Source organism: Artemia sp. Qi Xiang Cuo, chromosome 13 (assembly GCF_049724085.1).
Source record: "Artemia sp. Qi Xiang Cuo chromosome 13, ASM4972408v1, whole genome shotgun sequence".
In the NCBI taxonomy this organism is placed as follows: Eukaryota; Metazoa; Arthropoda; class Branchiopoda; order Anostraca; family Artemiidae; genus Artemia; species Artemia sp. Qi Xiang Cuo.
This window is the reverse complement of record NC_142806.1, coordinates 70,697,770-70,841,948: the sequence shown is the minus strand read 5'-3', so window position 1 is coordinate 70,841,948 and position 144,179 is coordinate 70,697,770. Positions and strand designations below refer to the sequence as shown.

Here is a 144,179-nt window from a genome sequence, read left to right as displayed (position 1 = left end):
TAGTAGTAGTAGTAGTAGTATATATATATATATATATATATATATATATATATATATATATATATATATATATATATATATATATATGTGTGTGTGTGATATATATATATATATATATATATATATATATATATATATATGATGATGATGATGATGATGATGATGATGATGATGATGATGATGATGATGATGATGTGTATGTGTATATATATATATATATATATATAGATATATATATATATATATATATATATATATATATATATATATATATATATATATATATATATATATATATATATATATATATATATATATATATATATATATATATATATACATACATATATATACATAATGCTATAGCGTTGCCTCTAACATTTTCTTTTTTTTCCTTTTTGGTTTTGTTCCATCGGAGTACATAATTGTCATTTTCATTATAATCTTCTACTTAGCTATTTATTTATTTTCCTTACTTAGCTATTATAATGAAATTCGTTACGCTGGTAATTTAGTTTGGGCTGTGGAGAGTAAACTTGTCAAACCCTTTAATCAGAGGCATTGTCAAGATTCTTTGATATGAATATCAGCTTAACCTGGTTCCCAGGCATCGCGGCACGTGCAGCCTTTCCACAGAGGACAGTGCTGCTATACAGAATCTGCTGTGTTGCCACAAGCAGTAAGCTTGTAGCAAATTAAACAGGTAGAGTTTCCTGAAGCACTCAATTGTTTATTGACACAGTGTTCTTGCCACAAGCAGCAAATTATGCTAAATTAAATAGTTGAAGTTTCCCGAAATGTTCAGTGGTTTTCACGTTACTTAAAAAAAAAAAAAAAAATGGTTGAGACTAGCAGGCTGGTTAAACGCTCTTTAGAGCGTCATTCAATTATTTGTAATTTAGAGCGTCAATTCAGTTATTTATGTATTTATCTATTTTTTTCATATATAGGTTATAGTTTATTTACTTTTTGTTTATTTATAATAGTTTAAATTAAATAGTTGAAGTTTAAATAAAACTTCGAGTTGTTAGGTAAGTAGTTACGTGGACTTTTGCGTGACGGCAAACCTTTATAGGTTTTCTCCAGTGCGAAAGTGTTGTTTAATTTATTTATTTGTTTGTGAATGTGGATTAATAAACTTATGAACTTATGAGTTGGATAGACATAGCTAATCTGTCTCTTAACATATATTAATTATTATTCAGATGCAAAAAAAAACTCCAAACCTTTTTTATTTCTGTTTAAACTAGTTTCAACTAAGATGCCTTCAATTAAAACTGCATCAACATTGAGTTGTCTGTCAATTTACGAGTCAATGAATTAATATTGAATTAAATTTTTTTAACAGTGATTGGGGCTCTACAATTTCTATTCAAAAGTATGATAGTAGGAGAATAAATTATTTTGATAAATTAATCTAATGTGGAATTTTTTTTTCGAAAGTCCGTGAAATTCCTCTTTTTGTATAATTTTTGAGAAAGTAGTGATATTTGGTAGAAGGTTAGGACTGTGCAGAATATAGAAAGTAGAATTTCAGGTGTGCAAGTTTTTAACAATCATTTCATCTTTGTTACAACCTTTTACTCCTCTGAACTTAATCTAATGTTTATTTTGTCGTATTTAAAGATAAAAGGGGATATCTCGCACCCTTTTTCCAACAGTTGGTCATAATTACTTACTTGAACGTAACGGACACAAAAGGCCTAGGCCTTAGTGGCCCGAGCTCTGAATCAGTTTAGTCATTCCACCCATAATAATAATATGTATACATACCCATAAACTATCCGTTAAAGTTGGTGACAAATCTCTTGCTGCCCTTGTTTCATATTTTATTGTCATTAATCTTTTTTTGACAAATTTGTATTCGTTTGTGGAACGTTTTTATTTTGTTTACCATACATTTTATTTTTATTTTACGCCTATTAGTCACGATTTCTTTTTTATCTCAGCTGTTCTATGCAACGGTGTATCTGGGATTTTTTTGAGGTATTTCTTAGGGGGGGGGGGGTCAAAAAGAACTTACAAAACGCATCAAAAATTTGTTTAAACTCATTTGTGACACTTTCTTACGAGTCGGAGAAAAATTTCGGGGGAAGGGGGGTCAAACCCGATAGCCTCTCACCCCCGGATATGGCCTTGGTTCTATGGTTAGGAAGATGATTATAAATCTAAGTTTTATAAAATTGATCACATAGTGTCTTTTCGATTATCCTTGTTAAATATTGGTGGAATATTTGTATCGTAGGACATAAGACACACTGGCCATGAATGACAAAACGAGCAGTTTTCATACCTCTGGCTAAGGATCTAACTGACATTATTTTCATTTATTATGCAAAAATAACGTTTGGTACAATGTAGAAATTTACTCATATTTTTTTTTCCTTAAAAAAATCGATTCCTCTAAGGATTAAAACTTATGAAATTTGAAAAAGTAGACCGAGAACCATTAGTTAGAACACATGAATATATTTCTTGCTTTCCAAAAAATTTCAACTTTCTCAAAAAAGGAGTAGTGATTAGGTCAACGATAGTTCAAAAGATGTTGTGTTATATTTGTATAATTTGTAACACTTTAATTTATAGTACAAGTCCTTAATAAAAGTTAGATCTATCAAATGGATCAATCGTTTTACTCCTATTTTATTTTGTCCTCGAAAAATTTAGAACTTCTTCTTATTTTTTCTCCAAATACATGTTTTGTTATCCTTCATATAAACAGTTTGGAAATAAATTTTCTATTATTGATATCATTGTTGGCGTACCCTGGATACCTAAAATAACCTTGTTTTTACAAGTAACCGGGCCTTAATAAAAATCACAGGTGACGCTATAGCGTTGCCTATATAAAGGACATAAGGTTTCAATATTTATTTTTCTTTTCCTTATAAGCACTTTATATGGAAGGGGTGGGGTGGTCGTATAAACTTAGGAGAAGGCTCATTTAACTGGAAATCGGAAGTTCTAGTGCCATTTTTAAGAGTCAAAAGGGATCGGAGGGCAACTAGCCCCACCCATGCCCTCTTTTTCCCAAATGTGTCAATCAGATAACGAAAACTCCAGGACTAAACAGCCCCCCAGGGGAAAGCGTTGTAAGTTATGCCCCTTACAGCCAACCACCTTGAAAAAGGAAAATCACTTTCTTATGGAAGGAGTAGTTTTATAACTTTGCGGGGGATTCATTTGATTTGAAATTGAAAGCTCTAGTTCCCTTCTTAAGATTCAGAAGTGATCGGAGGACAACACGCCCCCCCCCCCACGCGGTCTTTTCTCCAAATACATCCGATCGAGATTTTGAGATAATCATTTGTTTGACATAGTCCGAAGATCATATAACAGTGCCTTCAGAGTGGGCACAACCACACAGAGCCCGGGGGCAGGGGTTGGAGGTTATGCCCCAAGTGTGTTTAAGGTTTTTATTGAAGGGGTGACTATATAAACTCTGTAGTGGTCATTTTATTGGAAATTGAAAGCTCTAGCTCCTTTTTGAAGGTCAAAACTGATCAGAAGGAAACTTGACCCCCCCCCCTCCCAACGCCCTCTTTTCTCCAAATTGTTCCTATCACAATTTTGAGATATCCATCTTGTTTAAAATAGTCCAAAGAACATAAAAAAATGCCTCCGGGGTTGACAAAACCTTCCAGAGCCCGGGGGCAAGGGTTGTAAGTTATGCCCAAAAGCATATATGGTTTTTATGGAAGGATTGGTCATATAAACTTTGGATGAGATTCATTTAATGGGAAATTGAAAGATCTAGTTCCTTTTAAGTATCAAAAGTAATCATAGAGTAACCAGCCCTCTTGCACCCTTTTACCCAAAATGGATCCGATCGGAATTTTGAGAAGAAAATTTTGTTCAAAATAGTCCAAAGGTAAAATAGCTCTACCTAAGGATTTGACTCTCCCTGGCCCCTGGGGCATGGGCTTTAAGTTGCTCTAGTTGCCTATTGTTGATATTTATCGTTTTATGGAAGGGGTGGTTGTATAAACTTTGGAGGAGGCTCGTTTGATTACAATTTGAAAGTTCTAGTTTCCGTCTTTAGAGTCAAAAGCTACTGGAGGGCAGCCAGCGCCCCCCTCTCCCTTGAAACCTTTTCTCTCGAATGGGCTCGATCAAAATTTTTATATAGCTATTTTTTCAAATAGTCCAAAGCTAAAATAATTGTGCCTCCTATGTTGAAACCTTCTCAGCCCCTGGGGAAAGGGCTATAAGTTATGTTAATTGTCTATTGTTAGCATATAAGATTTTTACTGATAGGGTGGTAGTATAAATTCTGAAGAAGGCTCATTTGATTGAAAATTGAAAGTTCTAGTTCTCTTTTTAAGAGTCAAAAGTGATCGGAGGGCATCCAAAGACCCCCCCCCCCCCCCTACCTCGCACGCCCTTCTCTGCTCATAGGCATTCATTTAAAAGATCTAGATATCCATTTCGTTCGAAATTACCCAAAAAATCAAATAACTATAACTCAGGGGATGACGAACCCCCCAACAGCCCTAGGGCAAGGACTTTAAGTTTTGCAAGTTGCTTATTGTTACTTTGATATTTCGTTTTCTTTAATACTTTGTTTACTTTGATACTTTCTTTACTTTGATTCTTTGTTAATTTGATACTAGTTTTGATATTTTGACGAAACTTCGATGTTAAAAAAAAATGTTATTCAAATGGGGAATGCTATAAAACTTGTAAATTTGGCATTCAAAACGAACAGAAATTTATTTAAAAACAAAAAAAAAACTCTCCAAAAAAAAGGTTTTCAAAGAAAATTAAAGATCATGTAAAACTTAAAATCAGCAGAAATAAAACCTGTAATAATTCAAACCTAAGAAGACCAGAAATTACTATTAAAAAATATATGAAACCCAAAATGAACAAAAATTAGATAAACAATCATAGCAAACAAACATACAACAGATACTAAAATAAATGTATAAATAAATCTTGAAACGGGGAAAACTTAGATTAAAAAATCAAATAAAGCTTCAAATGAATAAAAATAACTACAAACAAGAGTTTGGCTACCGCCCCCTTCTCTAACTGTAAAAGTCTAAAGCCCGCTGCGGATTTTCGTCTATTTAATTTCTGTTCGTTTTAGGTATCATATATTAATTAATAGTAAAAGATTTTTGTTCGTCTTAAACTTGATTTGCATATTAAATGTAAGTTTTAATATTTTTAAGATTTGTTTCTTCATTTCTATTATTACCTGTTTTATGTTTGTTTGCTATGATTGTTTATTTCTGTTCGTTTTGGGTTTCATTTAATCTTTAATTGTAATTTCTGTTCGTTTTGAGTTTCAATTATTATAGGTTTTTATTTCTGTTGATTTTAAGTTTAATATTACCTTTACTTTTCTTTGAAAAACGTTTTTTTCGGAGTTTTAAAATAATGATAAAAAAAATGTATTGTGTAGTTTTTCCCCTTTCCTGAAAAGATATGCTGTGTGCGAAATACAAAATCTAAAAAACTAAAACATGTATTGTGAAAAAGATTTCCAAAAAATGAAAAGAGAAAAACAATGTGTAAAAAATAAAGAAAGATAAAGTAAAAATACTTGAAACCCATTTTGCACTTTCAAAAATGTACTTTGTGTAGAATACCGTCTCTTGAATCACCCCTGCCAATTTGTAGCGGTACTTACAACCAGGGGTGAATCTCCAGCATTTGTGTTGGGAAGGGGGGGGGGGCAAGAAGGGTGCATATCCCGATTGTCAAGGGGCGTGGGATATATAATAATTTTTTCCACATTATTGGGGGGGGCAATTCCCCCCCCCCTGCCCCCTCCCCCCAAACGACGTCCCTGCTTCCGACCCTGTCAATTCATTCAAAGTAAAACAATATGCTTTATGTTACTTATATTTTTCATTTATTAATTTGTTTCATTTATTAATTTATTGGCGACCTCTATGATCCTATATATTAATTTATTTCAGAGAAGCTTTAGTTCCTCCAAAATGGAACCTATCGACTAGAAATCGGCGACCTCTATGATCCTATTTATTTATTTATTTCAGAAAAGCTTTGGTTCTTCCAAAATGGAACCTATCGACCAGAAATCGGGGACCTCTATGATCCTGTGTGGCCTTGTCCGAGTTGTGGGAGTAGAATAGCTGAGCAGCTGATGATTGGACCTCCAGAAGCAGAAGAGCAAAAAGTGAAAACAATTTTTTTAGGCAACGGCCTTGGTGCATGGTCTGGAATGCGTGCTGGCTCTGGTGTATTTGTCAAAAGTCAGTGCCCAGTTAGCAGTTGTTCATTGTCAGGAAGAAAAAGTGATGCACTCACCGCTGATGCGATTCTTTTTAAGGATTCGTTTATATTTCCCAAGCACAAGAAACCGCCCAATCAGGTAAAATAGCTAGATAATAGAATAGGCTACTGTCTTCTAAAACCAAAAGTATATACTGGTCCGGAACTTGCAGTTATGTACCGATGTATGGGGACTTGTCATACCTGAAGAAGAAAAAAAGCCATGCAAATCATATCCGTATGTAAAGCTGCCAAACAGGTTTTGACGTTTTTTGCATACTGTTGACCATTTTTGCCAGCATTTTTATACAAAAATCCGAATCCGCATGCTTTCAAATTTTTTATTGCAGGCAAAGAACATTATCAGGTATCAGATTAATTGCTTATTGTTAAAAGATAGACTAGAAGAAAAAACATCTATGAGGTATCATAGCAATTCGGAAATTTGGCTGATTACAGAACTGGTGTTCAGCATTTATAAAACTAAACACCAGCAAATCGATCGAAACCCATCCTATGTAAAAAAGGGAAGGGTAGTTGCAATTTTTCCGCATTATGCTTGCGATTTTGAAAGTATTTTGTGCGTTTTCCCGAAAGTAAATATCTTGTTTAAAGTGTTTTATTTCTACAGGTAGCAGCATCTCGTACCGCTCGGGCAAGGGGCGTATTTAGTGCAAATTTCCAATTAATAGGTTTTATAGCTGAAAAGGAGGCCTGCTCGCTCTTAGGTCTCTGACTAGCTCGAAACTTTCAGGAATCGTTCTCTGGGCCAAGAGCATTTTACTTTTCATCGAGGGGGTGCTTTGGGGCAGATACTCTACAGTTTGTTGAGAATGAACAGAATAAGGGCTTTCATAAAAGATAGCGCGGAGGGGTAAAGAAAAATCATACTAATAATATTGCCAACTTCTATTTAGCTTATTGACTTTGACATTTCCCTGCATCTAGTTCTGTTGCACATAATCAAATGACTAAATATTTAAAATTTGTCTTTAATCACTCTAATACAGTTTCAAAAAAAAAAAATTAAAAATCATATCTACATGAAAAAAGCTATATCTACATAATCTACATAAAAAAACTACATATCTACATAAAGAAAGCTCTATGATTCAGTCGAAGATTTCTCCACCTTTATAATTTTCTCAAAATGCATCCCTCTCGTTATTCCTAACCTTGTATGATATACCCCCGACCTAATATTGCTCATCTAAGCAGAGCCTGTTTCTCTGACGCCCAATCCTAATGAAATAATGAAATGTATGATAAAAATTTAATATTAAAAAACAAATTTTGGCTATATATTTTCCCATTGACGGGGGGGGGGTAAAGACTAGCGGGTCTGCATGCCTAATGTGTTAGTTACAATTATTTTGCATATTATGCAATAAGAATTGTTTTCTAATTTCACACTGTCCTAATACTTTACAACACCCCCCCCCCCCTCTACCCCCTAATGTGCAAATATATAGCCCAAATTATATATTTTTCATCTATTCCGTCACTTCTTTTTGGCTTGTGTTAAGCTAAGCTTAAAGAAACTAACGAAAAAAAACGGTTTTACAATGCGTCAATGAATGAACAACTTGAGTGGTCGGGGCATATTGTACAAGTACCTAATACTTTTTTACCAGTAAAACTTGCACCTAAAATTAAAAAATGGTAATTTACCCATGTAATACCCAAATGCACTTTGCTTATCCATAATCAGTAATTTTTACTAGGAGTACTTGATGACAGTACTTTATGGCAATAGATGTTTTGACTTGCTAAAAACTCCCACAATTGGTAATTTTTGTATTATCAAAGATCTGCGAGGAGGGATTTAAGCCAAGCTGGCTGGTGAAAAAGGTACTTAAAAAAATCCATGGTTTATGAAAATAATACATATATTATTAAAAAAAAAAACACATATTATAGCATATGAGGGCCATGAGCACGGGAACCTTCTGCGGAAAGCTTAAAATACCAAGTACACTAAACATAACAATACTTTTTCCCCCAGGATCCTCACAGGTTTGTTGTTATTTAAAAACCAAAATTTTCTAAGATTTATTTTTAGATTGCTTCAAAACTATAAAATTTTCAAGGCAGCATCCCATTTTTGCTCTAAATGTTTAATCGAATTTTCTGTTGTCTTTTAGCAAGGCCGTACCCAGGATTTTTTTCGGAGGGGGTTTTACTCAAAAAAGTTTGGGGGGGGGGATTTTACATGTGTTTATGTCCATTTTTGTTACGTTTTTACGAGTCAGACAGACATTTCGAGGGGGAGATCAAACCCCCCTAACCTCCCCCCCCCCTGGATACGGCCTTGTCTTTTAGCTGTCGACTATGTATATGCTCGATTGATATCCGGTGTGTCAAATATTCAAATATGATAAATTGGACGGCTGCCTTCCGAACAAACATTGGAGCAATGTTTTTGACTGTAATGTAACGTTTTGACAGTGACATGACTCTTTTTACGTTTTTGACAATAACGCTTCTTTTACAGTGCATTGTTGTTCTTTCACATATTATTAAATTGCTTTCTTCATTCACGTTAAGATCATGTATATGTTACTGAATGTCCATGAATTAGTGAATGTTGACATTCATCGGTGAATGTCCGAACCTTTTTTATCCGTAGATTGACTCAGCGTTGCCAGTCAGCTTTTTCAATGTCATCCAAAGTTTTATGATGACTGATTGGGTTAGGTTGGATTAGGTTTGGTTATGTTAATTCAGGTTAGTATTTTGACCCATTTCTGATGATTATAACCTGATCTAACCTTACGCGAGGGTTCGATTCCTAGTGTACCCAATTATTTGGTTTGGGACGGGTGTCAGCGGCGTGACTCTGTGAGCTCAGCCAGAGTCGACCCAGCTCTAAAGGGACACCTGGAGAAATCTGGGGAAGGTAAACAGGAAGTGTGTGCGAAAGCACAGGATGGTTGGCCCCCAACCCCCATTGCACTTCCTCGCCGAAGGGCCAAGAAACGGAGATCAGTACCGCCGGTAGGGACTGAAAAGTCCAATACCGTAATCTTTACCTTTTTTTTTAACCTTACCCAATCTAACCTAAACTAACATAGTCTAAACTAACTTTAACTTTTACCACCATAGCTTGCATAAGACTGAAAAGCTAACTCGCAAAGCTAATTGAATCCGAGCAGAGAAAAAGGAATTTCTAACATTCACCGGTGAATGTTGACATTAACCAGATTTGGACATTCACGGTAACATATATACCTGAGCGCCCTCCCCTCAACGTCCGGCATGTTAAAATGATAAATTGGACTGTGACCAATAGAACGAACACCAACATAGTAGTTTTGACGCTGAATTAACTTTTTTTTAAAGGCTTGCCTTTTTTGACATTGTCTGACAATGATGCTTCTTTCACACATTATTCTTATTTTAATCATTTGTTAAATTGCTTTTCTTCTTTCAGGTTTGGATCATGTACATGCTTGAGTCCCCTCTTAACACCCCGCGTGTCAAATACCAAAATGTCATAAATTGGACTGCCACCTACCGAATGGACAGTGACGTTATGGCACCGTATGAAAGTTGGCAGTATTATAATCCTGAAATAAAATCTCTGCCACAGACTATAAACTTCGCAGCAAATAAAACTAAAAAGGTAATCAAAGTTAATGTATCTGACAGTATTCAACCGTGTCAGAAGGAAAATTATTGGTTTGAATTTTTTCCGATTTTAATCTTTGAATCTATTTTTCTTTCGACACATGTAAGGTCATGTGAACGTCGTCTCCTTGAAATTGAGTTTTTTCTTCAGGCGAAAGCAAGGAGTGACATTATAACAAAAGACAATCAAAAATAATTCCAAATATGACACTAGCCTTTTGGAAGGCCTGAGAGGTGTTTTTAGGCTTACTGACCTTGCACTAGAAGATTTTAATTTACAATCAAAACAATGATTTCTTCTTTAGGAAATGTGACTGTCCTTGTTTTTTTATAATAACTTATGCGTCTGAAATTCTCGTTCCAAAACGAGCCTTATGCTTAGATTGTTCAGTTTGGGGTGAGGGTTACTGGCGTTTTCTTGTAAGACAAGCCAAAAGTATACCCAGCTTCAAATAGGTACCTAGAGTAATCTAGGAAAAAACACGGGAAGTTTCGCTAAATTCTGAAAATACAAAATTAAATTTCGAAAAATTTGAATTAATCTGTTATTGGATTACTTGAAATACATTGAAATCATCAATGAGCTTGATTTGACCAGACAAGACAAGCTTATCGGAGTAAAAAAAATTACATTAAAACTTAAATCCTTAAAAACATTAAAACCGATTAGCTTCCAAAAACACTTAACTGAATATTTCATCTTTAAAGTGAATGCAAATAAATGAGTTCTTTCATTTTTGAAGAACTATGGTAAGAAAACCTTTAAGTGTTTTCGTCACATTGCTCTTGTGATAGATCACTGATTCCTGAAGCATTAAGTGAAAAAGCCGAACTAAAGCATAACGAGTGTGGATTGACGTGTCTGCAGCCCCCTTGTTTTTAAGATTGTTTCTGCTTATTTGGAATTTTAACATCGGTCTTTTCTTTCATTCAAGAAAAACTGTTTTTTTTTTCTTTAATTCTTGGTCTTTTTATAATGCGATATTGTCCCGTGGCTCTTTCTGCTAAAGTTTAACTTTTGTACAACATTACTTTTACCAAAAGGGTTGACTTAGGAGTATTTTTTTTACAAAAAAAAATAGGATGCTCTTATGTTTAACAGAGCCTACCACCTTCATCGAACCCCTATTCTTTGCGTTAATGTAAATCCCCTTTTATGTTTGACCTTTTACATAAGTTTGAAAAATTGGACTTTAAATGTATTTTTTGAAGATTTAGCTCAGTGGTATCATTTTAAAAAAAAGTGTGGGGGAGGGGACAAAACACTTTTCAAAGTTTATAATCGGCTAATGTTTAGCCTCTTACTAAGAAAAAGATGTACTGACCTCCTTGAAAAGAGCTGGTGTGCTGCTATGCAGCACTCTGCAACCGTTAGCATTAATCTGTAATTTATCACAAATAAATCTTCATCTGCATGGCTTGCATAAATATAGGAACAAATGCACCCCCACTAGTATATAAAAGTATGTCAGTATTCAATGATAAGATAAAATGATCAACCAAGTGATGAGCATTAAAAAAAGAGCCGTCCTCCATTCAGCCGTCCTCAGTGCAAGAAGGAGAAAAATGTTACATCCAAAGAAACGCAAAATGAATTCAAAAGCAAGCCTCACAGAAACCTTTTTTTTCTATTCCAATATTTACGGGGCCAGGTACTTAAAGAAATATAATATGCCACTATTCCTCTACCTCGTTCCGAAATGTCAAGGTTTTAAATGTCTGCTGAACCTTCTTTCGAAGGAGTCAACAGAGGGTTTCGCAGGAATAATAATACCCAGGAAGATTGTTCCAGATAGAAGTGCAGAAGCGGATGAAGCTCTTCCTCGAGCACTCGGTTCTCGACTCCTTTAGATGATTAGACCGAGTTGTGTGCCTTCTTGTCTGCCTTGGAGGCTGGAAAAAGGAGGGCACAATGCGAGAGCGCTCATCTGAAGGAAGGGAACGCATGCACTTTTAGAAACAGCCATTGACGCTACATCAGACAATAGTTATATAAATTGTTTTTAAATAGTTTTAGATGGATTGATTACCTCTGAGTTTATGGATATTAAAATGTTGGTCCTATTCGGGCCAACTTTATTGTTTTACGACACAAAATGGAATGTTTTATTTATTTATGTCTAACATAAAGCGTAAGAAGAGTACAATACATTGTGAATTCATAGACCGAAAAAAAAAATACAAGACCTGAAAATAAGCTTCCAGCAACAGTAATAACCACAGAAAGACATAGCAAATGATGATAATAACAATTTATTTAGTAATAATGATTTACGTAATTTGTTTTTTTAATAATAATGATTTAGTAATTCATTTAATAAAAATTTATTGAGCTAATAATTATAATACCAATTTTTTTTAGATAATGGTGACGAAATAATTTATTTATAACTCACATCATATAAAAATATATGGAACTCGTGTAGTAATTGCAATAAAAAGAAGCAAAAAGAACCAGAAAAATGAAACTAAACTTCAATAAAAAACCAGGCATCAAATAAAACAATTAATTTGTTACCAAAGAGGACAAGATTAATTAATTAAAACAGAAGATTTGTTAAAACAGAAAAACCGAAACACTGGCTCACTTGAACTAAATCTAAGCGTCAACTTTTTCATCATGGCATCCACATCGTCATGGCGTCACTATGTTTCACCCTGTTTTACAGGGATGTCACTAAGCTTGACGTGCTGAATAAATGAGGAATTTATGATATTTGGTATTGTCTTGACTTAGCCATTTATTGTGTTTTTCTATTAAAAAAAACAAAAAAAAAAACACTAACATAGTTGAAAAATCCTGAACAGACTGAAGCTTATCAGCAGAACGACCCAATGGACTATATAGTCACCAGTAAGTTGAGATTTTGACGAAGGAAATTCTTAGACTTGCTATTGTGTTACGAAATTGAACCAGAGTATGTAGAAGAAATATTTGTTCGTAAATAACTACCGAGCCACTTGAGCCTTTCTGGAGAAATAAGAGCAAAGGAGTTAACAACTCGTGTTGATTTCTGCTCGTTTTGAGTTTGACTCGGTTATTTGTTGTGGTTTCTGTTCATTTTGGGTTTCATTTATTTATCTATGCTAATTTGTGGTGGTTTCACGCTTGGTAGATTGTTTGATTTGGTTTTTGCTCATTTTTGGTTTGGTGGAGTTCTTTACTTTTCTTTGAAAAACTTATTTTGTGGAAAAAGTTTTTTAATTAATCTTAAATTTGATGGCTCTGAGGCTAGAAATAAGTTATGAAGATGATGAATATGATTTATGAAAAGGGGAAGTACCCAAATATTTTTGGAAAACTCTCTCTATTTAAACCACTCTATAAGAAAGGTGATAAGAGTGAGTGTGGTAATTATCGATGTATTAGTCGAATTAATTTAAAAAAAAAAATAAAAAAAAACAGCAAAAAAAAACCGATGAGCAGGAATTTACTCACCAAGGCTTCAGAAACAGTAGGTTTACACTTAGAAAAATTTAGGGCTACTTCAAGACGAGCTTTGTTACATCTGTGTGGACAAAGTTTTCAAAGTTGTTCAGTAATAATTGAATCAGTATCACTTCCACTTTACATTCCTCGAACAAGTTGAACTGTATGATGCTCTCCTAAACACCACCCTCTCCCTCCTTGAGGGTGTTTCTTCATTAAAAAAAAAAAAAAAAAAAAAAAAAAAAAAAAAAAAATATAGACTTGTTAAGGCTAACAACTGTTGATTTTTAAATTTAAAATTAATCGTTTATATTTTTGAAATCAGTATAAAAAAAAACAGGATCTTTAAATTTAAATATTTATATCTCATGATGTATATATTTTTAAAAGTATTGTCACTACGTTATTGACTCAGGTTTGAGCTTGGACGATACTTCAAGATATTTCAACAAAATTCTGAGATACCTTTGGAGGAAGCGAAACCAGAAGCTTGAACAATTTGGGGTGGATCAGGGGTATTTGCGGTGTTTCTGCCCCTTGTGGATTAGTCCTGAGAAAGGCCTTCACTAGTAGCTGTAGCTGGAGGTGGGGAGGTATCAGAGGTTTTTTTTAGTCGAAGGGGCTCTAAGACTATGAAAGGTTTCCTTATCCCATCTTCGAGGGGGTTTTCTTCATCTCTCTGCATTCAGATTCAAATGGATATTTACAAATAAACCTTATGGCTTGTTCAGCCCCGTTTGATTAAAGTTAAGTTAATAATGGCTTGGTTTGTATCAAACTGTGCAGCAAAAACTAACAACCTTGAATATTTACTGACAAAAATGAAAAGAAACGAAAATCTGCCAATAAGCCTCATGGTTCAAGTGGCAACAATTGATTGAAGTTAACTTACAAGTGGCTTGGTTTGTATCCAACTATGCAGCCAAAAATAACCGCCTTGAGTAAAAATTTACAAAATAAAAAAAAGTAGAGATTTACCAATAAGCCTGGTGGCTCGAGCCTTTAACTTGTAGGTGGCTTTGTTTGTATCAAAATGTGCAGCAAATAATAACTGCCTTCAATATTAATTAACAAAAATAAAAAAAAATGGATATTTGCTAATAACCCTGATGGCTTGAGAGGCCACAATTGATAGAGGTTTAACTTACTGTTGACTTGGTTTGTATCAAACTTTGCAGCAAAAAATTACCACCTTGAGCATTAATTAACAAAAATACAAAATTGGAAATTTGCCAATAAATTTGTTGGCTCAAGGGAATACAATTGATTTAAGTTCAACTTACAGGTGGCTTGGTTTGTATCAAACTGTGCAGCAAAAAATAACCGCCTTGAATACGCCAAAGAGCTGCAAAAACATTTTGAAGTTGATATATATGGAGGATGTGGAACAAAAACTTGTCCGAGGAAGAACAAAGACTGTTTTGCAATGCTTCAAAAGGACTACAAGTTTTACCTAGCCTTTGAAAACTCGAACTGCCGAGATTACATAACGGAAAAATTTTTTGTCAACGGCCTCATGTGAGTATAAACTATAGCTGCCCAAAGGCAAACGCACGTATTTATATATTTCCGATAATTCTCAGAAGTCATGGCTAAAAGCTTTCGGCAGTTTGTGTCATAAGGCCGGTTTAGGTCAGTTTTGTCACGTGCCGTATGATGGGACGTGACAAGATGCATCAATTTTCACTTACATTTTGGGTATTAGATTTGCCAATAGCCCTATATATGTTTTCAGCTGCCAATTTCAAATTTTGCCAAAACTTAGATCAGAAGAAAAGTTTATTTTCATTTAACTCATTCTTTTGGGACAAAAGTTAGTCTCTAAGGTTTTTAGATATGGTAACCTGGATGGGTGTACTAACACATTGGAGGTGGGCCTTCAAAATTCGGAGTACAACCCTTGCTTTTTCGATTTCTCAACCTTAGACTCTCAATCTATTCGAATTGAAATATTTGATTTGTTCACCAGCATTACTAATTTTTCTTTTTAAGAATTAATAGCCTTAGATTCAAATCTAAGATTTGAATCTAAGTTAACACGGCCTTAGGCGAGTGTTCTTACCACTCCACTACCAAGTCTTGTGTAATAGTGTTTGTTTTATGCTTTGTGGTGTGCCCTATCACCCATTTTTTTTTATTTTCAAGAGGTACTCAACAGGGGAAATTTGATGGCATATTATTGCACCGTCATTGGAAGTGCATATACTGGTAAAGTTTCAAAGTAAATGAACATCTAGAAATGGCCATATTTTGAGAGCAAGGTTTAGTGCAAAGAGCAAGGGATTAAGGGGGAGATAATTTCCCTAATACACCGAGTAATTTCTTTTTTTAAGTTTTAACGTTGTTCCTTACTTTAATTTAAAAAAAAAAATTCGGTTTAATTTTAATTCCTTTTGAACGTCAAACTACGGTTACCATAAATGCACTGATCACGCTGCTTTTCCAATTATAACTATGGTTAAAACGGAAACACAGACAATCGGTATAATTTTTCGATAAAATAATGGAAAAATAACAAAAATTCCCTTTTTACTAATAGTAATAAAAGTCTGAATGGTTCAGCCTCGCATCAGGAAGCCTTTTTGAACGGGAAAAAAAAGAAAAAGAACAAAATAAACAAACGTAAAAGAAAAAAATATATATACAGAAAAGAGAAAAAGACCATAAACGATACACAAGAGCAAAAGAAAAGCTCTGATCTTAATACAGTCCGATAGGTTTAACCTATTCGACGTTAATAAGGCATGCTTTTTTCAATATAAAATAAATGTGTATGTTTTGTATATAAAAGAATTATGTATGTTTGCCTTATTTCAGGTTAGTTTGTTTTGTTCTTTTTCTTTTCCTTTTTTTTCTCATTAATAAAGAGTTCCTGACTGAAGCTGCAATAGTCGGACTTGTGTTATTTTAAATAAAAAATATATTTTTATTTTTCCATTATCTTATCGAAAAATTAGTCTCGTTCTTCTATATTTAATTTTCGTTTTAACTAATTCTTTAAATGAAAGCTATTGTTTTTTTATCTAGAACTTTAAAGGCAGAAGAGGAAATTTAATTTTCAACACTCTCGGATGAAAAAATTTCACTGGAAGAACTTAAAACTACTTTTTCTAAAAAGGTGCATCGCATCCCCATAATCTGACTTCCGGAAATCAAAATTTCATGAAATTTCATCAAAACTTTTTTAGTTGGTCACTAAAATTGCGCCTTTTTGCGAGTTTTACTCAAATATTTTTTTTGGGCGGGGGGGGGGGTGCACAAAAACCCTCAAAAAACGCGTACAAAATATGTTTATATCCATTTTGGTTACGTTTTTACGAGTCAAACAAACATTTTTTTTTGGGGGGGGGGGGCTCAAACCGCCCTAACCCCCCCTCTGGGTACCGCCTTGCACATAGTATATTTTGAAGTATAATTATCTAAAATAGCCTACACTATGATCTCTGCAGTACAAACAGATTTTCTGCCCTCTCAGCAATCATGCTATAGGTTTCAACTTACATTCGTCATGGGAATTTTCGTGAGCTAATAGCAATGATGAACAACTTTAAAGTTAATATATTGTGCATTTTAGAATCAGTATAATTCACAGATTTGTTGTTGCACATATTATAATTAAAACTTCGTCTTTTGAAGCTTCTCTTTCTATTGACAAGGGTCACTCGTCACCTACAGTTTTTACTACGAACTGTTTGATTCGAGCCTCATTTGATTGTGAGGGAGGCTACTACTCCGTCCTTTGAACCACATTTCTACATCCAAATTAACATTCGTTTAAAAATATTCATCTAAAAGAGAGGTCTGAAATATCAAAAATTAATTTTAGGCTCCTCGTTTCACGGTTTTAAAAGTTAGTTATTTGAACAAACGTTTTTGTAGACGTCAAAAGGGGATTAGGAGGTTATACCTACCAGAAAGAGAGTAGAAACGCAAACAAATGGTAAATTGATAAATATTCCCATTTACATTTTTATTAGAAAAAATTCCTGGTACTCCCCCCCTTTCCAGGGAAATCTCCTGACTTAGCTCATAACGCCCCTCACCCCGGCTTTTGTGTTTGTAAGCATATAATTACAATCTATTATATATCACAAAAAAACAGTTTTTGGCACTAAGAGGTGGGTTGCCATTCCGCAGCACCCACATTACAGCCTTAGCCCAAATATATTTTTGGAATGAGGGGAGAATAATTTGTGGTATTCCCCCGCATTTCTCTTTGTTTGTGATCAGTTAGTGTTTGAACTTTCCTAAGTTAGGAAGTAAGACAGCCGCATCTATGTTTGAAGTTATTAGATGGCTCTTAATGGATGCCGACTTTTTTGGCCAATTAGATTATCAATAATTTTTAATGACGGACAATTTCCAATGTAATTTCATTGCAGAAAATAGGTACGTTGAATGGAAATCGTTTAACTGAGCGTATTTTCGGAAAATCGACAAGATAAAACCAATTAAATATACAAGTTTGTATATTTAATTAAATATACAAGTTTGTATATTTAATTACCAATTAAATATACAAGTTTCTAAAATAGGGAATGCGGATTCCAAAGCTTAGGGGAACGATTAGTAAATTATTATTATTAAACATTTATTATTGTTAATGTTAATCATTAGGGCAATGAATTTAGGAAAATCATTAATTCTAAAGCTTAGGGAAATCATCAAAGTAATGTACATGACATGATAATACACAGTGTAGAAAACAAGTACCAGCTGGAGAATCACTTGCAAGATCACTATGATCAATAAAGTAATCTATTTTAGGCGCCATCTATATAATTTTATATCCCCAGGGTACTGGAATTAGGAAGCTCCTATCCCGACTTTAGATTGGCTTAGGTCCAGAAATTAACAAAATGTTGTCCGATTTCTAGATCAAACAGCGCACCGACCTGGGTACTGGAGACCGATTTAACGACTTAAAGGTTGCTCCCATTTCTTTTTTGGCACAAAAAAAAAATGCTTTTTTTTGGATTGGTTCTTTATGGGGGGAAATACCAGGTTCATTTAAAACAGATGTAGTAACCCCCCAGTTAGGAAGCATGGAAAAGGCATGCTTGAAACGTTTGATTCTTTAAGACCTATCATTAAATGTTCATTTTTAAGTAAGTTCTTTCAAATCAGGGAAAATCTCTATTTGCTTTACTAAACTGCGGTTCTAGCCAGTTGAGTTTCACTATAGATACTTTTTGTGACCATGTCAAGCAGTTCGTATATGGTAAAACAGGGTTTACCACATAGTTAAAGTTTTTGCTCATAGTATTCTAATCTTAAAATCCGTTTTGCATCAGCATCTTAGATTTCTTTGGATGAAAAATCTCTCGAAAGAGGGGCTATACAAGGTGGAATATTGTCACGTCCAATTTTTATTTTATGTTTGAAATATTGTTTTGCTTCTTTAAAACCATCAAATATTTATTCAGCAGTTAAAAATATTTATTTTTCATACCAATTTTATTATTTCATTTCACCAATGACGTTATTTTACTTCTGAAGCGGTATAAATTTATAATTTAAAGATATTAGTGAATAATCTAAAGAAGAGAAGTCTGGGAATTAACTTTGTCATAATTTTTGTTGTCAAAGATGGCAATATTATGCAATAAATGGTCCCTTTTGCCCTCCTCCTCTTGACATCAGTAATGGTTAGGTTTTAAATGCTCAGAATTCATCGATTTCCTTGGTGTTCCACATTCTTTTGCAAAAAAAGCTTCACCTTTAATAATAAGTCATTATTATATAATAAGATATTATAATTATTATTATTATTATATTACTAACATAAAATATATAAGATATTATTATAATAATAAGTTTTTACTATTATAGTAATAAATATGTATTATAATTATTATATCTTTATTATATCTTAATTATTCAATCATTATTATATTATAAATTATATAGGTCATTATAATAAGAGCCGAAAGACTTTGTAATTCATCTACATCACTGTATGAGAAAATACATACTAGCTTGAATTTATCAGTCGAAACTTCTCCCTTTGGTTAGCTTTCCGGGAGTGTTTTTATCAAGTTTTTATCCTTCTTTTTTCTTAAAACTTAATTTTAAACTTAATTCTGTAGCAAATATTTTGATAGGGTGAATTTAATTATTTAATGTTCATTAAAGTCACTTTTCCCTTTGGGGGTGTTTTCCTCAATTCAAAATTCAGCCAGATTTGTTTAAGCTTGTAACTTTTGGTGGTTAACCTTAAACTTAATAAATTTACAAATTTGGGATTTTCATACATAAACAAATTCTCTTGATATATATTTTTATCGAATTCTTTTTTTAGATTTTTGGTTACTGTTAGCATGGGTCACTCCTCACCTATAGTATGTTGGCACCAGCTAATTGACTACTTAATAGGCCCACAAATGCTGCAGCACTTGAGGGTCCCACAATGTAGGACCCCCTCCTAATTATTCAAGTACAAGCTATTTCTTTTAAAGTTTGTCAAATGTTGTATAATTTTACACTGTCAAGTATTGAAAGTGAAATAGAATTCTTGAGTTAGGTAAAAAAGAAAACTGTGGAAAATCCTATAAAAAAAACCCTAATTTCAGCTATTTATTTGAAATTCAATATTATATCTTTATTTAGAAAAAAAAACAGTTCAATTTTGAATATCTTACATTTTTACTTTGATCGAATATATTCCAGAACATTGGGATTGAATAGCCTAAGGGCCTGGTAAGGTCTTAATCTACGTCTAGTTTGACGGTGAAAAATCATAATCTTAATTACATTTTTATATATTTTTAGGAATAGTGAACCACATATTGTAACACATTGACCTTGAAGTATTGACAGTGTTGCTTGATTTTCTTACTTTTATTAATATGTGTCAGATCCCTTGAACATACTATTAAACCCTTTCCCTAGACCATTCACCATTATAGTTTCTCCGCGATATTAGCTGTGATCACCTGAAAAAGACTGTCCCTTAACTTAGTTATATTTTCATTTATTTTCAGGAATGGCATATTGCCAATTGTAATGGGTGCACCAAAGGAAGACTACGAAAAAGCTGCACCTGCAAATTCATTCATTCACGTAGATGATTACTCATCTCCAAAGCAGTTGGCAGAATATTTAAAATCTCTTGATGCTGATGACTCCCTATACAATAAACACTTTGAATGGCGTGGAACAGGAGAGTTTATTAACACTTATTTCTGGTGTCGTCTTTGTGCCATGCTCCACCTAAATCCACTGCCAGAAAAAATGTATACGGACTATGATGAATGGTGGAAAGGAAAGCTAAGTTGCACCAGTAAGCCATGGAGAGACCTGCCCGAGTATAAAAAATCTAGTCTACAAAAACCAAAGAGATGAGTCAGAGAGAAAGGGGGACTGCATGGAAAGAGAATTTTCGGCACATTACTGCCTCGTACTAATTTTTTTAGGTTTTTTTCCTAAGTGGCAAATAATAGCAGTAAGGATCCTTCGTTTTTTAGTAATAACGTGAATACAGCCAATAGTGCTACTCATAAAAAATTTTTAATTGTTTTTCCTAAGTCATAAATAATGGCAGTAAGGATCCTTCATTTTTGAGTAAAACGTGAGTAAGGTGAATGGCGCTCGTCTTAATTTTTATAGTGGATTTCCTAAGTGGTAAATAATGGCAGATCCTCCGTTTTTTAGTAATAACGTGAATAAGGCGAATAGTGCTAATGATATTGAAGTAAAACACCGTGCTATTTTATTCCTCTTACTGTTAAAGGAATACCAAATTGCAGGTTTGGAATAACACTAATTACACTATTTATGACGACATCACAAATTAATGAATAATATAGTGCAACTGACAATACAGTATTATACAGCAGTAATTGAAAAATTCATTATAAGCTTAAATTGATTATAATTTGTTAATTCACAATGCAGCTGACATTATTTTTAGGTTATCATTCTAATTTTGCTAAATACCGTTAGATGGTCTTGTTTTTTCCCTTGTTGAGATTCCTCCATTATCAGTTTCCCCTACTTTTTGACATTAGTTCAGTGATTGTGTGTGTTAACTTTTAGTTGCATTTTTGATTCTAGTCTACCTGAAAGCTCTGGGATAAGCTAAAGACCTTATGCTTGTGTGTCTCTGGTTGCCCGGTTCGTCTAAATTACTTGTAATAAGATGGAAAATTGATGGAATAAGTCAGTGAAAAGCGGTAACTTAAAGAATTGCCTTATCTCGTCCGTTATAAACTTTTTCAGTTTGCGTGGCCAAATAGAATTTGTTTGGCGGTCTTACCATAACTTGTAAAGCTTAGATAAGAAATCTGAATACCAGAAAAGAAATCTGATCACCAGAAATCTGATCACTAGAATGAGAATAAGAAATCTGAATACCAGAAAATTAAAATCTGACACCTTCGTTCTTTGAAACCTTAGAGAACCCTTAGAAAAACTAGTTTGTTACAAATAATATTTGGTCACATCCAGTTGCCCATTTGTGTATCTTTTCGCAAATTACCAAGAAAATTTTCTAATGAGTCTTGTTTTGAGAACTAAGACATTGAGCTATGTACCAGAAGGTTCAAATAAAATAAAAGCATTTGAGAAATAGTCATTAAATGACAAATTTTGAATGCAATTTAACCTAGTCTGCTAACCTTAGGTTATCTTAAATTTCTATTTTCTTAGCATAAGAACTCTTGTTTAGATCTTAAAATACCAAGGGCATCAATATGAAAACATTCTTTGCTCTTTGTGTCCATTTCAAGTCATACCGGAAAAGATTTATTTTCTAAGATTTAAAATTTTTTGTTCCAAAATTATGAATTTTTAAAAGCAACACCACAATCCCTTCAGTGTTGCCACGTTGAACCAAAAAATAAATAAAACAAAACTAATTAGTCGAATTTGATAGATTTTTTTTTTATTTAGAAATTCGAATTCAACAATCAGTTGATTTCTAAAGTCAACTAGACCTTCTCATGCCGTTTTGTGCCATGTACTTTTATATTTTTCATTGATTTTTCCCCCGATTTTTTTTTTAAATTTGTTTCCTTTTGCCACCGAAAAATGCATAAGTGCATATGGGGGTCTTTTTCATTTAAAATGAATTCCTGATTGTTCCCAATTTTTTAATATATATATATATATATATATATATATATATATATATATATATATATATATATATATATATATATATATTTATATATATACATATATATATATACATATATATATATATATATATATATATATATATATATATATATATATATATATATATATATATATATATATATATATATATATATATATATATATATATATATATATATATATATATATATATATATATGTATATATATATATATATATATATATATATATATATATATATGTCTCTCTCTCTCTCTATATATATATATATATATATATATATATATATATATATATATATATATATATGTATATATATATATATATATATATATATATATATATATATATATATATATATATATATATATATATATATATATATATATATATATATATATATATATATATATATATATATATATATATATATATATTTCTTATAAATTTATATTATATTTTTATTATTTATATTTATATTATTTATATATATAATTTCGTATATTTTATATATATAATTTATATATATTTTAATTTATAATTCGTAACTAAAAAGAATGAGAAACGGTGATTAAGAGTAAAGAATACCAGGTTATCAGATAATTTATACTGCCATCCCTGCATTGTAATGACTGACACATATTATTTCTAAGAAATAATTATGTAATATATATATATATATATATATATATATATATATATATATATATATATATATATATATATATATATATTTCTTATAAATTTATATTATATAATTTTATTTATTATTTATCATAATTATTATTATATAATTTTTTTTTTTTGTTGTTTATGCTTACTACCCAAAATGCATAAGTGCGTATGGAGGATCTTTTTACTAAGAAATAAATCCCTGATTGTTCCAAATTTTCTAAAATATATTTGTTTGTATGTGTTTTTCCACTTACCCAAGCCAAAAATCAGATTTCATTTTCACTTTCCATAGAGTTCCAAGGATATTCTTAAAAGATAAGTATTACTAATAAAAGAAATCGAAAAATTTTTATGCCGTAAAACCTTAGTGTTATATTTCCCTTTAACTAAGTGGGGTTTCCACTTTAGCGAGCATACGATTATACGAGAAACAAAAAAATGTACGCCGTATGATTCACTCGGTCTAAGAGTTCTCTGAGTAACTCAAGTATTAAAAAGAAAATATTAAAAACACTTCGAAAAAAAAACTGAATAAGCCAGTCTTTGACATGCAAGGGGTGTGCGCTTGGAGGGGGGGGCTAACATAGTTTTTTTTTTTTTTTGGGGCTGAAAATGCTAACACATAAGTTTCATGTTATCAAACGTTTTCCCAAATGTTAAACAGAACTCTTAATTTTGCTAATTTTATTAACACAATTTAGTACCAGAGAAAGAAAATTCTCAAAAGTTGCAAATTTGCTACTTTTAAACGAGCATAAGAATAATTTCGTGGACTTTTATAACCGATCATTATTGATCTTTTAAATATTTTTGCTGAGTTTTTCCATTCTGTTCCTCTAGTTTTTTGCTTTTTTTCACTTTATCTGAGTTCTGTAAAATAGTTTTGTTTGTTTAAATATTTATAGAAAATTTCTCAGGAAAGTGAAACAAAATTTTCTGAATCTCAATTGCTCATAATATCACATTCTTTCTTGATCCTCATAGAATTTTTACGGAAACAGTTCAATATAAAGCAAATTAGATGACTCAATTCTCCAAGAGTCTATGTTTCACATCTAAAGTTTTTTTTTTTCAAACCACGTCTTCAGGCAAGTGATAATTTTGCAATTAACTTTCCTTACTATTTTGGGTAGAAACTTGTGTTATTTATATTTTTGCATAAATTATTTTGTGATTGAGTGAGATAAGTAAATGAAAATAGTATGTATATACAAAAGGTAGCTTGGTGGCCAACCAGCTTGGCACAAATATACCCACCAAGGTTCATTGGGCAATCCAGGGGGCGAAGGGCACCCCCCCTAACGTAATCTAAAGTAGTATAATTTACTTAATTAACGCAAGTTTTGCGTTAATTAAACTTGCTCCTAACGCCAGTCTGAGTCGGATCAACCCTATTGCCCCACCCCCCCCCCCCCTCTTCCCCTAAAAAAAAAATCCTGGATCCGCCATTGTAAAGCTTCTTCACTATGATATTTAGTTAACATCAAAAATAACGCTAACATCAAGATTTTAGCTAACGCAAAACCCATTAATAAGATTTAGTTAATTTCCAGAGTTAAACACGGCAAACCCAAATCTTTGATTTATCCGAGCTTCTTTTGAATTTAGCTTAAGCCAACCAATGGCAAAGATCCATTTGCCATTTGCCCCAGAATGGTGCATCATGTGGTGTTGCAGCAAGGTTAAATACTATGTTTAGTAACAAGGTACCTGGAGACCCATCTCAGCTACCGAAACTCACTGCAAGGGCGGAATTTGATTCCAGTGGTAAGATTATGTGAAGACGTTTCCATAATAATCCAAATAATAAGTAGAAGAAGTATATGGTCAAACTCTGAAGTAGCACAGTGGTATTGATCTCTGCTTGGTAAAACGAGGCCGGGGTTTGATCTCAGCCACAAAAGAATTGCATAAAGATCATGCATGAACATCTCCGAATAATTCAAACAGGAAGAAAAAGAAGATACATGGTTGTGGATTGATCTCTGTACGCTAGTACAGGGTTACTACGCCTCGCACTGAAGAAGAGAGGCGGTTGTCCTCTCGAAATATTCGCTTTGTTTGTTTATTCAGTATTCTCGTTCGGCCTTAAAAATCCCATTTTTGATCGTTTCCTTTTCTTATAATTCTAGTACAGGGTCTGGGGTTTGATCCCAGGTGACACAGGAATCCGGAATTCTATGGAGGTCATGCATTAGTGTCTAATGTAATTAAACAACAATAAGAAGAGGAGCATGCTAAACGTTATATGGTTAGGTTACTTTAATATAGTAAACATTATATATATTAATTTTGGTAAACTAGCCAATCATAAAAATCTTATTATGAATGGTCTTATGCTGGATAATATTTTGAGATTCTTTGAATGAGCCTTTAGGATTTCATTGGATTTATGGGTCTTGATAGCAATAGCTTTGCACATTTAAAAGAAAAATGCTAAACTACAACCAAAAATGCAACTATTTTTTAGCTCAAATTTGGTCCACGAAAAGAGTTAAGCGTTGATTATGCTAGTCATACAAATTGTTGTGAAATCAAGGGCTCAGGATATCTGAATGACTTTGAATTTTGCGTAAATGACATAATCGTAAAGACTACATTACTTAGAAATATTTTAAAAGAGTAATGCAAACCAGAGTTTGCAGTATCAACAATAGGGAAATCGAATTTCCCTAATTTTAGAAGTATTTTGGCACACTCTAATTGTTTGGGACAGAATCAGTCAGATACTCCTAATTAACTCATTTTTATATAGCATCATATTATTGGTGTTTACGTTTATCTATCTTTGTTGTATGTTAATTCAACTTATATATATATATATATATATATATATATATATATATATATATATATATATATATATATATATATATATATATATATATATATATATATATATATATATATATATATATATATATATATATATATATATATATATATATATATATATATATATATATATATATATATATATATATATATATATATATATATATATATATATATATATATATATCTATTGTACAAATGTTGCGTCCCTAAAGAGAGGCTGTGAGTGAAGTATATGTCGGGGCTAGGATATCTGACTCTTAAGTATATAACATAAATTTAAGTAATATATAAATATACGCATATATTAATATATTAAACTAAATATTATATATAAATTCCAACCCTTGAGTGCAATTAAGTTGTGATTCTTACATCCGGCATATGTTTTTTTGAACCAAACGTCAAGTATTGGCTATTGTCTAAGTCAAAATTGTTATTTGTTTGCGGAAAATTGGCTATTTGTTTGTGGAAATACTGTTATATGGTTGTGTTTGTGTATCTTAAATGAGGTTGTTCTTGTGCGGGTAAGTGATTTTAAATAAGCCTGCCCCATGGAGGACAAATTTTAAAGGAGGTTGCGGAGGTTGCTTTTATGTTTTTTGTATTATTATTTTCGCTTAAGGCTAATGTTGTGGATAGGGGATCTGGGATGCAGGTCATGACACACTTACTGACTTGTCTAAAAAAGCGAAACGAAAAGTCATACATAGTTGCTATCTATAAAATTAAAATAGTCATTGTTATTCTAGACTGGGACAATGTTCAAGATTTCCACTGAGGGGGAGGTAGTTTTATGTTACTTCGAAGCAAATTTTGAGACCTTCCCTCCTTCTCATGTATAAAGTTGAAAGTTAGCCAGCAATTTGAGAGAGGCTTTTCCATAAAATGGGGGAGAATAGGCTTACACCTCTCTTAGCGACAGTCTTGATAAAGTATTTAATTTGTTAATGTTTCTTGGTTTTGTTAACTTTTGTCTTAGAAATGTATTCTGACTTATATGTAAACTCTTTCGGGATTTTGGAAAATTCCTACTCAGAACCTTTAGTAGCTGTAGTGTAAGTCAAAATTGTTATATTTTCTCGGGAAATATTATTGCGTAATTGTGTTTGTATATTTTGAAAAATAATTTTTATTATTTAGGCAAATGATTCTGAATGAGCCTGCCTCATAAGGAAAGATTCTTAAATAGGGGTGCCAAGGAGAGTCACTCCCAGTTACTTTTTACGTTCTTCTTCATCACTATCGTCACTGCTAGTATTGTTGATAGTTATTCTGGGCTGTTTCCACTACACACTTACAGGCTCATCGAAAAAAAGAAGAAAAATTACAAGTGATACATAACGGCCATCTATAAAGCTAAACAAGAGGTGCTTTTCTTGTCTGGGACAATCCCCAAGTTTTCCGTTGAATGGAAGTTATGTGGGACTCCCACGGCGTCAATAAAGCTAATAAGACTACCCATAAATTTAGCATACCGTTTTTCTTGTATAACGTTATTAATTTTGTTGATGTCAGAAAAAGTTTGAACGTTATTTATTTTTCAAGAAAGTCCGCAAAGCTCAGCCAATAGCAGAAGATTTGTGGGAAATTTCAAATAAATCGCACACAAATAAGTGTGTATGCTTGTTTAAATATTTTGCATAGTAAAAGAACAAGGGTTAGACAAAAATAATGCTTCTTTTTATCTAAGCCTTACTTATTAAAAAGGAATAAAATCCTTCAGAAGATGGTTTTCTCGGGTCCACGTCCGATTAACTGAGCTATTTGCTATGAAACATTTCTTGTTAAAAAGGTGAAATTCTTGTGCGAGTGGGACAAAGTTTCTGGTGCACAATTTCATGAAAATATTAGTCTTGATGACTTCGTGGGAGCCCTGCATTAGTTTTTTGTATTTTGCACCATTATCATCACACAACTGCTACATCACTATACAGAGTGTGAAAGCAGTACATCACTGCCATCAATTAGTTTGAACAAAGTATTTTGTTTTCCCTAACTGATATAGATTATAAATTATTTTCCTCTGGTGGAACTAGCCCAAGAAAAGGGAGAGCTAGTTTCTTAATTTCCTTTTGTTCTACAACTCCACCATCATTTAAGCCTTGCTTTTGCTTTACAGCTTAAGAGCAAACATCAAATGAGCCAGCTGACTGAACATTGCGTTTTTCCAAATTGTATTGAAGAAGCTAAATCGGTTATACTTTTTTGAATGAGTGTCCTTTCTTCCATAATTAAAAACATTTCAGTTTTACAAGCGCAGAGAACTTCGAGGGAGTTAAGCAAGGCTTTCACTTTTATCAATCTATCCCAGGATCTTGGGACATCAGTTCTGAACTTAAGATCTTGGGAAAAGTATATATTTAAAAAGTAGCTAAAAAAAAGTATATTTATTGCATGGTGAATTTGTATTGTTTAATATGGTGTCGAATCGAAAGCGAAGCTGGCTTACAAGATTTACTAGTGAAAGATATTGGAAATACTGACTGGAAAATCAAAATGCCACACCGTCAGACGTTTTATGTTAGTCCGGGAAATCAAAAGTTAGACCGTCATCCCACGATTCAGTTTATGCAACTAAAAAATGACAGTTGAAAACTTCCCACACTAGTATTACAAGATGGATCAGACGCTATTGGGTCTATGACACTGGAAACTTTTCTTCTTTCTTGAATTTAAGATACTATCCCAAATTCATATAGTTAATCCGTACGTTAAGTTCATCCAATTTTATGTCTTTTCAATTAACTGTTATTTATTTATTTATTTTTGCTTTGACGTTGTTCAAACGTTATCCAATGTTGCATTTATGTGATGTTATGAATTAGATAGTATTTATACCTGTTTCATATTACTTATTGATAACTCCGTGTTTTGTTTCATCTTTACATTGTGTGCAATATTAGCAGTGAAGCCATTTTTTTTAGAAAAAACGTAGGGATGGGAGGGAAGGGCCAGGCTCCACGGTCACCCATAGAAGAGTGCTAGGACACTTCGGTTCCACCCAACTAGAAGTTTGTAAGTGTACAATAAGTCCATGATTCTGTAATATCCATAAAAATGTGTGATTGTTAAAGCAAACAAAATAAAATTCAAACCTGATACCCATTAGATACTTAATCAGGTTTTCCGTCTCCCCCTTCGAATATTTATTCGGATGCCCTTACAAAATCGATGTCATATGAGCCTTTGTCATACAAGAACAAAACACTTCAATGAAATGAGGACCTTTTGAAGACAGTTGCGAGTAAACTAATATATAAGAACATTTTTACATCAAAAATAGCCATCCAGCCAGAGTCTAGAATGAGCCAAATTGGAGTCTTTGATAAGCTCCCTGGAAGTCATGATTCCAGGACTCTAATGTCTACTTTTTAATTAAAATTATTTCTACTGTTTTCTTAGATTTTCTCCGTTTAGATGATGATGGAATTTAGTTATATAGCCATAATACTTGTACATTTTAGCTCACTTGTCACTTTTATGAAAAAGTCCCCGTGTATTCGAACTGTTTTGATCTTTTATGAGTAGATGGCACTGCTATCTTCGTAGTTAATTCGTCATTTTTGTGTATTTGCTGAAAATCAAGTCAAGACAGAACCCCCTCTTTCCTTCATCAAGTGGCTTTCCTGATTTCTATATTGACTAAATGTGGACTAAGGTCTTTGATTTTAAAGTGTAGGGTCACGATTTACTCTTATAATGTGTTAAGGAGCGCAGCGTTTCATTAAAAACTTTACCGAGTTTTGGGGGTATAGCCTGGGGAGGGGTTTTGTCCTGGGTGTGCACAATATAGATGATTTGGGCATTAGCCGATTTCATACTTGCACTGCTGTTTGGATTAAAAACTATTATTTCCCTGTGGGGGAGGGCAGCTGCCCCCTCCCAAAATTGTGAAATGTACCTTTTTGTTTTCCCTTAAAACGGAAATGTTCCCCCATCTTTATTTTAAGAAATAACCTTTTTTATGTTTTCCATTTTTAACAGAAAGAACCTTGCACCCTCCCCCCCTTCCCCCGTTTTTTTTATTACAGCCCCTGGTAATATACAGTACCATTTCGGATTAGCTGTGAATTCAGCTCTGCATTTTATATTCAGAAGCACAAAATATTCTCACTTCACTACATTCCAGCTATTAGATAATATTATCCAAAGAATATGGAATCTAGGGGGTTTACAGACTTCCAGCTTCCCACATTCCTTGATGTTATTGTGTTCTTAGACACACTTTTGGTGTTTTTAGCACGTGGTTTCTAATATATGTAAAATCCAATGATAATTTTTTGGATAGGTCAATTCTAGGGTCAGAATTAGGGGATGAAAAATACCTATTTATATTAAATTATAGTGCTACTCAGTAGAATTATGTCTTTAAAAGAACTTCGGTTTTTTGAATTGTTGTTTATGTTTTCAAATTGTTTTTCTAATTTATAATAGACTTTATTACCAGTAAGTCTGTATTTGATTGATTTAGGGTTTATCAGAACTACTTAAAACACGTATTTTCTAATATGATATTCTCCCTATAAGGTGAAATATCAGCTGAAAGAGGCAATACATAAGTGAGTTATTCAAAATTTTTGAATTATTCAAAAAATAACACGTATAATAATAATAATAAGGGTTTTTATTTAAATCAAACAAATAAATAAATCAACCACCAGAAGCAAACTTGTTTAGGCTATACACCCTTCAAAAAAAACCTGATATATACATCGCTATCAACATCGTAAAACACTCGTAAAACAACGGTGCAGTCTGATTTTTTCTATCTGCTATGCCTTCCGAGGAAGAGGGGTAAATCTATATGGGTAGAAAAACTGATTTTACTGGTTTTGCATTGGTTGACCTTAAATGACTTTACTAGACTCAAAAAACTAATATCAACACTCAACAGAAAAAGGAGTCGTAAATACGACGGAAAACCAACTTTACAAAACCTTTGACGAAATTTTGTGTCTTTATCTATTTTCTCGTTCTAATAACGAGAAACAAATAACTATTTTGCTGTTGTAAACACGAAAAACAGATTGTAGGTTTGGCGAAGGATAGCTGCGCTATGTAAGCATTACTGCATTCCCCCTAAAATTGACTCTTTTAACCTAAAGGGCTGGACATACGTAATTTCTGTCAGCACTGATTTACCAAATCCGCACCAATGTGCAATGAAAATGCGCCGATTTGATCTTGAAAAAATTTCTGTTTTCTGTTTTCGGTGCCATTTTACAAAACGGCGCCAAATTTCATCGTGATCATAAAAAATAATCATCAGCCGTTTTCTTTCCTTCAGCTGAAAAATCAAAAGAAATAAACAATAATAATAATAATAATAATTAAGTATTTAATAATAAAAGAACTCCATAATTTAATTGATGAAAGATTTAAACTTAATTAAAATTTTTAATGAAATAAAATATAAAATTATTAAGTTTTTAATCATTGAAGAGCTTAATAATAAAAAAGAACTAAATAATAAGTTGATAATAAGTCGCAGATCAATCATGCAACTATTTATAACGTACACTTGATTAATGGTGTCCATGATTCTTGGTTTTGAAAAGTTTGCGCAAATTGCATTGTTTTTATACTGCTATCGTTTGCCCACTGAGCTGCTGAAATTGATGGCCAAAAAAACATATGTGTGTCGGGCCCTTAAAGATTTTGATTTGCTAAAATTCCAAGATAGTCACCTTAATCACCTTAATTAATCACCTTCATCACATTAATAAGTATTTGACGATGTAGAGCAAGCATTATAAAACACGAGCATTTTAAAAAACACCAAGCCTCTCAAAAGCATGGTAACAGTGAGCCAGTTAGTACAAAAGTAAGCCGAAATAACCGGTTTTATGTGTTTCAAATACCTTTAGAAGTGTTTACTGGGCGCACGGAAGAAAAATCGAATGGAGCATGCAAAAACATATGGTGTCTGTACTCATTCAACTCATTGTTTTTGAGCTGGTTAGCGAGCTGCCTAAGCTTTCTGTCGATTTTAGCGACTGTTGGGTAGGTGTTTAATCGTTAATCGTGAGGACATTGAACTTTGGATTGCTTGGGATACTAAGACTGATCTATAAAAAAAAGAGAAAAAAGCAACGCCATCATGTTTCAAATAGCACTAAAAATTGAATTATGGTTGTGTTTTTTTTTTCTGTTTTTTTTTTTTGTGCTTCACCATATGGGTGTAACCTTCTAGAGTAGCCTCCTGGACAGCCTTAAGGGCTCTGAATCAGTTTCTTAATTTGAATCACTGGTCAAAAGGTTTTTCCCTAGCCAAGATGAATGGTAAGAGCAGGTTCCTTTTATTTTTTTCTTTTATTTCTATCCTTCTTTATTGAAAAGAAATGAAACTCAAGCCTCGGATCTTATTGGTTTTAATTTATTACGACCTCGGCACGTCCTTGGACATCCTTTGAACCTTGCTGACCAAGGTGGGTTGAGAATAGCCACCTGGAATGTTTTAACCATAAATAAGCCGGGACCCAAAGACCTTCTAGGGTTAGAGAGATGTTAAGATGTGGGATTGACATACTTGGAATGACAGAAACACATTTGACGGAAACAGGCGATGAAAAACTCACCAGTACAGGTCACAGGATGATTTGTTCAAACCTCCAGTAGCAGCAGCGGTGTAGGCCTGCTCATAATCAAGAAGGCAAAGAAATGCCTCATATCCCACAACCCAATATCGGATAGACTACTCACTGCTCGCTTCAACCACAAGCATGGGAAGATGTCAGTTACTGTGTGCTACGCAGCAACAAATGTCTCCCCAGAGGTCGAAAAAGACAATTTCTACTCAGCTGTGACATCTGCTCTAATCCGGGTTTTTCCCTCGCGATGTTTTGGCTGTGATGGGTGATTTCAATGCAACTGTATCAAACCCCAGCGGAGCTTTTAAATCTGTAGTTGGACCGGTTACCCCTGACTCGTTGAATGAAAATGGGACCCGACTCCTCCAGCTGTGCGCTATGCACGAATTGGTCATTACTAACACCCTGTTCCACGGGAAAGACATCTATAAGCCAACATGGTATAGCAACGATGGGCGAACGCGGAAGGTGATTGACTATATCATAGTCAACCAAAGATGGCGCTCATCATTTCCAAATTATAGAGCATATCGTGGCGCTGAGATAGGGAATACAGACCATCGATTATTTGCAGCGAACTTCCGCCTGAGTCTTAAAGCCCAGCCTTCAGAACAGCGCCAGCCAAAATTATACACCCAGAAACTAAAAAATGAGGCATTCCACCAAAAGTACTCAGTTGAAATTCAGAACAAGTTTGAATGCCTGGATACACTTGTTGACCCGGACACGTTCTGGCAGACTTATAACAACGATGCACTTGAGGTTGCCGCTAATACCGTCGGTCGCAAGATGTATTCAAAGAAGCCCTGGCTGCCACAAAAAGCACACCAAATCATTAACCAGCGCCGGAAAGCGCGGCTTGCTGGAGATATGCCTTCATAAAGACGGCTAAACGGGATTAGAAACAATATTATTCACCGTGATAAACAACAATTTGTTGATAAAAAAGCTGAAGAGCTAGAAGATATGGCACAAAAAGGTTCATGTCGCTTTTCAAGCTTGTCAGAGATCTTAGCGATGGGAAACCACCAAAGATAGGCGCAGTTAAAACCGTCTCTGGCGAAATGCTAGAAGATGAAAACGTGCAACTTGATCGATGGAGGGAGCACTTAGCAGAGCTATTAAACGCCGAAAGAATCGTTGTTGACCCCAACCTAACTTTATCCACTCTGCAAACAACATATAAAATCTACCAGAGCCTGATCCTCCCTCGGTAGAAGACATACAAAATGCCCTGCGGAGAATGAAGAACAACAAGGCACCAGGAACCTGCAGGATCATGTTCGAGCTGCTAAAGTTCGGAGGGCTGGCAATGCTACTTTGGCTGCACATGCTGTTCTACCTCGTCTGGTCAACCGAATTGATACCTGAAGAATGGAAGGATGGGATAATACTTCCTCTATGGAAGCGGAAAGATAGCCGTAGCGATTGCTCGAATTACAGAGGAATCACCCTCCTGTCAGTGCCTGGCAAACTATTCACCATGGCGTTGCTTTATAAGAGTATCCAGTTCATTCGTAAGTGCCACTGGATTCAGCAAGCAGGTTTCATGCCCAACAAATCCACGACCGAGCAGATATGCACTATTTGACAGGTCATCGAGAAAGCCCGCGAATTTCAGCGAACAGCATATATTGCATTTTTTGACTTTAAAGCAGCTTTCGACTCGATCGACCGTGAGTCCCTTTGGCTGATACTAAAACGAACGAGACTCCCTGATAAATATTGCCGCCTGTTCAAGGTGCTCTACACTGGTACAAAAAGCTCCGTCCAGGTTAATGGTCACCGAAGCCCACTATTCGAGATAGATACTGGTGTAAGGCAAGGCTGTGCTGCTGCTCCTGAACTTTTTAACGCGGTGATTGATTATGTCATGGATCAAACCACGAATCGGCTCCGATTCGGACTGATATATGACGATAGAGCCCTAGCCGATTGCGACTTCGCAGATGATATTGCCCTTATATGCACTTCTGCAGTTGAGGTCGAGGCAGCTCTTAATACACTGTCGGAAGAAGCCCTGAAAGTGGGACTACATACTAGCTGGCAGAAAAGTAAAATAATGATCATCGACCCGGCAGGAAATTCCGCCAACTCACCATCATTCAACGTATTAGGGCACACTATCGAAGTTGTCAAGTCTTTTACTTACCTTGGATCTGTCTTCTTGGATAACGGCTCAATTGAAATGGAAGTCCAGTCGGGCATCGCGAAAGCTGCGTCTATTATGACTCAATTCTGCCGTTCCTTGTGGTCAAAGTCCAACATTAGCCGACAAACAAAACTGCGTATCTACAACACGACCGTAGCGCAAGTTCTTCTCTACGGTGCTGAAACTTGGCCGACAGCTGCTTCTGTTCGTGATGCCATAGATGTGGTCCAAACAAACTTCCTAAGATGAATCGAAGGGATCATGTGGTACGTTTTCATCTCAAACACCCGATTGCTGACACTAACGGATCAGACCCCCAACTCTCGTCAGCTCGCCATAAGAACTCTACGGTGGTTTGACCACTTAATTCGCATGCCAGAAGAAGCACCCGCCAGCATACTTTTTAACTTTGATCCCCCTCAACATGGCTGGAAGCGCCCCCGTGGAATACCCCAGTTGAGATGGAGGGACAGCCTTGCCCAGGACTTCTCCATGATCGGTACTGATCTCCAAGAAGCAGTCACGTTTGCTCAGGACCGTTCGGAATGGAGGCAAAGAGTCACATTCTCTCTCTATGCTGGACCACCAGCACGAGCCTTAAGTCAAGTAAGTCTTCTTTATTGTCTTTGTTAAATTTCAGTACATGTATATTAAACTGACAATGCACATTCATTTGTATCTTTTTCAGTAAAGTGCAAATTTTGTTCTGCTGATTTGTGGTAGTTTCAAGCTTGGTAGATTATTTAATTTTATTTTTGCTCATTTTTTGTTTCTTTGAAAAACTTATTTTGTGGAAAAAGTTTTTTTTTTAATTATTTTTTGTTCGTTTTACTTTGACATAGTCTTTTCAGGGAAAAAGAAAATAATGCTTTAAATCTTTCCTTTTTTTTAAAGACTTTATAGTTTGGCCTGCTATTTGTATGCTGGAGAAAAATTTTCAGCAATTTCTAATAACATACACCTTTTAAAAATCTGGACACAATAGTAGTGTTTAATTTAGTTTCATACCTCCACTAGTTGACCTGAAATGAAAAACTTGATACCATTCGCAAAAAAATCTGTTTACTTTCTTTGATAGCTTGGATACACTTACGCTATTTTGATTTGGTTAAATTTTAAGAGCAGAAGTAGCCCCGAAAGTCTGAACCTAATACCCTCAGTCGTTTTTAGGATACTGCTGAGATGCCTTATAGGGAATTAGCATTAAAACAGTGCATTTTGATTTGATCTTAAGGCAAAATTTAGTTTTTAAACATAATATGCAAACGGGATGGTGGGTGTGGGAGGGGGATTAGTTGCCCTCCAATCACTTTCGACTATAAAAAGGGCATCAGCCCTTTCTATTCTCAATTGAGTGAGTCCTTTTCGAAGTTCCCACGACGACTCCCTCGATACGAAGTGCCCTGGTCTAAACAACAACAACAACAAAAGTAATACATTATACCCACATCGATCTTTACTATAAAAATGTCAAGCCTTCCAATCACTTTCTGCTATGAAAAAGGGCACTAGGCCTTACGATTTCCAATCGAATGAGCCCTTTTTGAAACGACAACACTTTTTAAAAACACTTTATATGCCACCAGGGCATAAATTACAACCCTTACCCTAAGGGCTGTTAGGGTGGTTGTCATCCTTTTAGACCCAATTTCCAGAACTTTCAACTACGTTAAACAAAATGGATATCTCAAGATTTTTATTGGATGTGTTTGGGGAAATGGTGGGCGTGAATGGGGCGGTAGTCGATCTCCAATCACTTTCAACTATTAAAATGGCACTAGCCCATTCAATTTCCAATCAAATGAGCCCTTTTGAAGTTTCTACGACAACACTTTCAATAAAAATCTTATATGTCTCCAGGGCATAACTCACAATCCTTGCCAAGTGGGCTGCGAGGGGTGTCATTCTCAAAAACCTTTTTTGAGTTTTTTTAAGGAATAGTGGGCGTGAGAGGGGGGTTAGTTACCCTACAATCACTTTCGACTAATAAAAAGGGCACTAGCCCTCTCAATTTCCAATTGAATGAGCCCCTTTTGAAGTTCTACGACATCTCTATCTATAAAAACCTTATATGCCCTCAGGGCATAACTTAAAACATTTGCCCTTAGGGCTCTGGGGGGTTTGTCATCCTTAAATACATAATTTCCAAAACTTTCAACTACGTTGAACAAAATGGCTACCTCTAAATTTTGATTGAATGTTTTTGGGGAAATGGTGGGCGTGAGAGGGGGATTAATTACTCTCCACTCACTGTCGACTATTAAAAAGGGTAATTTCAATTTCCAATAAAACGAGCTCTTTTTGAAATTTCTACAGCAACTTTCTATATAAACCTTATATGCCCCTAGGTCATAACTTACAACCCTTACACTGAGGGCTCTGAGGGGGTTATCATACTGAAGGACCTAATTTCCAGAACTTTCAACTGCGTTGAACAAAATGGATATCTCAAAATTTTGATTGGATGTGTTTGGAAAAAAGGTGGGCGTGAGAGGGGCTTAAGTCGCTCTCCAATCACTTTCAGCTATTAAAAAAGGCACTAGCCCTTTCAATTTCCAAGTGAATGAGCCCTTTTGAAGTTTCTACGACAATGCTTTCAATCAAAACCTTATATGCCCCCAGGGTATAACTTACAACCCTTGCCCTAAGGGCTATGGGGGGGGGGTGTCATCCTCAAAGACCTAATTTCCAGAACTTTCTACTAGGTCGAACAAAATGTCTATCTCAAAATTTTGATTGTATGTGTTTGGGGAAAAGGTGGGCGTGAGGTGGGGGGTCAATTACTCTCCACTCACTTTCGACTATTAGATAGATAGATAGATAGATAGATATTTTATTTATGAAATATACATAACGCTATACAATACACCTGCGCACATGCCTAGTGGCATAATTGAGCGCATTCAAAATTACAAAAAATTATTAAACACCGTTAGTAATTTAAATTAAAACAAAAAAAAAAAAAAAAAAAAAGAAAAACAAAAGAAAAAACAAACAAAAAAAACAAAACAAAAAAACAACAACAAGCCTCTTGGACAACTGCCCAAGTACAAACAAGGTAAATAAAACTAAAGTCAACTTTCAGATATAAACTTCCTCACCATTCTGCGAAACTGCTGGTAATCACCGCACTCTCTAATATCCAGGGAAATAGAATTCCACACCTTTCGGACCGAAATGCCTCAAACTAAATCATGCTCTATTTGTTCGCCTAAACTCGTGTGAGAAATTGAACCTGAGTAATAATGACGCTGCGAGTTAAGAGGGAAAATTCCATGGAAATATGATGCTAACTGGCATGGGCGTAGGGAGGGGGGGGGGCAGCTACCCCCCTAGACCTTCTAATTTTCATTAGATATGGCCTAAAAATCAGATGGTTTGTAAAAAGCAGTTTATAAAACTCCATCACATTATCGACTGCCCCCCCCCCCCTAGTCAATATGCTACCTACGCCCATGCTAACTGGCCAAAAACGTAATTGTGAAGTTGATGTAAGTTGATGTAAAGAAAAAATTCCAGCTGATCCAAAAAGATGAGTAACAGAAGACCTATTATCAATCTGAGAAAGTATCCTCATCGCTTTATTTTGAAGAATTTGAAGGGGTTTATAAACTGAAGGAAAAGTTGAAGCCCACACTGAAACACAATATAGAAAAAAAGGGTGGACCAGGGAAAAGTAAATTGATTTAAGTAGGCAATTTAAGTAAGCAATTAAAAGGGGCAATTTCAATTTCCAAACAAATGAACCCTTTTTTAAAGTTTTACAACAAATTTCTATATAAACCTTATATGCCCCCAGGGCATAACTTACAACCCTTGCACTGAGGGCTCTGAGGGGGTTATCATGCTAAAAGACCTAATTTCCAGAATTTTCGACTACACAAAATATATATCTAAAAATTTCGAGTGGATGTGTTTGGGGAAATGGTGGGCGTGAGAGGGGGGTTTGTTGCCCTTCAATCACTTTCGACTATTAAAAAGGGCACTAGCCCTTTCAATTTTCAATTGAATGAGCCATTTTTGATGTTTTTACAACATCGCTTTCTATAAAAACCTTACATGCTCCCAGGGAATAACTTACAACCCTTGCCCTGAGGGTTGTGGGGGGGGGGTTATCATCCTTAAAGACCTAATTTCCAAAACTTTTAACTATGCCTAGTGGCATAATTGAGCGCATTAAAAATTACAAAAAATTATTAAACACCGTTAGTAATTTAAATGAAAACGAAAAAAAAGAAAAAAAAAGAAAAAGAAAAGAAAAAACAAGGAAAAAAAAACAAACAAAAAAACAAAAACAAGCCTCTTGGACAACTGCCCAAGTACAAACAAGGTAAATAAAACCAAAGTCAACTTTCAGAGATAAACTTCCCCACCATTCTGCGAAACTGCTGGTAATCACCGCACTCTCTAATATCCAGGGAAATAGAATTCCACACCTTGCGGACCGAAATGCCTCAAACTAAATCATGCTCTAGTTGTTCGCCTAAACTCGTGTGAGAAATTGAACCTGAGTAATAATGACGCTGCGAGTTAAGAGGGAAAATTCCATGGAAATATGATGCTAAATGGCAAGGGCGTAGGGAGGGGGGGGGGCAGCTACCCCCCTAGACCTTCTAATTTTCATTAGATATGGCCGAAAAATCAGATGGTTTGGAAAAAGCAGTTGATAAAACTCCATCACATTATCGACTGCCCCCCCTTAGTCAATATGCTGCCTACGCCCATGCTAACTGGCCAAAAACGTAATTGTGAAGTTGATGTAAGTTGATGTAAAGAAAAAATTCCAGCTGATCCAAAAAGATGAGTAACAGAAGACCTATTATCAATCTGAGAAAGTATCCTCATCGCTTTATTTTGTAGAATTTGAAGGGGTTTATAAACTGAAGAAAAAGTTGAAGCCCACACTGAAACACAATATAGAAAAAAAGGGTGGACCAGGGAAAAGTAAATTGATTTAAGTAGGCAATTTAAGTAAGCAATTAAAAGGGGCAATTTCAATTTCCAAACAAATGAACCCTTTTTTAAATTTTTACAACAATTTTCTATAAAAGCCTTATATGCTCCCAGGGTATAATTTACAACCCTTGCCCTGAAGGTTCTGAGGGGGTTATCATCCTCAAAGATAAAGACACAAAATATATATCTAAAAATTTTGATTGGATGTGTTCGGGGAAATGGTGGGCGTGAGAGGGGAGTTTGTTGCCCTCCAATCACTTTCGACTATTAAAAGGCACTAGCCCTTTCAATTTTCAATTGAATGAGCCATTTTTGATGTTTTTGCAACATCGCTTTCTATAAAAACCTTACATGCTCCCAGGGAATAAATTACAACCCTTGCCCTGAGGGTTGTGGGGGGGGGGTTATCATCCTTAAAGACCTAATTTCCAAAACTTTTAACTCCATTGAATAAAATGGCTATCTCAAAATTTTGATTGGATGTGTTTGGGGAAATGGTGGGCGAGAGAGGGGGGTTAGTTGCCCTCCAATCACTTTCGACTAATAAAAAGGGTACTAGCCCTTTGAATTCTCAACCGAATGAGCCCCTTTTTCAAGTGTCTACGACAAAGATTTCAATAAAAACCTATATGCCCCCAGGGCATAACTTATAACCCTTGCCCTGAAGACTGTGGGGGGAGTGTCCTGCTCAAAGGTATAGTTTCCAGAACTTTAAACTGCGTGGCACAAAATGAATATCTAAAAATTTTGATTGGATGTATTTGGGGAAACGGGCGTGGAAGGGGTGTTAGTTGCCTTCCATATACTTTCGACTATTAAAAAGGGAACTAGCCATTTCAATTTCTAATCGAATGAGCCCTTTTTGAAGTTTCTATGACAACGCGTTCTATAAAAACCTTATATGCCCCAAGGGCATAACTTACAACCCTTGCCCTGAGGGCTGTGAGGGGGTTGTCATCCTCAAAGACCTAATTTATAGAACTTAAAACTACGTTGAGTAAAATGGCTATCTCAAAATTTTGATTTGATGTGTTTGGGGAAAATGTGGGCGTGAGAGGGGGATGAGTTGCCCTACAATCACTTTTGACTATTAAAAAGGGCACTAGCCCTTTGAATTTCCAATCGAATGAGCCTTTTTTGAAGTTTATACGACAACACCTTCTATAAAAACCTTATAAGCCCCCAGGGCATAACTTACAACCCTTGCCCTGAAGACTCTGGGGGAGTGTCCTCCTCAAAAAAGTAATTTCTATCTGGAAATCAACTACGCTGAGCAAAATGGCTATGTCAAAATTTTGATTGGATGTTTGGGGAAATGGTTGGCTTGGAAAGGGTGTTAGTTGCCTTCCAATCGCTTTCGACTATTAAAAAGGGCAAAAGCTACTCCAATTGCCAATTGAATTGGGCCCTTTTCAAAGTTTCTACGAAAACTCCTTCGATACGAAGTGCCCTGCTCTAAAGGAAAAAATAATAAATAATACATTGTGCCAACATTGTTCTTATATGGCCTCAGGGCATAACTTAAAACCCTTGCCCTGAGGGTTGTGGAGGAGTGTCCTCATCAAAAACATATTTTCTATCTGGAAATCAACTATGCTGAACAAAATGGCTATCTCAAGACTTTAATTAGATGTGTTTGGGGGATGGATGGGCATGGGGGGGGGGGCTTGTTGCCCTCCAATCACTTTCGACTATTAAAAAGGGCACTAGCCACTCCAATTTCCAATTGAATGAGCCCTTTTCGAAGTTTCTACGAGAACTCCCTCGATACGAAGTGCCCGGGTGTGGAAAAAATACATTGTGCCAACATCGTTCATTATGCGCTATTGCGCTGCCTATGATATACCAAATTTTTATATCAATGTGCTACTCTCCGAATGTTTAAATCTTCACTTCTTCAAAGAAACTTGAAAAATGAAATTTGATTGTTTGAGCAAGTTAATTAGGGACTCAAACAACCACATCTATCATAAAAATTAAGAAAAATAAGGAATTCAATTTGTAATGTACAGATTTTGTAAGCAGCGGCTGCCAAATTGAAAAAAGTAACGCGGGTGAAAAAACAGCAAAAATCGAGTTAGCCTTTTTTGAAGTTTCTACGACAAAGCTTTCTATAAAAACCTTATATGCCCCCCCGGCATAACTTAAAACCCTTTCCCTGAGGGTTGTGGGGGAGTGTCCTTGTCAAAAATATATTTTCTATCTGGGAATCAACTAGCCTACGCTAAACAAAATGGCTATCTCAAAATTCAGATTGGATGTGTTTGGGGGAACGATGGGCGTTGGGGGGGATAGTTGCCGTCCAATCACTTTCGACTATTAAAAAGGGCACTAGCCCTTTGAATTTCCAATTGAATGAGCCTGTTTTGAAGTTTCTACGACAACAACTTCAATAAAACCTTACATTTCCCCAGGGCCTAACTTAAAACCCTTGCCCTGAGGGTTGTGGGGGATTGTCTTCCTCAAAAACATATTTTCTATCTGGAAATCAACTACGCTGAACAAAATGGCTATCTCACAATTTTGATTGGATGTGTTTGGGGGAATGATGGGCATGGGGGGGCTAGTTGCCCTTCAATCACTTTGCCACTAGCCCTTTGAATTTCCAATCGAATGAGCCTGTTTTGAAGTTTCTACGACAACGCCTTCTAAAAGAACCTTATTTGCCCCCAGGGCATAACTTAAAACCCTTACCCTGAGGGTTGTGGGGGAGTGTCCTCCTCATTTTCTCTCTGGAAATCAACTACGCTGAACTATATTACTATCTCAAAATTTCAATTGGATATGATTGGGGGAATGATTGGCGTGCGAGGGGGGGGCTAGTTGCCCTCCAATCACTTTCAACTATTAAAAAGGGCACAGGAACTCTCAATTTCCAATCAAATGAACCCCTTTTGAAGTCTCTACGACGACCCCTTCTATATGAAGTGCCCTGCTTTAAAGAAAAGAATAATAAACTGTACATTGTGTCAACATTGATCTTATATGCATAACTTAAAACCCTTGTCCCGAGGGTCGGGGGGGAGTGTCCTCCTCAAAAAGATATTTTCTATCTGGAAATCAACTACGCTGAACAAAATGGCTATCTCAAAATTTTGATTGGATGTGTTTGGGGGAATGATGGGCGTGGGTGGGGGGCTAGTTACCCTTCAATCAATTTCGACTATTAAAAAGGGCACTAGCCACTCCAATTTCCAATAGAATGAGCCCTTTTCGAAGTTTCTGTGACAGCTCCTTCGATACAAAGTGCCCGGGTATGGAGAAAAAAAACACATTGTGCCCACATCGTTCTTTACTTAGGCAGCGCTAGCGCGCTGCCTATGATAAAAGTGAAATATTTAAATTTTTTCAGAAAAGTGCAAATTATGTTCTCGCCTTGAAAAGTATAGAGATTGTTGCCCCAATCATGTTAATATCTGCTCGTTTTGAGTTTGAATCTTTTGTTTATGGTAATGTCTGTTCGTTTTGGGTTTTAATTAATTTATTAATGGCGATTTGTGGTAGTTTTACCCTTGGTAGGTTATTTGATTCTATTTTCGCCCCTTTTTATGTAATGGAGTTCTTTACTTTTCCTATTAAAAAGGGCACTATCCCTTTGAATTTCCAATCGAATGAACCTGTTTTGAAGTTTCTACGTCAATGCCTTCTATAAAAACCTTATATGGCCACAGGGCATAACTTAAAACCTTTGCCCTGAGGGTTGTGGGGGAGTGTCCTCCTCAAAAATATATTTTCTATCTGGAAATCAGCTACGCTGACAAAATGCCTATCTCAAAGTCTTGATTGGATGTGTTTGGGGGAATAATGGGCGTGGGGGGGGGGGCTAATTGCCCTTTAATCACTTTCGACTATTAAAAATGGCACTAGCTCTTTGAATTTCCAATCGAATGAGCCTGTTTTGAAGTTTCTACGACAACGCATTCTATAAAAACCTTATATACCCCCAGGGCATAACTTAAAACCCTTGCCCCGAGGGTTGTGGGGGAGTTTCCTCGTCAAAAAGATATTTTCTATCTGGAAATCAGCTACGCTGACAAAATGCCTATCGCAAAATTTTTATTGGATGTGTTTGGGGGAATAATGGGCGTGGGGGGGGGGGCTTGTTGCCCACCAATCAATTTCGACTATTAAAAATGGCACTAGCTCTATGAATTTCCAATCGAATGAGCCTGTTTTGAAGTTTCTACGACAACGCCTTCTATAAAAGCCTTATATGCCCCCCGGGCATAACTTAAAACCCTTGCCCTGAGGGTTGTGGGGGAGTGTCCTGCTCAATAACCTATTTTCTATCTGGAAATCATATCTGTTGAACAAAATGGCACAATTTTCACAATCTCACAATTTTGATTGGATGTGTTTGGGAGAAAGATGGGCATGGGGGGGTCTAGTTGCCCTCCAATCACTTTCGACTATTAAAAAGGGCACTAGCCCTTTGAATTTCCAATCGAATGAGGCTTTTTTGAAGCTTCTACACTAAAGCCTTCTATAAAAACCTTAAACTTAAACACCTTAAACCAGAACTTAAAACCCTTGCTGTGAGGGTTGTGGGGGAGTCTCCTCCTCAAAAACACATTTTTTATCTTGAAATCAACTACGTTGAACAAAATGGCTATCTCAAAATTTTGATTTGATGTGTTTGGGGGAACGATGGGCGTGTGGGGGGGGGGCTAGTTGCCCTCCAATCACTTTCGCCTATTAAAAAGGGCGCTAGCCCTTTGAATTTCCAATCGAATGGGCCTGTTTTGAAGTTTCTACGACAACAACTTCAATAAAAACCTTTTATGTCCCCAGGGCATAACTTAAAACCCTTGCCCTGAGGGTAGACTGGGAGTGTCCTGCTCAAAAACCTATTTTCTATCTGGAAATCAAATCCGTTGAACAAAATGGCTATCTCACAATTTTGATTGGATGTGTTTGGAGGAAGATGGGCTTGGAGGGGGGGTCTAGTTGCCCTCCAATCACTTCCGACTATTAAAAAGGGCACTAGCCCTTTGAATTTCTAATCGAATGAGGCTTTTTGGAAGTTTCTACAACAAAGCCCTCTAATCCTGCCCTGGGGGCATAATTAAAACCCTTGCTGTGAGGGTTGTGGGGGAGTCTCTTCCTCAAAAACACATTTTTTATCTTGAAATCAACTACACTGAACAAAATGGCTATCTCAAAGTTTTGATTTGATGTGTTTGAGGGAATGCTGGGCGTGGGGGGGGGGCTAGTTGCCCTCCAAACAATTTTGAATCTAAACAATGGTACTAGCCCTTTGAATTTAACATCGAATGGGGCTTTTTTGAAGTTTTTATGACAGAGCCTTCTATAAAAACCTGGAATGCCCCTGGGGCAAAAATTAAAACACTTGCCCCGAGGGTTATGGGGGAGTGTCCTCCTCAAAAAGATATTTTCTATCTGGAAATCAGCTACGCTGACAAACTGCCTATCTCAAAGTTGTGATTGGATGGGTTTGGGGGAATAATGGGTGTGGGGGGGGCTAGTTGCCCTCCAATCACTTTCGACTATTAAAAATGGCACTAGCTCTTTGAATTTCCAATCGAATGAGTCTGTTTTGAAGTTTCTACGACAACGCCTTCTATAAAAGCCTTATATACCCCCCAGGTATAACTTAAAACTCTTGCCCTGAGGGTTGTGGGGGAGTGTCCTGCTCAAAAACCTATTTTCTATCTGGAAATCATATCTGTTGAACAAAATGGCTATCTCACAATTTTGATTGGATGTGTTTGGGGGAAAGATGGGCATGGGGGGGTCTAGTTGCCCTCCAATCACTTTCGACTATTAAAAAGGGCACTAGACCTTTGAATTTCCAATCGAATGAGGCTTTTTTGAAGATTCTACAACAAAGCCTTCTATAAAAACCTTAAACTTAAAAACCTTACTCCTTAACTTAAAACCCTTGCTGTGAGGGTTGTGGGGGAGTCTCCTCCTCAAAAACACATTTTTATCTTGAAATCAACTACGTTGAACAAAATGGCTATCTCAAAATTTTGATTTTATGTGTTTGGCGGAATGATGGGCGTGTGGGTGGGCGAGTTTTCCTTCAATAACTTTTAACTATTAAAATTAGTCCTAGCCATTTCAATTTCCAATCGAATGAGCCTTTCTTTTAATTTCTACAAAAACGCCGTCTATAAAAACCTTACATGCACACAGGGCAAAACTTAAAACCCTTGCCCTGAGGGTTGTGGGGGAGTGTCCTCCTCAAAAACCTATTTTCTATCTGGAAATTATATCTGTTGAACAGAATAGCTATCTCACAATTTTGATTGGATGTGTTTGGGGGAAAGATGGGCGTGGGGGAGGGCTAGTTGCCGTCCAATCACTTTCGACTATTAAAAGGGCACTAGCCCTTTGAATTTCCAATCGAATGAGGCTTTTTTGAAGTTTCTACGCCAAAGCCTTCTATAAAAACCATATATACCCCAAGGGCATAACTTAAAACCAACCCTTGCTGTGAGGGTTGTGGGGGAGTCTCCTCCTCAAAAACACATTTTTTATCTTGAAATCAACTACGTTGAACAAAATGGCTATCTCAAAATTTTGATTTGATGTGTTTGGGGGAACGATGGGCGTGTGGGGGGGGGGGGCGAGTGGCCCTCCAATCACTTTCGCCTATTAAAAAGGGCGCTAGCCCTTTGAATTTCCAATCGAATGGGCCTGTTTTGAAGTTTCTACGACAACAACTTCAATAAAAACCTTATATGTCCCCAGGGCATAACTTAAAACCCTTGCCCTGAGGGTTGACTGGGAGTGTCCTGCTCAAAAACTTATTTTCTATCTGGATATCAAATCCGTTGAACAAAATGGCTATCTCACAATTTTGATTGGATGTGTTTGGAGGAAGATGGGCGTGGGGGGGGGGGGGGGGTAGAGTTGCCCTCCAATCACTTCCGACTATTAAAAAGGGCACTAGCCCTTTGAATTTCTAATCGAATGAGGCTTTTTGGAAGTTTCTACAACAAAGCCCTCTAATCCTGCCCTGGGGGCATAATTAAAACCCTTGCTGTGAGGGTTGTGGGGGAGTCTCTTCCTCAAAAACACATTTTTTATCTTGAAATCAACTACACTGAACAAAATGGCTATCTCAAAGTTTTGATTTGATGTGTTTGGGGGAACGATGGGCGTGGGGGGGGGGGGCAAGTTGCCCTCCAATCACTTTCGACTATTAAAAAGGACACTAGCCCTTTGAATTACCAATCGAATGAGCCTGTTTTGAAGTTTCTACGACAACGCATTCTATAAAAACCGTATATACCCCCGGGAATAACTTAAAACCCTTGCCCTGAGGGTTGTGGGGGAGTTTCCTCCTCAAAAAGATATTTTCTATTTAGAAATCAGCTACTCTGACAAAATTCCTATCTCAAAATTGTGATTGGATGTGTTTGGGGGAATAATGGGTGTGGGGGGGGCGAGTTGCCCGCCAATAACTTTTGACAATTAAAAAGGGCACTAGCCCTTTGAATTTCCAATCGAATGAGTCTTTTTTGAAGTTTCTACGACAACGCCTTCTATAAAAGCCTTATATACCCCCCAGGAATAACTTAAAACTCTTGCCCCGAGGGTTGTGGGGGAGTGTCCTGCTCAAAAACATATTTTCTAGCTGGAAATCATATCGGTTGAACAAAATGGCTATCTCAAAATTTTGATTGGATGTATTTGGGAGAAAGAAGGGCCGGGGGGTGTGTAGTTGCCCTCAAATCACTTTCGACCATTAAAAAGGGCACTAGACCTTTGAATTTCCAATCGAATGAGGCTTTTTTGAAGCTTCTACAACAAAGCCTTCTATAAAAACCTTAAACTTAAAAACCTTAAACCTTAACTTAAAACCCTTGCTGTGAGGGTTGTGGGGGAGTCTCCTCCTCAAAAACACATTTTTTATCTTGAAATCAACTACGTTGAACAAAATGGCTATCTCAAAATTTTGATTAGATGTGTTTGAGGGAACGATGGGCGTGTGGGGGGGGGGCTAGTTGCCCTCCAATCACTTTCGACTATTAAAAAGGGCGCTAGCCCTTTGAATTTCCAATCGAATGGGCCATTTTTGAAGTTTCTACGACAACAACTTCAATAAAAACCTTATATGTCCCCAGGGCATAACTTAAAACCCTTGCCCTGAGGGTTGACTGGGAGTGTCCTGCTCAAAAACCTATTTTCTATCTGGATATCAAATCCGTTGAACAAAATGGCTATCTCAAAATTTTGATTGGATGTGTTTGGAGGAAGATGGGCGTGGGGGGGGGGGGGGTATAGTTGCCCTCCAATCACTTTCGACTATTAAAAAGGGCACTAGCCCTTTGAATTTCCAATCGAATGAGGCTTTTTGGAAGTTTCTACAACAAAGCCCTCTATAAAAACCTTATATGCCCCCAGGGCATAATTAAAACCCTTGCTGTGAGGGTTGTGGGGGAGTCTCTTCCTCAAAAACACATTTTTATCTTGAAATCAACTACACTGAACAAAATGGCTATCTCAAAATTTTGATTGGATGTGTTTGGGGGAATGATGGGCGTGGGGGGGGGGGCTAGTTGCCCTCCAATCACTTTTGAATATTAAAAAGGGTACTAGCCCTTTGAATTTCCAATCGAATGAGCCTGTTTTGAAGCTTCTAGGACAACGCCTTCTATAAAAACCTTAAATGCCCCCAGGGTAAAACTTAAAACCCTTGCCCTGTAGGTTGTGGGGGAGTTTCCTCCTCAAAAAGATATTTTCTATCTGGAAATCAGCTACGCTGACAAAATGCCTATCTCAAATTTTTGATTGGATGTGTTTGGGGGAATAATGGGTGTGGGGGGGGGGGGGCTAGTTGCCCTCCAATCACTTTCGACTATTAAAAATGGCATTAGCTCTTTGAATTTCCAATCGAATGAGTCTGTTTTGAAGTTTCTACGACAACGCCTTCTATAAAAGCCTTATATACCCACCAGGTATAACTTAAAACTCTTGCCCTGAGGGTTGTGGGGGAGTGTCCTGCTCAAAAACCTATTTTCTATCTGGAAATCATATCTGTTGAACAAAATGGCTATCTCACAATTTTGATTGGATGTGTTGGGGGGAAAGATGGGCATGGGGGGGTCTAGTTGCCCTCCAATAACTTTCGACCATTAAAAAGGGCACTAGACCTGTGAATTTCCAATCGAATGAGGCTTTTTTGAAGCTTCTACAACAAAGCCTTCTATAAAAACCTTAAACTTAAAAACCTTACACCTGAACTTAAAACCCTTGCTGTGAGGGTTGTGGGGGAGTCTCCTCCTCAAAAACACATTTTTTATCTTGAAATCAACTACGTTGAACAAAATGGCTATCTCAAAATTTTGATTTTATGTGTTTGGGGGAACGATGGGCGTGTGGGGGGGGGGGGGTAGTTGCCCTCCAATCACTTTCGCCTATTAAAAAGGGCGCTAGCCCTTTGAATTTCCAATCGAATGGGCCTGTTTTGAAGTTTCTACGACAACAACTTCAATAAAAACCTTATATGTCCCCAGGGCATAACTTAAAACCCTTGCCCTGAGGGTTGACTGCGAGTGTCCTGCTCAAAAACCTATTTTCTATCTGGAAATCAAATCCGTTGAACAAAATGGCTATCTCACAATTTTGATTGGATGTGTTTGGAGGAAGATGGGCTTGGGGGGGGGTCTAGTTGCCCTCCAATCACTTTCGACTATTAAAAAGGGCACTAGCCCTTTGAATTTCCAATCGAATGAGGCTTTTTGGAAGTTTCTACAACAAAGCCCTCTATAAAAACCTTATATGCCCCCAGGGCATAATTAAAACCCTTGCTGTGAGGGTTGTGGGGGAGTCTCTTCCTCAAAAACACATTTTTTATCTTGAAATCAACTACACTGAACAAAATGGCTATCTCAAAGTTTTGATTTGATGTGTTTGGGGGAACGATGGGCGGGGGGGGGGGCAAGGTGCCGTCCAATCACTTTCGACTATTAAAAAGGGCACTAGCCCTTTGAATTTCCAATCGAATGAGCCTGTTTTGAAGTTTCTACGACAACGCATTCTATAAAAACCTTATATTCCCCCAGGGCATAACTTAAAACCCTTGCCCCGAGGGTTGTGGGGGAGTTTCCTCCTCAAAAAGATATTTTCTATCTGGAAATCAGCTACGCTGACAAAATGCCTATCTCAAAGATTTGATTGGATGTGTTTGGGGGAAAAATGGGTGTGGGGGGGGGCTAGTTGCCCTCCAATCACTTTCGACTATTAAAAATGGCACTAGCTCTTTGAATTTCCAATCGAATGAGTCTGTTTTGAAGTTTCTACGACAACGCCTTCTATAAAAGCCTTATATGCCCCCCCAGGTATAACTTAAAACTCTTGCCCCGAGGGTTGTGGGGGAGTGTCCTGCTCAAAAACCTATTTTCTATCTGGAAATCATATCTGTTGAACAAAATGGCTATCTCACAATTTTGATTGGATGTGTTTGGGGGAAAGCTGGGCTTGGGGGGGTCTAGTTGCCCTCCAATAACTTTCGACCATTAAAAATGGCACTAGCCCTTTGAATTTCCAATCGAATGAGGCTTTTTTGAAGCTTCTACAACAAAGCCTTCTATAAAAACCTTAAACTTAAAAACCTTAAACCTTAACTTAAAACCCTTGCTGTGAGGGTTGTGGGGGAGTCTCCTCCTCAAAAACACATTTTTATCTTGAAATCAACTACGTTGAACAAAATGGCTATCTCAAAATTTTGATTTTATGTGTTTGGGGGACCGATGGGCGTGTGGGGGGGGGGCCTAGTTGCCCTCCAATCACTTTCGACTATTAGAAAGGGCACTAGCCCTTTGAATTTCCAATCGAATGAGCCTGTTATGAAGTTTCTATGACAACGCCTTCTATAAAAGCCTTATATACCCCCCTGGCATAACTTAAAACCCTTGTCCTGAGGGCTGTGGGGGAGTGTCCTGCTCAAAAACCTATTTTCTATCTGGAAATTATATCTGTTGAACAAAATGGCTATCTCACAATTTTGATTGGATGTGTTTGGGGGAAAGATGGGCATGGGGGGTCTAGTCGCCCTCCAATCACTTTCGACTATTAAAAGGGCACTAGCCCTTTGAATTTCCAATCGAATGAGGCTTTTTTGAAGCTTCTACACCAAAGCCTTCTATAAAAACCATATATACCCCAAGGGCATAACTTAAAACCCTTGCTGTGAGGGTTGTGGGGGAGTCTCCTCCTCAAAAATACATTTTTTATCTTGAAATCAACTACGTTGAACAAAATGGCTATCTCAAAATTTTGATTTGATGTGTTTGGGGGAACGATGGGCGTGGGGGGGGGGGGCTAGTTGCCATCCAATCACTTTCGACTATTAAAAAGGGCACTAGCCCTTTGAATTTCCAATCGAATGGGCCTGTTTTGAAGTTTCTACGACAACAACTTCAATAAAAACCTTTTATGTCCCCAGGGCATAACTTAAAACCCTTGCCCTGAGGGTAGACTGGGAGTGTCCTGCTCAAAAACCTATTTTCTATCTGGAAATCAAATCCGTTGAACAAAATGGCTATCTCACAATTTTGATTGGATGTGTTTGGAGGAAGATGGGCTTGGGGGGGGGCTAGTTGCCCTCCAATCACTTCCGACTATTAAAAAGGGCACTAGCCCTTTGAATTTCCAATCGAATGAGGCTTTTTGGAAGTTTCTACGACAACGCCTTCTATAAAAACCTTATATGCCCCCAGGGCATAACTTAAAACCCTTGCTCTGAGGGTTGTGGGGGAGTCTCTTCCTCAAAAACAAATTTTTTATCTTGAAATCAACTACGCTGAACAAAATGGCTATCTCAAAATTTTGATTGGATGTGTTTGGGGGAAAGATGGGCGTGGGGGAGGGCTAGTTGCCGTCCAATCACTTTCGACTATTAAAAGGGCACTAGCCCTTTGAATTTCCAATCGAATGAGCCTGTTTTGAAGTTTCTACGACAACAACTTCAATAAAAACCTTATATGCCCCCAGGGCATAACTTAAAACCCTTGCCCTGAGGGTTGTCGGGGAGTGTCCTCCTCAAGAACATATTTTCTATCAGGTAATCATCTACGATGAACAAAATGGCTATCTGAAAATTTTGATTGGATGTGTTTGGGAGAATGACGGGTTTGGGAGGGGCTAGTTGCCCTCCAATCACTTTCGACCATTAAAAAGGGCACTAGCCCTTTGAATTTCCAATCGAATGAGCCTGTTTTGAAGTTTCTAAGACAACAACTTCAATAAAAACCTTGATTGGCGTGAGGGGGGGCTAGTTGCCCTCCAATCACTTTCGACTATTAAAAAGGGCACTAGAACTCTCGATTTCCAATCGAATGAACCCCTTTTGAAGTCTCTACGACGACAACTTCTATATGAAGTGCCCTGCTTTAAAGAAAAAAAATAATAAACTGTACATTGTGTCAACATTGATCTTATATGCCCTCAGTGCATAACTTAAAACCCTTTTCCCGATGGTTGTGGGGGAGTGTCCTCCTCAAAAAGATGTTTTCTATCTGGAAATCAATTATGCTGAACAAAATAGACAACTCAAATTCTTTATTGGATGTATTTTGGGGAATGATGGGCGTGGCTGGGGGGCTAGTGGTTCTCCAATCACTTTAGAGTACTAAAAAGGGCACTAGCCACTCCGATTTCCAATCAAATGAGCCCTTTTCGAAGTTTCTACGACAACTCCTTTGATACGAAGTGCCCGGGTATGGAGAAAAATAAAAACACATTGTGCCCACATCGTTCTTTACTTAGGCAGCGCTAGCGCGCTGCCTATGATAAAAGTGAAATATTTAAATTTTTTCAGAAAAGTACAAATCATGTTCTCACCTTGAAAAGTATAGGGATTTTGAGCCCCAATCATGTTAATATCTGCTCGTTTTGAGTTTGACTCTTTTGTTTATTGTAATGTCTGTTCGTTTTGGGCTTTAATTAATTTATTAATGGCGATTTGTGGAAGTTTTACCCTTGGTAGGTTATTTGATTCTATTTTCTCCCCTTTTTATTTGATGGAGCTTTTACTTTTCCTGCAGTTCTTTACTTTAATAGCTGCATGTATATAGTTTTATCGTTCAATTGATACTCCCTAAAAGTCTTAGTAGCAATAGTTGTAGTAGCTGTATGCACATATCATCTTTGGATTTTTTTTTTCAACATTAACTTCAACACACGATGTTCCAACTTAATACACGAATAAATTCTTAAGATACGTTCTTTTGACAATCTAAATGCACATGATGTCTCAACCACGGAAGGCTCTCTGGAAGCGGAGTGAAATTTTGACACGGGCGAGATAAGATATATAGGATCAATCAATCAATCAATCAATCAATTTATTAATACTAAAAAAAAAAAAAAAATTACAAACTTAAAATTTATACACGCCCAAGAAGCTCAGCTTGTAAAGGGCCAACAAAACAAAAAAGACAATATTATAAAGCACAAAAAAAAAAAAAAAAAAAAAAAAAAAAAAAAAAAAAAAAAAAAATTTGATAATAGAAATTTATTAAAATAGGATAATTAAAATGAAAATAAACAAATAACTGAAAAAAAAAGTAAATATAAACGAATAAGAGATTGGAAATAGGATTAAATAAAAAAAATAAAAAAAAAATAATCAGAGAAATATATTGAATGAAAAAAAAGACTTGTAAATGTGGATGGAATGCTTAAAAAAAAGAAGAAAAAGGGGGAAAATACTATACTGGAAATACCCAGTGAGAAAGTGCCTTTGCAGAAAGAGATAGAGGGACATCAGAAGGGATGGAGTTCCATAGTAAAATAGATTGATAAACAGGAGACCTCTGACCTGCTGTCGATGATCGCTTAGGTAAAATGAACCTGCGATAAGAGCTACGTAAAAAAGAAGAGTACCTACCTGAGCCTGACAGAAAGAAAAACTTCTGCAGAGATGGTGGAAATGTACCTAGAAAAGCAGAATGTGCTAAATAAAGGTAACTTTTACCCACAATACAATCCAGCAGAGCTATTCCAGTATCATTATAAAGATCAGAGGAAGGGTAAAAACGAGGTAGAAGAAAAGTAGCCTTCACTGCCCTATTTTGGGCTCTTTGAAGTGAGCAGAGTAGAGATTTACTAGCACTACCCCAGACAGAACAGCAATAAGAAAGGTAAGGAAAAATAAAAGCATAATAAAGAGAAAGCATAACATCTGGTGGAAGAAATGAGTTAACCCTGTATAATATTGAAGATTGGCGGAGGACAAGGGAACGGGTCTGAGTTATATGGGGTTTAAAAGAAAGAAAACAGTCAAGATACACACCAAGAAATTTCACTATAGTAGCTTGCGGTATAATATCATTCCAATAAGTCAGGATGGTTGGTTCTCTTGCGTCTATATATTTCAAAAAAATCTCTATCGCAAGCTCACAAAGGGCCGAATTCGGACTCCGGAGTCGACAATATTAATGGTTGCACTAAAAGTGGCAAAAATGCAAAAAAAAAAAAACAACAACAAAAAAGAAAAATCATAATGGACAACCATTTAAAAGTCAATAATTACACTGTAAAAAGTCAATTTAAAAAGTTAAAAAGATAAAAACCTATCAATCTAAACTTACACAAATACAAATCACAAAAATAGTTAAAAGGGACAAGATGGTTATCTTAATTTCTATTGGATTGTTTTGGGGAAAAGAAGACGTGGGAGGGGGGGGGGGGCTAATTGCCCTTTGAGCACTTTTGAATCTTAAAAAGGGCACTATAAATTTTGATTTCCAATCGAATGAGCCGCCTCCGAAATTTATATGATCACCCACTCTATAACATGTTGTATTTTGATAATGGACAACTAATATAACTTACAGCTTTGCCCTATAGGCTGGTGGTGGGGGGGGGGAGATGTCATCCCCAGCGACATACTTTCTGGGCCTTTGCACTATGTTGAACAAAATGGCTATCACAAAATTTTGATTGGTTGTGTTTGAGGAAATTGAGGCTGTAAGGGAATGGTTGCCCTCCAATCACTTTTGACTGTTAAAAGAACAATAAAACTTTCTATTTTGAAATATAATAGAAAATACAAACAAACGATACATTGTGCAAACATTATTTTTTCTGCTTAGGTAGCGCTACTGCGCTGCCTGCCTGCCTATGATACATGATAACCATAGCACTATGTCATCGCTAGAGTGTTAGAAATCATAGTCAATTTAGAAGATCACCTAGGTCGTTCTTTAGCTATAGCTTGATACCACTATTGCAGGGCTCCCACGGCGTCAATAAAGTTAATAAAGCTGTCCACAAAGTTAATAAATCGTTTTCCTCGCATAACTTTGTTGACTTTATTGCTGTCGGAAAAAAGTAGAACTTTATTTAACTTTTCCAAGAATCTCTGCAAAGTTCAGCCAATAGCAGAAAACTTAACTGTCTGTAAAAAAAAACATTGTTACCGAACCCAAATTTTGGACACCGGACGCTATGTTGGCATAACGTAATCAAAACTACGACAAAACACTTGGAGTCTTGGAAACGGGACAAAACGGACAAGGCATGGCTGGAGTTTATTTGACCACATGTAGAAGATAAAATCAGTTATTTCAGAAGTGACTTGATCAATGGCACCGGCAGAAAATTTTCCAGGGGGGGGGGGGAAGATATCAGAAAGTAACTATGTCCCTAGGGATAGTGGGGATGTCAACCCCGTAAAGTTTCGGTAAAACTTTACTAAACTTTACGAAAAAAAAACCATGGATTGTCAGTCTAAGATTAGTGTACTGATATTTATTCCTTAAAGTTTTAAAAAAAATTTATTTATTAAAGTAAAAAAAAGAAAACACTTAAAATGTATATTTTTTCAGTAAAGGGCAAATTATGTTATGTTCCTGAGAAGGCATGGGGGCTGTTAAATCTACTCATGTTAATTTTTGCTCGTTTTGAGTTTGACTTTGTTATTTATTGTAATTTCTGTTCGTTTTGGGTGTCATTTATTTGTTGATGGTGGTTTGTGAGAGTTTTACACTTGAGAGATTATTTTACTTTATTTTTGCTCATTTTGGGTTTAATGGAGCTTTACTTTTCCTTTAAAAACTTGTTTGGTAAAAAAGATTTTTTAATTAATTTTCATAAAGAAACAGCTGGATTCACTTACCTGTGGGGAAGTTTGGAACAGAAAACAACCACTAATTTAAGATAAAACACTGAAGATCTATTACTGTTAAATCAGTAAACCAAACTCCAGATTTAACTTCGGTGTTAATCGAATGGGGCATTCCAAACTACGGGCGCTTCAGAAAACGAAAGATTTGTTAGATATTTTTCGGAGGCATTGTCGACACTTATCATATAGACTGATCATATTTCAAACACTGAGAGGTACAAAAATGTGATTCTACACCGGTATAGAAAAACCAAGAGTTTTACTATAAAAATGGTTACTATTTTACTAGTATTTTTACTAATTACCATTCATTTTAATACTCAATTTAAGCCATTTATTTTCAATCTATTTTGAATTATTCGTTGGTTAATTATTAACTATTTGTTGATTTATTTAGAATTAAAAGTTCAAAAATTTTAATTTACAAATTCTGGTATCTTGGCTAAATTCCCGTTCAGATTTAAATTAAAAGTTAAGTTTCATTATCATGAAAGAAAAGCAAGCAAAATTCCTAATAGGATGAGACCTTATAGGTTACAACCAATTGGATAGACACAGGATAATCTTTATAGACTTAAGCAAAATTAGAATCTGACCCCTAAACTAGGATTATATTTTAAAAATTTAGGAAAAGAACCAAAAAATTAAGTTTACGTTTTTAGCTCGACAAAATATAAGCAAAAACCAAGACCAATCTGACTGCAGGAGTGCTGGTAGGACAAGACTCTGTATACATATATATATATATATATATATATATATATATATATATATATATATATAAAACTGTCTTTGTTTATTAATACCAAAATATGGTAAGCTTTATCAAGCTTGTCGCACTATTACTAGGGCATAAGAATACCCTTGATATACACCCTAAATCAGGTTCAAGTTTCGGTCTCTTTAAGATAGGTCAATAATGACCTATATTGAGTTAATCTAAGATCTAAGCATTGAATTAAATTCTGAATTGATAAGTTCTTAAAGACAAAACAAAAATAAGAAATTCTTTTTCTTTGATTAGTTGTTACACTTCTATTTTCTTCCTACTCCGGCCTAAATTCCCGGGGGGCATGGCTCCTTTGCCCCCCCCCCCCCCACATGACGGCACCCATGGCCTTGATGCTAAGTTGGGTTGAGCAGTCTGTGCCTCGTCTTAAGTAAGCAAGTAAGGTATAAATTAAGAAAACGAAATTGTTTAAAAAATATTAAATATGGCAAACACTGTATATATTGTAAAATATGACAGAAAAAATGTAAAAATAGCAAAAGAAATAACTGACTACGAGTAAAACAATGAAAATATGTTGAGAATAATTTCTTAGACCACACTGCTTTTCCATTTACAAAAAATTAAACAAGAGAAACGGGTTTTAATTTCTATAAAGCAGTGAATACAAACACTTAATTAAACAAAAATACACCGAATATTTATTTAATATGTGAGTTTTCTTTTCCTATTTATTTATATTTTTTCTTTTGTTTGTTTAGTATTTTTTTATGTTGATGTAAGACATTTTTTTTTGTTTTTTCCGTTGAGAAAGGCTCCCGGATGTGGGGCCGAAATATTCGGAGTATTTTTGTTTAATTAAGTGTTTGTATTCACTGCTTTATAGCAATTAAAACCCGTTTCTCATGTTTAATTTTTTGAAAATATGTTGAGACTATATATAGTGCTCAAAAATAATAATGTGATATAATATGTCGGGCTAGGATGACGCTGAAATGTAACTGAATAGAAATAGTATATAATAGATGCCACTTAAAGCTAATGAGCAGATAGCGAGTAAATATTAACTGTTTCTCAGATTCGATTTTGAGTCATTTAATGAAGAACTAATAGGAATAAGTGAATTTTTCTCAGGAAATGGAGATGCTCACACTAGTTGAAAAGGAATTCAACCAGCTTGAAAGTGATGGCTCATGGCATTCTATTTACATGGTATTCCTTAATTTGGCATTTTTGTAAAATTCTAGTTGAGGGGCCTCTTTCCATCCTTGAAAGAAATTAAGATGGGTGAAAAGCCTAAGACTTGTAGCAATGAATCTAATGCCTAGAATATACCCTGGGTATACAAAGGGTAAAATTGTAGTAGAGGGCTGTGTTGATATCTTGGAAAGCAGTTGAGTCAGGTTAATAAAAGGATAGTTTTCCAATTAACTCACTAGCCTAATCAAATAGGGTAAAAAAAAACAGTATCCAATTTAGCAAAATTATGTGAAACTAAAACCCTCACACCTTGTTACCAAAAAGGAATTGAAGAGAATTGTATGTATCAAAGAATAGCTAAAAATCTAAGCTATCCATCAATATGGTTATTATTAAAATTACTTAATATCAAACACTTGAAATTATTAGTTTATTGACTTACCTACAAGGGTCTCTTTTTGGAAATAGCCTACCAATTATCCTATTTTTATTTATATATCTTTTCAGTGCTTCATTTAGATTCACATATTAGCACAAAGCTGATTATATTCTGATTCTAGAAATGTTACTTTTATTACTTGATATTTATTCTATAAATCACAAATTTTAAACATAATTTTTACTTTTTAATTGCTTGTCAAAACAGAGACCACATTTTTAATCTATGCTGATAAATTATTGGTGAAAATTTCACCAAAAAGGCAGGGCTCTTGTTACTACCCTCCCATTGCATCATGCTGAGGCAAAATAAAGGTGGTCCAAAACCCCATCTCTATTTTTCCAGAATGCCAAAGAAAAGTGGTCTTTTATCCTAGTTCAGAAATAGACCTTAGTCTACATTCAGAAACAGAATTTCATCCTGAATCCAAATATAGGCTAACATTGATCTGCATCAGAATTTAACTTTACAAACCCACCCCTTAAATTTCAAATATATAGGCTACCCTGAATTGTACATAGGCTGTTCAATGATATGCCCATTGTTTTGACAAATTGTCAATTTAAAGAAAAGAGTGATGCACAGATAATAAATTGCATATTTACAACTTAGTAAATATTAAGCAATTAATATTATTGACCTACAAATAAAGTGAACATGCCACTAGATGTCAGTTTTATGCTCTTTCTGAATATAATAATTGCTTTTCTTGCAAATTCAATTTTAAGTCACTTTAGGACCCATAAAAAGGATTATTTCATACTGTATTTTTGGATATAAAAATGGGTTATAACATTTGTTTCAAATTACTATTTCTTTATAAATACATTTTGTAAAGTTATTCACAACATTAATTTGTCAAGATTAAGTTAAATATAAAAAAATCAAAACAAATCTGCCATGTTTTCTTTTTATTCTGTTCAGCCTCTTAAAACCTGCTGTTTCACCTGTATGTTGAAAAATATCAAAGCCTACATAAGAAACATGGCAAATAAAAAATAGAAAAATTGTTTTGAATTTTTTATCCAACTTAATTGTTGCAAATCAATGCTTAACAATTTTATAACTTTAACAAAATGGATTTTATAATGAAATAGTAAGTTTGAAACCAATGTTTGAACCCTTTTTATGGCAAAAAACTTTTATTATCATTTCCATGGGTTCAAAAAAGGCTTAAAACTTAATTTGCAAGAAAAGCAATTATTGTATTCAGAAATAGCATAAAAAGCAACATCTAGTGGTATGTTCACTTTATTTGTAGGTCAATGATGTGAGCTGCCCAATATTTAATGTTGAGTTAGGTGAATAAAAGGATAGTTTTCCAATTAACTCACTAGCCTTATGAAATAGCTTAGGAATAGACATAGGTCTTCATTCAGAAGTAGAATTTCATCCTGAATCCAAATATAACATTCATTTGCATCAGAAATTAACTTCTACCCCACCCTCTAATTTGTAAATATATAGGCTACCCTGGGTTGTACATATTCAATGATATGTCCTTTGTTTTGACTAACTGTCAATTTGAAGAAAAGAGTGGCCTATAGAGAATGAATTGTATATATACAACTCAGGATGTGTATCTATTTGCACATTAGGGGAGAGAGTGGATTTAAAGTTTATTTCCAATAGGCCTACAAATGAATGTTATATTTTGATTCCATGTGAAATTCAGTAAAATTTTAGATGAATTGCTTTTTGCTCTCTTTGAAAATGGTTAGGCTAAGAGATTCTAGTTTAGTTACTTTTTGCTATCTCAGAAAGGGGTTAGGTTAGGAAAATGAAACTTTCAGGGATGTGTCTACTGACTAAAGTAGGTCATGGGAAGGTGTATTGAAGTATCTACCTCCAGTCCTTCTCCCTCTAGATGGCAGGGACTTTTTATGACCCTTTAAAATCTTTGTGATATAAAAGTGAAACCTTGCAAAATAGATATTCTGTTTAAATGAACTACAAGAAAACTTTTTTCAGCTTTACAACTTTTTCAATCCCATTTTATTAGACTCCAAAGATGTGCAAATAGATTGTCTAAATAATAAAAAATAAAAAACAGTGATATGGCTTAAAATGCTACTCAAATAACAGTAATTGTTTTTTCAGACCCTTTAATTTGTAAATATATAGAGCCACATTTTCAGGCTCAGCAGGTTTGAACACAGGTTGTTCTCATCTAATTTTAGGTTTCTAGTTTTTTGTCTAGTTTCAGCGGGTTTGAAGCTTCAACCCCAAGTTTGATGCACTAGATGCACTAGACGCAAGCAAGCCATGTTTAAAGACAGGTTGTTCACAGATCAGTGGGTTCAAACACGGGTTTTTCTCATCTAGTGCATTAAGCATTGTGCATCTAGTGTATCAAACACGGGGTTAAAGCTTCAAACCAGCTGAAACTAGACAAAAAACTAGAAAATAGATGAGAACAACCCATGTTCAAACCTGCTGAGCCTCAAAACACAGCTTAGGCTACCCTTATTTGTACATATTCAGTGATATGTCCTTTGTTTTACTTTCTTTGAAAATGGTTAGGCTAACAGATTCTAGTTTAGTTATTTTTTGCTATCTTGGAAAGGGGCTAGCTTAGGAAAATAAAATTTTCAGGGATGGGTCTACTGACTAAAGTATGTCCTGTGAAGGTGTTTTGAAGTACCTACCTCCACTCCCTCTCCCTCTAGATGGCAGGGACTTTTTATGACCCTTTAAAATCTGTGTGATATTCTACTTAAATAACAGTAATTGTATTTTCAGAACTAAAATCAGAGAAAAAATCTGATAAGTGAAAATTAAGGTTAAATGTTGTTTTGTCAACTTTCCATGATCTACCTGTCAAGTATACACATTTTTGAAGACTTGAAAATCAGAAGAGGGTTAACATAAAAGCTTAGCAATACCTTCCCAGAGTATGTTTTTAGTCCTGGATTCATTACTGAAAGTTTTTTTTTTCTTCAGGAAGATCTAATTTGCAAGGTTTCACTTCTATAATACAAAGATTTTAAAGGTCTTAGAAAGTCACTGTCCTCTATTGGGAGAACAGGTGAAGGTAGGAACTTCAAAACACCTTCCCAGGACATAGTTTAGTCTGTAGACCCATCCCTGAAATTTAATAAGTAACCTGTCAAGTAGACAAATTTCTAACACATGGAAATCAGAAGAGGATTAACATAGTAGCTTGGCAATACCTTCCTTTAGTATATTTTTGGCCTTGGATTCATTACCAAAAGTTTCACTTTCCTAACCTAACCCCTTTCCAAGACAGCAAAATTAATTTGTCTAGAATTTCTAATGAAAAAAAGTAATTCTAATGAAAGTATCTAGAGGCTTAAGAGTCTCCTGGGAAGATATTTTAAAGCATCTCCTCCAGAGAGCACTACCCTTTGATGCCTTTACCAATCTTTATATTAGCCTATAAAAGTGAAATCTTGTAAAACACATCTTTTGTTCAAATGAGGCACCAGAAAAGTGTCTTGAGCCTCATCTCTTTGCTTGATCCTATTTTATAAAGTTTTAAGGATTTCTAAATATATTTTTGAAATTTAGGAATAACTCTTGATATAGCTTAAAATCCTACTGAAATAATAGGAATTGCATATTCACAACCAAAGCTGTAGAAAAAAAGATTCCTCTAAACTAGAATTTTAGCAGCTCTAATTTTTGAACACATTTCCTAGTATTTCAGTGAAATTATAAGCCTGATCAGAGTTTTTTCCTACATTAAAGAAATAGATTTAAAAATCTTTAGTACCTTATAATTCTGGATTAACCCAAGAATACTTATGGTGGGTAAAATTTACCTCTACAAAATTGAACTTGTCTTTTTTCTTACACCAAGGTTTGTTGAAAGGAGGTGGCCTTTCTTGTATTTTGTCTTTGACCCTAAGGGAGCTAGTCACTCAGTTGTTCTTACATCAGACATCAATGGGGACAGAGATAATGGAGGTCAGTGGGTAAATCTTATCAATCTTTACTACTACTACTAACAACTCACCACAGCACCAAGCTGCCTGAGGCCAACACAGCTATGCATGCTCCTCCTCCAGCCCAATGTATCCAAAGCCTCCCTCTTTACACCCGCCCAGGAAGTTCCCATTTCCTTTAAATCTTTCTTTTTGACGTCCTCCCATGCCAGACGGGGACAACCTGCTTTCCATTTAGCCCTAGACAGTTGGCCAAAAAGAACAATCTGTCATCCTTCATCCACACAACATGTCCTAGCCACCTCCACCTTTCTTTCATTATAGCCCTAGAGAGCAGTACTAAACCACATTTTTTGTATAGCCTATTGTTTGAAATACAGTCAGTCAGCTGGGTACCCAGAACAATCCTTAAGCAATTTCTCTGGAAAACATCTAGCAAATCTTCATCTCTTTCAGAGCGTCCATGCTTCAGAGCCACATTTGACCACTGTCATCACTGTAACTTCTAATATTTTAATCTTGGTTTGTCAACTTATCTTCCTATTCTTCCAGACTTTTTTTTAACTGTGAAAAAACACCCTGAGCCTTGGCTATCCTACTTTTAACATCTTCACTGCTCCCACCATCTTTACTAATAATACTACCAAGGTAAGTGAAGCTGCCCACCTGATCAATCTTTTCGTTACCTAACGTCACCTTTTCATCTTCACTTATTCCTAGCCTTAGTGACTTAGTCTTCTTGACATTAATTTTCAAACCAATTCTATTACCCTGAACTCGCAAAACCTCTAAAACTTCATTCATTTTGCTCACACTTTCATCTAGGATGCTTAAATCATCAGCATAATCTAAGTCAAGGAGACTTCTTCCTCAATCTTTAGTATTTGTGTTTCTTTTTTTCTTTCAGTCAATAATTCAATTTCTCAATATTTGAGGCTTAATTTTAATCCCTGCTCTGCTTTTAGTTGCTTTATGTAGTTGATGAGGTTACACTGATGTTAATTCATGTTTCAGCAAATACAGCATAAATTTCACCCATTTTTGGTATTGTTACTGTGGTCTGTTCAGGCTATTTTTTCAGTAATGGGTTTGTGTCTGCTTCCCAACAAAGAAATTACCCGAGTTTTAGAGGAGATGAAGATGTACAACCAAGGAGCAGCAATGAGGAAGATCTTACCTATGCTGCTTGTTACAACTCAGAAGAAGTTATGCCACAGGATAGATCCTACTGCCCAAACAAGGGCAAAGCATGCATTTGCTGTCAACTTGTCATGAAGGATATGCTCTATCAAAATCTTCCAAAAAGCAAGCCTGAATTGAGTTCTATTATCAAGCTAAGGAAGAGTCAACTCCTGATCAAATGTGTTTGAGCATCAGCATAAGCTGAAAGACATGGCAGTGGCCAGTGTGCAGGCTGTATGGCATGATGAATGCAGCTTTCATTAACTCATTTATCATTTATGCACATAATGCACACTGCCTGAGACAAAACCTTGTCAAGAACATTGTCTATGATAATTTTATATGGATGCTCATCAAGCCACATATGCAACATTGTTATGAAATGCCAGGTTTGCCACTTTGACTCCAAGAGACCATTGGGGACATCCTAAATGGGAATTTTATTTGTCAAACAGCAGCCTCAGGGGAGAGCAAGAAGACTAACTGCCAATTTTGTCCCCTCTGCAAGTACTGCAAAACCACTCATCTCTGTACCTCATGCTGGAAACCCAATTGTGTTTTAGCAAACACCAATCATTATTAGAGTGCAGAGAAGAATAGCTCAAAAATGTAGAAATGCCAGTAATTCAGAAGAGAATTGTCTGCTTTTTTGTCTGATCTTTGTCCCAATCATTTTGAGTAAACAATAGTCAAGATCATCAATGTCAAAATGAAGGGGCATAATTTACCCACCTTTAGTAGTAATGTTCCTTGGTACCTTTTACCCTTTAGTATTCTAGAGTTAAGCAAAATATGAGGAACAACACAATTTCCTTGTACACAGAACCCTTGGAGCAGTAGATCTATTTCTCAAGTTTTGATGCATTTAATGCAAAGATTATTAAAGTTTACCAATCGTCAGGGCTGTTTGGAAGGGATAGGATTGGAGATAAGTACTTCAAAAGACATTTCCAAGGGACCATTCTGGATCCATTCCTGAAAGTTTAATTTGCCAAACACATCTATTTTCCTGTATCATGAAAAGCTGCTAATTTAAAATTTTACTGTCTTTTTATTAAGAAAATATTTTATTGGAAATATTATAGTCAGTGATTGGTTTTCAGACAAATTGGTTGGGTACAGCCCTCAGTTTTTTTATAGTGACTGGTAATAATCATACACAAAACATTTTTCTATGTCTATTCTTTGTCTATGGGTTTTTGCCACTAGAAATATGTTAAAAAACGAACCTCAAAATAAATAACAGTAATTATAAAGCAAAAAAAATCAATTACTATAAATTAACATAAACCGGAAGAACAAAACAAATCTAAAAAAAAAAAAAAATCAATATTGGTATTGCCATTTTCAAAAAAAAATGCAGCTGCTTTGAGGCACATTAACATGCAACCATCCTAGCAACATGATTAATTTTCATCAAATTTGACAAACTATACAACAAATTCAAACCAATTGGTAGCCTAGCCATGCTGAAAGAAAACTAGACCAACTTAGAGCTTCTCTTCTGCTTGTTTCTTGTCACTTGTGTAGAAAGAAAGTGATCAATAATTTTTTACTCACTTTTTCTCTTCCCTATTGCAGTGTCGCTATCGCTCCAAGAAATTATATTTTTATGCAGACCTCAGAGAAACATTTTAAATTTGGGCATAAGATTGATGGAATTGATGGAGATTTATGGAATTGGAATGTTATAAATCAAGGCCTTGTGATTGTATTACTTTTGAAGGAAACACAAAAAATATAAATACAACAAACAGGTCTATGGCCAGTAAATGAAAACAAAAATAAATATTTTGCCTGTATCTAACAAGGCGTCTTCAGCGTAGAGAAAAAAATAAACTAAAACTAAAAAATATACATAAAACTAAAATAGAATCACCTAAAAATATAATATACAATTACTTAACATTTACAATTTGAAGCTACCTTCCTGAAAACACCTCACAAAACTAACTGGATTAAACCTTTTAAAATAAGAAATGAACTAGGAATAAGTTATTGCGACATAACTTTATGCAAAGCTTTTGATGCTGCTATTCGCTTAGGTTTGTTATTTGAACTAACCCCTGGAACATTTTGCAATACTTTATTGTTAAATATGGGTTCAATTTTTTAAATAGTATAAATAGGATCACTATATATATTCCCAGTATCTTAATTAATTGATAAACTAGAAAAAATATGTTTTTTTTTATATCTAATACTTCAAGAGCCCATTGCATGAAACCTTTATCATTGGAAATGGCTATTGCCTCCTCGAACTGCACAAAATGGTCCGAATTAAAAAATTATATGTTCTGCTAAGGCTGAAGTGAAACTGTCTGGATGTTTTGCAAATTTTAGAGCATTATCTATTGAATTCCGGTGCTCAATAAATCGTTCCACAAATTGCTGGTGTGTTCGACCGATGCAAAATTTCCCGCAAGAGCAAGGAATGCTATAAACTCCACTTGACAAAATATTACGTGTTATATCTTTTCCAGAATTTAGAAAGTTACTCATGGTCTGATTGATTTAAACCAAGTTGCAATATCATGTTTCAGTAAAGTTCGTTTGATTTTCTCCCCAAGAATTGGTATGTAAGGTAATGAAATGTATCTTTTGGAAATTGTAGGGTCCAAAAGTTGAGAACCTTCGTTTTTATTACCTCTTCCATGCTTAATCTGCCTTTTCTGTATTATTTCATTTACAAATTTTATAGGATACCCGTTGAAAAATAAAATATCTCAAATACAATAGTTTGCTATCAATATATTTAGAGGGACACATTTTAATAACTGTATTAACCAATGATATGACTGTTCCTTTTTTTTTACTGAAATTGGGTGAGATGAACAAAAATTTAAATACCTGTCATTATGAGTTGGTTTTCTATAAATTGAAAAAGTATACGATTACCACTTTTTATTAATAATGTATTTAAAAAGGGTAGACTATCTTGTTTTTCCAGCTCAAGTTCAAATTTAGTATTATTGTCAAACCTGTTTAAGTGGTCAGGAAACAAATATGAGGAGCCCAATCCATGTTCCCAACAATATAAAGCATCTTCCATTAACCTACCCCAGAAACAAGGAGACAGACGAAAACACTGAATAGTGGACATTTCTATTGAATCCAAAAATAAATTAGCCAGGATTGGACATAAAGGAGAGCCCATAGCTAAACCGCAGACCTTTTCATAAAATTCTCTTCTAAACCCAAAATAAAACGAATACTTGTTTACCTACGAGACCAGTTTCATAACGTGAAATTGATCTCGATGGAAATCATGGGCGTAGGGAGGGGGGGGGGCAGCTGCCCCCCTAGACCTTCAAATTTACATTAGATATGGCTGAAAAAGCAGATGGTTTGGAAAAAGTAGTTGATAAAACTCCATCACACTATCGACTGCCCCCCCCCCCCCTAGACAATATGCTGCCTACGCCTATGATGGGAATCTGCTGTCTGCTGAGGAGAAATTACAACAGAGGGGAGAATGACAAATCCCTGGTTAAAAAGGTATCTGCTTAGAAGAATGACTCCTGATTTCAGTCTAAAATGTATTCCTCATCAAATAATGTGTAGTAATGAGCAAATAACCACAAGTAAGTAATGTGCAACTTGACACAATAGTAACCAGGGTTCCAAAAAATGGAATTTTGAAAATAGATACTTCAACAAAATTCCATATACATATTCATATATACAGTTATATACAGAATTCCATATACAGTTCAGTAAATATAATGTTATCTATCAAAAGGCTACAAGCCTAAGAAAGTTTACCTGATTTTTGAAAAGGGGAGGAAATACCCCAAAAAAGTCAAGCAATTGTAATGAAAATCACATCATCTCAGATTCAGCATATCAGAGAACATAATTGTACAGGTTTCAAGTTCCTATCTACAAGAATGTGGAATTTTGTATCTTTTTGCTAAAGAAAGATGATAGGTGTGTGTTTATTATTGTTTTATTTATTTTTTTCAGGGTGGATGGTATTCTTGGCATAATTTGGAAAACAATCGGAAACTAAAAATAAAAAATAAGTTTTTTCAACTGAGAGTAAGGAGCAAAATTGAAGCTTAAAACGAACAGAAATTATTGTGTATATGGGGGGGATTGTCTTTTCATCAACCTCAAATGAATGAGTACTCAAATGCAAGCGCTGTTGATTCAGCACAAGAAGTATATGTTAAAGAATTTTAAGACTTAAGTTTAAAGAGTGAAGGTTGAGGAAGGGGTAGCCCCCTCATATACAGAATAATTTCTGTTTGTTTTAAGTTTTAATGTTTCCCCTTACTTTCAGTTAAAAGAAACTTGTTTTTTATTTAATCTTTTGAAGAGAAAAGAGATTCAGTGGTTTGAACTTGCTGTATTCTTTGTCTGATTGCATACCTTGTATTGAGGTTTATAGATTTGCTTGAGGTTAAGGAGGTAGCCTTGATAGTCTGTGGATGTGCCATCTAGTTTGTTTAATACTTGTATGGCTAGGAATTTGTCAGAAATAAAATACTTTTTTGCAAGCTGGAAAGCAAATTGGCTTTGTTTTCTATTGTTCATTTCCATTATTTGCTACTAGCAGAAAGCTGCCTTTCTTTTATTTCCAAGAAGACAATTATTGGCCAGACTTGGAAAGCAAACCCAGCCTGCTAGCGGAAACTGCACCTGGCTAGTAGTTTCTGCTAGTAGTTTCTGGCTAGTAGTGGCTAGTAGTGTACCATTGAAGTTTTGTAGCGAGAGATACAGACATATAAAATGAAATAAACACAGATAAGAAAGACAATAGATTTATTTAACTTACATGCTTAGTTGTACAGCAACGGGTCACTTCAATGACAACAATGGTGACCAAAATACGATAAATTCGTCTGAATCTCTCTAGTTCTAAAGTACTAATCGCTTCAAATCTCGACAGAGATTCAAATTAAAAAGGCACATTTACCCCACTCCCAAACGCAGTTCTTTCGTCCTGCGCTATAGGGACTGCCTGCCATTGGCTTACGTGGCCCAATGACGCGAACCCTCGTCCAATAATACGTCTTAAATATTTTTGATGATTTAGGCGTTCACACGGTTCTTATCGTTTAAAATTCCTTAAAAATATTGTGCGTAGCACTTTTCTTATTGCTCATTGTCTTAGCGAAATCCAAAGACTGCAGTTTCTTTTCTTTGCTGATTAAGGACTTTTTCATTTTTGAAACTAGATTTAGCTTAATTATAGGAGTCCGAATTAAAGAAGGAACTTTATTTTGGTATTTCAAATATATCGTGTTTTACTCCCGGTACATATCACACTTCCCATGAAATAATGACGCCCAGTCATTAGTTACTGCCCATCAGGAGTTTTAAAATTTTTCAATTATTTTTCTTATTTTATTCTACATCCCTATCTAAAATTCATCTACCGGACTAAGATTATTTTTGGCTCTAGGTTAGCTACTATATTAAAGATTTTTTTTTTCTATATCTAACGCTGATTACTTTTACATTTCAAATAAGGTTGGGACTATTCTACTTTTACATTAGTTTTTTTTTTGTCTTTGCTGTATATATTAATTACTACATACTATATAAACAGCGTTAAATGAATAACATAATAATATTACACATAATTCTACTTGTGGTACATACATGAATGATTTATAACATACAATGTTTGGTTCAACATATTCACAGATGACATTAAAACACTTTCACTATTGGGATTTTTGCATTGTAAAAGCTGTTAGGAAGTAACAAATGTAGCTTCACATCTATTCATCACCTTTCGTGTCCTTAGTGTACTACACCCTTTTGTTGTAAATTACTGTCCTTCACTCCTTTTGTCCTGGCAAAAATTTCGAAGCACTTACGTTATGGTTTCTTCATGGAACAGTTCGAGTCTAGTTGTCTTTACACGGTAAGTTTTCCCTGATATTAAACTGGGAAATTAACGTTAAATTTCTTTATAATGTTCAACTGGTAAATTATTATTCCCACTATAGGTGTCGGGTTTTTTCTTCTCAGCATATCATTTTTTTTTTTTTTTTTTTTTTAGGATTTTTGGGGCATAAAGATAATTTATTCTTGCGTAAAATTTTTAATTTTTGCCTTTTTAAACGGGTTTTCGTCATATTATGGTTACTCTTTTAATATATTGTCTTTAAATTCAGCTTCAAACATCTTTAAATATCATTTGACTTCAAATATCGTTTATCTTGTACTGCTCGATGGGGTTCTCAGAATTAAACTTCAAATTATCTTTAACTTCAGCTTCAAATATCTTCGAATGTCTTTAAATATCTTTTAACTTCAAATATTGTTAAATATCGTTTATATACAAGTATCATCACTATACTGTTAAATTATTATGGGGTCCATATTGACTATCAACAGCGATGTCTACGTATTTATATCTTGTACTGGCTGATGGGTTTCTCAGCGTTTATGCGATTATATAGTTCGTTAAAGCACTCGATACTGAGGTTCGAATATAGTGTTACATGATACATAATATGGTTCATAGTCGAAGAAACGACGGTCGAAGGTAACTGTTGTTTTCTTAGACGAAGCTGGGATGGAAATTGCCTGAAGTTATGGTGAGTACTCTTCGCTGGTTGAGATATGATGAAAATAGATGTTACTGGGTCGTATCTGTACTGGGTAGCTTATTGTAATACTCAATGACCAAAGTGTCCATTTACTTTCCTGCAATAAAAACAACGCGGCAGAATCACATGTTCTTTTAAGTAAATACACATACAATAATTCACGAATTAATTGGGTTATAATTTCTTAGCTATGAGACAGAATTAAATAAATACACTAATATTAGTACTCACAATGAAAATCTAAAACAGAAATGTCTTCAAATTTGTTTTGATAACGAAAATATCGATATTAAATAAACATAATTTACCCTACATTATTAAGTTTGAGGTATGTTTTTACAATATATTTTTCATGCCTGCATTGTTCACGCAAGTCCGTGCTGTATAAGAAACGCATGTGCAGCGTCATAACCGCACGGTTTTACGCAAACGATACTACAATGAGGGAACAAGACATAACAAGGACTAGTGGAGACCTCTATACCCACTAGTTTTCTGATGTCTTCCCTATTTCTTGGCTTAGACGTTCTCATGGGGCTCCGGGTTTATTCTCAGCATTTCAGCTGTTTCCCCGTGTTCTTCCTTTGGTTTTCGTCTTCTTATTCTTAAGAATTTTCCGTAATTAAAAGTCAATAGGGTTCTTATGGTCAGGGAGGTTGCAAATACGAAACATACGGCCAATAATATGTTCCACCAGAAATTGGTCGAGAACAATCCGTATTTATTATCTACATACGCTAATCTTTGGTCTTCGTTTGTAAATAGGGGAATCTGCGAATCTAATGCTTCTCTTATTTTTGTAAGCCTTATCGTTCCTTTATTTTTCTCTATTTTTGACCATACCGAGGTTTTTATTTCCTCGTTTTCTAGTTTGGGAATAGTGTACGACAGGTTGATCGCCTTGAAGTTAGTTATTTCGGGACTTATTACCTTTGTGCTTGTGGTAATTAACGGCGTTCGGACGGTTGACTCTTTAGTTACGAGTCAACACCCTTGTTTTATGGTTATCGTACCCACATTTTGTAACAGTACTTCTGTTTTGTAACTTGGTTCTATTCTTTCCGTATTATTGTAACAAGACAGAGTTCCGACGGTTTCTCTTGGAACTGAGAATAACCAAAGGTCATTTTTTAGGTGAATGAATATTTCTCGCTTAGTACTTCCTACCACGGCTTCGCATGAATTCGGTGTTTCTTCCTGTTGTGTGTCTTTCAAAAATATGTCTAACATACAGGATCCAGGTTTGACATTATAAATAGGTAACGTGAGTTGGCATACTAAGTTTTTGAATGGTACGCACTCTTTTAAGTCTTGTGGATTGGCTAGGGCGTATTTTCGTCTATCTTGATCAATAAGCAACTACTCTGCTTCAGGCGTGATAGTCATAAATGAATTCGTTTTCTTTATGTTTGCCGGGAAGGTCGAAATTTTGTACAGGTCGTAAACGGATTGTTGATTTATCAATGGAATTGTTACTACTACAAATAGCTGTTCATTTATTTCCGTGACGTGGACTTTTAATTTAGTATAGTAATGGAATAAATTTGATACTTCTGGTTCTATGGGCAGATGTAAGCCAAACGTTAGGTGCGTTTTTATTTTGTCTAGCATACTTTTTAGGCTAGAAGGATCTACTAGGTCGTAGGACAAAGGTCCTCCCGTGAGGGCAAATAGTGCAGATTCGAACTTGCTGACGTCTGTCGCAAAATTTAGTAATGACATGGTAATTGTGTCGAGTGAAATCATGGTTAAGCTCGTGTCTATTACCACGCGGTCCGCTTCATTCCCTAAGTAATTCATTAAGTTTATGGTTTTCGAGATTCTCTTAGATATCATATCGATTTTATCTCTCTGGTAATTTGCTACACTGGCTTGTATCTCTTGAACGTGTAATGTTACGTTCATGGCATTGTTCAACTTTCTTACACTGTCCTTTAGGCTGTTTAGGTCTTCCTTTGTCGTTAAACCGAAGAATTGGGAGGCGAGTTCTCCAATGATGGGAATTAGGCCGGTAGATCTACGGTATTTATTTCTTTGAAAGAATACTTCGAAAATCTTCGTGGTACTTTGTTTTAATTTTTGTATTTCCGTGTTGAATAATTCAAATAGGGCTTGTAATATTTGTCTATATAGTATTAAGTAGGCTTGGTGAGTTGAAATTTTTTGTGTACTTTTCTCATTTAGATTGGGTAACGGTTGTTCTTCGTTCGTTGCGTGATTTCCATCGTAAGGTTTTCCTTTCCCTGTAATCAGTAGTTTAGGGTTTTGTATCAATTTTGTTTTAGCAACGTCTTTTGCTAAGTCTTCCATATTATCCGCCAGTCTTTTCTCTGCTCGTTCCAAGTGCCATGTCAATTCCTGTCCTTTTCTCATCAGGCTCATCTATTACGAATTTTGATTTTTGTTTGGGTATGACTGAAGTCGGAAATTCTTTATTATCTTTATTATGCATTATTTTACTGGCTTGTAGTCCTTTGTTCGATCTAAGGTATTGAAATATCAATTCCTTGAGTTCATTCGTGTTTTTTTCTAGCCTTGTTACTTGCTGGAACAAGGTTTCAAAAGGTTTGGGATCCAATTTCATAAAGATTTTCCATGCGTCATGGCTAACTAGGAGTGAATTTTCATGCTTGAATATTACTCCGTGTTTTACAATATCTTGGGCCACTGCGTGAACAACGAGGATAAGGATGATATTCTTAGGCCTCATCTTGTTGTTTGTTTCTAGAATTAATTTATCATTTATTTTACCTCTTTTTTTTGTAAATTTATTTTGTATACTCCTTTTGTTATATTTAATTTTTACTTAGTTTGTTTCTTATTATGTAATCATTTTGTGTCATTTGCCAAGGAAAACTTAATTGTGAGCGTAAAAAAGAATGATTATTTAATGATTAAATGGGTTATGAAATTAAGTTTTGGATTTTATAACTTAATTCTGGCCGTGATATACCTCTACGACTGGCTGAGATATAACCTTAAAGCTTAGCTAGTAATCTTTTTTTTTTTTTTTTTTTTTTTTTTTTTTTTTTTTCGTTATATTTCTCGAGTAAGGAAAATATAATTAATCAGGCGTACAGTACATAATTACACTGGTATCCAATTTTGTTTGTGGGCCTAAAACAAATATAGTCTGCACTATTACAAAATAGCTTATGCATAGAAGGTTAATTTCTTCAGAAGTTACCTACTAATGGGTAGTTTTGAGTTTAGAATCTTTTCTTTATTTTCTTGTTACTATTTTTATGGGCGTCTCTTTTCCTTTGGTAAGTTTTCATACGTTTCATGAATAATTTGCTACCGAGGGATTTGTATTCTTCAGATTCAGGGTCAAATAAAAATTGTTTGTAATATTGAATTTCCGCTAAAGGATGATGTACAGGCCGCGCCATTTGTAGCGATAGAAGTTTTGTAGCGAGAGATACAGACATATAAAATGAAATAAACACAGATAAGAAAGACAATAGATTTATTGAACTTACATGCTTAGTTGTACAGCGACGGGTCACTTCAATGACAATAATGGAGACCAAAATACAATAAATTCGTCTGAATCTCTCTAGTTCTAAGGTACTAATCGCTTCAAATCCCGACAGAGATTCAAATTAAAAAGGCACATTTACCCACTCCTAAACGCAGTTCTTTCGTCCTGCGCTATAGGGACTGCCTGCCATTGTCTTACGTGGCCCAATGACGCGACCCCTCGTCCAATAATACGTCTTTAATATTTTTGATGATTTAGGCGTTCACACGGTTCTTATCTTTTAAACTTCCTTAAAAATATTGTGCGTAGCACTTTTCTTATTGCTCACTGTCTTAGCGAAATCCAAAGACTTCAGTTTCTTTTCTTTGCTGATTAAGGACTTTTTCATTTTTGAAACTAGATTTAGCTTAATTATAGGAGTCCGAATTAAAGAAGGAACTTTATTTTGGTATTTCAAATATATCGTGTTTTACTCCCGGTACAGTAGCACCTGGCTAAACTCAAATACCTCTGCTTATTACTTGAATAAAACATCCAATCTTAACCTTATTTTTCATGTTATGAATTACGGTACCTCAAAAAAGGAATTTCGTTTTTGAAAACCTTGCAAGATAATGATATTTTGTTTGATTGCATTTATATTGACTTTTCCAAAGTGTTTGACAAAATTTTCCGTCCCACCTCTGATAAAGAAATGTCAACTATACGGTATCAGGCTGGAAACTGAAGTATGGATAACGGATTATCTTACAAATAGAACCCAAGAGGTTGCAGTAGGTGAAGCTTTGTCATAACTTATTTCTGTCATAAGTGGAGTTCTGCAAGCCAGTTGTCTTGGGCTGTTACTCTTTTGCTTTTTTATCAATGATTTGCCATGTATTGTTAGGAATTCGACCTTAAAAATTTTCGCAGATAATGTGAAGGTTTACAGGTCAGTCATGAATGAACAAGAGATTTTTTTACTTCAAGAGGATTTGGATGCTCTGTGCTGGTTGAGTGTGGCAACCTCTATGTTCATTAACTAAACCAAGTGCAATGCTGTGCACTATTTGCGTAGACTCCCTCAATATTACCATTACTTCATTGATGGTAAATCAATTCCAAGCATGGAGTATGCTTGAGACCTTGGAATTTGGTTTGATTCGAGTCTCAAATTTATAAACATTTATTGGATATCACCCATAAGGTAAATTTTCAATTATTACTTCTAAAGCATACATTTTCTAAGTTTAATTTTCGTTCATTCATTTCACTTTATTTATCCACTGTACGTCAAATACTTGAGTTTTTCTCATCAATAAGAGAGATAGAGAAAGAGTTGAGAAAGTGCAATGTAGGGCCACCAAACTCATACCTTACCTGAGACATCTACCATACCACCAGATAATGCAGAGACTACAGTTGCCAAGTGTTCAGTTCGGATGTGATAGAGCTGACCTTATAAATTCATTCCACATTGTTAGGAACATTGATGATACCACTCCAACTCACTTCTTCACTTTTACAGAATACAGTAGTACCCATTAACGCCAACACAAAATATACCCACGATGTTCATAGAAAATATTAGGCCAACATTCTTTATCTAGCTGAGTGTGGAAGACTTGGAACGCACTTACATTGGAAACAGTTGCAACTATCATGGTCCAGTCTTTCAAAAGTAGTTTAGCGTCTACAGATTTCCATACTAGGTCTTATCACCAGGGGCGTCCCGAGGGTGGAGGGGCGTGCCGCCGCTCCAACATATTTGGCATTCGGTAAAATTTTTGCAAAATTGCCTGAAATTATGCAAAATCTTGATTTCTTAAGAAAATTCGGCACAAATCAGGTAGCGATTCGGTAAAATTTACGAAGATCGCCCCTCCAATGAAATGAGTTTCTGGACGCCCCTGCTTATCACAATCCATTTTGAGAATTTTTTTTTTTTTTGTAGTAGTTGTTTTTGTGACTTTTATGTTTTCATAGTGTGTTATTTCTCATAGATTTGTATGTGTGTATTATGTTGTCAGCATTGTCATAAATTTTTTTATAACGTTTAGTGCGACAAGCTTGATAAAGCTTACCGCATTTGGTATTAACAAATAAATAATGACTGAGAACCATTATTAATGTTGATTTATGCATAAAAATTGATTTTGACCATAGAAGTGTGGTCAATTATCAAATGACTTGTTTTTCACTCATCATTAACGACTAGCCCCTGTAGTCTTTATTAGCCTGTCCTATAAGCCAGCTTGACTTTCCATTGGTTTTTCGCAACTGGTACTTTTTTGCCACTATAACTTGGCTTGATGCGAGACCAGGCATTAAATCACTTTACCTTTGAAGTGCAGTTTTAGAAGCTGCCTTCTCATTGTTCTTGGACTGCTGTTACCTGCATATCTGTTAATCTTTCGAAGCAGAGATATTCTTGGTTGTAAATTAGTTAGGCAACGTATTTTCATACAGAATATGATAGTCTGTAACCACATGTAAGGCAAGGTGGATGGTATCCAGCTCAACAGATAAAACAGAGGGACCATCTAGAAGGGGAGCAAAAAGCTTAAAGTTGAGACTGAAGATTCACCCAGTTGAACCTGCTTTCTCACCTCATACCAGGTCTATATTTATAAATACATGCATACTCAGGGTGGTGCTTAAGTGTTTGTTCTCCTTGAAAGATAATGGGAGAGAGTGGAGAAGGAATTGAATCAAATATTCAATAAGCAGGGGCATCGTTTCTGGGGGGTAAGGGGGGCAGTTGTCCTCCAATAATTTGAAGAAAAAACTATTATATAGCTCATGCCTCTTGACTATTTGGATATAGACCCCTCTTGCCCCCCCCCCCCCCCCAATAAAAATGCTGGAGCTGCTCTCCTGCCAATATGTATTGTATATATGATTTGTAGAAGTGTATCATTTTTCGATGATATTAAAAATTTGTTCCTGCAAGTCATTTATTTTGGTAAGTTTCTGACCGATTTTTTTTTCAAAGAATTAGTTTTTCCATTCCGAAATAGTTGAGAATCAACCTGTAGACCGAGCTAGCTCTATTACAATATGGAGCCTGAGTAAAGATTGTTTTGATTGGCGCGTTGAACTTTCAGAGGCTCCGCCTTTGACTGGTAAAGTAATGGTATTAGTCTTATTAGCTCCTAACTTAACAAAAGAAGAACATCTTGAAAAACGACAGGTCTATTGGGGAGAAAAATTCACACAAATGTTATGCCTGTATGCGACAAGGCGCCATCCGCGTTGGGAAAGAAGAAATGTAAAACTTAAAAATAGAAAAATCTGAAATCAGAGAAGAATAAAAAAAAGGAAAAATCAAACAAGCATATACAATTGCTACTTCATGACACAACCACTGAAGTAGAGAAGATTAAAATTGAATGACGCACTTCTATGACAACACAGAAGCAGCTGGCTGTAAGCGTTTGGTTTGATGTGTTATTTAATACCTTGGGAATTTTGCAATATTGACCCATAATTTTTTAAAATATTGTCATAAATTAAATCCCCCCTTGGCTATTTTTAACAGCTTTATCAGTAAAGGTAGCTTTTATTTCCTTAAATTGTGCAAAATAATCAGGGCGAAAAAACTATGCTGTGACAAAGCAGAAACAAAAGTTTCTGGAGGCTTTCTTAATTCAATAGCTTTAATTATGGAACTGGAGTACTCAATAAATCGTTCCATAAATTTTAGGTGCATTCAGCTAATGCAGAACTTACCATTACTGCAAGGAATACTTTGCACTTTGTGCAAGGCATTATTCAGGGGGGGGGTACTAGGTTCAAAACCTTCCCCCCTAAATTTTGTCAGACTCGTAAAAAAGTAACAAAAATGCCTATAAACAAATCCTTGATGCGTTTTGTAAAGGTTTTTTTGCACCCCCCACGCCCCCCCCCCCAAAGAAAATCCTACAAATTGCTGCAGCCAATATAAAATATACCACAAAGAGCAAGGAATGCTAGACCTAAATTGCTGCACGTATCATCTTTCTCTGAATTCAGGAACTCATTTTCTGAAATATTTATAAATTTTCTAAATTACTCGTAAACACTAACGTATCTTTGCATAGCCCGTCAATGCTTTAAAGATCACTTACAAATACTATTTTTACATATTTAGATTCTTTCATATGTAATATATCTTTGCAGGTTGAATTCTTTAACCCCAAGAATGTATCACATATGCCTTCATTTCTCATACTTACTTTACTTTGCTTAAGATTTAGAAGTCATTCCACCGACTCACTCCTCCCCACCCCCAAAGTTTTATTTTACTTTTTCTGACGTAGATAATTTAACTTCTGATGACGGTCACTGCATATGTGACCGAGATATCTAGTATTTTTGTGAAATTTATCACTGTCTATTAAAAGGATTTTATCCCTATTTGAACTTTATTGATCGTTACTTTTTCTGAAAAACGTAAAAACAAATAATTTTTTTTTCAGGCCATAAGGAGTAAAACAAGTTCATATGGTCACTCAGTAATTGAAGCAAAGAAAATAGTAAATAAAAACCTAAACAGGTATCGAGATGTAAGTCCTTACGACCACAGCAGAGTAGTTTTGGAAAAAGGAAAGTGTGACTACATCAATGCCAGTCTTGTCAAGGTTGGTAATTATTTGTTACCAGGTTTTTACCATGTTAATGGTTATCATAGATTTGTTACCCTGTTAGTATTTTTTTTTTCTGTTATTATTATTCATTATTGCTGGTTATTAATAAATGAGGACTCTTTCAAAGTTAATAAAACCACTCCTCTACAAAAACTTTATGTTTTTAACAATGGGCAACTTGCTTAAACAGTCCTAGGGGCTGTGGAGATTTGTAAACCCCTTGGTTATAGTTATTTGATTTTTGAGGTATTCTGAACAAAATGGTCTCAAAATTTTGATCGGATGTATTTGGGGGAAACGAGGCGTTGGGAGGACTGGATATCCTCCGATAACTTTTGAATCTTAAAAAGGCTCTAGAACTTTCTATTTCTAACCGATTGAGCCCCCTTCCAATTTAATTCGACCACCGCTTCCATGAAAACCTTATATGTTAATAATGGGTAACTAGCCCTTGCCCCGGGGGCTGGGGGGGGTGTCAATCTTGAACCAGTTTTTTTATATTTGGACTATTTTGAACAAAATGAACATCTCAAAATTTTGATTGGAAGCATATGAGAAAAAATGTGAGTGGGGTTCTGGTCCGTCTGATCTCTCTTGACTCTTAAAAGGGTTATTATGTGATAAATGAGGTTCAGTTTCATAGGCAGCGCGCTAGCGCTGCCCAAGTAAAGAACGATGTGGGCATAATGTGTTTTTTTTCTTCTTCAGTCAGGCACTTTGTATCGAAGGAGTTGTCGTAGAAACTTCGAAAGGACCTTATGGCCTTATATGGCCTTAGGGCCATATATTTATTATTTATTATTATTTATTATTTTTTTCCTTTAGAGCTGGGCACTTCATATGGAAGGGTCGTCGTAGAAACTTCAAAAATGGCTCATTCAATTGGAAATTGAGAGTTCTAGTGCCCTTTTTAATAATCAAAAGTGATTGGAGGGCAACTATTGCCCCCCCCCCCCCACGCCCATCATTCCCCCAAACACATCCAATCAAAATTTTGAGATAGCCATTTTGTTCAGCGTAGTTGATTACCACATAGAAAATATGTTTTTGAGGAGGATACTCCCCTACTACCCTTGGGGTACGGGTTTTAAGTTTTGCCCTGGGGGCATATAAGGTTTTTATAGATGACAGCGTCTTAAAAGCTTAAAAAAAGTCTAATTCGTTTGGAAATTAAAAGTGTTTGGGCCTTTTTAAATAGTCGAAAGTGATTGGAGGGCAACTAGCCCCCCCCCCACGCCCATCATTCCCCCTACCACATACAATCAAAATTGTTAGAAAGCCATTTTGTTCAGCGTAGTTGATTTCCAGATAGAATATATATTTTGGAGGAGGACAATCTTTCAAATCCCCCGGGACAGGGGTTTTAAGCTAAGTCCTGGGGGCATATAAGGTTTTTATAGAAGGCGGTGTCGTAGAAACTTCAAAAAAGACTCATTCAATTGGAAATTCAAAGGGCTAGTGTCCTTTTTAATAGTCGAAATTGATTGGAGGGCAGCTAGCCCCCTTCCCCCCAGTCCATCATTTCCCTAAACACATCCAATCAAAATTTGAGATAGCCATTTTATTCAGAGTAGTTGATTTCCAGATAGAAAATATATTTTTATATATTTAATATATTTCGTAGAAACTTGAAAAAGGGCTCATTCGATTTGAAATTGAAAGGGATAGTACCCTTTTTAATAGTCGAAAGTGATTTGAGGGCAACTAACGCCCCTCTCGCGCCCACCTTTTACCCAAACACATACAATCAAAATTTTTATACATCCAATTTGTTCAACGTAGTTGAGTTATGGAAGTTAATTCTTTGAGGATGAAAACCCCTCCCCACACAGCTCTGAGGGCAAGGGTTTTAAGTTATGTCCTGGGGCATATAAACTTTTCATTGGAAGCGTTGTCGTAGAAGCTTCAAAAGGGCTCATTCAATTGGAAATTGAAAGGGCTAGTGCCTCTTTTAATAGTTGAAAGTGATTGGATAGCGACTAACGCCCCTCTCACGCCCACCATTTTCCAAAACACATCGAATCAAAATTTTGAGATATCCAATTTGTTCAACGTGGTTCAACGTTCTGAAAATTAGGTCTTTTAGAATGATAATCCCCTCGGGGCCCTCAGTGCAAGGGTTGTAAGTTATGCCCTGGGGGCATATAAGGTTAATATAGAAAGTTGTTGTACAAATCATAGGCAGCGCGATCGCGCTGCCTAAGTAAAGAACGGGGACACTCGAGAACGAGACAGGAAACGGGGACTGAGTAAAGAGGAGGAAAATCCCCCATAACCCCCAGGGCAAGCGTTTTAAGTTATGCCTAGGGGGCATATAAGAACGATGTTGGCACAATGTATTATTTATTAATTTTTTCCTTTAGAGCAGGGCACTTCGTATCAAAGAAGTTGCCGTGGAAACTTCGAAAGGCGGTCATTCAATTGGAAATTGGAGTGGCCTTTGCCCTTTTTAATAGTCGAAAGTGATTGGAAGGCGACAAACACCCCTCTCACGCCCACCATTTCCCCAAACACATCCAATCAAAATTTTGAGATAGCCATGTTGTTTAACGTAGTTGAAAGTTCTGGGAATTCAGTCTTAGCGGACGACAACCACCCTAACAGACCTTAGGGTAAGGGTTCTAATTTATGTCCTGGGGGCATATAAGGTGCATAGAGATAGTGTTATTGTTTCCGAAAGTGTTCTTTTAATTTGAAATCAAAAGGTATACTGTCGTTTATAAAAGTTGAAAGTTATTGAAGGGCGTGGCAATTTCATATTCAAGATCAATGTTGGTATAATATGGTATTTGTTAGCGTTGTTGTTGTTTATATCAGGGCACTTTTTATCGAATGAGTTGTCGTGGGAACTTCGAAAAGGGCTAATTCGATTGAAAATAGAAAGGACTGATGCCCTTTTTAATAGTCGAAAGTGATTTGAGGGCTACTAATTCCCCTTCCACTCCCACCCTCCCACGCCTACTCTCCCACGCTAGCCCTCCCATTTCTGCTCTTAAAATGTAACCAAATCAAAATAGCGTAAGTGTATCCAAGCTATCAAAGAAAGTAAACAGATTTTTTTGTGAATGGTATCAAGTTTTCCATCTCAGGTCAACTAGAGGAGGTATGAAACTAGATTAAACAGTACTATTTGTGTCCTGATTATTAAAAGGGTGTATGTTGTTCAAAATTGCTGAAAATTCTTCTCCATCATACAAATAGCAGGTCAAACTATAAAGTCTTAAAAACGAAAAGATTTTAAGTATTATTTTCTTTTTCTCCGAAAAGACTATGTCTATATAAAACGAGCAGAAATTAATTTAAAAAACTTTTTCCACAAAATAAGTTTTTCAAAGAAAAGTAAAGAACTCCATTAAACAAAAAATGAGCAAAAAGAAAATCAAATAATCTACCAAGGGTGAAACTACCACAAATCAGCATCGATAAATAAATGAAACCCAAAACGAACAGAAATTACAATAAATAACCAAGTCAAACTCAAAACGAGCAGAAATTGACATAAGTTAGGCGTAAAACCCCTATGACTTCCCAAGGCCAGAACAAAATTTGCACTTTACTGAAAAAATACAAATGAATGTGCATTGTCTGTTTAATATACATATACTAACATTTAACTTTTTTAAAGTTATAAAACATTTATATTTTTTATATTAATCACTTAAAGCAGGAAAAGAGCTTTTTGTTGTCAAATATCAAATTTTGTTATTGTTTATGATTGAAATAGTCACAGTTTAAGTTTGAGAACTTTTTATTATACACACTATGTCACAGCAAATATTCTGAAATAAAATACTACAAATATAACATTATAAAATATAATCTTAAGTCACATAAATTTTGGTTGTTACTCCAAATTCTATACCCTATAATTTGAATTTTGTTGATTCTAGTAGCTTGTAGTAAATAAAAGTGAGTTTTAATATATCGTAAAATTACTTTGAATAACATTCTTGTTTTATGATGCAGAATATCATGTTTGAACTTGTTCAGAAAATAAGATTTTATTTTACCACATAAAAGAAAACTCGCATGGAGGGTGGATAAGAGGTTCTTTTTTTTATTTAACCCCACATTCCAAGTGTTATAAACCTACTATGTGCTATACTCTCTCATGTGTCAAAGAAAAAACGGCTGACACTAGAGATTCTTTATCATTTAAATAACGACGGAGACCACACTACCTATCCATCATTACAAACAACAAAGGTAAAGCAATGGAGGAATAATCTAAGACAGTGACATTTTTGTAACCTTAAATGAATATTTCGGCTCTATATCGAAGGGCTGTCCTCTGAAAAGCACATATAAAATAAAATAAGCTATACAATAAAATACAATTAGTGAAACTAAATTTTAGAAATTAAATCAGTCATAGAATCAATACTTCAAGGAATTTCAACCAGGACCAAGGCCGTATCCAGGGGGGAAGGGTTAGGGGGTTTGACCCCCTCCCTCCCTCCCCCCGAAACGTAAGTCCGACTCGTAAAAACGTAACAAAAATAAATATAATCAAATATTTCATGCGTAATTTGAAGTTTTTTTTACCCCCCCCCCCCCGCCCCCCGAAAAAAAAACTGGATACGGCCCCGATCAGGACCTTGAATCAATGAATCTGGGACTGTTTTAATATTTTATTTTAGTTTTAATGATCGTTTTTTACTTTAAGTCTTATTTAATTTTATATTAGTTTTGCTCAGGACGGCCCTTTGGTGTAGACCCGAAATATTCATCGAAGGTTCAAATAATGCCACTGTCTTAGATTAATCCCCCATTTTTTTACCTGTTGTTTTTTGTATTCGTATCATTTTCCTTTTACTCTAGCTAATATTTTGGTAATGCGATTATTACAAGAACTCCTGATTCTAATGAAACTCGTGATTAGTGATTTTTTAGGTTTTGTGAGGTAGAATTAACTTTCCGTGGGGTAATTTCGAGATGGATTCTGTTCTTTTGTCATTTATTTAATACTTTCTATGAGTCAATCAAAGAAGCTGTTCTTGATATTCGCTCTACTTCACCCCATATTCATGGATCTAATATTTTAACCTAAGGTTTTTTATTTTTTTTGGCTCTTTGTTAATTTTTTTGTGTTTCGCTCTATCTTCGTCTTTTTTCTTTCTAACTTAAGTGAAAAAGTAGCCTTTGTGAGAAACCCTTAGCGATTTCTTTTCTCCTTAGTAATGTTTTTCATATGTTGGTTTTTATTACAAATATAATTGTATTTGTAATAATTATATTTGCCCTAATTTCTAATTTCAAATTATAATTAACCTATTACAAATAGAATTATAATTATAGTTGCAGCTGAATATGATTATAATTATTATAATTTTGTTGGGTGTTGTTTGGAGGTTCGTTGGTTTTCGGGTCCGGTAAGTTGAGCTCTAATTATGTTTTTTTTTTTTCTATTTCTTTTTTTTTCTATTTCTTTTTTTTTTTTTTTTTGGTTTCTTGGTTTTTTTATTTATTAGGTGGGTTTTCTCCCGCACAAGCATTGCTTCAGGGAATCGATGATGTATATATATATTTTTTTTTTAAAATAAACCCATTGTTACTTATAATATGCCCAATTAGAAAACCTGCTTTTGTGGTCACGCAATTTTTGCTAGTAGTACCTTATGCCACTAACAAAAAAAAAAAAAAAAAAACGCGTGAAGAAAAGCAGCAACAAATTAGCTAAAAACTAACAAAAAAAGAAACACGTGAAAAAAAGCAAGAAACTAGCTAAAAACAAACAAAAAAAGAAACACGTGAAAAAAAAACAAAAAAAAATAGCTAAAAACGTATTTCGTCCAACAGCTCAAGAAGGTATTCCTTTCCTTTGAAGCTTTAGCTGTCTTTAGGAATCAACAGATTGTTCAAAGTTTGAATTTTTACGGCCGAATAATGTTGTCAAATTTAACTGCTTAGTTTTTATTATTTATTTGACGGTTCTGCGTGGCAAAAATATGGTGCCGCCCTAAAAATTTCATTGCTGAAGTTTAAAAAAGAAACAACAACTAAAAGAAAAATCTTGTAAAACCGAAATTTTCTGGCATGATTTGGCCTAAGATGGGTTCAGGGGGCAAAAAATATTTCTATTCTGATGTCCTTTGTAAATTAAGAGCAGCTCCCGACTTTTGAGGTTTTTTTTTAACTCTCCCAAGCAACTTAATAAATAATGCGTAAGATACCAACATTCCTGTACACAAGGGAGAATTTTCTTTTACAATTTTCGTAAAACCTTCCAAGTTATTTTTAATGCTATTTTGTATGGTAATAATAGTTGTTGCTCTAAAAGTCCTAGGGCCATAGCAATGTAACATGAAAAATTCAGTTCCAATTAAATCACACTTCATAAACAAAAACATTAGACAAATTAGAAACTTTTTTATACGGATGTAAATTGGTTTTAACTGGAGAAAACGTCCTAACCTTACAATACTTTAAAACAGTCGTTCCTCACTATAGACGCCTGTAATCTTTCGTCAAATCTACACTCCCTGTACACTTCCTTTCGTATCTGACTCAATTCTACACACTCACCCATCATATAACCCACAGTCCCATCCTGCCCTTGTCTCCTCCCTAGATATTTTCTTCTTTCTCCAGATGATAATCTATTCGCCTTCAGTTTAATACCGTAGTGTACTTTAACTTCTCCTTTCTTAAATTCACCTAAAATACCCTTTCTCCCCATGTCTCTTTTACTGTCGTGTAGAGTCGCAGGAAATTAGAGAGGGTTTTTTCATACTGCCAAATCCCTACCTCTTAATCACGTAAAATATTTCCTACCGTCTTTATCAACTCATTATTTATACCCAGTCCACTATTCCATATTTCCTCCATTCCACAATCTCTTAAAATCGTCCTTACCTGGTACAACCAAGAGGTTGGAGATTCATCTTCACAATACGTTCCAAGAACCTAATTGTATCCACGATCCCATAACTTCTTAGCCGAAAAATAGCCTACCCTCATGTAATAACTAAACTATTAATGGTTTTTTTTTACGCTTAACCACCTCATATAATAATTTAGCTGCACCCTATCTATTTTGTGACTTTTCCGGAACCCCCCAAATTTCTTGTGAAACTTGAAAGTTGTATTGTGCTATCCTTGACAAATTCCTATCATTCCAACCCTAGCCACTAATGTCTACCCTAGCCCTATAAGTTTCTACTTAGATAAATACAAAAGCTATTGGAAGGCTCACTTGTTATAGACCTATCCATAAGTAGCATTCTGTCTATACTATCAAATGGACGCTTCAAGTCCACAAGGATTTCTCTAAAGCCAATTTGAACATTGTTAAGCACCTTTTTCAGCCTACTATCTGCTACCTTACAAAATAATTTTGCTAAACTATCCCATAAATGGATCCCTTGATAATTATGAAAATTCTTATCTCAAAAGTTTGGTAATGGAAGCATCAGTAACAGTGTCCTCTTCTGCGGCCAAAACTACTGAGAGGACCTGAAGTGGACTGTGAGGTGGCGATGTTCCTTCTGTTCTTGTCAATGAAGCCCAAATCTAATTTCATCTACCGTGTAGATCAAGCTACAATTCGCTTCTTGTAAAAGAAAGCGATCTGACTCCGAAGTTGATCTGAATATTTTTCGTGTTGTTTACTCCCCCTCTCTTTCTTTTCTACATGCTGTGGCCACGAAGCCGCTGGAGTGTAAAAATCTTCTTGGTCCTATTGCTCCCTTAATTCTTTTCCAAAGCAATTTCTTATCCTTACTTATGAATAGCTTTACCATGTCTCTATTGCTCTCCTTCTCTTTTTCCACTTTCTGTATATGACAATTCATCCACAGCTTCCCTCTAATAGTTTTAGGCCATGTAGAAAACCGTAATGTAATAATCAGTGGCATATTTAGGGTTTCCCTTGGGGGAGGGGAGGGGCACCAGCTAAAAGCTATCGGAAGTCCAGACATTTTTCTGCACTAAATATATTATTGTCATAGTCCCCTTTTTTTTCAATGGAGACATAATTATTCACAAAAAAGATCAACAAAGAAAGCATGAAGCCCATTAACCTGGGCTTGTATTTCCAGTCTAAGAAAACTTACATCCACTTACATCAGTGCTTTTGGGTTCCCATTTCACAACAAAACAAAATAAAATATATAAAACATTAAATATATAGAACTACTTGAGAAAAAAAAAATACAATTCATAATTTTTTTTTCATAAAAAAAAGATCAACAAAGAAAGCATGAAGCCCATTAACCTGGGCTTGTATTTCCACTACATCCACTTACATCAGTGCTTTTGGGTTCCCATTTCACAACAAAACAAAATAAAATATATAAAACATATTAAATATATAGAACTACTTGAGAAAAAAAAAAATACAATTCATAAACCTGCTGGCAATGGTGTCTCAACTGCTCACGGAAGCCAGACTTCTCAACAACATCCCCAATAGAAGATGACGTCTGAGACCACAACACCGGAGGAATATGACGAGCAGAGAAAGCAGACCTCGCAAACACTCTAATCGGCCTTCTATACATACCAACCTGTCTCGTTAGATGCCCGTGGACATCAGCAGCTGTCTCAAACATGTGACGAAGACACACTGAGCAATATTATTAATAATATCATACATTAGTTAAAGATTATAAAATAAGCACAATCCTGAAAACAGTAAAATATGGATTTGCAGATAAATATTTCTAACTGAGGCAAGTCTATCAATTCCCGGAGGATATGCAAAGGTTTCAGGTGAACATAAAATGTTCCAGACCAAACAGAACAACAATATAGTAAATAAGGATGGACTAATGAAAAATATAAAAGATGCAAAACTTTCTCCAGAAACTGATGCTTTAGCTTCCTTATCATACCTGTATTCCATGCTACTTTCGACGATATACACTGTACATGCTCTGAAAAACTTTATGTTTCATCAATTATTACACCTAAGTATTTCACTGACATCTGATGTCTTATTGTCGAGTCTCCTACTGTAAGCTCTTGCAAACAGGGGTAATATGAAGGTGATCTGCCCCAGACAAATGAAGCCCGTTTTGCTGTGATTTACTTTCAGCTTATTTAACCTTAGCTATTTCTCCGATTTTTCCATATTGCTACTCAGTGTCTCTAAAAGCTGAGCTTCGGTGCGCTCCGCAGCTGAAAAATTTATTCTTGATTTCCACCGCTCAATCCAACCACCAATAAATCAAGCTTTACTCCATGAACAACTCCCACCACCTTACAATCAACAAAAAGGTCACCTTCAACAAGTGAAAACACCTGTTGCAACCTTAAAATACAACCCCAAGTATACTCAGCGCTCAGCTCAAATGGATGCCCAAAGACACCGAACTCTACACGGTACGACAAAGGATTGTAATCACACAAAGCAGAAGTATTCATTTCCCAAAATCCTGCTGGCAAACGTCCGCTCTCTTGGGAATAAAGTTGAAGAGCTGGAAACCACCCTCATACAAAATGACATTGAAGTGGCTTGCTTGTGCGAAACTTGGTCCGCGTCTGACACATGCACGGTTATTTCCGGGTACGATGTGTATCTACTCCCAAGATTAAATAAGGACGGGGCCATTATGAGTCATGGTGGCGGAGTTGGTTTTGTTTGCAAGTCTGCAATTCCGAATCGAGCCCTAAATATGCCTATCCCTAGGAAACCTGAGCACTAAGTTCTGTGGCTTTGGACAAGACCCCGATACTTACCAAAAGAAGTATCATCAATAATTTTTGGTGTAGTCTACTACCCGCCAAGAGCATCGTTCCGAAAGGAAGTCGTACTCTACCTACAGCATTCGGTTGACTACATAAGATCCCAATACCCATACGCTGCCATTCAGATCCTGTGTGACTTTTTCTGGCTCTCAAGTTCACTCTCACTTACGCAAGTTGTTGAACTCCCAACACGCGAGGAAAAAGTACTAGACCTTATCTTTACCAATATTGAGGAGTTCTATAATCCCCCCTACACTCTCCCCGCTATTGGTATGTGTGACCACCTTACTGTGATTTGGACGCCTAGCAGAAAACCCCCTGACGGATCCCAGTCTGGGGTGAAGTACCGCCCGCAAACTCAAGAACGACTCCAGATTTACCGAGAGTGGCTAACTAGGAAAAACTGGTCGAAAGTCCTTACTATGAAGAACGGTAACAATATGATGCAAGAGGTCACTGCTCAGCTTTTCCATGAATATAAAGTAATATTTCCCGAAAAGAAAATAAGCCGTGGGTGACTAAACAGATTAAGGATCTAATCAAATCGAGAAATGAGCTCTATAAGTTGGGATATCAAGATGAGGCTAAAAAAAACGCGCTATGTCATATGTCTCAAAATAAAGAAATCTAAAAAGGAATTTGGTGCTCAAGTGGTTAACAAGCTTTGGAAGTCTAACCCCTCTAGATTCCACCAGAAGGTCCAGGAGATTATGGGACGGACTCGAAAGCAGTTGACAATCTACGGCTCTGATGGTGAACCTCTGAGCGCTGATATGATCAACACACATTTTTCAAATATTTGTCGCACACATCCAACTCTTGACGATCTGCCTGAAAATGGGTCCATTGCAAAATTTCTGATCAGTCGCCTTCATTAAGTATTGAAGAAGCTCAAACGCCTAGATCTCAGAAAGAGTAGTTACCCTTTAGAAGTTCCTATTGTGTGGATAGCTCATTGCTCTGAGTAACTTAGTCCTATTTTGGCTGCCTGTTTCAATCAATTTCTAATAGATAGTACATTCCCGGGTTGCTTCAAGAGATCCTATATAACTCCCATTCCTAAAATAAAAAAAAAACCTCTCACCTAACGATTTGCGCCCGATTTCAAAAACCCCGTGCCTTTCCAAAGTGTTTGAGGGCTTTATCTGAGAATATTTATATGGAGATATTGAAGCTAATTTAGACCCTCGGCAATTTGGTTTCAGGCCTGGACATAATACTACCCACTATCTTGTATGTCATCTTGACGATCTGTTGAAACATCTCGATAAGGAAGAGACATACGCAGAAATCCTTCGCAGCGATATAATAAAGGCGTTTGACAGCATCCAACACCTGATAGCTATTAACCGAGCTAAAGAAATGGGTGCTCGACAGTTTCTTGTGAGAATGGTTGCAAGCTTCCTTCACAATCGAAACGAATGTGTTTCACTCACGCAGGATGAAGCATCCGAATTCCAAGAAATATGGTGCGGAGCACCCCAAGGGACAAAATTAGGACCACTGATCTTTTTGATTTTCTGTAACCCTGTTCTAGCACATATACAAAGTCGCTACAAGTTTGCTGACGACCTGTCAAGCATATCAGTCCGCGCCTTAGCGTGCCTAGCAGAGGAAATCACCACCTCATCAATATTTTTCCATCTAAAGCATAATCTTGAAGATATAATGCTTACAGGTAGTATAGCCAAGAGCCAAATTCTACGTGTCATCTTTTTTAAATATGCAAGTCCGTACCCAAGAAGACACTGAAGTTATAACTAAACATGAAATAAAGATCCAAGGAGTAATTTACAGCAGCAACCATAAATGGGATCTACATATACAGTCTATAATCCAAAAGGCTTCCCTATGCCTAAAATCCTTTGCTTGCCTAACGCGGTTCAGTATCCAAATTTCCATTATGCGCAGTCTATACTGTATGTATGTCCGATCGCAAACCGAGTATAATTGTCCCGTTTGGCACCCAGGTCTAACGGCTATCTAAACCGAAAAGCTTGAAAATATTCAGAAGCGGGCGCGCAAAATAATGCTTGGGGCAAATTATACATCCTATGAGGACAGCCTGCAGAAACTGAGGCTTCAGAAACTATCTGAAAGGTGCTACGATCTCACGATGCGTTTCGGAAAAAAATACCTAAGCTCTGATGTCCATCGCAAAATATTACCGGATTTCCAGGAATCACAGACCAGTCGCCCAAAAACACATAGAGGAGCCCTCACTTCGTCGTGCCAACTCCTTTGTCCCCCACCCCGAAAGGCATCAAAAAGGTACCTATCATCGTTTGTTCCATACTTCGTGAACCACTATAATGAGGAACTAGTTGAAAAGGAAATCTATAAATAGTTGTGAAAAAGTTTATTTATTTTTATATTTATTTATCTGATCTCATGTGTTATATTTTTTGTTGTTTGACGTCCGCTGCTAGCTATAAGCTATTATGGAAATAAAGAGTTGTTATTATTATCAGCAAATAGTACAAGAGATTTCCTAGGTTTACGTTTCGTCTTCATTTCCAACATTCGTTGTCAAACCACAGATTGCTTGATGGATGTCTTTAATATGTGTTGAGAAGAAAAGAGGGCCGAGAGGGGACCCTTGGGGAATACTGCAACGAACATGGTAGTCACTTGATTTCATATCATTCAGTTGCTCATACATAGATCTGTGACTCAAATATGATGAAATAATGTTAAGAGCATTTGTTGTTAAGAGCGTATGTTTTAAGCTGCATTCGCGTGCTAAATGAGTACTCTGTTGATGCATGTTAACAGGGAGCATAATGTTAAGAGCGTATGTTTTAAGCTGCATTCGCGTGCTAAATGAGTACTCTGTTGATGTCATGTTAACAGGGAGCATAGAGAATACAATCAGACCTGATTGCACAGTTGGAAAAGAGCAGTCGAGTTTCAAAAACTTTATCAAGACGATGAGAATCGCCTATAGACTTCCATTTGATTTGCCTGACAGTCAAGCTGAGCAAGGAGACTAGTCTCAGAGAACCAGAGTTGCTTAGAGTTTTGCAACTTCGTCCTAACCTTGGCTAAAACACCATAATCATAAAAAATATTGGAGCAAAATTTGATTTGAAATGTTGCAGCTCGGTGGTTAAGGAGTCTTATTTCAAGTTCTACACATAACTGCTAGATGTATTGGGATAAAACAAAGTCCTTCTAAAAAAGAGAAGTGTCTGAAGAGGGGAACGATTTAAGATGGTGAGTGTCGTCTTTGTATTGGCTGCTTTTCTATAAATAGAGGAAAAATCTGGTTCTGCTAGCTCTTTTAATGCAAACTTGCATAGATAGATGTGGTTACAGTTGGCAAATAGATCAAAATTTTCCTTCTGCAGAGAAATAGAGTTTGAAAGCAGAATAGGACTTAGTATGTCAACAAGAATCAGAGAGAAAGTGAGACTAAACTTGGTTATGGCTGCTACAAAAGAGTTGGCTTTCGTGATTAGACCAGAATCTGTCTGGTTGTCAACAAAGCTCTCCAGTACTCAAACAACAAAAGGGAAAAGCTCTCTATTAAACACCCTGTATGTAAAGTCCGATTTTTTATTTCGAATTTATTACATTTGTTTTATTTTCATTCATTTAGCTTTATTTGCGAATATTGTCTGGGCACTTTTTGTATTTTGCAATGTTTAGAAGTTTTGCACTTCTTTTTGGTTTAATCTATTCTTTATGTTTTCCCTTCACTTCTTTTTTTCTTTAATCCGCTTTTCTTTGTATGTTATACAAATGCAAAAATCAAGTTGTCTTTTTTTATGAATCGTTGTTATTGAGAATTTTTCTATAAACGCCAGCCAATTGCTTTGATGCAAAAGTGAATATTAGGTATTGAAAATTAGATTCAGTTGATTTGGCTTGCGAGCGCCTTGTATATTAGATAAGATTAAGGTATTGTAGTTAAATAATTTATTTCCAGGTTCCTGAGGCCAATCGAGAGTATATACTAACACAAGGTCCCCTACCCGAAACAACAGGGCATTTTTGGCTGATGGTCTGGGAGCAAAAAACCAAAGCAATAATTATGTTGAACAAAATTATCGAAAAGGATCAGGTACCCTTTTAACGTCATTTAACTAGTTGCTTACCCTTTATTCATTTCACTTAAGCTGGTTACTGATTAAAGTCGAATATCGCTTGGGCCAGCCATATTTCCTCTCGCCTGATATGGCTGCCTATGCGACAGGGATTAATTAAATTATTGTGTGATTTTTGAATTGTAATCAAACTGTAATTGATTTTCTCAAATAAAATATAATCGTAATGGAATCGTAATTATAATATTTGTTCCGATTAATTTGTCAATTAAGCTGGGCAAGTACAATTAACAATAAGATGTCGAATTAGGTTGTACATGGGCACCAGTGCCCTTGCGATTTTCGGAGCACGTACATACCCTATTATTCAAAATGTTCCCATGAAAAGTGCGGAGTTCAAAGTATTCAGGTGTATTCAAGTATTCAAAGTATTGGTGTAGTTAATACCAGGAAGATTGTCAAGTCCTTCGTTTTGGAGCACGGTTTCTGACACGTTTCCTGCGTTTCTCAATGTATTTTTAAGTTGCAATCGAATTGTAAAGGCTTAAGTTAAATTACGGCATTAATGATTCAGTAGTAATTAAGATGATGATTTAATGGAACATAGTAAGTAAACCACTGAGTAACCAGTTCAGGTAAACCTCTACCACGCTCCGCTTTACGTTAATTTTTGGTTCGCTTGTATTTTGAACCAGAGCTGAAAAACAAAATTTGCCTGGAAAAATTGTGTTTAGTACAGGTGTCCTGTTTATGACTTTTACTATTGGTTTCTGAATATTTTAGGTGAAGGACTGTACCCCTAGAAGAAAAATATTTCGATCTTGAATAAATAACCCTTGATTGTCTTTGAATAAATTTGATTGTCTAATTGAAAGCGAGATTCTTAGATAATAAAAATAAATTATATCTAATGAGTGTATTTTATTACCCATCAATGGGTAAATAAAATAAAACACTAAAACACAACGAATGAACGGGGATCTTAAATTAATACTACACTGATTGACAGCGAAGTGAAATAAAGATAATAACCCCACACTGTTGACTATTGCGTCGTTTGGCTCAGGGAGCATAGCTTCCGAAAAACTCAGCACCTAGTCTATGGGTTATGAGATATCAGGAATTTCTCCCTCCTGAGGGCTATTTTGGAAACTATTAGAACACAGAAAGGAATGCTTTGTTCTCACTTATCTAAAATTCTGAAAAATGTTTGAAATTTACCTGTATAGACAGGGGTTTTGGTTAATATGTGCTATCGGTTTTCCTTTTTAGATAGATGTTCACAGGAGGCGTTTTTAGTGGACATTTTCTTGGAAGAATCAAATTATTTAACTTCCATTCTGGGAATGAAAATTAGTTTGAATATCTATCTAAAATCTTGAAAACTGTTTAAAACTTCCCTGTTTATGCGCTGCTAAAACTGTACTATAAGTTTTTAATAGATAGGTGTTTGAAGAGTAATTCTTTATGGACTTTTTATGGAAGAAACTTCACAGTTTGTTCATTAGCTGCTTTAAGATCTATCTTGTTAAATTTTCCGGTTATTCCTCATTGTTATATTTCATATGGTATAGGAAATGATTGGTATATGGTAGGGTATACAATCTTCCATCAAATTCTGGCTAACCTGCTGCCTTTTCTCCCCTGAAATCTAGATTGTATTTTTTATTTTATTTTTTTCTCAACGGTGTTAGACCCTCTATTCGTAGAACTAGCGTCTAAGTACGAAAAAAGTTTTAGAATTGAAGGGAAATTTTAACGTTTTTTCACAAATTTTGTTTAGTGTTTATCGACTTTGTCTAATTTTTCGCCGTTGGATTCTTTCTGAATCTGTTAATAAAGATAAGATTTATCTTATCTTTATAAATCTTGAACTGATTATCTTGAACGCTGTTCAAGATAAATCTTGAACAGCGTCTTGAGAACCTGTGTTGCAATTGTCCTAGCTCAGTTAATCTTTTAGGATGGGTCTGTGCTCTCAATTATTTTCTAAGAATGTGTTTTTAAATCCGAAGAATTATGCTTTCTTTATTTTTGAGACTCGACAAGTTTCGTTACTTAAAACAAAACAACGGAGGGACAGAATAGAAGGGTAAGTTTTGAAGAGGAAAACTCCCATAATGATCAGTTCCACAATTTTTCTTGAAAATCGACTTACTGCCTCGACTTTTGTCCCGGACATCCACATGGGTCGGGTTGGGGCCATGTTTTTCACATGTTCTTATATAAATTCCTTAGTTGATGCTCGGTCGTTAGCTTGTTTGAGAAAACATAGGAGGCCACCCCCGAAGTTGTCTTGCCGTCTTTTACTAGGTCTTCCAGGTGGACAGCTACCGTGGACCCTTCCTTCAAAAATAACTTTTTGCAGGTGCGATTTTTCCATTCGGTGTTTGTGACCCAGCTACCTGTTGCTGTAATTACACTTTCTGTAGAATTGTAGTTTTCCGCTTCAGTTGCCTTCGAAGGTCTTTGTTGTAAGTTCTGTCTTGGTACATTGCAACAGCTATACGGTGAAGACATTTCGTTTCGGAGGCCGAAATTCTGCGTCCGGCCTCGACTTTTAGCGTCCATGTTACGCAGGCGTAAATGACAACAGCGATCATTATCGAGTCAAAGAGTCGGAGCTTCAAACGCATTGATAGTAGGTGCTTGTTTTTAAAGAGAGCAGCATCCTCTTGAAGTTTACACTACCGTGGCCGAGTCTTACTTTTGTGGCAGAAAGTAGGAAGTTGAAATCTTTCAGGAAAATTCTGGGATTAAAACTTGTTCATTTTCTAGTAATTAAGGCCACAGGCACAATCATCTTTCGTTTCAAATAAAAAAGTTTCGTTTAGCTAACACAGGACCCTCGAGGAACTGCTCAACCTTACTGTTAAGCATACTAAATTTGCTGAGGTCTTTGCATAGGCACATGAAAGTCTGACCTAAAGAAGCGCTATTTACCCTGAATTATCTAAAAGACTTTTTTGCAATAATAAGCACTATACACATCGTGTGTATCTATGATATGTTCTATGCAACGTAAAAATATACTTGCAAATGCAGGGGGGGGGGGGTAAGGTGACACCACTATGTGCGTTGTCGTTAGGTATAATATTTTCTATATAACATGAAAAAACACTTGAAGGAAACGTGCCCTAGCTCCTCCTCCTCCCTGATGATCAAACGGGTCTCTATCTCTTTGTAAGAATTTTTAGTGGATTTTTATTTGACCTAGCTGACTAGTAATTTTATTTATAGAAAATCACTATTATAAATTACTAAATCACTAGTATTATAAATCACTAGTAGTTGCATTTTATTGAGATAGCAAAATTGTAAAAAAAAAATAATGGCAAAAAGAGAGTTAGTTGAATATATATTTAAGAAGAAAATTTAAACCCTGAGTACAAATAATGCTTTAGTTTGAATAATCGTGATATTTATCCTGAACAGTGTCAGAAGAGGTGAATGATTAGATTTGTTGCAAATGTTTTAAAAAGTAAATTGCTAGGATGGATTTTAAAAACGAGTTCCTATAAGGAGGAGATGTCTCAGTTGTTCTACTTTGTACTTCCCTTGGCTCATCTGGGTGTTTAAGACCTTGGCTCATCTGGGCGTTTAAGGTCCAGTGAAATGTTTGGCTCCAGATTTGTCCGCAGTTGATGGCTTGACGGTCGACAACCAGTCTCGATCTCTGTGCCTGCCATTATTGCTGAATATGTCAAGCGGCTTCAAGTCAGACTTAATGGTAGATAACCGGATTTTTTTTTACCGCTGGAACGCTTCCTCCAAAAATGCAACAGAAAACAGATAAGCCGTTGCTGTGGTATTTTGTCATCAGAATATCGCAGTACGGGCGTTAACCGCAGGAAATTCTGCATTTGACGACGTTTGTTATCGGTGGCCGGTTTCCAACTCTGCTGTGGATTGTTTTATTTTCAGAATATACTGGAAATAAATATTATAGAAAAAAAGTTCACATCTCGAGCATTTGAGCATTTTAATGGTCAGATTTTTCAGCCGTAGTGTAGTACAAACCCCACTATCGGTAAAAAAAAAAAAATCGTATTTTTGTCTTTAAAATGGTTTGGTTTATTCTATAGGCTTTCTTTAAATAGAGAAATCTGCCCAAACTGGTGAAACATGAGCTTCAATTTTGTGTACGGTGATGCCATGGCGTGTTCTTCGCTGATTTCGCTCGTTGTGTCTGTGTATTTTACGGACTTCTATGGAGGTAGATGGATTTGCCCATACTGGACGGATCATCAAGCTTAGACTGCGCCTCTTGGACGGACTCGGCAAGTAAATCAACGTCGTCGGCCACTGAAACAAAGGGTTTATCAATAGGCTGGATACTGTTCGGTTATACTGATGATCCAATCTATCCCAACGTCAAATAGAATTGACGAATGAGCATATCCAAGTTTTACCCACATCTCAATATAAAAAAGTAAGGACAGGCTTCCGTTAGCTCTGACTTGAACGTTTATACCCGGATATTATGCTTGGGGCTGGTCAGCTTGTCAGGTACTCTATGCTTCCTCATGGGATTCGATATGGCGTCTTGCGTGACTGATTCAAAAAGATTAAAGGAGGGAATGGACACTTGGATCGTCTCTTGCTAAGGTTAAAATATTTGCTTCAGAATCTATCTGAAGTTGAATATCTGCTATTATTAGCCCGTTTTCAATCTGAAGTTTCTCTGGTTTGATCTTGTCCTACTGTCATGGTGTCGCGGAATCTATGTAGCTTTGTAGTGTAGATTTCTTTTTTTTTTTGCTGCTAAATCTATTAGGGTTATTCATCTCTAGAGCGCGCACTCTGCCTTATCTCCTTTTACAGATACCTGTATGATAATATACCACCTCCTGGCCAGTGGTACATATTTTTTTAGCCAAACTTTGCTTATAATCTCATGAAGCCCTTGGATGGCTGAGGGGGAATGCTTTGTAGATTTCAGGTGGTATTTAGTCTTCACCTAGTGACTGATTGTTCTTCAGAAATAATATGGTCACAGTAATCTGCTTAATAGCTGGTGGATCTACGTTCACTCTCTCATAGGCACCTTAAGGGATGGGGCAGTTAGATGGTTGATAGTAGGCTTGAGGATAAGCAGAACGGTCATCATGGGGTGTAGGTGGGACGGGTACGAATGCTTAGTAGGGATCCACAGTAGATTCATCATCGTCCAATCCACGCTGTCTTATCGTGATGATTTTTCATGAGAGGGCTCCAGTGCGGGGTGCTGTGCCTAATTTTTCTGAGTGGCCTTCACCAAGTAGTTGGTACAGCTTTCAAGCATCATTTCTCGCCACAACGTTTTCCATTTCTATTGCCATGCCATCCCAGATTTTGGCTTACCAACTTTTACTAGGGGTGACACTTTTTGTGCAGCTCCTTATAAGCTTGTGGTTTTATAAGGCATCACTGATAATTTTGGCTTTCGTATTACTATGACAGTTGTGCCGTTATGACAGGTTACTCTGGGTAAGAGAATCAAAGGAAGGTTTCTTTATATCTCCTTTGTACAAAATTCGCACTTGCTAATCAGGGCCTTACCTCTCCTTGCCTGTTGTGTGGATTTTTTTTTTTTTTTTTTTTTTTTTTTTTGTATAGAAGTCTAGGCTACCCTTGATGCTAGACAGTCAAGTAAATATTTTCGATTCGTGTCTGTAATAAGTGTCAAGTTGTTTTTTTTGTCAGATGTTGACAGTTACTTTTTAATATTTTTGTTTTCAGATAAAATGTCACTATTATTGGATTGAAGATGCTAATTCGCCGCTAATTCTTCAAGAAGAAGGGCTACGGATTGATTTCTTAGAGCAAGCGGAGGAGTCAGATTTCATCACAAGAGAATTCAGGTATTTTTTAAAAAACGAGAATAAATCTCTTTGTGGAATCTTGAAACAATAATTTTTTAAAAACTGATAATTTGGTTCGAGGCAATAGTTTTTATTACTACTACTACTAACAACTCATTGCAGCATCAAGTCTCCTGAGGCCAACACAGCTACGCACGCTCCTCCTCCACCCCAGTCTATTCAAAGCCTTCCTTTTTACACCTTCCCACGAAGTTCCCATTTCGTTTAAATATTTCTTTATGACGTCCTCCCACCCCATACGAGGACGACCTGCTTTCCGTTTAGCCCTAGACGGTTGGTCGAAAAGAACAATCTTCGGCAACCTGTCATCCTTAATCCGCACAACGTGCCCTAGCCACCTCAAGCTTTCTTTCATTACAGCCCTAGAGAGCGGTATTGAACCACATTTCAATATTGACGTATTTAAATTTGGGTATTTTACCCAAAAAATTGACCAAAAGTAAATTTTTGAAAGGTTGGATTCGGGATAAAACTTGTCAAGGCCAGAATTTCCCTTGGAGCACCTGGACTGTGGTTTTTACAATCTCAATTGATCAGCAAAGTAATAATACCAGGTTTCACTCGAGGAAGGGACTTGCATGCATAATTCACCTTTTAAAAGGCGTTCTGACCAAGTTTACAATACGTATCCTTTTTAAGCTTTTAGCGGTAAATTATTTAACTCTTAAGCTACAGAGCAGAAAGCTGAATCAGATAAGGTAATGTAATATTGTATAATAACTTACTACTAAATTGCAATACCTCACGCTGGCACATTCGTAGTAGTAATTGATCTCTTTTGATTCCTGGTATTATTTTTGGTGTACGCGCTTCTTGCAGTAAAGAACCAACTCTAGCCCATAGTAGCCGACAATCTGTGGTTTGGTTTGTAATAATGGTTGCCCCCCTAGGGGCAATGTATTAAAGAAAGCCCATGCTACACTATTAGAATCACCATAATTGAAAACCCCTTTAGGAGAATTATAGTCCCCCCATCTTGAGCAACAAAGAAATTCACTTTTTCACATGGGACGCAGTGTTGTTCTGTTTTTTCTTTCCTAGTTTTTCTGTCGCTACTTGTGGGGCGCTGTAAATTCATAAAGAGATGTTTAAGGGCTCATTTGAAAGGGCATTAATATGTTTATATGGTGGCATTAATGTGGCCAGCTGTGACGTCTTGACCCTGAATAAAACCAGTTTCTAACCTTCTTTTAGCCAAAGCACTAAAAAAAATATATAGTTACAATAGATGGAGTCACTGAAACCCATATCTCTGGAAGTGGCGAAGAGAACATCGTTGAACGGCACACACTGATCTGGTCCTGTGGTAGCCACAGAAGAGGAGACGTTGCCCTAGATAGTGAACAGCGTTACACGCAAAGTCCTCCTATCATTTGCACCAGTAACACCCAGGCTTCTGAGAGCAAGGCTCGATGGGGAACATGGAAAAATAACCATCATATCCTGTTACACCCCCACAAATGAAGATGAAGAAGAGAATAAGTACGAGTTGTATACCCTATTTTGATCCGAGCTCTCGTCAGTATCTCCCCATGACTACCTTGTCCTCCTAGGAGATAGGGATGCTAGCATTTCAAATGAGTTTGGTATGTGGAGTTTGCTGGGGAGAGAAGTCTGAACTGCTCTCTGACCCACAATCTTAGCATTGCAAATATGTGATTTCATAGACCTGACAAAGCCAAGTATAGGAGGAGAGCAACGACGGATTGACACAGAAGATGCTCAACTACATCATCATACGCCGACAATGCCATATGTGCAGAATTGTTGTAGCTACAGAGGAGCTAAAAACTAGGCTCCGCCTAAAAGCTACCAAAACCTGCCAGTTATCTTGGAAAATTGACACATACCGTATCCAGCAAGACCCCTCTCTGGCTGAGCGATACCAGGTTGAAATACCCAACTGATTTGAGGTCCTAGAGCAGTGCGACGATAGGGAAGGCGTATGGAAGGTCTTCAAAGAGAATACTCTTGTAGTGGCAGTTGACGTTGCTGGAATGAAGCAGCGGAAGAAAAAAAGACTGGATCAAAAACTATTTGCTCGTCATCATTCACTGCAAATGAGTAAATCACCTTTGTGGGTACATTACACCATATAGACTATTAAACAAAGAGCGAAACACTATGCTGCACAAAGGCCGCAAGACCTTTATTGACAGCAAGCCATGCCCGGCCTCAAGACGCTGCCTAGAAAAGGACATAGGAGCATCTTATAAGATCTTCCGTGATCTGTCTGGTCAATACCCTCGGCTAAAACGTATTTCCGACACGCCAGCCGCAAGCCAACATATTTATTACTAATCACAGTGTCTCCACCTGTGAAAAGACTACTTCGAGAAACTTCCAAAGTCAACCAAATCGACGATCACCTTACTACTGTTGTGGCCAATGTTAAGTCTGTCCTTGATGGGACTATATTTTCAGTATAACCGTGACCCGAAAGCAGAGGAATAATAAAGCGCCGGGAATATGTGGCCTGATATCAGAAATCCTGGAGAATGGTGGCCCATCCATGATCCTCTGGCTGCAAAGGCTGTTCATTACTGTATGGCTCTCTGAAAAGATCCCACAAGACTGGAAGACAGGCTTACTTGTGTTAATCTACAAGGGTAATCAAAGTAGATTGTAGTACGTATCGTGACATAACTGTTCTTGGTACCTGGCAAACACTTTGCTATGCTGTTCCTCAAGCGGGTAGCCAGCTCTGTCGCCCTCTTTTGTATCTTCTCTGTCGCCCCCAGCAAGCTGGGTTTATGTTGGTAGTCCACTTCTGGGTAAATCCATACAACTAGGCACCTTGTGGGGGGAAATCTAGAAGACAGTCGCTTTGGTTGATCCTCCAAGCTGTTGGTGTACCCACAAAAATTGTGAAATCCTTTCAAAGAGCTGAACAATAACACGGAAAGCACTTTCATTGTAAACGGTCAGCCCTCCTAGTATTTCATATTAGAAATGGTGCTCGGCTGCGCTCGAACTCTTCAATTGTTTCATGGATCATGTGCTCAACAAAAAACTGCTGGCGCATCCGTATGGGATTGATTTTGCTGGAAGTGTTTTGTCGGATGTCGACTTTGCTGACAATGTGGCATTTTTAATAATGATAACATCGAAAATTAAAAATCACTGTTAAATTAAATCTTGAATCTTGAGTTTCTAAAATTTCGTAGAATGAATATCGTTATAAATCTAACCATCAGTTATTGTCATTAGTTCTTTCCAGTCATCTTGATTATTATAGTGATTAGATTTAGATTTTAATTTTCATCAATGCATTTTAAAAATGAAGCACATTATTCAAAATGCATATAATTTTCAATAAAACGCGAATGTCGCTTTAGGATTTATTTGTTCATCTATATTAGTGTTGTTTTAATTATATTTATATTTAATTTGATTATCTTGTTTAATTTCTGTTCGCTTTGAACTTCTTTTATTCTCTCATAGAAATTTCTGATCGTTTCGAGTTTGATTTATTATAGGGTTTTATATCTGCTAGTCATAAGCTTTAATATGGCTCTTTACTTCTCTTTGAAGGCTTCTTTTTTGAAAGTTTTTTTTCAATCATTATCACCAAACAGCCTAAAAAGGTATAGGCTACTTTTCTCTGGAGGTGTATTTGTCTTTCAGAACCAACAGACTGATTGACAATGTTTGACAATGACAATGTTTAAATTAAGATTGACAATGTTAAAATTTGTAGGGACGAAAAGCGGTGTTAAATTTAACTTATTAGTTTTGTTTATTTATCTTCACGGTTCAAACATGACAACAAGAAATGGAAATGAAAAACGGCCCTGGCAATTTTTTACCGCTCTAAACTTCATCATTTTGAAACAACTAAAAGGAAAATCCTAGAAAATCGTGGTTTTCAGGTATAAATAGACCTAAAATTGGTCTAGTGGTCTAGTGGAAATTTGTACGGACTAAAAGTGATGTTAAATTATTTTTGTTTATTTATCTTCACGGTTAAAACATGACAACAAGAAATGGAAATGAAAAACGGCCCTGGCAATTTTTTACCGCTCTAAACTTCATCATTTTGAAACAACTAAAAGGAAAATCCTAGAAAATCGTGGTTTTCAGGTATAAATAGACCTAAAATTGGTCTTGTGGTCTAGTGGAAATTTGTACGGACGAAAAGTGATGTTAAATTAGTTTTGTTTATTTATCTTCACGGTTCAAACATGAAAACAAGAAATGGAAATGAAAAACGGCCCTGAAGTTTTTGGGTAATTTTTTTACTGCACTAATCTTCATCATTTTGAAACAACTAAAAGAAAAATCATAGAAAATCGTAGTTTTGAGGTATAAATAGACCTAAAATTGGTCTACTGGACAAGATGTTTTTATTTGGATGTTCTTGATATTTTAATATTGCTCCTGAAAAATACAGGCTAATAAAAAACGAAAAAAAATTGTCATCAAATAGTAATTGATTTATTTAAAATTCTATTCTACTTCATTCTATTCCAGAAAACAACTGCAATTACACAAGAAAACTTTAAAAAAAAAAATCTTTATATCTCTTCTTCCCCACATATAGATGGGTTCATTAAGGTCAACTCCAGCAATGAATCCACCTTTTGAACTTGTTTCCCCCTTTGGTTTAAAACTGGTGCACTGGTAGGTTCAACTAGCACTGGTATTCAACTTTTCTGTTTGATTTTACATTCCCGAAGTGCCAAACACTATATAAAAAAAACGGACAAGGATATTGATTCTATATGAATATCCAACTTTTAGAGATGTACAAAGAATTTGACTAGCTATAAATTGTTACCGAAACATAATTTAAAATCCTAAGAACTATATATAAAATACATAATGAAACGGAAAATAACGTTAAAAATAAAAACGTAAAAAATAACATAAGAGATTGTGAGAGTTTTCAGTGAAAAATAGCATATGTGTTTTGCACTAAGGCCAACATATCCCTGATTCATGTATAGTAAATTCAATATGGTAGATACAGGTAGCAAAAAAAATTAAAAGCTTCTTGATAATTGGTGTTAGAGGTTTGCTTAGCTAATTTGTAGAGGTGCACTAGTTTTCAGTGATGTTGCGTGTGTATTCTTCATAATTGCGAGAGAGAAACTAGCACTGTGTACATGTATGCACAGAGGCCCACCTCTTGTGAGCTAAAGGGATCAGTGTTTTTTTTTTATTCACGGGTGGGGGGGGTCCAAACATGAAAAGGTACATTTCTGACTTCTTCTTTTATTTATTTGTTTTGCTTGGGTTCGTTCTAGCCGACCCCCCACCCCCTCTCCTATGTATTTGCTTTTTTCTTTTCTTTTTTCTCTCACGAATATTTGTTGTTTTCTTCAGTCTTGAAAGTCAGTTATCACATGCAAATGTATGGATTTATTTCAGCTTTCTTTTTTTTAATTTAAAAAAAAATACAAAAAATTCAGCTTTCTTAAAAAAAAACGGAATTCCCCATTCTTTTAGATTCTTTTTCGTCTTCATCTAATGTTATAGTGACTGAACTCATTTTGGCAATTCGTTCGAGATGTCAATTCTAAGATTGTTTTCAAACTTCATTTTACTATTTTCCTATACTGAAAACTGCTGTTTCAATATAATCTCCCGTATAAAAAGGTTAAAGAACCTCCAGAGCCATTGCTGGAGCATAGAGCGTAGAATCGGCGTTTCAATTGCCGAACTCATGGAAATGTATGTTTAAAATAACGTTAAAATTCTTCAACGTCAATCTCAGAGGGAAATTCTCTTCCCTGTTAATATACTTATAAGTGTTCAAGATATAGCTGTGGATCTGATATCACTGTCATCTGCCATTTTTTTCATTATATTACCCTAATATTGCTTATATTACTCATATTAGTTAATAGAATACGCTTTTATTTTCAGGATAACAGACCTAGAAAGTGGCGAAACGAGATCTGTCTTCCAGTTTCACTTTTTGACCTGGCCTGACTTTGGAGTCCCTTCTTCTCCTGCGTCTTTTCTTCATTTCCTAGAATATGTCAGGAATACAGGAACTTTAGACCTTAGTCCTGAAACGGGTCCACCAGTTGTCCACTGTTCAGCAGGCATCGGTCGATCTGGAACATTTTGTCTTGTCGACAGCTGTCTTATCATGGTAGATAATTGTACCGTCTTTATTTAGATTCCTAGTGGTGGAGTGGGAATATGCCTAGAAATATACATACCCGTCCATACCCGTCTTCCCTAAAAAAAGAATAGTACATCAAGCTGTTGAAATAAAACAGAATAACTTATTTTTTCTCAAAAACCGCTCCATATTTTTTCGGGAAAATTTGTATCCTGGGATATTCTGGTCTAAAACATCGATCTAGATTGGTCAGAAGTTTGAGAAAATTCATTAAGAGCCTGAATTTTGGAAACAATACTCATGTCAGTAACGTCATTTTTGTAAACATCCTTGTAGTATTTTAATGACGTTGTCACACTTATTTGTAAAAATTAAAGATTTTAATGCATGGAAAAGCTTACACTAAATTGCTTAAAGAGCAAAACACTGGTAATTGCAAAAATATTTGTATATATTTTGACAAGGGATTACAACAGTTCAAAAACCTTAAAAGAAAACCATAAGTTTAAGCTTAGTGCAAACATTAGTTTGATATAGGACGTGCTTGAATGATCAAATATATTTGAGAATTAAAATGATGATTCTTTGGAACCACTTGAACTATTAAATTTGATAAGACCAAGAGAACACACCGAACAAACTAAATTCACAACGGGCAAAAAACGAAAATTTACAAGTGTTATAAATAACAATTTATCAAAATTAGATGAAATGTTTGCTCCACCAAATGAGTACTTACCGAGCCTACAGCCAAATTTGTGATGAATGACCGGACAAAATCAGGTAGCTAAAACAATAAACATTGGCAGATCGTAGGAGGTAATGAAATCCCAATACCCAAAAGAATGAAAAATGGGGTTTATGATAAGTGACAGCGGAGTCAAAACTACCAAACAAAGCGGAGTCAAAATGTGACAAGCGCAGTCAAAACGAAAATGATAGTTATGATAATTGGGTTTGGGATTTTGACATGGATAAGGTCATCAGTGCTTACCATGCCTTTGTTAAAAAATTAAGCTTCGGCAATATGTATTTCATAATGACAAAAGACAAGTCAGGGCAAACGTCGACGTTCAACATTTTATAAAAGGTCCAACCAATGAAATAGCTATAAATAACGACATTAGAGTTTATATATATATATATATATATATATATATATATATATATATATATATATATATATATATATATATATATATATATATATATATTAATTTTTTTGCTTATGAAAATATAAGTGTGGCGTTAATCGAAGGAAAACCTATATTATTCATAAATCATGGCTTTTTATCGACAGTTGTGGCTCTTGTTTGGCTTTGGAATAATGCATCAATTATTAAGATTATGTTATGACTTCTGCTGGCACTAGCAACTCTTTTGAGTTTAATTTGTTAATGAAGAAGTTACAACAAAATTAAATACAACATGCCATAGCCCCTTACAACTAATTATATACAGGATGCCTTAGCCCCTAGAGGTTTGCGCATGTCCACACAAGCAACATAAATAATAATAGTTATAGTTTTACCGAGCAATAGTATTATTAAAGGAAAATATAAACATAATAAGGCTCATAAAAAAAAAACTAAGAAAAGCGAAAGAAAAAACCGTAAAAACTGAGGGAAGATCGGTGATGCTAGTTAACAACACATAACTACAAGCAAAATGTAATGCAGCTTTATTATTTACCTCACAATGCCCAAATAATTACTACTTGGAGTGACTTTTTTGAAATATTGTTAAATAAAAACTACCATTTTTTTCTGTAATCAATATCAAGCGTATTCAATAATTTACACCATTTTAATTAATTACTAATTAACAGCCTGTTTTTGTCCGGCCCCAAATAGATATTGCAAAAAGAATGCTCTTAGGACAATCTATCATCCTTCGCCTGCCAAGCGTGACTTAGCTATCCTAACTTTTCTTTCGTTATAGACCACTGTATATAAATTATATACAACAGAATCATGACTTAGTAATATTTGGCTACTACAATCTTTGCGCGTATAAAAGCTCCGCCCATATCATCTTCCATCAACAGTTCAGTGTATAGCGTGGAACACGTCATTTGGCAGAACCTTTCTCAAAATGCCTTTGAAACCAACTTGAGACCTTGAAACCTACTTTTAATTTCTAAAAACATCTAATAATAATACTACACTACTAATTACCGAGTTTTATATATGTATTGGAATAAATTTATTTAAAATTAGATTCTTTAAAATTTAGTGTTAGAAACGTGAAGCCAAGTTTCGCGTTCAAAAGAAATCTGACTTGTCTACCAGTAAAAAAATCTAATGTCGCTTATGTTTCTACGTTCTCCGGAGCACTTGCATCTTGGTCCGGCTTTGTATAATGGTTGAGATAGGGAATGATTGTACTGTATAATGTATATACAGCGTTATAGACCTAGAAATTGAGCCATATTTTTCGTACAGCTTATTGCTTTATATAGGGCCAGTCAAGCGAGTACCTAAACTTATCGCTAAATAGCTCCTCTGGAAACCAACTTTTCGAAGCATCCACGCTTCAGAGCCATACTTGACCACCGTCATCATTGTGACTTCCAATATTCTGATGTTAGTTCGAATGCTTTTTTTCCTATTTTCCTAGCTTTTTACAACTGCGCCTTGGCTATTCCTATTTCTGCATTTTCACATCATTCACTATCTTTGCCATAACTACTGCCCGGATAAGTACTTTCCGCCTGATTGATCTTCTTGTTGCTTAAGTTCACCTCTTCACCGACTTGAAGTTATCAAGTATTTTGCAGTAGGTTGCATCAAGACATGGCTGCACGTGCAGACATGGCTGCACGGGTAAATGGTGGGAGTTCACCTCTTCGCCCTCATTCATTTTTAGTCTAAGTGACATAGTCTCCTCAACGTTAATTTTTGAACCTCTTTTACAGCCTGAACCCTCAGAACCCCCCAAAAAATATTTGTTTCTCCAACATTTTGTTTTTATCTAGTACAATCGAATCATCTGTATAATTTAAGTATAATTTAAGGACTGGGCACACGTAGCTGATATCGGGAACTGATTTCCAAATCAGCGCCGATTTTAAAGGAAATCGGTGTCGATTTGAGCTTGAAAAATTTTCTAGTTTTCGGCACCAATTTACAAATCAGCGCTAATTTTCATCATGATCATCAAAAAAAAATAAAATAGAGATACAAATAAATAGTCAGCCAGAGGTATCTGTGGTGAAAGACCCCACTACTGAGCTTAGAATTAAACTAAGAACTAAGCTGAGATCAGTCAAGTAACTATTAATAAACTTCAATTGACTATTCGTGTCCATGATTTTTTATTTTGAAAATTTTGCGCAAATATTTTTCTTTCAACAACATTTCTCTTACTGGTATCGTTGGTCAACGGATGCTGGAATAAGTACCCAAAATCAGCTAAGTGTGCCTAGCCCTTAACTCCTCATTTGATATCATGTTCTGTGCTCCGTCTCATAGCGCTACATTTTCTCTTGTGCGCTTTACTTTCGAAAGTTTGTTTTTTCTCTTGTGTATAACTAGGGGATACTACGAGTTTGTGTGTTTGTGCGCTCCTAGCTTTGTTAATGCAGATAATGTAGATGGTTGCTTTGTTTTCTCTCTGTTTCTCTTCTTACTCCGCTTTTCCTAAGTCTTTGTATAGGGCCTCATAGATGAAATTATTAAAATGAATTGAATTAAGTAAATAAATTTGTACTGTTGTTATACCTTTGGTATCCAAATGGAAGGCATTTTTCCTTAGCCCCCATTGTTACTCACAAGCATTACAAATAATTTTCTGTTAACCTGATAGCTAAAAAATTGCTACTAACAGGTCGCGAAACATTTAGTAGCAGCACCTTCATATGTAGACAAAGATTTAAAAACGTAAAAAATGGCAAACACAGCCCGGCAGGACCACCTTGATTAGGGTCAACCCGTCAGGAAAACTAAAAGTAGGCTTTGTCCGGTGATTCGTTGCCACCTGGAATAGCCTCCCAGCAGAGGTAATCCCTGAAAACCCATTGCTTTAAGCTTTCAAGCGATGATACAAATAATATATAAAAACTGAAAATGGAAAAAAATGAGGAAGTTGCCTGGACGAAAGGTATATCAACATTGTTGATGGAGCCGCGAGATCGTAATAGATTATAATGGAATAAAAAAAAAGGTGTATAAATGTCCAAAAAATTTTTTTTTTTTTTTAATGAAGAAATTTTGAAAGTTATGTTTCTTTAAGTTTTTTCTAAATTTCGCCCTCAAAATTATTTTTTTCCATACGGTTTCAACTTGTAGAGAATTAAACAAACAAATGTATTAACAATTTTCTGTCACGGAAATAAAATTGTTATAAACGTTCTATGTTAGAATAATGGAATCGGATTTGTGCTCTTTGATTGTAACTACATTTATATACTTCTTATTCATTCGTGCGATGAATGAAAACGGATTTGTGCTCTTTGGTTGTAACTACATTCGTAAATTTCTTATTCATCGGGGCAATGAATTGTGCAATTGGTGCAATGAATGGAAACGGATTTGTGGTCTTTGGTTGTAACTACATTTGTATATTTCTTATTCATTGGTGCAATTGATGCAATGAATAGAAACAGTTTTGTGCTCTTTAGTTGTCACTACATTTATATATTTCTTTGGTGCAATGAATGGAAACGGATTTGTGTTCTTTAGTCGTAACTACATTTGTATATTTCTTATTCATTGGGCCAATGAATGGTGCAATTGGTGCAATGAATGGAAACGGATTTGTGTTCTTTGGTTGTAACTACATTTTTATATTTCTTATTCATTGGTGCAATGAATGGTGCAATGGGTGCAATGAATGGAAATGGATTTGTGATCTTTAGTTGTCACTACATTTGTATATTTCTTTGGTGCAATGAATGGAAACGGATTTGTACTCTTTGGTTGTAACTACATTGGTATATTTCTTTGGTGCAATGAATGGAAACGGATTTGTGTTATTTGGTTGTAACTACATTTTTATATTTCTTATTCATTGGTGCAATGGGTGCAATGAATGGAAACGGATTTGTTGTCTTTGGTTGTAACTACATTTGTATATTTCTTATTCATTGGTGCAATGAATGGTGCAATTGATGCAATGAATGGAAACAGATTTGTGCTCTTTAGTTGTCACTACATTTGTATATTTCTTTGGTGCAATGAATGGAAATGGATTTGTACTCTTTGGTTGTAACTACATTGGTATATTTCTTTGGTGCAATGAATGGAAACGGATTTGTGTTCTTTGGTTGTAACTACATTTTTATATTTCTTATTCATTGGTGCAATGAATGGTGCAATTGATGCAATGAATGGAAACAGATTTGTGCTCTTTAGTTGTCACTACATTTGTATATTTCTTTGGTGCAATGAATGGAAATGGATTTGTACTCTTTGGTTGTAACTACATTGGTATATTTCTTTGGTGCAATGAATGGAAACGGATTTGTGTTCTTTGGTTGTAACTACATTTTTATATTTCTTATTCATTGGTGCAATGAATGGTGCAATTGGTGCAATGAATGGAAATGGATTTGTGATCTTTAGTTGTCACTACATTTGTATATTTCTTTGGTGCAATGAATGGAAACGGATTTGTACTCTTTGGTTGTAACTACATTGGTATATTTCTTTGGTGCAATGAATGGAAACGGATTTGTGTTCTTTGGTTGTAACTACATTTTTATATTTCTTATTCATTGGTGCAATGGGTGCAATGAATGGAAACGGATTTGTTGTCTTTGGTTGTAACTACATTTTTATATTTCTTATTCATTGGTGCAATGAATGGTGCAATTGATGCAATGAATGGAAACAGATTTGTGCTCTTTAGTCGTCACTACATTTGTATATTTATTTGGTGCAATGAATGGAAATGGATTTGTACTCTTTGGTTGTAACTACATTGGTATATTTCTTTGGTGCAATGAATGGAAACGGATTTGTGTTCTTTGGTTGTAACTATATTTTTATATTTCTTATTCATTGGTGCAATGAATGGTGCAATGGGTGCAATGAATGGAAACGGATTTGTGCTCTTTAGTTTTCACTACATTCGTATATTTCTTATTCATTGGGCCAATGAATGGTGCAATTGGTGCAATGAATGAAAACGGATTTGTGTTCTTTAGTTGTAACTACATTTTATATTTCTTATTCATTGGTGCAATGAATGGAAACGGATTTGTGGTCTTTAGTTGTAACTACATTCGTATATTTCTTATTCATTGGGCCAATGAATGGTGCAATTGGTGCAATGAATAAAAACGGATTTGTGTTCTTTGGTTGTAACTACATTTTATATTTCTTATTCATTCGTGCAATGAATGCAATGAATGGAAACGGATTTGTGCTCTTTAGTTGTCACTACATTCGTATATTTTTTTTTCATTGGGCCAATGAATGGTGCAATTAATGGAAACGGATTTGTGTTCTTTGGTTGTAGCTACATTTTTATATTTCTTATTCATTGGTGCAATGAATGGAAACGGATTTGTGTTCTTTGGTTGTAACTACATTTTTATATTTCTTATTCATTGGTGCAATGAATGGTGCAATGGGTGCAATGAATGGAAACGGATTTGCGTTCTTTGGTTGTAACTACCCTTTTATATTTCTTATTCATTGGTGCAATGGGTGCAATGAATGGAAACGAATTTGTGGTCTTTGGTTGTAACTACATTTGTATATTTCTTATTCATTGGTGCAATGAATGGAAACGGATTTGTGCTCTTTGGTTGTAACTACATTTTCATATTTCTTATTCATTGGTGCAATGAATGAAAACGGATTTGTTGTCTTTGGTTGTAACTACATTTGTATATTTCTTACTCATTGGTGCAATGAATGGAAACGGATTTGTGTTCTTTGGTTGTAACTACATTTTTATATATCTTATTCATTGGTGCAATGAATAGTGCAATGAATGGAAACGGATTCGTGCTCTTTGGTTGTAACTACATTTTTATATTTCTTATTCATTGGTGCAATGAATAATGCAATGAATGGAAACGGATTTGTGCTCTTTGGTTGTAACTACATTTTTATATTTTTTATTCATTGGTGCAATGAATGGTGCAATGGGTGCAATGATTGGAAACGGATTTGTTGTCTTTGGTTGTAACTACATTTGTATATTTCTTATTCATTGGTGCAATGAATGGTGCAATTGATGCAATGAATGGAAACAGATTTGTGCTCTTTAGTCGTCACTACATTTGTATATTTCTTTGGTGCAATATATGGAAACGGATTTGTACTCTTTGGTTGTAACTACATTTGTATATTTCTTATTCATTGGTGCAATGAATGGTGCAATTGATGCAATGAATGGAAACAGATTTGTGCTCTTTAGTTGTCACTACATTTGTATATTTCTTTGGTCAATGAATGGAAACGGATTAGTGCTCTTTAGTTGTCACTACATTCGTATATTTCTTATTCACTGGGCCAATGAATTGTGCAATTGGTGCAATGAATGGAAACGGATTTGTGCTCTTTAGTTGTCACTACATTTGTATATTTCTTTGGTCAATGAATGGAAACGGATTAGTGCTCTTTAGTTGTCACTACATTCGTATATTTCTTATTCACTGGGCCAATGAATTGTGCAATTGGTGCAATGAATGGAAACGGATTTGTGTTCTTTGGTTGTAACTACATTTGTATATTTCTTACTCATTGGTGCAATGAATGGAAACGGATTTGTGTTCTTTGGTTGTAACTACCTTTTTATATTTCTTATTCATTGGTGCAATGAATGGTGCAATGTGTGCAATGAATGGAAACGGATTTTTTGTCTTCGGTTGTAACTACATTTGTATATTTCTTATTCATTGGTGCAATGAATGGTGCAATTGATGCAATGAATGGAAACAGATTTCTGCTCTTTAGTTGTCACTACTTTTGTATATTTCTTTGGTGCAGTGAATGGAAACGGATTTGTACTCTTTGGTTGTAACTACATTGGTATATTTCTTTGGTGCAATGAATGGAAACGGATTTGTACTCTTTGGTTGTAACTACATTCGTATATTTCTTATTCATTGGGGCAATGAATGGTGTAATTGGTGCAATGAATGGAAACGGATTTGTGTTCTTTGGTTGTAACTACATTTTTATATTTCTTATTCATTGGTGCAATGAATGGTGCAATGGGTGCAATGAATGGAAACGGATTTGTGTTCTTTGGTTTTAACTACATTTTTATATTTCTTATTCATTGGTGCAATGGGTGCAATGAATGGAAACGGATTTGTGGTATTTGGTTGTAACTACATTTCTATATTTATTATTCATTGGTGCAATGAATAGTGCAATGAATGGAAACGGATTTGTGGTATTTGGTTGTAACTACATTTCTATATTTCTTATTCATTGGTGCAATGAATAGTGCAATGAATGGAAACGGATTTGTGCTCTTTAGTTGTCACTACATTCGTATATTTCTTATTCATTGGGCCAATGAATGGTGCAATGGGTGCAATGAATGGAAACGGATTTGTTGTCTTTGGTTGTAACTACATTTGCATATTTCTTACTCATTGGTGCAATGAATGGAAACGGATTTGTGTTCTTTGGTTGTAACTACATTTTTATATTTCTTATTCATTGGTGCAATGAATGGTGCAATGTGTGCAATGAATGGAAACGGATTTGTTGTCTTCGGTTGTAACTACATTTGTATATTTCTTATTCATTGGTGCAATGAATGGTGCAATTGATGTAATGAATGGAAACAGATTTCTGCTCTTTAGTTGTCACTATATTTGTATATTTCTTTGGTGCAATGAATGGAAACGGATTTGTACTCTTTGGTTGTAACTACATTCGTATATTTCTTATTCATTGGGGCAATGAATGTTGCAATTGGTGCAATGAATGGAAACGGATTTGTGTTCTTTGGTTGTAACTACATTTTTATATTTCTTATTCATTGTTGCAATGGGTGCAATGAATGGAAACGGATTTGTGTTCTTTGGTTGTAACTACATTTCTATATTTCTTATTCATTGGTGCAATGGGTGCAATGAATGGAAACGGATTTGTGGTATTTGGCTGTAACTACATTTCTATATTTTTTATTCATTGGTGCAATGAATAGTGCAATGAATGGAAACGGATTTGTGCTCTTTAGTTGTCACTACATTCGTATATTTCTTATTCATAGGACCAATGAATGGTGCAATTGGTGCAATGAATGGAAACGGATTTGTGTTCTTTGGTTGTAAATACATTTTATATTTCTTATTCATTGGTGCAATGATTGGAAACGGATTTACGTTCTTTGGTTTTAACTACATTTGTATATTTCTTATTCATTGGTGCAATGAATGGAAACGGATTTGTGTTCTTTGGTTGTAACTACATTTTTATATTTCTTATACATTGGTGCAATGAATGGTGCAATGGGTGCAATGAATGGAAACGGATTTGTACTCTTTGGTTGTAACTACATTCTTATATTTCTTATTCATTGGGGCAATGAATGGTGCAATTGGTGCAATGAATGGAAACGGATTTGTGTTCTTTGGTTGTAACAACATTTTTATATTTCTTATTCATTGGTGCAATGAATGGTGCAATGGGTGCAATGAATGGAAACGGATTTGTGTTTTTTGGTTGTAACTACATTTTTATATTTCTTATTCATTGGTGCAATGGGTGCAATGAATGGAAACGGATTTGTGGTCTTTGGTTGTAACTACATTTGTATATTTCTTATTCATTTCTGCAATGAATAGTGCAATGAATGGAAACGGATTGGTGCTCTTTAGTTGTCACTACATTCGTATATTTCTTTGGTGCAATGAATGGAAACGGATTTGTATTCTTTGGTTGTAACTACATTTGTATATTTCTTTGGTGCCATTGGTGCAATGACTGGAAACGGATCTTGTGCTCTTTGGTTGTAATTACATTTGTATCTTTCTTATTCATTGGTGCATGGAGGTTTGATATTTAAGCAGTTTGAGTAGGAAGGTTTGTCGAGAATTGATAAGAAGTCTCAGAAGTGTGGTTTATGTATTGTCCCTGTTTTCCCATTTTTCAGGAGAGTTTTCTTGACTAATCTTAGGGGGTGTGCAACGAAAAAAAGAAACATTACATCCCTATAGGTTCCAGTTAAAATATTTACTCTTAATTCCATTGATTTTCTTTTTCATGACATAATTTTACTAGCTACTTATATTTTTCCATAAGTATATGTCAGAAACGAAAGCCCCGCCTTTTGGTGTAAGAAAGGTACCAGAAATAACTCGTCTTTCAAATACTTATGCTGAGTTACTAATCTAGATTGACAAGGAAATGCAATTTCAGGGGGGAGGAACAGCTGCATTTTTTGAAAAACTTGATCGATTTTTTATTGTGAGTTATGTTTTCCTAGTAAAAAATCTGACATGTTTGTCATCTAAAGCATTTTTTACAAATTAGCTTCTATCTGTTTTTATTATGAACTTGTTTTTTCTTTGCTAAAGTTTGCTCACTTTGTTTTTGTTTTGTTTTTTTCAGCTGAAAGACGAAGACGGTCCATCCAAGGTCAGTGTGCAGCAACTCCTATTAGATATGCGTCATTATCGAATGGGACTTATACAGACTCCAGAACAGTTAAGATTTTCATACTTGGCAATTATTGAAGCTCTCAAGGAAATGAAGAAAAAAGTAAGTTCCTCCTCGTCTTTTTTTCCTCATCAGCAGGAGGTTTCTATGGTCAAATTTGCTCCTAATAATTTATTCTAACAATTTGTTTTTAGTGTGACGAAATAACAAAATATATTGGTTGTAACTGGATAATTTCCTCGGTCCAAAATGTTGCTAATAATCGTTGCACAGTTGTTTGTTAAGGTGCTAAAAAAACAACTGCTAGCGAACAGAATATGTCCTATTTAATTTGCGGATAATTTTCGTAGTCACATTTGCTACTATTAACTCTTTGCAAAAGCCTTTTTTTGTTGACGGGCCGAAATACACAAGTTTACAATAAAAAAGTGTCGTGCAGATAATATCTGTGGCCTGATTTGCTGCTAATAATTATTATCAACAAGTTTTATGATGGCCAAATCACAATTAGTAGACCAGAGGCATAGTTACAACTAAAGAGCACAAATCCGTTTCCATTCATTGCACCAATGAATAGGAAATATACAAATGAAGTTACAACCAAAGAGCACAAATCCATTTCCATTCATTGCACCAATTACACCATTCATTGCACCAATGAATAAGAAATATACAAATGTAGTTACAACCAAAGAGCACAAATAAGTTTCCATTCATTGCACCATTTGCACCATTCATTGCCCCAATGAATAAGAAATATACGAATGTAGTTACAACCAAAGAGTACAAATCCGTTTCCATTCATTGCACGAATGAATAAGAAGTATATAAATGTAGTTACAACCAAAGAGCACAAATTTCGTTTCCATTTATTGCACCAATGAATAAGAAATATGCAAATGTAGTTACAACCAAAGAGCACAAATCCATTTCCATTCATTGCACCAATTACACCATTCGTTGCATCAATGGATAAGAAATATACAAATGTAGTTACATCCAAAGAGCACAAATCCGTTTCCATTCATTGCACCATTTTCACCATTCCTTGCCCCAATGAATAAGAAATATACGAATGTAGTTACAACCAAAGAGCACAAATCCGTTTCCATTCATTGCACGAATGAATAAGAAGTATATAAATGTAGTTACAACCAAAGAGCACAAATCCGTTTCCATTCATTGCACCAATGAATAAGAAATAAACAAATGTAGTTACAACCAAAGAGCACAAATCCATTTCCATTCATTGCACCAATTACACCATTCATTGCACCAATGAATAAGAAATATACAAATGTAGTTACATCCAAAGAGCACAAATCCGTTTCCATTCATTGCACCAATGAATAAGAAATATACAAATGTAGTTACAACCAAAGAGTACAAATCTATTTCCATTCATTGCACCAATTACACCATTCATTGCACCAATGAATAAGAAATATACAAATGTAGTTACATCTAAAGAGCACAAATCCGTTTCCATTCATTGCACCAATCATTGCACTCATAGTGAAACAGTAAAAATTGTGAAAAATAGTCAAATAGTGAAACAGAAAAATGGTTGTAACAGTTGGTTGTAAGCCTCCCTCTTAACACCGTCCCAGGAAGTTCCTATTTCCCTCAAATATTCTTTACGTCACCCTCCCATCCCAAGCGTGGACGACCTACTTTCCGTTTAGTCCTTGACGGTCGGCCGAAAAGGGTAATTTTTGACAATATATCATCATTTATCCACACAACGTGCCCCATCCATCTCAACCTTTTTCTCATTGTAGCCCTAGAAAATGAGATTGAACCACACTTTTCGTACAGCCTGTTGTTTGAAATACGGTCAGTCAGCCATGTACTCAAAACAATCCGTAGACATTTTCTCTGGAAACACTTAGCTCCGCTTTTCGGAGCGCTCATACTTCAGAACCGTATTTGACCACTGTCATCACTGTAGCTACCAATATTCTAATCTTGGTTTACCGGCTTATCTTCTTATTAGTTAAAAAAAACTTTTTCCTCAAAATAAGTTTTTCAAAGAAAAGTAAAGAACTCCATTAAACAAAAATGAGCAAAAATAAAATCAAATGATCTACCAAGCGTGAAACTACCACAAATCAGCATCGATAAATAAATGAAACCCAAAACGAACAGAAATTACAATAAATAACCGAGTCAAACTCAAAACGAGCAGAAATTACCATAATTTGGGCTCAAAACCCCTATGCCTTCCCAAGGTCAGATCATAATTTGCACTTTACTGAAAAACATATTGGGTTTCATTTATCTATCGATGCTGATTTGTGGTAGTTTCATGCTTGGTATATTTTTTGATTTTATTTTTGCTCATTTTTTGTTTAATGGAGTTCTTTACTTTTTTTTGAAGAACCTATTTTGTGGAGACAGTTTTTTAAATTATTTTCTGTTCGTTTTATATTGACACAGTCGTTTCAGAGAAAAAGAAAATAATACTTTAAATCTTTTCGTTTTTTTAAGATTTATAGTTTGGCGTGCTATTTGTATGCCAGAGAAAAATTTTCAACAATTTTTAACAACATACGCCCTCTTAAAAATCTGGACACAAATAGAAGTGTTTAATTTAGTTTCATACCTCGTCTAGTTGACCTGAAATGGAAAACTGGATACCATTCGCAAAAAAAATCTGTATACTTTCTTTGATAGCTAGGATACACCTACGCTATTTTGATTTGGTTAAATCTTAAGAGCAGAAGCAGCCCCAAAAGTTTGAACATAAAACCCTCAGTCGTTCTGGGGATACTGCTGAGATGCTGAGATTATTGGTAATTAGAATTAACACAGTGCATTTTGATTTAATCTTATGGCAACATTTAGTTTTTAAAAATAAAGTCAAATAGGAGGGTGGGCGTGGGAGGGGGATTAGTTTTCTTCCAATCACTTTCGACTATTAAAAGGGGCATCATCCCTTTCTATTTTTAATCGAATGAACCCTTTTCGAAGTCCCTATGACAGCTCCTTCGATACAAAGTGTCCTTGTCTAAAGAACAAAAACAACAACATAATAATAAATTATACCCACATCGATCTTTACTATATAAAAATGTCAAGTCTTCCAATCACTTTCGACTGTTAAAAAGGGCACTAAGCCTTTCGATTTCCAATCGAATGAGGCCTTTTTGAGTTTCTACTACAACACCTCCTATAAACACCTTATATGCCCCCAGGGCATAAATTACAACTCCTACGCTTAGGGCTGTGAGCGTGGTTGTCATCCTCTAAGACCTAATTTCCAGAAATTTGAACTACGTTAAACAAAATGGCTATCTCAAAATTTTGATTGGATGTGTCTGGGAAAATTCTGGGTGTGAGAGGGGCGTTAGTCTTTCTCCAATCACTTTCAAACTATTGAAAAACGCAATAGTCCTTTCAATTTCCAACCAAATGAGCCCTTTTGAAGTTTCTACGACAACACTTTCAATAAAAATCTTATATGCCCCCAGGGGATAACTTACAACCCTCGCCCTGAAGGCTAGGGGGGGGGGGGGTTGTCATCCTCACAGACTATAGTTCGAGAACTTTCTACTACGTTGAACAAAATGGCAATCTGAAAATTTTGAATGGATGTGTTTGGGGGAATGGTGGGCATGAGAGAGGGTTAGTTACCATCCAATCACTTTCAACTATTAAAAAGGGCACTAGCCCTCTAAATTTCCAATTGAATGAGCCCCTTTTGAAGTTTTTACGACAACTCTATCATTAAAAACCTTATATACCCCCAGGGCATAATTTACAACCTTCGCCCTGGGGACTCTGGGGGGTTTGTCATCCTTAAATACATAATTTCCAGACTTTCAACTACGTTGAACAAAATGGCTATCTCTAAACTTTGAATGAATGTGTTCGGGGAAATGGAGGGCGTAAGAGGGGGCTTAATTACTCTCCCAACACTTTCGACAATTAAATAGAGCAATTTCAATTTCCAATGAAATGAGCACCTTTTGAAATTTCTAAAACAGCTTTCTATATAAACCTTATATACTCCCAGGGCAAAAGTTAGAACCTTTGCATTGGAGGCTCTGATGGGTCTATCATCCTAAAATACCCTAAAAGAACAAAATGGATATATCAAAATTTTGATTGGATGTGTTTGGGGAAATGGCGGGCGCGAGAGAGGGGATAGTTTCCCTTCAATTAGTTTCGAATATTAAAAGGGCAATAGCCCTTTTATATCACTTTTGACTATTAAAAAGGTCACTAGTCATTTCAATTTCCAATCGAATGAGCCCTTTTTGAAGTTTCTACGACAATGTGTTCAGAAAAAACCCTATATGCCCCCAGGGCATAACTTACAACCCTTGCCCTGAGGGCTGTGGGGAAGTTTCCTCCTCAAAAACATAATTTCTATCTGGAAATCCACAACACTGAACAAAATGGCTATCTAAAAATTTCGATTGGATGTGTTTGAGGAAAAGGTGGGCGAGAGAGGGGGATTAATTGCCTTCAAATAACTTTCAACTATTAAAAAGGGCACTAGACCTTTGAATTTCCAATCGAATGAGCCCTTTTTCAAGTTTCTACGATAAAGATTTCAATAAAAAACTTATATGCCCCCAGGGCATAACTTATAACCCTTGCTCTGAAGACTGTGAGAGGAGTGTCCTGCTCAAAGGTGTAATTTCCTGAACTTTAACTGCGTGGAACAAAATGGCTATTTCCAAATATAATTGGATGTGTTTGGGGAAATGGTGGGCGTGGAAGGGGGGTTAGTTGCCTTCCAATTACTTTCGAACATTAAAAAGGGCACAAGCCATTTCAATTTCTAATCGAATGAGCCCTTTCGGAAGTTTCTATGACAACGCTTTCTATAAAAACTGTGTATGCCCCCAGGGCATAACTTACAATCCTTGTCCTGAGGGCTGTGAGGGGGTTGTCATCCTCAAAGACCTAATTTCAAAATCTTTAAACTACGTTGAACAAAATGGCTATCTCAAAATTTTGATTGGATGTGTTTGGGGAAAAGGTGGGGTTGAGAGGGGGGTTAGTCCAATCACTTTCAACTATTAAAAAGGCCACTAGCCCTTTGAATTTCCAATCGAATGAGCCTTTTTTGAAGTTTCTGTGACAACGCCTTCTATAAAAATCTTATATGCCCCCAGGGCATAGCTTACAACCCTTGCCCCGAGGGCTGTGGGGGAGTGTCCTCCTCAAAAACATATTTTCTATCCGGAAATCAACTACGCTGAACAAAATGGCTATCTCAAAATTTCGATTGGATGTGTTTGGGGGAATGATCGGTGCGGGGGGGGGGGGCTAATTGCCCTCCAATCACTTTTGACTATTAAAACGGGGACTAGCTGTTTGAATTTCCAATCGAATGAGCCTTTTTTGAAGTTTTTACGACAACGCCTTATATAAAAACCTTATATACCCCCAGGGCATAACTTAAAACCCTTGCCTCGAGGGTTGTGGGGGAGTGTCCTCCTCAAAAAGATATTTTCTATCCGGAAATCAACTACGCCGAACATAATGGCTATCTCAAAATTTCGATTGGATGTGTTTGGGGGAATGATGGGCTTGGGGGGGGTTAGTTGCCCTCGAATCACTTTTGACTATAAAAAAGGGCACTAGCCCTTGAATTTCCAATCGAATGAGCCTTTTTTGAAGTTTCTACGACAACGCTTTCCATAAAAATCTTATATGCCCCCAGGGCATAACCTAAAACCCTTGCCCCGAGGGATGTGGGGGAGTGTCCTCCTCAAAAATATATTTTCTATCTGGAAATCAACTACGCTGGACAAAATGACTATCTCAAATTTTTGATTGGACGTGTTTGGGGGAATGATGGGCGTGGGGGGGCGCTAGTTGCCCTCCAATCACTTTTGACTATTAAAAAGGGCACTAGCCACTCCCATTTTCTTTCTTTGATAGCTTGGGTACACTTACGCTATTTTGATTTGGTTAAATCTTAAGAGCAGAAGCAGCCCCAAAGTTTGAACATAATACCCACAATCATTCTTGTGATGATGTTTAGATATCTTGTTGGTAATAGTTAATAAAGGTGTATGTTTTGATTCGATCTTATGTCAAAGTTAATTTTTTAAACAAAAGGTCAAATGGCAGAGAAAATGTTGGAGGGGGATTAGACTTCCAACTTTCATTGTTAACTTCTGAAGGGGGCTTCAGCCCTTTCTGTTTTCATTCGAATGAACCCCTTTTGAAATTCCTACGAAAACTCCTTCGATACGAAGTGCCCGGGTATGGAGAAAAAAACAAAACAAAAGACATTGGGCCCAAATCGTTCGTTAATTAGGCAGCGCTCGCGCGCAGCCTCTGATTCTTCCAAACTTTTTTCGATTGTAAAAAAACATCCTGAGCCTCGGCTATTCTACTTTTAACATCTTCATAGCACCAACCGTCTTTGCTAATATTATTACCTAGGTTAGTAAAGCTGTCCATTTGATCAATCTTCTCATTGCTCAACATCACCTCTTCACCTTCACTGATTCCTAATCTTAGCGACTTAGTCTTCTTGACAGTAATTTTAAACCTATTTCTCGAACCCTGAACTCGCAAAACCCAAAAGTTTGTTCATTTTGTTCCAACTTTTATTTAGCATGCTTAAATCATCAGCATAATCTAAGTGCAGGAGACTTTTTGATTCCCATTGGATTTCGTGTTCTCCCTTTGCCTTTCCTGTGCTCCTTAAGGCAAAGTCTATCAAAATGATCCATATAAAGGGGTTTAGAACTCAACCTTGCTTAACTCCTGATTTAAAACGATTCCAACTGCTAACCTCATTTCCTACCTTAATCGCAGCAGTGTTGTTCTCGTACATAACACTAATCACTTAAATATATTTTTCTGGTATGCCATACAAGTATAAGACCTTGCTAAAGCTCTTCTATCAACAGAATTGAACGCGTGCTCATAATCTATAAAACTTAAAATCTATAAATCTATAAAGGTGTTTGGCAACTCAGGCACTTCTCAATTATTAGCCTTAGAGTGAAAATTTGGTCGACACATCCTCTACCCTTCTACCCCAAAACTACCTACTACCTCTTCGCTACCCAAGAAACCAAGATAATGCCTCTATAATTACCACACTCACTCTTATTGCATTTCTTATAGAGGAGTTTAATTAGAGTTTTCCTAACATCGCTAGGTACTTCCCCTTTTTCAAAAATCATATTCATAATCTTAGCTTATTTCTAACCTAACAACCACCATATTTAAGAAACTCATTTACTGTACTGTCAGCACCTGGAGCCTCATTATTTTTTAATCCTTTTAGTACTGTCTCTAATTCTTCCTTGCATAATAAACCTTCCTTCACCTCCAAAGTGTCACATAATTTTTCATTCTTTTCTATATCATTGTCTGTAACTTTATCAGTGTTTAGCACATTCCCAAAACTTTCTGCCCATCTCTCTATGACTCTTTTCTTATCACTAATCGTGGCCCTGTTCCTATCTTTAACTGGGGCAAGTACGGATTGGCTACTCCCTCTCAATTTATTAACATTCAAGTACAATATTGTACTATTATATTGTCTAGCTGTATCTTCCAGATCTTCAGCCATTTTATCCTTGGCCTTCATTTCACACTTCCTTAGGTCATATTTTACTACTTTCTCTTCTTTACTTACATTTCTTTTATTTTCGTATGATCTATCGCTCAAATACTTCTTGTAACGTCCCTCCTTTTCGCTACTAGACTTAAAGCATTTTCGCTAATATTCCAAGCCGTATTTCTAAATTTCATTCCTAAGGCGCCATCTGCTACTTCACAAACTATTTTCTAAAATTATATAATGTAATCAGGGCCGTATCCCGGTTTTTTTTTTTTCGGGGGTGTTTTATGCAAGGATTTTTTCCGGGGGGGGGGGGAGGGTACACAAAAAAAATAAACAACGCATAAAAAAAATTGTCTATATCCATTTTTGCTAAGTTTTTCTACCGCAAAATAGAGTAAAGCATCGTACAAAATAAAATAAATAGTCCTATTTTTTAAAATTTCACAATTTGATATCTTTTTCAGGATGTTTTCCCCGTTTTCCCCTACGTACCAGACTCTGGAATTGAAAATGGGGTGCTTGAAGAGGAGCCTGATGGTGAAGGGATAGAAGAAGAGGAAGAAGTACCACCCCCAATTGAAAGTCTACCACCACCTGTGCCTCCAAGAAGTCAGTCACTTCCTTCTTCTCCAGTTACCCTTACACAGGAAGAGAAAGAAGAAGAAATGCCAATTTCCAATAAGCCATTGCCTAGCTTGCCATCTAGTGTAGAGGAGAGTTCTGAAGAGCATGACTCGGAAGATACTGATGAAGCATTGCCAGATATTGAACTATCCTCTGTAGGAGATTATTCTATTGGTAAGACTAGGTATTTTCTTGGATGTAAATGAGTCTTTCATTATCAGAACACTTCGAGGGAGTGGGTGTGTGCTCCACGTGGAGCATGGCATATAGCTTTTTCATAGGGTTGTATGTATTATTGCGGCATGCTCCTCTGGAATGATAGGTAAATTTTGCCTTGAAAATGTACATGTGGATCTGTGGCATTTCAACACAGAACAACCTTAAAATTTGCAGCCATGGGTGTCAATTAAAGCTGTTTTTGGGAGGGGGGGGGGCATTTTTTAAAATTAAAAAATAAACTATAAAATTATTTATTTTTCAATGTCTGTGGGGGGAGGGCAATTTTGTTCTTTTTTCTATTAGTTCAATAAAAATACCAAAAAGGGTATCTTTCCAATTCTAGGATAGGGTGGGCAAAGACTTTTCTTCGAATGTAACTTCTCTATTACTTTCTAAGTAAAAAGGACAGGTACTTTGAACAAAATGAACTATTAGCATTAAATGTGGTTATCCTAAGGACATCGAGGATAATTCGTGAGTAAAGCCTCCCTTGTTTAAACAAAGGAAGTTTCGAAAGCTTTATTTCTAAACAAAAAAGAAAATAGCAAGAAAGGTTAATAGAAAGAAAAAGTTGCTAAAGCTATATAAAGGTCCATTTAAATCGTCACATTGCAAAGTTTGTTTTTTGGCGTGTTTGCAGCTTCCTATAAAGAAATGCACCATTTTTCAAACTTAGAGTTTCCTGTTGCCAAGAATTGTCGTTGATTTTTTTTTGGGGGGGGGCATTGTTTTGAGTTATAACTTTTTTTTTCCCCTTTTTATTAAGGACTGAATTTTGATGTATATAAATCAAACTTGTAAATTTCTTCATTTAGTTTCCACTCAAAAATGAAACAGTGATAATCCTTCCCGCTAGCAATATGGCTGGGTACACATAGGAAAAAAACAGATGAAAAAAAGATGAACACAAACGAAAAAAAAAGATGAACTAAACGAAAGTAATTTCAGGTAGGGAATAATGAAAAAAGGCAGATACTTTGGCAAAGACTTCCGCTAAGCCGAAATCTTTCTAGTTAAGCGGAATCCCTCCCACTAGCAACCTAAGGCTGTGTACACATACCAACACAAAAACAAATACGAAAAACACCATAGTGTTTTCTTGGAGTAAGGGATCCTCAGAAACTGATTAACTTGATTTGGTGTAGTAAAGAGTTTAAGCTAGTGTTGATTCGCTACATTGAGGGCAGAGTATTCTCTTTGGAGGATGAGTCCCAGAGTTTTTTTCTGAACCTTACCGAAAGTGAACAAGTGCTGAAAATCAGAAGCCAGTGTAGTCTAAAGACCTATTTACGTCATGCTGTATACACCTATCATTTGTCTTTTTTGTTTTTTGTCTTTTTTAAATGCAATTGTACGTATAGTAGACAATAGAATGTAAAGCAATAATCCAGGGGTAATTATTGGATGTATCTTAGGGGAAGAGGGCTGATGCAATTATAACAAGTGTTCTTAGGCCCAAATTAAGCACGCTTCTGCTCATTTTATTTTAAGCTATTTTTTATTATTAAGGCTATTCGGTTATTTTTTACTAGGTGTCTTCAGTGGACGGAGTCCTCGGAGCTTAAGACCTAATTTTGTGCTACGTACTTCGGTATTTACCCATAACATTGTCGACATACCTTAAGGTTAGACCACCCTAATCATTTCGTAATGGCTTAAGATCAACCTAAGATTATTGCTTTAATTAGTGTATATATGTTTTTTCATTTTCTTAATTAAAATTTTGAATGGTTATTTATATGCTTTAATTCCATTATAAGTCTTAAACAAGTGCTCCGAGTGGTAGTTCAGAGGCTAATACCGAATTGAAATTCGAGTCGTATTACCCCCTAGATATGGCCACCCTAATCATTTCGTAATGACCTATGATTATTAATAACCTAAGCTTATTGCTTTAGTTTGTACACATACTTTGACTTCACATCCGGCGGCCTTTATCACCAGGAAAAATAATTATATATAAACAAAAAGGCAAGCTTAAACAAAATATGAAAAAAAAACTAAGAAAACACAAAGGCTGTGCAAAAAATAAAGAGAAAGACGACAGAAAAATTATTTAAATAAAATCCAATCACGTAACAACACAAGACAGAAGCCAAGATGTGTGCTGTTTACTATTGTAACGTACATATCCGAATCAGATGTTTGCCCTTTCAGAAGATTATACTTTTTTCCCGTTGAAAAGGGCTTCCTGATGTAAAGTCAAAACATTCGGACTTCTATTAATTATTTTGTATTGCAGAAGTTTTTTATTACTGCCTTAAAAAAACATACCCATTACTTTCGTTCATACCCTTCGTTCCGAAAGGAACTCGTACTCTACCTACAGCATTTGGTTGACTACATAAGATCCCAATACCCATACGCTGCCATTCAGATCCTGGGCGACATTAAGGATTTAAAGGCTAGCTGGCTCTCAAGTTCACTCTCACTTACGCAAGTTGTTGAAGTCCTAACATGCGAGGAAAAGGTACTAGACCTTATCTTCAACAATGTTGAAAAGTTCTATAATCTCCACTACACTCTCTCCGCTTTTGGAATGACTGCCGACCTTAATGTGATTGGTAAGCCTAGCAGAGAACCCCCTGATGGATCCCAGTCAGGGGGGAAATACTGCCCGCGAATTCACGAACAACCCCAAATTTAGCCAGAGTGGCTAACTAAGAAAAACTGGTCAAATGTCCTTACTATGAAGAACGGCAACAATATGATGCAAGGGGTCACTGCTCAGCTTTTCCATGAATATAAAATAATATTTCCCGAAAAGACAATCCTGGTCAAGTCACAAAATAAGCCGCGGGTGACTTAACAGATTAAGGATCTAATCAAATCGAGAAATGAGCTCTATAAGTTGGGATATCAATATGAGGCTAAAAAAAACGCGCAAATAAAGAAATCTAAAAAGGAATTTGGTGCTCAAGTGGTTAAGAAGCTTTGGAAGCCTAACCCCTCTAGATTCCACCAGAAGGTCCAGGAGATTATGGGACGGACTCGAAAGCAGTTGACAATCTACGGCTCTGATGGTGAACCTCTGAGCGCTAATATGATCAAGACACATTTTTCAAATATTTGTCGCGCACACCCACCTCTTGACGAGCTACCTGAAAATGGACCCATTGAACAAATTCCGGTCATTCGCCCCCATGAAGTATGCGAGAAGCTCAAACGCCTGGACCTCAGGAAGAGTAATTACCTTCTAGAAATTCCTATTGGAGTTGATAGCTCATTGCTCTGAGGAGCTTAGTCCTATTTTGGCTGCCTGTTTCAATCAGTGTCTAATAGATGGTACATTCCCGGATTGTTTCAAGACAGCATATATAATTCCCCTTCCTAAAATAAAAAAAACCCTCTCACCTGACGATTTGCGCCCGATTTCAAAAACCCCGTGCCTTTCCAAAGTGTTTGAAGGCTTTATCTGTGAATATTTATATGGAGATATCGAAGCTAATTTAGACCCTCGATAATTTGGTTTCAGGCCTGGACGTAATACTACCCACTATCTTGTATGTCTTTTTGACGACCTGATGAAACATCTCGAGAAGGAAGAGACATACGCAGAAATCCTTCTCAGCGATATAGTAAAGGCGTTTGACAGCATCCAGTTTCTTGTGAGAATGGTTGCAAGCTTCCTGTACAATCGAAACCAATGTGTTTCACTCACGCAGGATGAAGCATCCGAATTCCAAGAAATATGGTGCGGAGCACCCCAAGGGACAAAATTAGGACCACTGATCTTTTTGATTGTTTTTAACCCTGTCCTACCACATATACAAAGTCGCTGCAAGTTTGCTGACGACCTGTCAAGCATATCATTCCGCACCTTAGCGAGCCTAGCAGAGGAAATCACCACCTCATCAATATTTTTCCAGCTAAAGAATAATCTGTAATGCTTACAGTTAGTGAAACCAAGAGCCATATTCTACGTGTTAGCTTTTTAAAATCTTCAATTCCGTCCCAAGAAGACACTGGACTTACAACTAAAGATGAAATAAAAATCCTAGGAGTAATTTTCAAAAGCAACCTGAAATGATCCACATATACAGTCTATCCTCCAAAAGGCTTCCCTATGCCTAAAATCCTTTGCTTGCCTAACGCGGTTCAATATCCAAATTTCCATTATGCGCAGTCGGACATACATACAGTATACTGTATGTATGTCCGATCGCAAACCGAGTATGCTTGTCCCGTTTGGCACCCAGGTCTAACGGCTATCCAAACCGAAAAGCTTGAAAATATTCAGAAGCGGGCGCGCCTAATAATGCTTGGGGAAAATTATACATCCTATGAGGACAGCCTGCAGAAACTGAGGCTTCAGAAACTATCTGAAAGGTACTACGATCTCACGATGCGTTTCGGAAAAAAATGCCTAAGCTCTGATGTCCATCGCAAAATATTACCGGATTTCCAGGAATCACAGACCAGTCGCCCAAAAACACATAGAGGAGCCCTCACTTCGTCGTGCCAACTCCTCTGTCCCCCACCCCGAAAGGCATCAAAAAGGTACCTATCATCGTTTGTTCCATACTTCGTGAACCACTATAATGAGGAACTAGTTGAAAAGGAAATCTATAAAAAGTTGTGAAAAAGTTTATTTATTTTTATATTTATTTATCTGATCTCATGTGTTATATTTTTTGTTGTTTGACGTCCGCTGCTAGCTATAAGCTATTATGGAAATAAAGAGTTGTTATTATTATTATTACTTATAGGTTTTTGTTTCAATTGATTATTAAGTTCTGGTTAAGGTAGGTCTGTTAAGTAGGTTAAGTTCTCTTGTAGGTTAAGGTCTGTTAAGTACGTTAAGTAGGTTAAGTCCGTGCTCGGGTCTGATACGATACTCCCATGGAAAATTACCTAAGCTTTAATCTGTGCTTTGCTGTCTCTATCAGTGCTCTCTGCAGGAGAATATACTTTTATCAGTCGATTGGCAGCCAGGGAGGGGGTATTCTAGGGTCTAAACTGTGGTAACGGCAGATGTTGCTCAAAGTTGACATCCACCGGGAACGATTAGGCTTATAATGTTTTAAGTTTGAATTTTATCAATCTCTCTGTTACTCTAGTAATATTTTCCGTATGCTTGAGTCTGATAATAATATCGATGGTAATAATGATACAGGTTTACTTCACTAAAGATGTCCATTAACTGTCTTTGTTAAAAGTTACTATAAAAGTAAATTAAAAGCTACTTTTCTGTCGTTCCAGCCTTGACGACAACGCTAGATGGACCGATAAAATTAGTATTTAGCAACTTTTTGTCGAACCTGGATTCGATGGTAGTAATGATACAGGTTTACTTCACTAAAGATATCTGTTACCTATAACTATCTTAATTAGAAGTTACTATAAAAGTAAATTCAAAGTTTTTTTCCGGACCTGGATTGCATTCTGAATGTCAAGTTTTTTTTTCACTTTGAGACAAATATTAGGGTTGTTCGTCTCCTTCACTAGAAACTATATGGAGCTCAGTGGGTAGGTGTAATCAAATGACACAATACCAAGGGTGGGGGTGCAAAGGCAGGGTAGCAAGGGTGCAATCAAGTAGCAAGGGTGGGGTTTTAGGCTTTATTTCATAAAAGTATATTTAAGTAAGTAGGGTATCTTAATTTGATTAAAAAATGAAGTGTTTCAGTAACTTCCCTTGTTAACCACCTACAGTCCGAGCTACCTGGGTTTGTTGTATAGATTTATGGATGATTTATATACAAGTAAACGTGTTTCCTATAAACTTAAGATTCAGAGATTTTTAGGTTCTGGGCCCGAACCCCTTCACGCTCCCTGCTCTGATGCCTCAATGTTGAAATTCTAATCATTTTAAGCTAAACCTTTTTTTTAATAATTTTTCTCATTTTTATGTGCAGGCCTTGATGATGCCCGGAAAAGAAATATCGAGGAAAGAACTATTGGAACTGAGCCAAAGAAATTGAAATCTGACTTAGTAGTTGACTCCACACTAGCCAATGGGAATGGAACAGTGGCAGGAATGAAGGATTTTAATGTACCTGATGTAACTACAAAACTCTGCCCCGAGGAAAGGTAAACAGAAATCCCCCTAAACGTGCGTGTATGAAAACGGAATCTAATTCATTTTTTTGTCATATTTAGTGAAGACTTTCTTTATTTTTGTTAGTAAGATCTATTCAGCGTAACATTATAAATCGCTTCTAAGGTTAAAGACTGTATTGTGATGACGCTCGGAATTGCATTGTTTTAACAATATTTTCGTGAGATAGGGAAAGTGCTTATCCAACTTACGCCGCTTTTTATATAGCTTCCTACCCAATAAAATACTTTTTCTTTTATCGATCTTTTGTTGTGTTTCTGTATCTGATTCTTAGCGCTAATAATGCTGACACAGATGGTCAATTCACGAGAGCGTGAGGGATATCTTATTTTTATAAAAGTCTAAGGGAGGTAATTTTGTTGCTTTCGATTTTTTTTATTATGAAAATACACAAATATATTTTCCAAAATATAGGGGAGGGGAAAACCACCTCCCTCTTCCGTTGATTGACATTGCTGAACGGCTCATCACTGTTATTGTTGTGACTATAATAATCATCATTATCATCACTATCGCAGTTATTTTCTTTGACCACAGTGTTGTTCTATCTAAAAATAAAACGAAATGAAAGTATAAGAACTGGATATAATATTTTAAGTCCTAATATTTCGGATTTACGTCCGGAAGCCTCTATCAAAGGGAATAATAATAAATAAAAAAAGGAAAAATCTAAATGGAACAAAACAATTGAAGATAAGAAAAACACAAACGATGACAAACTTAAATCTTAATAATTCCCAATGTCAATGTCCAATGCGTCCATTGTTAAGATGTGAGTTTTTCTCAATTGTAACGATCTAACCTAAAAAGTATACATAATAGAAATAAAAATATAACATAAAATGATTAATAAATAAAAATAATAGATAAAAAGATAATAAAATATACCTAAGTATGATAAAAATATAATACTTTGGAAACAAATTTGGGATATATATTTGCACATTAAGGATGGGGGTAAATTATAGCGGGTCTACATGCCCAATGTGTTAGCTACAATTATTCTGATATTATCAATTAAGAATTGTTTTCTAACTTCACACTGTTCAATTTATTTACCCCCACCCCCTTAATGTGCAAATATATAACCCAAATTGTAAATTTTCCCATCTATTCTGTCACTTGTCTTTGTCTTGTCTCACGCTAAGCTGAAAGAAACTATTGAAATAAGCCGGTTCTACAATGTGTCAATGGATGAACAAGTTGAGTGGTTGGCGCTATAACAGACAAATGCTGAAATAAGATAAAGAAATAGAATAAAATAAGTATAGAAAAATAATGAATCGAGAATATGGTACAATATAATAGAAAAAGAAAAATAGGAATTATAGTAAAAGAAATAGATAATCATAGTTTGTTGAAGAGGGGTCCAATAGAGCAAGGAGTCTGGCCTGTTTCTGGGCCTTAAAGAAGGAAAATAAAAACGCCTAGTAGAAATTTCAAATGATAAACAACGGTTAATCAATTTTATACCCATACCCATAACATACCCATTAGTTGTACAGGAAAATTAAAAAAGGGAAAGAATCGCTTCCCCGTTGATGCAATAACAAAACTGTTCTTAACTTAAGTATTGCCCTTATATGGTTGGCCAAATCACAGATAAAAAAAAAACAGCCACAAATTAGCTAAATACCCATAACATGGAGTAAGGATTGGCCATTCTTTAATTAATCAAATAAAAAAACAAGTTATTTCAACTTAAAGTAAGGAGCAACATTGAAACGTGAAATAAAGAGAAATTATTACGTACAGGAGGGGGTTGCCCCTTCCTCAATCCCTTGCTATTCGTGCTAATGTTTTCTAGTACTTTTAAAAAAGCTTCTTGTTGTTCTAATTATCTGACTCTTGTGTTTCAGGAGTCGTTTTTTGTAAACTGGGACAAAAAGTAAAACTTTAGCGTAAAGATTGAGGTATTTAGGAGGGGGCAGTCCTCCACATAAACGTAATAATTTCTGTTCGTTTTACGTTTTAATGTCGTTTCTTACTTTCAGTTGAAAAGCTTGTCATTTTATTTAATTTCTGATCGTTTTTTAAATAATGCCGGGAAATCTGGCTCCTCCTCCAAGGAAAGATCATCTAGACAATTCAATCTCGATTGAAAATTACCCCCGACAGTTACCATTAACATCTTCACATGTAAAATTGATTCGACAATTCTCAATAATAAATACTACGCGTAAACAATGGACAAATTTTGTAACTTAGACTTTTCCCAAAGGGCTGTGGGGGGGGGGGTCTTTTATCCCTAAAGGCATAGTTATTGAACCTGTAAACTATGCTGAACAAAATGGCTATCTCAAAATTTTTATCAAACAACTTTGGTGAAAAAGGGGCGTGGAAGGGGGGCTAGCTACCCTCCAATATTTTTGGTCTTTTGGGCTCTAGAACTTTTAATTTCTGTTTGAATAATCCCTCTCCCGAGATTCTAGGACTTCTGGTTCGATACGATTACCTCTGGCAAAAAAAAATAAACACGCATCGGTGATCTTTCTTTTGGCAAATATTAAAAAATCCACGTTTTGGAGACGGGAGCTTGAAGCTTCTACTATAGGGTTCTCTGATACAGTGAACCTGATGTTGTCGTTTTCATATAGGCAACTATAGACAACGCTACAGCGTTGCCTCTGATTACTAGGCCTTAAGGGGTGTTTCCTCTTTTTTCAAAAATCAGGCAAATTTTTTCGGGCTCAAAGCCTTTGATGGGGAAAACTGAACGTAATGAATCTTATATTTTTGGAACCAGCATAATAAGCCGATTCTTTCGATATATCTATTGATATCAAAATTCGGTTTTTAGAGTTTCGGTTTCTGCTGAGCCGCGTCGGGGCTTGCAAAAAAAGAAGTAGGTAACCAATTCAAAAGGAAATTCAATTTAGTGCATATACATAGAACGCAGAACATGTGTAAAATCTTAATTACAGGTTAGACAAGTCAATCCAACACGTGTTTTGCGTCAGATACAAAAGTATATTTAGATTTTTATTCTTTATAAAACACGATTATCTTATTGCTTATTAATTCAAGTGCATTTGGATATGATTTTGGGGGGGGGGTATAATAAAAAAGGGAAGCAAAAATGAAATTATGATAAATGAAAAATATTTTTCCGAATCAAGCAAATCTAAAGTTCAGAATCTAGCAAATTTGAAATCTCTAAAGTTTTGGCCTGTAAAAAATGGCTATTTTGGCGAGCGAAAATGGGCAAGCAACGTTGTCCTGTGAATCTTGGTTTGTATGCTTGATCAACAGTAATTTCCCTGAAGTTTTCCTCAAAAACGACTCAGGATGAAAAGACTCTTTTTAATTATCTACAAAAAATTCCAATAGTTTATTCCACGAGTGAATAAGCAACTTTTTTGTTGAACATGAGGAAATGAAAAGGGAAAAATGAAATGAACACGAAGCGAAGAATGAATATGACCCTGGGACGAAATTTGACTCTTATACCTAGAATAAGTTTCTCTCTCTTAGTAAAACCCGGACTACTACTACAACTCGTTTTACTGTTAAGCAATTTTAGGTCGACGAATCACCGAACGGCTCTTCTTCATCCCACTCTTATTTAAGCTTCTGGCAGATCAATAGCCCTGGTATCAATTAGATGCAATTAATTTTTGGAGATGCAGGACATGGGTTCTTTCTAAGCAAAGTGGGGAATCTTACATAACCCCAAATAGTCAGTACGCCTAAAGAACCGACTTATATACTTTTACTTGTGCCTTGGCAGACGGGGTTTTATTAGGGAGATATAGTTTTCATATAGATTTCTTTTTTTTTCTTTTTTTTTTATTTATTTAGCCCCATTTCTGCCTTCATATCTGGTTTGTCTATGTTGCTCAATATCTGCAGTGACAAAAGCCAAAATATGTTTTTGTACCTAGGTTGATATGGACTGTCCTTTTGTAAGAAAACTGAAAAACAATAATTTTTTGACTGGCGCGCGCAATGATTTTCCCGGCTTTCTTGTGGCATTAGTATTTTTCGTTGCCATATTGGCCTTTCTTGTTTAAGTTTTTTTTTTACCGACTTGTTTCTCTGCGTATGCTTGCGTTTTGTGTGACTGGTTTTTATTATATTATGAAATCAACTCTGATTGTTGGTATTCTTGTATCATTATTCAGGCATGTTTCGTAAAACGCGAGAAAATCTTAAGAAAAAAAAACTGTTCATGTAGGCACGTGCGCAGGAATCAATTCTGCGGATCAGAACCCCCAAAACTTACATAAGCAACTAAAGTCCAGCAAGGATAAATTAGTATAGATATCTTAATGCCATGGGGTTCAAACTCAAAGGACCTCGCCCTAATGGGCGTCCCAGCGCTGTAGGTACAAGGCCCAAAGATCCTGCTGAGCCTCTGAGCCTCCTCTGAAGAGCCAGACTCTAACCAGCATGTTCAAATGTTTAATGGTGTACAACAGTGGTGCCAATTTGAACGGAAGCAAAGGAACATTCGCCTCCTCCTTAGATTTTTTACCCCCCCCCCCTCTCTTAGATTTAAAAAATACATTTTTCGGTATGTTCGTTGAAAAGTACCCTTTTAAGTATTGTCATTGGAAAAGCAACACCCCCCCTCTCACCATTCTCATTAATTTGCGTGGCTAGTCTATGCCGGGATTTCTACGCACTCTTGCTCCAGTTTTCATAACATCATTACTGGATGTTGAATGTGAACGTTGCTTGAGAAAACTTATCGATGATTTTTCAGCGCTAAATTTAAAATAAAAAGAAGAAGAATATAAAAAACTTTGGACTTTTTATTGTCTAAGCAAAGAATATCATTAAAAATTGTTGATGGATTTTGAGCACAGAAATAAAGAATATATATATATGGGGAATAAAATAATCGTGGACTTTCTCCCGTCCTAGCAAAAAATAAACATTGTTTTTTTTTTGAAATGATTGTTTGAAATGTTTCTAGAAGACAGTTCTTAAGGATTATGCGCACGAGGTTGAAAAAGAAACGGAATAAAATAACCCTGGACTTCCTGTCGCCCAAACAAAAAATTTTACCAATAAGTGCTGGTAATATTCTCATTATCCGAAATCTTGTTAGAGATCTATTGCCGATAGATTAGAGTGCAAAGATAAAAAAAAATAATAGTACTAACTGAGGAAAAAATAAACCCTGGACTTTTCGCTGTTCTAACGAGAATATTGCCAATAAATGTTTGTGACGTTCTCTAGCTATTCAAGACGTTATTCAAGAACAAATGCTGGTCGATTTTTCAGCGGGAAAGTAAATAGATTTTGAATAATAAAATAACTACTGAAAAGATGTATATTCTACAGTTTTGTATTTTATACTTTTTTTTGGGAATCGTTATTAACAACTCGTTGTTAATCAATAATTTTATTTCCGCGATCTTCTCTTATTTATCTTACCCCTCCCAGTGTCCTAAATGGCGTAACTGATCCATCGCTGCAAAACCTGATATCTATTCGTATTTTTGTCTTGATTAATATTATCACCGATATTGAATAATTAATGATAATGTAAGTAATTAATGTTCCTATTACTATTAAATTTTTTCATTTACACCCTCCCCCCTCCCCTCTGCTAGCTTTAAATGGCGCACCTGACCCAACGTTAAAACAAAATTATTAGTGCTTCTTCGTACTTTTGGCTTGATTGTTATTATTACTTAATATTAAATATTTAATTAAAATATTAGTAATTATTGTTTCTGATATTAGTATTTAATTTAAATTAATGTTAAAATTAATTATTTAATTTAATTAACTAGCTAAACTTCGATTAATTTCTGTTTTTACAGTGAGCCAAAAGTGCGACAGAGGAGGAAAGACAATAAATTAGAAGAAAAAGTAAGAGAAATAAAACAGAAATTGGAGGCTTCAGAAAGGAGTCAAAGACGTAAAACGATGCTTTTTAGTCCCTACGCCATGGCAGTTGGAGGAATGTTGCTGCTTTTCACTGGTGTAGTTGCTTATAAATATTTTAGTTGATATCGTTGGAATAGTATACAGAGCCATCTAGAAGTTTTGGTGTATTTTTCTAAGATTTTAAAGTTTCACTAAATTCCAGTGGATTTATTTTAGTATGTTTGTTTTAGTTCTTTAACTGAAACAGCACTAAGGTATGTCTTTAATTTATGAATTTCTGGCCATATTTATGTTATTTTAGTATTGGCGCTTTGTGAAAAAAAATTGAAATGCGCATTAAAAACGGCTTTTTGGGACAGAGATGGTAAGTATGGTGTTGTTTTTTGTGGCCAAATCTAGCCTCTGTACTACCAATTGATATTTTATGAAGATCGTTCATAGTTTATCCAAAAATCAATTATTTTAGTTTCAGAAGTAACGCTTTTTTTCCTGAGCAGTGCTCTATCGGGCATTAGGCACTTGCGAAGGAATGTTTTTCAGAGGGGGCCCAATAACACACAAGTAAATTTTGCTTGGTTTTAAGGACCAGGCTCTTATATCTCTCCCCCCCCCCCCGCCTATGGGTACATCCTTGACCAGTAAACTATTTAACGAAAAAGAAAAACTTGTCTCACTAGACCATTTTCTGTCTAGTCAAAAGTGGCTTTCACACTAGGCCATCGCAACCATCAATAAAATCGTCATAATTATAATCTAAGGTAATCATCAATCAGCAGACTATTCAAAAGTCAAAAACTTGGAATAGAGATGGAGATTCAAGCATAAAGGGCTTTCTATTAAAAGTATATCAAGTGGTTTCCAAAATTTATCACTTCTCATCCAGAAATTTCGTTTCTAAGTAGAAATTACAATTCTAAGCAGTACTCGAGTCTAATTAGCAGTTAAGGACAAAATTTGCTCTGCAAGGTTACATAACAGAGCGTAATGTTTAATCTAATGCTAGTGTGAAAGGTTGTACGGCATAGAGTGAATGAACCATATCATGTACTATTCGTAAAGACGTGGGCTACCTTTGGTGTTTTTTCTGGTTCCCTATACTCCAACTATGCACTTTTTTAAAAATAGGAACTTTTACCCCAAATCGGTCCTGCTAGAACGTGTAGTTTTGAAAGTGGCTGATTAGCACGTACTGCGATATCGTGTACCATCTACTATATGTGTGTATTTACATCCATTCAAAAATTTTTAATTTAATTTGACGAGCGGGTACTCTTTTAAAAACTCACTTTGGAAGCTTTGTCAGTGTTTCAATCCTCAGTCGCCTGAAGTCTATATTCAGGCATTTTGGGTCTTTAGATAGTAAGATGTAATTCGACGCTGCATTTATTTTTATGTCTTTAAAATTTTTGCTACTCAAAATGAAACTATTAAGCTATTGGGCAACAATTTTCTCTCCATGGGGAGTCCTATTTAAAACTGACCACATTCTAAGATTATGGCAACATTAATGTAACAAAAATGCCGATTTCAAACCGTAATTTTTTCAGGTGATAAGATATAACATTAAAAACCTAATACATAAATTTGAAATTATAGTTCTCAATATTCTTGTATTTCTTAATGATTTATTCTGACAATGCTAGTACACGTAAATAAATCAGATAGTACTCATTGCTATAGTAGACGTCTATAAGCCGCTCGTGACCCCACAGAAAATGTTCAAGTAGAAATTTCTAAGGATTTAACCTTAATGAGCCGCTCATGACTCTCCAGAAAACGTTCAAGCAGGAATTTCTAGGGATTAATCGTATATGAAAAAGTAGGAATCTCTAAGGATTGAACTTTTATGAGCCGCTCGTGACCCCACAGCAAGCGTTAAATTAGGAATTTCTAAGGATTGAGCAGAAATTTCAACTATTTATCGGAAAACACATTTCACCTACTTATAGTTCCCATTATACATAGACCCAAAAATGCCAAAACACCCAATACCACACACAAAACACAGAATAATATATCCTAAGCGCCCTTTCTACTAGTTGCTTTGTGGATCACAGAAAAAAACTCTGTACAACTTCTTTGGCGCCTTTGTCCATTTTTGGAGTTATCAGTTTTGTAAGCAAACCAGTAGGTGTTTGTCCATCATAACTTAACCCTTTTTCATCCATCATAACTTAGTAGGAAAACATTCTAAAGTTGATATGTTTTATATTTTTAGGAATATGTTCTATCTCTGAGAGTGGATGATAAGATGATAAATTGCAATCATAATTAAAAAGAGTAAGCATTATCTACCATTTGGCGTCGCTCTTATTTCTGCTAAATTGGTATTGTAGCAATTTAGTTGTAATAGAAGAGAGATAAGTGAAAAAAAAAATAATAACTAATGACAATTATCTATCTTTTATTTCTTTTGCATGAAAAATGGCCTTTTGCAAATACGAGCTATTAAATTTAGAAGTTGAGACACGTTAATGACGTCATTGTGGCCATATATATGATCCAGAAGCTCAAGTTCGGAAAATCTTAAACACAAGATGAAAAAAGTACTCTCACGCATCCCTCCCTCTCCCGCAAGAATCGGCAAATATTTATCGGAAATACCAAATATTTATTGGAAGCAGGGTCAAAATTATCAATATGTAATTATAGGCTAATGATATCCATGGTATTGAAGGTCAGTTCTCAGAAAAAACATTTTTATGTGGATGTCCCCCTTGGATCCTGCCAGAAGGACCAGGGATGGGCGGATAGACTATCTCCTCCATCCCCCCCCCCCCTTCCCACAGGACCAGGAGAGATAACCCCGAGAAAACATGACTTTAAACAATGTATGTAAACATAAATTATTTGGTTTCATATATGCATTTATTTTCATTTACGTTCGTGATGTATGCACCAGGGGCGGATCCAGGATTTTTTTCGGGGGGGGGGCAAAATAGGTTGATCCGATAAACTTGCGTTAGGAGCAAGTTTATTTAACGCTAACTTGCGTTAATTGAGTAAATTACACTACTTTAGACTACGTTCGGGGGGCGCCCCCCCCCTCCCCTGGATCCGCCACTGGTATGCACATCAGAAAACAAAGGTGGGGAAGAGAATTTCCCCCTGATGACCTTTTGTCTCATAAAAACAGTAAAACTGTTGTTCAAAAATACACTTTTTTGTGTTTCGACACAACAGTTAAAGTTGTTAATTGAAGCACGTGTTTAATGTCACTGTTGCCAGACATACGCATCAACATCTTGAGTTGCGCATGGTTAAGCACAAAGTACTTTCAGACAGGCTGAGTTTACAGATTCTCATTTGTATATTAATTATTATTATTATTATTTATTTTTCACTCACAGTATAATACATAATTTAATACGCAGAGTAACACATGGAAAAAATACATAAACATACAATGCAAATCGAGATAGAAAACACATAGAGACCACTAAATAATAATAATAAAAGATTTAAACAAAGGAGAAAAAGGACAAAACAAACATAAAAGGAGGAAATAAGAGAAATAAACACAACTAAATAAATCGAATTAAGCGGTGATGTTTAGAAATACGGACGCAATAATATGACTAGTTATATTTGCTTTGGAGGTTCATATTTTTTGTTACTCATAGAAAATTTATTTTAATTGGTGAAATACCTTATTTAACAATCCTGACAAAATAGTACTGAAAATTGGCTTGCTGCAGTTTTTTCTATTTTCACACTGGCGCATAGGAACTCTTGGATCCTGTTAGAAATTTTTGGGGATTTTACTTAGAAGTTCTATGGGAAGTATCTATAAAATTTACGAAAACAGAACTAACAATCGCAGTGCCTTTGGATATATAAAATCATACAAGGATATTGGGAATTATTCTATGGTGCTTCTTATTAAAAAATTATAAACGATTGTAATTTAATAATATATAATATAATAATTTATACATTATAATAACATAATTTAATGATACGATTATATTATAATGATAATATATATATATATATATATATATATATATATATATATATGTATATATAATTATGATATAATAAAACAATATATAATTATATAAATTAACAGCTTTTATAAGACAGGGGAACGACTTATTCCCCCCCCTCTCCGAAAATCCTCCCCCCTCCCTGGAGAATTTTCCCAAATGTAAAATTGAGCAGCCAAAGGGAAATTAAGACAAATAAAAAGAACAAAAAAAGTGTATAATTATATATCAGTTATTACAAAGGAGGGTAGTGGGTGGTTCTGTAGGCGGGGAGGGGGGGCAGATGCCCAATAGAGTGCATTTTAATTCCAAAATTCTCTGATCTCCATGGGTTTTCCGATAAACATAGGGAGGGGGTAGGAATTAATCTCTCTTCATTTCGGCTAAGCCTAAATAAGGGTGATGCAGGATGATACCTCCCTTCTTATTGCAGAAATCTGACTAATTTGCTTTAAAGCTCCAATTAAAGCTAACTAAATCTGCATAATTTTAAAGCTTCATTGAGCTAAACTAATTTGCTTCATATATCATAAAATTATATGCAATGATGTGTAAGTGTTCATCAGCTACTATGAAATAGGGGTGGTGGATCATTTTCCGGGGGGGGGGGGGGCAGATGCCTCAAAGGATGCATTTTAATGTCCAAACATCAATTGGGCCTCAGGTAAATACAGAATAAGGTCTAGTGATGGGAGGGGGGTAGGGTAGAAATTAATATCTAATTCCTCTTGAATTCCGGGAATTTTTCTGGTCCACGCCTTTATTATGAAAGTAAAGAGTAACATTAAACCCTAAAACGAGTGGAATTTATTCAGGGTAAGAGTTTGGCTGCCTCTTCCTCAGCCCCCGTCCCCCTCTGGGCAAAAGAAACTTGGAAGAATGGTCGTTCGACCGCAATTTGAGGGTTCTAGTGCCTTTCTTAAAAGTCACAAGTGGTCGGAGAGCAACTAGCCCCTGTCCTAGAACCTTTTCCAAAACTAATCTTTTTGTAACCTCTTAGGTCATCTGATCGACATTTCGAGATGCCCATTTTGTTCAGTATAGTTGAAAATATCTCATAAATTTGTCCAAGGATGACATAATCCCTGGAGTCCCCTGGGATGAGGTCCGTAAATCATTTGAACTGTCAATGCCTTACAGATATATCTTATAGTGGAAAAAAAGAAGGCATGTTGGATCTTGGGAATCCAGTGGCTTGAAACTTTCAGAGATTACTTTCCTGGTCTAAAAGATCATCATTATGTTTGATGTGGGAAGGGGGAGGGGTTAGGGGTCCGGAAATAAAAAAAATTGACCAATTTGAAACTTGTAGCCGTAAGTCCTCGGGCCAAGGGGACTAATGTACCAACAATTATTCAAAGGATTGGTCCCTCCTCTAACAAAGGGGGCTAAAGAAAGTACCAAATTTGTCCTATTGGCCTCAAACTTATACGAAACTTTGGGCTAAGGAACCCCAATGCAGAAGGAAAATCAAAGAAAATATTGTTTCCCTGAAAATGCACCCCAAAAAATGCCAGAAATGTGGCAAATAGTTCTCCTCACCAAGTTCAAATAGAAGGGGCTATTTTTAGAAACTTGTTAGGGGCATCATTTGATTGAAAAATAAAAGTTTTTTAGTCCTTTTTAAAGGCCAAAAGCCACTGAAGGGCAATCAGTCTCCCTCTTGCCCCTTTTTCTGCTTTCCGGCCCTCCTCTAATTCCTATGATATCAAATCAAGTTTATCTTACCTTGGTATAACTTACCCACTAGAAACACGAGAAAAGAATTAAAATCAAATTTAAAAATAAATAATGTAAGACATTTTACACCACGTATTCTGGCAATAGTTTGGAATAATGGTAGAATATTCCAAAATTCCGTCTTTTCGTCATATTTTTATTTGTCTTACTTTCTCTGTGGCTGCTCAATCTCGCATGTGAGGGAATTTTCTGCGGGGGGGGGGGGGGTAAACTTAGCATCGATAAAATGGTACATCGTTTTCTATTGCTGTTTTTAGAGGTTGAGTAACCATTTGACTTTTATCTTAATTTACCGTTAAGTTCATTGCTAATTCGTGGTCATCTTATTGTATGGGAGGTAGCCTAAGGATGTCAGATTTTATTTAATGCCTTCGAAAAGGGTGGGAAATCCTCTCGGACGCTTTCTTGTTTTGCTAATACCCTGCCTGGGAAAGGTGAGTTCTGGGTCTTATTTTATAAGCTGCAATGCGCAGTGCGTGGCAGATTTTTGGAAAAAGGTGAAAAGGTCCGCTTATAATCTATGTGATTGTTGTGATTATCATCTTCTCAGTGTGATTATGGTGATTCTTGGTAATAATAAAGATTCGTTTTTTACCATTAAAATTGAAATGGCAAATTTAGACAAATTGCAGTTTGTAACATAGATAGAGCACTAGGGGAGATATTTTTTTTCTTTGGGGGGGGGGGGGGGCGGGGGAGCGGCTGTTCAAAGAGGAAAAATACGAACGGACAAATTGGGAGCATGAAGTTGGATAGGAAGTCATTTATGTTTCTTAACAGATGTGTTTTTAGAGCTCAGTCGATCCATTATATTTTATAAAGACTTTAGTTTATATATATTTAAAATAAAATTTAAAAATAAATATAAGACATTTTACACCACATATTCTGGCAATATTTGGAATATTGGTAAAATATTCCATAATTCCTTCTTTTCGTCATATTCTTATTTGCCTTATATATTTTATTATTAAACTTGAACTCCTTTTCTCAAATCCTCTGGCTAGTTTAAATGAATTATCACTTGTATAAATATGCCTAGGCTATCTGTAGGCCTACCTTTGATTTTTATCTGGGGTAAAGGAAGTATAAATATACTTGTTTTTTATAAAGACTTGAATATCCCCCTCCCCGCGCCCTGAAATATTTTTCTGACTCGTAAATTGGTCTTAAAAATGCAGGTAAGAAATCCTTATCCCCCCCCCACCGCCGCTGAACAACAGGTCTTTTGATAACCTAGGTCTTATGATTTATAGGGAGGCGGGGTGATATTTCACCCCGCCTCGCTAGAAATTTGATAATTCCCAATTGAATTTAGACGTATATCAGTCGTCATCAATAACTCTAGTAGGTCCAATAACCAGTAGGTGGCTTTAACTAAAAATGTACATATTGTATTTGGGTTTTGAAGGATTGAAATATTCGTGTTATAAGATAGTTGATCCTTTGAAAGTCTGCTTTAATGTTTGATATTTTTTCTACGCTCTTAGATGCTTTGTTAAGTTAGTTTACATATTAAGAGCCTTATATGGTCCAGTCGAATTGTATCTATTGTTTTCGGTTGTTTTTTTTTTTTTTGTAGCATTTTCTTCGATTTTTAATGTAAAAATGTTTTCATTTATTAGGTTTTATTTTGATAAATGAACAGGAAGGATTTAGTGTGTGTAATTTGAGTGTATAAATAATTCATGTCTTCGTAATGTATTCAAATACAGTAAATAAATTAGTTGTTCAAATTTGTGTTGGTCTAAAATTCATTTTTGGATTCGTGCCAAGTTTTTCAATTTCTTCCTTGGAGATTTTGTATTTTTCTTCGTCATATTACAATGAAGAGTGTTTTCTAGTACCAAATTCAAGAGATCTTAAAAAATCTATAAATTGTTTCCGATCACACCATAAAATCGTATCTGACATTTGAACATTTCAGTGGAATTACAAAAATTATTTGCTAAGCTATTCTCATAAAAAGAAAGAGCAAAGCGATGCATGTATGCATGTATGTATGTATGTATTTCCAAAAAAAAATCCATCGGGCCATAGGAAAAAAAAACAGAACATAAACATAACAAAACCAGCAAAAAAACACAAGTAAATCTAAAAAAAATTTAAGTCATGTTAAGTCACACTTCGATCCTCCTAATTTATATTACTCTTCTGATCGTCCCTGAGAAAACAGCTTCGTAGATGGTTTTTGGCAATTATTTTAGAAGTGTAAATATGTCAGATATGACCTTTAGAGGTAAATTTATACTTTTTCATATAATTTTGCTAGGAAGAAAATGAATACTTAGAGATAACTCAATCAGTGGCGGATCCAGGTGGGGGCGTCCCTCCCCCTAATGTTGTGGTGGATTTGGGGTTGGGGCCACTTGTTCTGGTTGGCGTTGGGACGGAAGTTTTTTTTTTGTAATTAGTTTTTAATATTTGAGTTATTAATAAGTTTATAATTGTTAGGACTGTTTCTTTTTGCAAACGAGTTTGAAACAAAGTTTCTTTTGGATTTTACTCGGTTAGATTTTGTTAGATTTGTGTTAGATTTTGCTGATGACGCATACTGCCTAAAAATATTTAATTAAATTTAGATCTATTAAGGGTATCTGTCCGTATTACCCCAAAAGCCAAATGGGAGGCGGAAATCTTCATTTCGTAAAAACAAGGAGGGGAAATTTAAAATCCTAACTTCTTCAGGCTATCGAAATGATATTTCAGGATTGTGATGTCACAACGAACCTGAAAAAAAATATTTAAACTTCTTTTTACTCTCAAAAATTTTTTTCGATTCTTGCTATGGCACAAAGACGAAGAAAGTTATATCATTACTTTTTTTGCTGTCATAAAATTGGGGTTTGCTTTTTTTGCAAAGCAGGGTGGTTTTTACAACATTGCTGTTTTTTAAGGGATATGTATAATAGAAAGTAAATGTATGAGGAGTGCAAACATATTATTAATTTATGTTTTGGATTTCGTTGAGCAAATGGTAGCCACTTTACTGCCTGTTTTCATCTAAGGAAAACTCTGCGTTACATATCACTTCCTCTGTCTATCCTAAAACATTTAAATATGCCAAAATCTTTAGAAATACCTTAACTTTAATAAAGCTTCGTATAAGTATACATTTAAAACTAAGTATATGAGTTGAAAAACTCCATCAAATATAGGAGTAATGATTTAAAATAAATAATTTTCGGACTTGTTTATAAGAGAAGGCAAATAATTATATATATATATATTTTTTTTATCCAGCCGGTATAGATGGTTCTCTTAATTCTCAGTTTGAATCAGCAGAATGGTATCGATTTTTTTTTAAACAGTTACTTGATTTAACCCTTACTTGATTTATTCACACCACTTGATTTAACCACGGAAAAGGAATGCAACTAGAATATTGCTTGAGAATTTCTCACCTTCTCAATACCAACCAGTCAAAAATTATAGGCAGGCAGAAAAATCAGAATCTTGCCGTCCTTTCACTTGATTAAATAAAAAAAAACAAGTTTTTTAAACTGAATGTAAGGAGCGACATTAAAACTTAAAACGAACAGAAATTATTCCGTGTATGAAAGGGGCTGTCCACTCCTCAACGCTTCGCTCTTTACGCTAAAGTTTTTTATTGTTTTAAAAAATAAAGTTGTGAGACAGAGTCAAATTTTAGCGTAAAGAGCGAGGGGTTGAGGAGGGGACAGCCCCTTTCATATACGGAATAATTTCTGTTCGTTTTAAGTTTTAATGTCGCTCCTTACATTCAGTTTAAAAAACTTATTTTTTTTTATTTAATTTCTGATCGTTTTTTAGTTAATGCAGCTTTTATTTTGGCTCACCGTCATTGAATAAGTAAACAAAATTTACATAAAATTTTTACTTTTCTTTTGCTAAATGGATGTCTCTAAATTTGGTTATGACGTAATTTACAAATTAACCTACGTAACTAACTTCTATATTCGTATATTTTTCTTCTGGCAAAAAATACAAAGTTGCAGATTTTTGCAGATATGAGCTTGAAACCTATGTAATAGGGTTTTCTGATACGCTGAAACTGACG

At 35.6% G+C, this 144,179-nt stretch overlaps 3 protein-coding genes across 4 annotated transcripts in view; all 3 read left to right on the top strand.

Moving 5' to 3' along the window:
- LOC148945608 (core alpha-(1,3)-fucosyltransferase-like) overlaps positions 1–22,377 on the top strand; it is a 123,324-nt gene extending 100,947 nt beyond the window's left edge. For both annotated transcript variants that reach the window (XM_089099374.1, XM_089099373.1), the window contains exons 4-7: positions 6,012–6,346; positions 9,680–9,871; positions 14,592–14,824; positions 20,290–22,377. In XM_089099374.1, the coding sequence (XP_088955500.1) occupies positions 6,012–6,346; positions 9,680–9,871; positions 14,592–14,824; positions 20,290–20,650 (1,121 nt within the window). In that variant the 3' untranslated portion in view covers positions 20,651–22,377. The remainder of the gene's footprint in view (positions 1–6,011; positions 6,347–9,679; positions 9,872–14,591; positions 14,825–20,289) is intronic.
- A 10,413-nt stretch (positions 22,378–32,790) lies between these two features.
- LOC148945607 (protein CFDP2-like) lies at positions 32,791–33,411 on the top strand. Its single transcript, XM_089099099.1, has one exon. The coding sequence runs from the start codon at positions 32,791–32,793 to the stop codon at positions 33,409–33,411; it is 621 nt and encodes a 206-aa protein (XP_088955225.1).
- Positions 33,412–57,597: 24,186 nt separating this feature from the next.
- Positions 57,598–138,315, top strand: LOC148945606 (tyrosine-protein phosphatase non-receptor type 2-like). Its single transcript, XM_089099188.1, has 9 exons — positions 57,598–57,684; positions 77,694–77,855; positions 91,483–91,617; positions 97,322–97,443; positions 103,336–103,567; positions 114,067–114,216; positions 122,128–122,461; positions 128,365–128,539; positions 134,345–138,315. The coding sequence occupies exons 1-9, from the start codon at positions 57,610–57,612 to the stop codon at positions 134,532–134,534; spliced, it is 1,575 nt and encodes a 524-aa protein (XP_088955314.1). The 5' UTR covers positions 57,598–57,609; the 3' UTR covers positions 134,535–138,315.
- The last annotated feature ends 5,864 nt before the right edge of the window (positions 138,316–144,179 follow it).

Bases quoted from the DNA above. Each gene is read 5' to 3' on its own strand.
- LOC148945607 (XM_089099099.1), top strand. From the start codon at position 32,791: ATGGGTGATTTCAATGCAACTGTATCAAACCCCAGCGGAGCTTTTAAA.
- LOC148945606 (XM_089099188.1), top strand. From the start codon at position 57,610: ATGGAGATGCTCACACTAGTTGAAAAGGAATTCAACCAGCTTGAAAGT. The intron at 57,685-77,693 runs GTATTCCTTAAT...TTTTTTTTTCAG, and splicing joins CATGGCATTCTATTTACATG to GCCATAAGGAGTAAAACAAG. The intron at 91,618-97,321 runs GTACCCTTTTAA...TTTTGTTTTCAG, and splicing joins AAATTATCGAAAAGGATCAG to ATAAAATGTCACTATTATTG.